Source organism: Cryptomeria japonica, chromosome 1 (genome assembly GCF_030272615.1).
Source record: "Cryptomeria japonica chromosome 1, Sugi_1.0, whole genome shotgun sequence".
NCBI classification, from domain to species: domain Eukaryota; kingdom Viridiplantae; phylum Streptophyta; class Pinopsida; order Cupressales; family Cupressaceae; genus Cryptomeria; species Cryptomeria japonica.
Window position 1 is genome coordinate 433,469,395 of NC_081405.1, and position 144,179 is coordinate 433,613,573.

General features: G+C 37.9%; 1 protein-coding gene across 2 annotated transcripts; it reads left to right on the top strand.

Moving 5' to 3' along the window:
- Positions 1-31,579: 31,579 nt before the first annotated feature.
- On the top strand, positions 31,580-111,513 carry LOC131064918 (transmembrane emp24 domain-containing protein p24delta3). Of its 2 annotated transcripts, XR_009111331.2 has the most exons (5): positions 31,580-31,968; positions 78,235-78,444; positions 78,613-78,689; positions 107,403-107,477; positions 111,172-111,306. XR_009111331.2 is itself a non-coding variant. In XM_057999251.2 (4 exons), the coding sequence occupies exons 1-4, from the start codon at positions 31,777-31,779 to the stop codon at positions 111,314-111,316; spliced, it is 624 nt and encodes a 207-aa protein (XP_057855234.1). In that variant the 5' UTR covers positions 31,581-31,776; the 3' UTR covers positions 111,317-111,513. The 2 variants fall into 2 exon arrangements, 1 of the variants encoding a protein (XP_057855234.1); XM_057999251.2 differs by lacking the exon at positions 107,403-107,477 and having other exon boundaries at positions 31,581-31,968; positions 111,172-111,513.
- Positions 111,514-144,179: the final 32,666 nt, after the last annotated feature.

Below are 144,179 nucleotides of genomic sequence, written 5' to 3' on the forward strand. Positions count from 1 at the left end.
AACAATAAATTGGTATTCTAGCGTGTTTGGAAAGAATTTGTAAATTATCACAAGCTTGAATTTGGAGATTTCCTTGTTTTTAACTACACAAGGATATTTTGCTTGGGAGTTCATGTGTATGAAAAATTAGGTTGTGAAAAACTTCTTGCCGCTAATAATGTTGAAACAACTACAAGAAACCAACCATCACTATGCACATCCTCTTCCATTGGTAAACAATTTTTTTAACCAAAACTATAAAATTTTAGTTGTTTATAGCTTAGGTGCCTTTTTCAACTTATTCACATACACAATTCACTTTTGGTTGAATTTTGTTTTAGGCTATCCATTCACACCTCCTGCACCAAGAAAACCTTCTTGTACTGTGGCTATTAAATCATGGAATGTCAACCCACCATTGATCTTGGTAAGATCCAAACCTTTGATTTCCCCTCGCTTCCATTTCAATGAACTCTTAACTTTAAGTGTATTGTCTTATCCTCTATGTTGTCCATTGTTTTACCAAAAATTCCGTAAGTCCATGGCATATCCAATTCAACTTCCTCATAAACAAATCGAAGTGGTCCTTTTCATTAGGGAGCAAAGAAGTTGGAAAATAAAATGCATAATTGATAACACTATGCCTACCTTCTTGCGGGTTGGAGATGCTCTATTCATGACAATGCTCTAAAAGAGGGTGGCATTTCTATTTTTGAGTAGCTAAATGACAATGATAACACCTATATGTTCACAGTTCATATCTATCCTTTTGTTGATCAAGGTGCAAAAAATTGTTAAGCATATAGCTTCATTCAGATTGAAGCAAGTAATATATAACAACATTGAATGAAGGGTCATGCCCTCATAGAGTCATGACTCTACGTGGCATAAACCATGTAGAATTCATGCCCCTACATGGACATGACTCTTCATCCTTTTATTTATAGGCATCAACACTTGTTGTGAACTGAAACCAATAACTGTGGCAGTTTCACGAACTAGCAAGCTATCGATATTGTCATAGAAGATTAATAGTTAGAGTTATATATATATATATATATATATATATATATATATATATATATATATATATATATATATATATATATATATATATATATATATATATATATATATATATATATATATATATATATATCAGAGGTAAAACATATTCATTGTAGTGATCTTATTAAAGTCTATCCTCACTACATATTACAAGACTGTTGTATTCTCTATCTTTGATCTAAATTCCTTAACATGGTATCAGAGCCATGTTGGTAGAGAACTAATAAAATAGTGACACCTCTTTTCTAAAAACAAATTCAGACTTTCACTCAGAATCAAAGGAAAATCAATCATGGTGAACAGTGTTAGAGTGGAGGATAGACTCAAAGGCGCATCCAACTTCATCTCATGGAGAATTCGAATAACAACAATTCTTCAAGAACTCGAACTAGATGCATACATAGAAGAAGATACTAAGATGCCCGAAGACGAGCCAAAGAAAACAACCTGTAAAAGACACAACAACAAGGCTAAGAAAATCATAATTGATGCTGTTAAAGATCACATTCTCCTAACCATCTCAAAACTAACTACAACTTATGATATGTTCAAGACCATTCAAAACTCATATGAAATAAATAATGCAAGCATATTGCTCACTTTAAAACAACAATTAATGCATATCTACATGAACAAAGGAGAAACAATCACATCCTATTTCATGAGGATTTCAGAATTAAAAGACCAATTGTCAACTATTGGGAATAATATATATGATATGGAGCTATCTCTAATATCACTTAAGGGATTACCATCCAGTTGGGAATCCTTTATTCAAGGCATTAGTGCTCATCCGACACTACCAAAATTCGATCAAATCAAGAATGATTGTACTCAAGAAGAATCTCGACTAATCACAAGAGGATTGGGTCCAAACAAAGGAGGATAAATTCAAGCACTACATGCTAACACAAGCAACAAAGGGAATAAAAGAAAGTTCAAACAGAAGAGAGGAAATAATCACAAAAGCAAAGACTTCTCCAAGATTAAATGCTACAAGTGTGATAAATTTGGACACACTCACAGGTTTTGCCCTGAAAGAAAGAAAGCTCAAGCAACCATAGTTGAAGTCAAGGAAGTAGAGAATCCTCTATTTTTCTTAGCCTTATCAAGTGAACTAAACTCAAACAAACATATGTGGATAATCGACAATGGAGCATCTCGACACATAACCGGTTTTAGAGATCAATTTGAAACCTTTGAAGGTCACTCAATTGAAGAAGTTACAATAGGAGACAATTCTACCTATCCAGTTAAAGGAATTGGGACTTGCTAAATTCAATTAAGAACAGGAGTTACATTGCAATTGAAAGATGTTCTCTTTGTACTAGGTATCAAAAGGAATTTGATCTCTATTTCAGGACTAGCTGATCAAGGATATCGTGTCACCTTCCATGAAGATAAAGTTCTACTCTGGCCTAAAAACTCTAACATTAAGATTCCTATAGGATCTAGAGATGGTAGTTTATACAAATTATGTAATACTCAAAAACAAGCACTAAATCATGAAGTATCAAACTCTAATGAAATTTGACATAGAAGATTAGGACATCTTCAATTTAGTGCCCTACCTTCTATAGGAAAAATTACCACAGGATTACCCAATCTAAAATTTGATCATGTTGGAACTTGTAAAGGATGTGCTCTAGGGAAGAACTCAAAAGGGCCCTTTCCCTCAAGTGAACACAAATCAAAAGTTGTACTAGAACTTGTCCACACTGATTTGTGTGGTCCAATGTCATTACCATCACTAGGGGGATTCTTGTACTACGTGATATTTGTTGATGGTTACTCTAGGAAAACTTGGATCTATTTCATAAAATTCAAAGAATCAAATGAAGTGTTATTGAAATTTAAAGAATTTAAGGCCCTGGTGGAAAATCAAACTGGGAAGAAAATAAAGACTCTAAGATCAAATAATGGGGGTGAATATATCTTTGAAAATTAAAGAATTTTGCATTTTTGTTGGGATTAAGAGGGAGTGTATTGTACCTTTAATCCTCAACAAAATGGAGTTGTAGAAAGAAAAAACGGGACCATCATCGAAGCTGCTAAAGCCATGATGCATGATCAAAATCTACATATCTTATTTTGGGCCAAAGCCTCAAATATAGTTGTGTACATTCAAAACAGGTGCCCTCATTCAATCCTAGAGAATATAACACCTGAAGAAGCCTTTACAAGAAATAAACCAGATTTAAGCCATCTAAGAATCTTTGGTTGCCACGTGTATATTCACGTTCCTAAAGAAAAGAGAACCAAACTAGAACCCTCCGAGAAGAAAGGCATATTTGTTGGCTACAGTGAAACCACTAAAGGATACAGAGTCTATATTCCAAGATGAAGATCCATTGAAATCAGTAGTGATGTCAAATTTGAAGAAGATGTTGCTTATAAACTATCTCTAAGTGCAGAAGATGATCTAACCGCATAATTAGATGAAAATCCTACAATTGAAAATCAGAGGGAGAATAGCATAGAAAATCATGAACTTCAATCACCTAATTTTGAGAATGCTGAAAATCCTAACAACAAGAAAAGACCACTATGGGCAAGAAGAAAATAATGTGGAACCCGATGAAATATTCCAAGAGAATAAGAAAACAAGAAGTCAATCATGCTATGTTGCCCTCATGACCGAACTTACAAAATATGAACCATCAAATATTGAAGAGGCTTTAACATGTCAAGCTTGGAAAGATGCAATGATTGAGGAATACCAATCTATCTTAAAAAATGATGTATGGGACATTGTACCTAGACCAAAAGACAAATCAGTTGTCTCATCAAAGTGGTTATTCAAAATCAAATATGCACCAGATGGTAGTATTGAAAAACACAAAGCTAGATTCATTGCCAGGGGGTTCTCTCAAAAGGCTGGAATGATTACGAAGAGACATTTTCTCCAGTTGCTCGATATACTTCTATAAGAACCATCATACCCTTTGCAGCTTCTAAAGGGTGGAAGATACACCAAATGGGTGTGAAGACCGCATTTTTGAATGGTGTTATTGAGGAAGAAGTATATATAGATCAACCTGAAGGCTTTGCTACACATGATAGAAATCTCTATGTGTGTAGACTAAAAAAAGCTCTCTACGGCCTTAAGCAAGCTCCCAGGGCATGGTACGAAAGGATAGATAGTTATCTCTCCAAACTAGGATATTCCAAAAATGAAGCAGACTCTAACATATACTTCAAAATATCGGATGGTGACATGTTAACACTTGTTCTCTATGTTGATGACTTGTTGATAACAAGAGAAGATCGCCTCATTGCAAAATGCAAACAAGATCTTATGGTTGAATTTAATATGAAGGATCTAGGTCTACTGCACTATTTTCTGGGCTTAGAAGTATGGCAAAAAGAGAATTATATTTTCCTAAATCAAGGAAAATACACCATTGATATCGTGACCAGATTTGGTATGATAGATTGTAAGCCTCTATCCATTCCAATGGAAACAAATCTTCATAAGTTCAAAAGTGAAGTAGTAGATTCAAAACCTACAGATCCTACATACTATAGACAAATTATTTGATCTCTTATGTACCTGGTAAACACTCACCCTGATATTTGTTACGCTACCATTGTGTTAAGTAATTTCATGTGCGAACCTAAGAAGATTCACCTAATGGCTACTAAGCATATTCTGAGATACTTGTGTGGCACTATTGGACTTGGCCTGAAGTATGAAAATGTTGAAATACAACTCCAAGGGTATTTTGATTCCGACTGGGCAGGAAGTTCCATTGATCATAAAAGTACAACGGGGTGTTTCTTTAGTCTTGGATTAGCTATGATATCCTAGTTTGGCATAAAACAATCAGCAGTTTCTCAGAGTTCCACTGAAGCCGAATATATGTCTGCCTCCATGGGAGCACGTGAGGCAGTATGGTTAAGGAAATTGCTAGTTGGACTATTTGGGAAACCCCTAAACCCCACTGTGATTCACTGTGATAATCAAAGCTGCATCAAACTTTTTGTAAATCTAGTTTTTCATAATCGATCCAAGTATATAGAAATCCCATACGATTACATATGAGATATGGTAGACAAAGATGTCATCAAATTGACCTACATTAGCATTGAAGAGCAAAGTGCTGACATATTCACCAAATCTCTTGCAAAGTTCAAAGTGAAGTACTTTAGAGGTAAACTTGGTATGACTAAATTACAATGGAAATTTCTCATATCAATCTTAATCACATGTAATTGATATGTTCATGAATATCTTGAATGCAATATTGCATGTATGTGTTATGTCATGGAAGATGACGATCTTTCATATGATGTAAGTATAAGATCGCTATTGTAAGGTGACGACTTTCACAATAGCCTGATCTGTTACCAAGACTAACTACATTAAGTTGTTGTCCCAAAATGTGTCGAAAATCTTGACACTAAATTTGCTATGATGAGTTATTGAATTGTTATCATTAAATGATTGTTTCAAAATATGTCGAAAATTATGATAACAATCATATCATGATTGACTACATTAATTTGTTGTCCTAGAATGTGTCGGATATCTGTTGGCATATGATGAAGCAATGACAATGTATGTTGTCATTGATGTCAATAAGTGCTCAAGCAGGTGAACCAGTATGCACCGGTATGAAGATTGGAAGTGGTTATGGTCAACCGGGATGGAGTGGACTGGTGTCGGGGTTCACTAAGTGTGACTACCGATTGGTAGTCTCAGTTTAGCTCTAGGGTTTTTGGTTTGGCTTGAGCGGTTCAATCGATGATGTTTTGTGGTGAGTTAGTTAAGAACAAGGATAAGGATCAAGATGCCACGTCAGCTATGTGCACGTGAAGGATTTCTTTGAGGATCTTGCGCGTGAAGATCGAATGCATTGAATGTCTACCTTGGGAATGTGTGTTTTTCTTAGAGGTATGCGAAAAGCACGTGATGGGTTACTATTTTCCAGATGCGGTGAAGATCGGAAGATGCAGAATGACTTGAGATCTGCTTAATATATTTGATGGTTAGGATTGGACCGCTTGTAATTGTAAACCTAAAATGTTTAGGGTTTAGGGTTTATGCTACTGACCTAGTTGTTGTCTATAAGGTCAATGAGTTTTGTTATTGGAGATGTTGGCAAAAGTTGTGTGTGTGTCCGTATGTTTTGATACTTGCCAAACCAGAGTGAGGAATCTGCAGAGTGTGATTGCAGAAGAGAGGAACTGAAGAGGATCTACCTTAGCAAGAAGTGTTGTTATCAAATCAGAGTGTTTTACTTGTTGTCTTCTAACCATTGCAACAGAAGGTAAATCCCTTGACCGGGTAGCTTTAACAGGATTTGTTGTAAATCCTCTAACCAGGTGGCTCAAGTTCATCGAGTTATTTAAATCCTAGAGCGAGGTAACCTTTAACAGGGTTTCAACCTTTAATAGGGTATATAGCCATCCCTTAACCGAGTGATCCCTAACAGGATCAGTTCCTAACAAGACCTTATTGAAAAGTCTTTAACCAGACTAGGATCCTAACAGAGCGAACTTCAAAAGAGTTCACAAAAACGCTTGTGGGTATTCATCCCCACCGTGGTTTTTCCCATTTGGGTTTCCATGTGAAAAATTTGTACGTTATGGGTTGTGAATTTTTCATGTGATGATTGTGTGATTCAGATTAAGTTAAATATGCATGAAGTGTTAAATAGTTGTAGTATTATTGATACAAATCATGTATGATTATATCGGTGAAGTAGTCATCAAGATTTGAGATCTATTATATGTTGTCTGAAGTATTTTAGTTTAACCGATATAGCTGACTGAAGTACTTCTCTTTAACTGATATTGCTATGGTTAAATTCAGTGGTGAAGACAACCAGTAATTTGTGTTTTGATTTGTCGAAGTGTCTGAACATGTTTTTGTGTGTATTGATTCCTCCTCCTCTCTCAGTACTGGTTAGGACCTTAATAGTTCATCATTATTCATCAATTGATATCAGAGCACATCCAGGTTCTCGGTGATTTAAGCTCAACTGCTTGAGGCAAAAGATCATGTTTTAATGATGAAGAGGGAAGGTCCTAAGTTCAATAGGGACAACTTTAAAATATGGAAGGACGGGATGAAGATATATATCAGGAGTTTGGGTGCACAACATTAGAGCTATGTTGAGAATGCCTATGTAATCCCCACTGGCACTCTAACTAATGATCAAAAAAGAGAGATACCAGAAAATGGGCAAGTCATGGAAGCCCTTATTAGCAGCTTGCCTGATATAGAGTTTATTGATGTACAAGATAAGGACAATCCGAAAGAAGTGTGGGACAAAGAGGAATCCATTTATGGTGGTGATGAACATGTCAAGCAGGCTAAGGAAGAAAGCCTTAGAGGAAAGTTTGAAGATATGAGGATGGTTGAAGGAGATACCATTTAGCAGTATGGCATAAGAATCAAGACAGTCAATTAATGATGCCATTGTTGTCAGTAAAGTTCTAAGATCACTTTTATCAGTCTATGCAATCAAGGTTGTCGCTATCCAGAAGCCAAGGTCTATCGACAAAACCAAGGTATCATTAGACTCTATTATTGCAAAGTTGACTAGATATGAATTGAATAGCTATGATGGTAGTGTTTAGAAGACCGAGCTGACCTTTAGAGCGTCTGTTTCCTCCACACCAACCAGGAAAGGAAAAGAGGTCAGTACCAGTTATGAATCCAGGCCAAGAAGAGATATGAACGATGAGGAGATTTTGATGGAGTTTGAAGCTCTTCTTGCCAAGAGACTTCCAAAAGGCACCAGAAAAAACAGAGGTAAGTTTCCTCTAAAGTGCTTTTCCTGCAATAAGATAGTACATATAGCTATTAACTATCCTAACAATGACAATAAGGATAAACCAGAGAGGTTTAGGAAGAATAAAAGAGTAGGTAGGAGAAATTGTCTTGTTGCAGTGGATGAAGGTGTTACCGATGAGGAATCTGAGGATGAAGAGAATGAGGACATAGTGTTTGTGGTTGTCAAGGAAGAGTTCTCTGACCAAAAATCCCTTGTCTCACATATTGACAACTCCAATGAGCGGATCATAGATATCGGGTGTTCTCACCACATGACCGATGACTAGAGAAAGTTTTCGTCTCTTGAAGAATATGATGGTGGTGTTGTCCGGTTTGGTAACAATGCACCTTGCATGGTGAAAGGAAAAGGATCCATCTCAATGAATGGAAAGACCAGTGTGAAAGATGTCTACTGGGTGGAAGGCCTTAAGTACAACCTTTTGAGTGTTGCTCAACTGAACGACAAAGGACTCATTCTGGAGTTCAAAGGTGGAGTCTGCAAAATAATTGAAAAGAGTGGTGAACTTATTACCACTGGTAAGAAGACCAAAGGAAATCTATTTCAGCTGAATGCCAAGATTAGTCATTGCCTGATGGCGAAATTTGATGACAGTTGGATATGGCATAGGAGACTCTGTCATATAAATTTTGACAATATTGTAAAGGCTAGTAAGATCAAGGCAATAAGAGGATTGCCTTTGCTGAACAAACCAGAGAATGATTTGTGCAGAGAATGCCAACTTGGGAAGATGTCTTCCTCAACATTCAAAGGTAAGTCCTTTTCAGCAGAGAACTTACTTGATCTAGTACACATTGATCTGTGTGGTATGATGAAAACTAGAAGTATTAACGGAGATTGGTACTTCATGATTCTTACCGATGATTCCTCAAGAATGATGTGGGTCACATTCTTGAAAGACAAGTCTGAGGCATTTGGAAAGTTCAAAGCCTTTAGAGCATTGGTGGAGAAGGAGAGCGATAGAAGGATAAAATGCCTAAGAACTGATCAAGGAGGTGAATTCACTTCTAATGAATTCAATAAATATTGCGAGGAGAATGGTATTAAGAGGCAACTATCTGACCCAAGGACACCACAACAGAACGACATAGCAGAAAGAAACAACAGGACTGTGGTTGAAGCAGCCAGAACTATGTTGATCCAAGGAAATGTTGCTCACACATTTTGGAGGAAAGCAGTGAGCACTGTAGTCTATACCATGAACTGGGTACTCATTAAGAAAGGTAAAGACAAAATCCCTTATGAGTACTCGAATGGGAGAATTCCCAATGTGAGTTATTTCAAAGTGTTTGGGAGTAAATGATATATCAGGAGAGGTGAGCACCTGAGAAAGTTTGATGCTAAGTGTGATGAAGGAATATTTTTGGGATATTCCACTAAAAGCAAAGCTCTCAAGTGCTACAACCAGAGGACTCAGAATATTGTTGAGAGTTTCAATGTCAGGGTTGATGGATCTCCTGAGAAGCTTGAGGAAACCAACGACAACCAAATGGAAGATGAACTGGGTTTAGCCTTCTGGGAACCGGTTAAGAAAGAAACAAGTGACAAACACTGCAAAGACCTCGGTGTTTCTGTACTGGTAGAAGCTTCAGTAGGTGAAGAAGAAGATGAAGCGGAAAAAAAAGAGGAAAATCAAGCTGAACTAGCTACGGTCATTCCTAGGTATGTAAGACTGCATCATGATCCAAAGCAAATCATAGGAGACAAAGATGCAGGAATACTTACAAGGAGAAAGGTGAAAGAAAATTATTGCATGATTTCAGAATTTGAGCCTAAGACCGCTAGAGAGGCACTTATGGATGAAGACTAGATAAAGGCAATGGAAGAGGAGTTGGACCAGATAGAGAAGAATGCAACATGGTCCTTGGTACTAGTGTAGGAGCACCTAGCTTCATTCTCAGCTTCATTTTCATCTCAGGTTTGATTTTTGTTAGTTTTAAGTTGGAAAGTTGTTTAGGATGTTTTTGAAGTTGTTCTAGGTTGTTTTGATGAGTTTTGAACTCATTGTGTGGTTTTGGGTTCTTGTTTTCATCTTTTTGCTCAAAGTTGCCAGTTTGGTGTTGCTTGGCAAAATGATGGAAAAATGAGTTTTTTTTTGTGGTTTTTGTTTTGAGAAGGTTTTAGACATGTTTTATGCTTGGGTTTAAGGTATGAGAATTATTTTTAGGTGATGGTTAGTTTTGGAGGTCAATCTTGCATTTTCTAGGCACCGAAAGTTGTCATTTAGGCATTAAAATGTCAAATTTTAAGTGCCCTTGGACGTGTACCTAGCCATATAGGAGATTAACCAACTTGGAGAGGTATTTAATCTCCTATTTTAACTATTGTAAGGGTTGATCATTCGAAGTTAAGAAGCATTTTGCAAACTTACACTAGTTTTGTTTGGTTTTTCTCTAGTTTTTGGCTCCATGTGAACAACAGTCTGTACACCAGTTGTACTTGGCCGTACTGTTCTTGCATTTTCTGATTCTAATATGTTTTCTTAAACTTTTCCCTTTGGTGGCATTTGATTTTATCAAGTTTTGAGTTTGTAGCAAAATTAGTTTGATTGACAGTTTCACTGCCTTGTCTAGGAATTGGCAAGGATGCTTGACCAACTTGGCTTCTTGGAGTCCTAAAATGATCATGGCTTCCCAAGAACTAGTTGGTCAACTTTTAGACTATGTAAATACATGTTTTGTTTTCAATAATGTAGGTGTAAGGAGTTTTGGTGGCCATTAAGCCCTAGGCAAGTGTGCCATTTGGCTAGGGTCTTGAAGAAATTTAATGCTTTGCTCTTCTATAGCAAGTGCATTTAATAGTTGAACAAACTTGCCTTGATGTTGAAGTTTGTATGCCAAGGAAAAGAGGCTTTCTAATCCATGAGGAGATTTTTTGCAAGTTTAGTTTGTGAAAATAATGTAAAAAAACAGTGAGTCACTGTTTTAGAGTCAATTTCCTTTCATTAGCCTACTCTCCATCATGCATTGGAGCTTGTAAGGTTGTTGTACCTCCTTCTAATTGCTTGCAAACAAGCACAAGGAGTTTTCTTTATGTCATCTATGAGTTTTAAGTTGCTAAGATCAATCAATGATCTTTGAGGCAAGATTTGGAATGCCAAATTGCTATCACAGTCAACTAGGACTGAGTTTTACATTTTCTTTGAAGTTGTATTTGTAATCTCTCCTTCAAACTGACAAGTATGAAGGTCAATAAGCCATGGAAGACTGAGCCTTATTAAGGAGCACACAAACAAACTTTTTGTGAGGAGTTCTAATAGTGAAAGTGTAGGTCATAGTGAACTACAAAAAAACAGTGAAAGACAAAAGGCTAGCAACAATTAGCTTGACAGTGAATTAGTCCATTTTGTAATTGCCTAATGCTTGTATGCAGGGCTAACATGACTCTTCCTTGATTCTATATGGTATACATGTTTACATGTTGAATGTAATTGGTTTTGTTTGCAAATGATGTGTTTGAAAGAGGCAATACTGGAAAACTTGTAAAATGTTGCATTTTCCTCATAAGCAACTTTTTGTAAAAACTTGTTCTTCAAACTTTGAAGTGTAAAGCTTCTTATTTGTGGCTTAATTAGTCAATACTATGATGGCACTAAGGTCTCTTGTCCATATTGGAGGTTTATAGCTTGAATCTTGGTTTTTCACCATCAAAACCCTTCAAAACCCTCTTTTTTCACCCATTTTTGGGACAGTCATGGAGAAGGCCTGAGAGACCCTGAAACTTTGTGAATCTTCAAGTATTCCCAAAAGGGTATCCAAAAATGTGAAGCTTTTGTTCTGTAAGTCCATCCTTTGAACAGGGTGAGCACAAAACCCCTAATGGAGGGCTAATTGCCTAGTAGCCCGTTTTAGGCCTAAAAACAAGTTTTTGACAAATCGGGTATGCAAATGAAGGTAGCAAAGCATGAAATCCAACAAAACAAGTTGAAACAGGTCAACCAAACATGAATTCAACCTATTTGGTGATTTTGGCTTCATAAGATGGTTTTGGAGCCCTTGGAAGGATGTCATCAAACTAGGGAGTTGGAGCTTTTGAGTAGCCAAAAAGAGTTTGACATAGGGAGGTGGAGCAACGTGAGTTGTTAGACTGCCTTTGAACTATTTGCACTCTGACCTTGGTGTTTACACCTTGAAAATAGTAAGGAACTTTTGCCTAGCAAACATACTAGCCGCTTAACAACCATCCAGCACTATCCTCCCTATCAGGTACCCAGACCAGAACACAAGAATGTCATAGGTACCAAATGGGTCTTCAGAAATGAGCTGAATGAAGAAGGCACAGTGGTAAGGAACAAGGCAAGAATTTTATGCAAGGGTTATTCTCAGGATAAAGGAGAAGACTATGGAGAAACCTTTTCCCTAGTGGCTAGACTAGAAGGTGTCTGAATGCTACTTGCATTTGCAAAATTCAAGGGATTTAAGGTATACCAAATGGATGTGAAGTTTGCCTTCTTGAATGGAATCCTAGAGGAAGAAGTGTATATTGAGCAACCAGATGGGTTTTCTTTGTCAGAATATAGTGACATGGTGTGTAGATTACACAAGGCCCTGTATGGATTGAAATAGGCACCAAGGGCATGGTATGAACAATTACACTCTCATCTTATGAAGATAGGATTTCATAGAACAAGTGAGGACAACAACATCTACCTAAAATCTGAAGGTGATCGGATTCTAATATGTGAAGTATTTGTAGATGACATAATCTTCGGTGGAGATGATGATATGAGTCATGCATTTACATATGAGATGAAAAAGGAGTTTGAGATGTCTCTAATTGGAGAGATAAAGTTTTTCATTGGTCTACAAATTTAGCAGATGAAAGAAGGTATCTTCATTACCCAGTCCAAGTATATCAAAGAGGTATTGAAGACCTTTGGCATGGAGGAGAGCAAACCGGTTGGAACATCGATGGTGACTGACTGCAAACTAACAAAGGAGGATCATACAACGTTGGTGGATGAGAAGGAGTACCGATCAATGATCGATAAGTTGCACTATGTGGTGCACAACAGAACAGACATTGCTCATGCAGTGGGCATAGTGGCCCATTTTCAGAAGAGTCCAAGAGAATCCCATTTGGTACCAGTAAAGAAGATTCTTAGATATCTGGAAGGGATAGTTGATCATGGATTGTGGTATTCATACAATGGTGACTTTGATCTCAAAGTGTTTACAGATTCAGATTGGGTAGGTAATGTGGACGACCGAAAAAGCACAACCAGTGGAGCGTTCTTCCTTGGTGGAAGACTAGTCTCGTGGATGAGAAAGAAGCAGAGCTGTATTTCCTGGTCTATAGCTGAAGCAGAGTATGTGGCAGCATTTATGAACTTCACTCAAGCAATCTGGATGAACCATGTACTGAATGGCTTCAAAGTGACTATATCTAAACTAGTGAGTATTTTCTATGATAATACTAGTGCAATAAATATTTCCAAAAGTCTGGTATTGCATGCTAGGACCAAGCATATTGAGCTCAAGTATCAATTCTTGAGAGAAAAGGTTCGGAATAAAGAGGTTATATTAGAACATGTTTCCAGTAAGGAGCAGCTAGCAGACATATTCACTAAGCCCTTACCGAGGACTACATTTACCTATTTGAGAGGTGAATTAGGTGTTCTGCCCCTTCATGAAGTAAATTAAAGATGTGTGCTCCACATCAGTCAGGTACTACCATGTCAAATCTTACAGGATTGATGTGCTAAAGGATGCTACTCCATAGGGGGAGCAACATAGTGGAGCTTGGAAGCTTGTTCCTCCACTTTGGCATTGTTGTCAAAGGGGGAGAATATATATGATGATGAAGATATATGGGGGAGAAGATATAAGTGTGAGAAGTGATTGAGAAAAGTGCACACTAACAAGTCCAAGTGGTGGTGGTGATCGTTCAAGTTGAACCGGTATATGTCAACTGGTATATGCTATTCAGAATGGTGCAGATATTGAGCACTGATACACTGAGTATTGCCATCAATGCCAAAGGGGAAGATTGTTGGTATATGATGAAGCGGTGACAATGTATGTTGTCATTAATGTCAATAAGTGCTCAAGCAGGTGAACCGGTATGCACTAGTATGAAGATTGGAAGTGGTTATGGTCTACCGGGATGGAGTGGACCGGTGTCGGGGTTCACTAAGTGTGACTACCGGTTGGTAGTCTCATTTTAGCTCTAGGGTTTCCAGTTTGGCTTGTGCAGTGCAACCGATGATGTTTTGTGATGAGTTAGTTAAGAACAAGGATAAGGATCAAGATGCCACGTCAGTTATGTGCACGTGAAGGATTTCTTTGAGGATCTTTCACGTGAAGATCGAATGCATTGAATGTCTACCTTGGGAATGTGCATTTTTCTTAGAGGTATGAGAAAAGCGCGTGATGGGTTACTATTTTCCAGATGTGGTGAAGATTGGATGATGCAGAATGACTTGAGATCTGTTTAATGTATTTGATGGTTAGGATTGGGCTGTTTGTAATTTTAAACCTAAAATGTTTAGGGTTTAGAGTTTAAGCTACCGACCTACTTGTTGTCTATAAGGTCGGTGAGTTTTGTTATTGGAGATGTTGGCAAAAGTTGTGTGTGTGTGTCCGCATGTTTTGATACTTGCCAAACCAGAGTGAGGAATCTGCAGAGTGTGATTGCGGAAGAGAGGAACTGAAAAGGATCTGCCTTAGCAAGAAGTGGTGTTATCAGATCGGAGTGTTTTACTTGTTGTCTTCTAACCATTTCAACAAAAAGGTAAATCCCTTGACCTAGTAGCTTTAACATGATTTGTTGTAAATCCTCTAACCAGGTGGCTTAAGTTCATTGAGTTATTTAAATCCTCTAGCGAGATAACCTTTAACGGAGTTTAAACCTTTAATAGGGTGTATAGCCATCCCTTAACCGGGTGATCCCTAACAGGATCGGTTCCTAACATGACCTTATTGTAAAGTCTTTAACTAGACTAGACTCCTAACAGAGCAGACTTCAAAAGACTTCACAAACAAGCTTGTGGGTATTCAACCCCATCGTGGTTTTTCCCATTTGGGTTTCCACGTGAAAAATCTGTGCGTTATGGGTTGTGAGTTTTTCAAGTGATGATTGTGTGATTCAAATTAAGTTAGATATGCATGCAGTGTTAAATGGTTGTGGTATTATTGATACAACTCATGCATGATTATATTGGTGAAGTAGTCATCAAGATTTGAGATCTGTTGTATGTTGTCTGAAGTATTTTTTGTTTAACCAATATAGCTATCTGAAGTACTTCTGTTTATCTGATATTGCTATGGTTAAGTTCAGTGGTGAAGACAACTGATCAGCTATGTTTTTGTATACGGTGAAAATGGATAACAACAATGATGAAAGACTAAATGAATTCAACCACAAAACCCTAGCCTAACAACAACAAAGATCCACCATAACATATGAAGATTACCTAAGACAATGCAAATCAAATGAAATCACAAAGATTATACCATCACATGTCCAATAGGGTTTGGATCTCCATTCTTCCTATCTCCATTGATCTTGCTTGATATATTTGCTCTCAGATTTTATATGTGCACAAGAGCTCAACAAAGAACAGAAATGTGGTTGCAAGTAGGATCGCATATGAAAGTGCAAAAGCGTAGTTGAGTTGTCAATTGATCAGGATGCATAGTGAAGGTTTGATAATGAAGGAAGCATCTCCTTATATAGAAGACACTATAAGAAATGGAGGGATAAGATTGAGAGGTGTAAAAGAGGTCAGCTATGATTAGAGGGTAGGTAGAGGAAATAAGAAAATAATAAGAGGGTAGGTGGTGTATGAATTAAGAGATGAATGACATGTGTCATGAGTGGAAAAGGGTAATGAATTAATTAAATAAATAAAGATTTATTTAATTAACAGTAGAAGTGGGATCAATTAAATAAATAAGATATTTACTTAATTTAGGAAAAAGAGTAATTTAAATAAATAAATGTATTTATTTAAATGAGAAATAAGGCTAGAAGAGGACAAATGAATTAATTAAATAAATAAGGATTTATTTAATTAATAGAAGAATTAGGCTAAAGTAATTAAACAAATAAAGATATTTATTTAATTAGACATGACAATTTTAGGTGTCTACATTTTGCCCCTTTGAGACAATGCAACTTGTTGCGTTGTTTCAAAGAAGATAATATGAACTGATACAATGTTGCCCCAAGATGGGAATGATATGCCCCCTCGAGAGATTGGATGAAAATGTCTGAAAAGATCACATACAATCTCTCGATGAGAAAGAAAGGCTAGAATGGACTGACCGGGTAGAATAGAGTGACAGAGTCACGGGATAAAGAAGACTGACTCGTGAAATGAGGGCTAGGGCTAGGATAGTCTATAAGATAGACCATGAGGGGAAACCATCCTCATTGTCATCCACACATCCAAGAGATCAGAGTGCAGAGAGAGAATAGAGTAGCAACAATCAGCAGCGATGGCATTGGTGCATAGATTTGATTGTGTTCGTCGATTTCAGAGGCCAGCAGATGCAGGAGAGCCGGTAAGTATCGCAAAACCTCCTTGTACTTTGTTGCAATAAATGTTGTCATTAATGCATCTTAGGTAGTGCAATAAATGTGCTTTTAGGAATATGTCAAACAAGGTCAAAAAACGCTTAGGCGCGTCTGTGTCTGTGCTAGGCACGTCTGTGCAATATGTAAGTGTGTTTATGTAATGAAAGCGCATTATGTCTTCTAGGCCAAATCAACAGTTCTGTGATGAACATACGTTGTTGATTGGATAAGCTACTGAGAGGATACACTCAAGCGGGTCCTCTAGGGAAGACTAAAATAGCAAATAGGGCTAGGATTGACAATTCGTGATAGAACATACATTGCCAATTAGGAAACTACTCAAGAGGATATACTCAAGCAGAGGCCCTAGGATATGATAGATCGAGGCATTTTGTGATGAACAGTGAGTACCAAGACATAGTACTTTGTGATGAATAGAGAGTACCAATATGAGTAACACTTTGTGATGAATAGGGAGTGCAAATATGAACAACATTTTGTGATGAACAATGAGTGCAAATATGAGCAACACTTTGTGATGAACAGGGAGTGCAAAAAAAAGTAGTACTTTGTGATGAACAGGGAGTACCACTAGGATAAATAGCAACACTTTGTGATGAATAGTGAGTGTCACTAGGAAAAATAGCAACACTTTGTAATGAACAGTGAGTGTCACTAGGAAAAATAGCAACACTTTGTGATGAACAGTGAGTGTCACTTGGATTGACATGATTGATTTGCTTGACTACAGGAGTACTTGCCTATGTTGGAGTCACGAGAGAGATTCCTGTCGATGCAGAGGTTATGACCAAAGCTGACCTTCAAGGATAGGGTTGCCATTGAGGTTATGGGTCTGCGATACATTCTGTATGTGCCTGAGTTTCGGGCAAACATGGGTTTGCTGACTGCTTTAGTTGAGAGATGACACTCAAAGACTTGCACTTTTCATTTGTCGATGGGTGAGATGACAGTCACCTTGGAGGATGTTTACAGGATATTGAGGATACCGATCGATGGGGAGTTGATACCCTATGATCGAGATGGAGACAAAGAGGCCTTGAGACGAGTGTTCTAGGATCCGGGACTGGAGATGAGAGCTGGACACGTGGCATGGGACATGATGACAGGGATAGGACTGACGCTACCAACAGTGCTAGGAGGAGTGATCAGCGGGTTCCTGTGTCCAGATAGGGCGACACGAGGGTTGGCTATAGGCTGGGGGAGTACCTTGGAGACATTGGTTACACAACATACTAGATATGCCTAGGGACCGTGCGTGCTGGCACACTTGTACTATGAGCTGCATCTGTTTGTTTATCATGGATCCGTAGGATTGGGCTACGGAGTTACATTGCTACAGGTGTGGGCATATGAGCACCTGCATGTCATACAGCCGATACATTTCAAAGGTCGGGGTCATGGATGCAGTTTTGTTCATCTATATGATATGATTACCTCACAACCACGGATTGGCAGGTTGGAGCACTAGCGTCGAGTGATTGATGAGATTGACATTGTGATATGGAGGTCATACCACGAGTGTGAGCAATGGGAGGATGATGCAGTGGATCTACCCTATACCTTTAGGAGCAAATATATGATTGGGCAGACACCCTATGTACTAGAGAGATAGTTAGTGGATAGGGTATGCAGGCAGTTTGGCAGGATCCAGCAGATGCCACGGGGTTCTGGTATGTATGCGTGAACAGTGCGAGACCAGGCACACTTTGGGCCACTGTTATCATACGATCAGGTTGTGATGCAGCTGGTAGAGATGGTGCCCATGCCATGGGATATGTGGCCTGAGATTGAGGATGTAGGTATGGATGCAGAGTACACTGCATATTGGGCAGAGCATCCATTTCCACGCCTGACAGACCCAGGTGAGCAAATAGATGGAGATGGCGGAGGGGATGAGAATGACGGAGGAGGCGGGGTGCAGCTGGAGAGAGGAGGGTGGCTCCGCGGAGAGAGGGTGGAGAGGAGAGGCAGGCTCGGGTGGTGAGGGGTCGCGGTGGATTTCCACTATAGGTGCTAGAAGCACATGGTCTTAGACGGGTGTAGGGACAGGGACAGAGGCAAGTATAGGTACAGGTACAGGTAGAGGCACAGGCACAGGCACAACCACCAGTATAGGGGGAGCCACAGGCACCGACACAAGGGGCCGAGGAGGAGGAGGATGAGCTATTTGAGCTGAGGGAGATCTGCTAGGGACAGGTAGATGAGATCCAAGATCTGGAGAGGGAGACAGCTAGGCTCACGAGATAGCTGAGGGATATTGAGCGGGAGCAGGATCAGGCTATCCAACGTTATACTGAGGCTGAGACAACACTGAGGGCTGGGAGGCAGGCGACAAAGGACACAGAGGCTGGATATGCCTATGTTCTGTGAGCAGGGGAAGAGATAGGTTATTGGCAAGACCTATACTATGGGGCAGTGCCACCAAAGCAGCGGGCGAGGAGCTTCGACAGACCATCGTGGACAGCGACGGCTACGGTAGGGAGTCAGAGGAGATAGGCGTCCAGCGGTGGGGTTATGGGTCTGCCACCACCACCAGATAGAGGGGGCAGGAGAGATGAACTCGAGGCGGGTCTTTCTAGGTCTCAGACTCCATCGAGGCCAATCAACTTTGAGGGAGGGAGTTCATCATAGCCATAGAGGGCTCGCTATGTATCAGTTTGGTACTATTTTGTATGATGATGTAGACACCTTCGGGTGTTTGTAGCCATATGATTTTGACATCATTGTATCGTGACACTTTTGATTATATATATATGAGATGATTCATCTTTGCGGCAGCTATATGCACGTGTACCTATGTGATGAGATGTTTCATGATGTATGTTTCTATGTGATGCTTATGATATGGATGCAAATATGTACATGAGGTGATGCACTATTTTTGTTCTTTTATATTTTTAAATGTTATGCATATGAAAATGTGAATGTATGAAATGCAAATGAATATGATAATGCAAATGACTATTTACATGATGAAATGAAAAATGTGCTAACATGTGTTGTGTGCAGAATGTGATGCAATTGCGATATCTATATGTATGTATGAAATGCTTAATATGTGATAATGCAGGCACAACTACATGAAATGCAAATGTTTTTGACGTGTCATTATACTCAGTCATGTGATAGCAGGCTACATGGACTCAAGAAGGACGATGGAGGTCAATCAAGAAAGGGGGATGAAAGATAAAAGATATGAAAGTGAAAAGAGCTTCTTGTGCGTTATCATCATTGAGATTTATTATGGCAAATAGGTTATGACAATCCAGATATATGTTTGATCCAGAAAGTCGTTGTACCTGTTTGCATGGAGATAAGACAGTCACAAACAAGGAATGCCCCAGTTCATACTAGACTCACAACATCCTCATATCCTTGGACAAGTCATAGCATTACTAAGAGACAATCCACAGACAACAAATAAAAATAGGTGACGATACCCCATCCTCGCCTTTCTAGTCAAAGACATCCTGAAGATAGAATCTCTAGTCAAAGACATCCTGGAAAAGCTAAAAGACATGTCACCAGAAAATAAAATCAAAGAAAACCAAGACTCGACACCAACATCCACTGTAGTCATCAAGTTTAGTGTCTCTTGTCACTTGTATAAGTCTTATTTGATTGTGGTCACAATGTTTACTTTCACAAAAAGGATAGATAGCACTGAACCATATGTTGTCTGAGTCTGTTGAAAGATTTGATTTGTTGAAGTCCATTGTTACTGTTGTCTCATTTGAAACTGACTAAATCCATGAAACTGATACTTTATTGCAGATTGGCGATGCAAATGTTGCTTTATTGCGGATTGTGCGCGGATAGATTGAAGAAAAATAGAAGAAATTGTACTCCTCAGAACAGGTGATGCTCTCAGTTCCACACCCATCACTAGACATAGGATTTGCCTTAGCCACAAATAGGAGCTGATTTATTGTGGATGGAAAGAGGGGGAAAAGGGGGTTATTATGAATGGTTTACCAATCTTGGGTAGATCAATAACAAGCCATGATGGGAATGGGTAAGTTTATTATGGATGGATAGGTTGTGAGTGTGTGCAAAGTGAAAGGATGAAATGGAATCCTGAAGGAGGGAGGAGCAATGTCTCTATGCATGGTGCCAGTGACCTAGTTTTCACCATGGTACTTGCCCAGGGCGCCACTAAAGTGGTTTTCACCGTTGGACGAAATGTTTTCTCTTTACTTTTTTTTTTTTCAATTTTTTTTTTTTTGTGTCACAAGGCGCCTGTTTGCCAAGTTTTCACCAAGTAACGATTTTTTTATGTTTTATGATTTTTTTTTTGTATTTTTGAATTTTTTGATTTTTTTTGTATTTTTTAATTTTTTTAAATTTTTTTTGTATTTTTAAATTGGGATACTCTGGAGAGCTATGTGTAAAACCTGCGAAGGTGCATGCTGTTGATAGGATCCTCCAAGGGTTCACCCTCTGTAGTTGAGAGCTGATATGCACCAGACCCATAGGCTGTTGTGATGATGTAAGGACCAAGCCAATTTGGTTCAAACTTGCCCTTCTTCTCTCTGTCTTGTTGATTTTTAGGATTTTCTCTGAGAACCAAGTCACCTACCTCAAATGTGCGAGGCTTGACTTTATGATTGTAGTTGCGACTCATTCGTTGTTGATAAGCCTTGAGATGATTAAAAGCAGTTTATCTTTGTTCATCCAATAGTTCAAGTTCTTGTAAGCGAGAGACCCTGTAGTTTTCATCACTGATAATGTTTTTCAAAGAGATTCGTAAAGAGGGTAACTCGACCTCAATAGGCACGATAGCTTCAGTGCTGTAGACAAGTGAATAGGGTGTAGCTCCTGTAGGTGTGCAGACGCTTGTGCGGTAAGCCCAAAGTGCGGGATTAAGTTGGAAATTACGGCCAGCATCGTCGACTGTCTTTTTCAAGATTTTAAGGATTGTTTTATTAGATGCCTCAGCTTGACCGTTACCATGGGGATAATAAGGTGTGGAAAAATGATGGGTAATATGGAAGCGGTCACAGAGTTCACGAACATCCTGATTTTTGAAGGGACGTCCATTATCAGTGATGATGGAAACAGGAATACCGTATCGACAAATGATATAGTTGAGAATGAATGTAGCAATTTGTTTTCCAGTGACTTGTGTGAGAGGCACGACTTCGATCCATTTTGTGAAATACTCTGTGGCAGTGATGATGAATTTATGACCGTTGGAAGATGGAGGGTGAATCTTGCCTATGAGATCGAGTCCCCACTGACAAAAGGGCCAAGGAGTCGCAATTGGTTGAAGTTCTTGTGTTGGCGCATGGTTGAGGTCTCCATGAAGTTGACATTGCTTACATTTCTTGACAAACTGATATGAATCTTTTTCCATATTGGGCTAGTAATATCCAGTCCTGATGAGTTTCTTGGCTAAGGTAGGACCACTAGAATGTGGACCACATATCCCTTCATGTACTTCACATAACGCAATTTGAGCTTCGTCACTTTCTAAACATCTAAGAAGAGTTCCATCTAGACCTTGATGGTATAGGATATCGGCTAAAATGATATATCGAGAAGATTGGCGAATGAAAGTGCGACATTGGTTATTGGATAGGTCAGGAGGTAGGATATTGTCATGAAGGTATGCAAAAATGGAACTGTATAACTGGGACTCAGGACCAACAACACATATCATCTCAGTAGGAGTGATTTCATATGAGGGAACCAAAAGGTTATCCACCAAAAACTAATAGCGGGTCTCATTCGGTGGTAGATCAATTAATGAAGCAATTGTAGCCATGGCATTCGTGGCTCTATTCTGCTCTCTTGGTATCTCCTCAAAGTCTATCTTCGTGAAATGTTGTTTCAGGTCATCCACCATTCTTTTGTAGGGCATTAATTTCTCATCCTTTGTTTGGTAGTCATTAGTCGCTTGACGAATTACAAGCTGAGAGTCCCCAAAAACATGAAGTTTTTGGATCTTCCACTGAACTGCAATCCGTAATCCAGTTGTTAATGCCTCATATTTCGCTATGTTATTAGTGCAGGAAAATGATAATCGATATGATTTTGGTATAGAATTCCCTTGAGGGGTTATGAAGAGGATGCCAGCTCCTACCCCATGTTGTGTGTATGAGCCATCAAAGTATATTTGCCAAGGCTTTGCATGTGACACTGCTAAAATGAATTCATTTGGAAATTCCGAAATTAGAGGAACATTATCTAACATGGGAGCATCTGCTAACTGATCTGTGATAGCTTGTCCTTTTATTGCTTTTCTATCCACATACTCGATGTCGAATTCACTTAGGAGCATCACCCATTTGGCTAGTTGCCCAGTAAGTGTTGCTTTATTGAGAAGGTATTTCAATGGATCGATCCTTGCAACCAACTTAGTCTTATGAGTTAGCATGTAATGTCATAATTTTTGTGAAGCAAAGACCACAACGAGACATGCATGCTCAATTGGTGTGTAGTTTAGCTCATATCCCACCAATGTGGGACTGATATAGTATACTGCCTTTTCTTTGCCCTCAACAACTTGTTGTGCTAAGAGTGCCCCTAGTGTAGTTGAAGTAGCTAATATGTATAGTAATAGAGGTTGGTCCGGAACTGGTGGCATCAAACTGGTGGATTCAGAAGATAATCTTTGAGTGTTTGGAAAGCTTGTTGACAATTATCATCCCATTTGAATTTGATGTTTTTATGTAGCAAGTGCTGAAAAGGATTACACTTATCTGCAAGTTGTGCTATGAATCTTCATATGGACTGGAGTCTCCCTTGCAAAGATCGAAGTTGACTGATATTTCTTGGTGGTTGCATCTCTAGGATGGCCTTGACTTTTGCTAGATTGGCTTCGATTCCTCTTTTTGATACAATGAATCCTAGGAGCTTCCCGGAGGTTACTCCAAAGACACATTTCTTGAGGTTTAATCTTACTTTATACTTTTCCAACAGATCAAAGATGACTAAAAGTATGTCCAGATGTGTATCTTTGTCTATTGATTTACCTAAGAGGTCATCAACATAATCTTCCACAGTCACGTGCATGAAATCATGAAAGATAGTAGTCATGGCCCTTTGATACGTAGCGCCTGCATTTTTTAGCCCAAAGGGCATAACATTCCAGCAGAAAGTTCCCCAAGGACAAGTGAATGTTTTTTTGTGTTGGTCCTCGGATGCGATTTTTATTTTATTGTAACTAGAGAATCCATCCATCAAAGATAACATCGCATGACTTGCTGTGAGATCGACAATCAAGTCAATATTTGGTAATGGAAAATCATCCTTAGGAAAAACTTTGTTGATGTCTCTAAAATCTATACATATTATGATACTAAGATCTAGTTTACTGACAGGAACTAAGTTGGAGATCCATTCAAGGTAATCAATTGGGCGTATGAATCCGACATCCAATAATTTCTCAAGCTCTGCTTTGACTAATAATACGACTTGCGGATGCATCTTCCTTAATTTCTGTTTCACTAGTTTTACCCTCGGTTTAACTATCAAATGATGCATTACCAAATCTAGATCCAATCCAGGCATATCAGTGTATGACCACGCAAAGTTGATTTGTCGTTCTGTGAAGAAACTTATGAATTTTGACCTTTCTGACTCTGTCAAAGATTGAGCCAGGAATATGTTGTGTGAAACTTCTTTGGTGCTAATGTTTGTTTTGATAGTCTCCTCTACCAACATGGATGACTTTTCCTCATATGATGCTGGGAGAATGTCGAGCCTTCCATCTTCGGGTGCCTCTGAGAGGTTTTCACCCTCAGATACGTCCTTTCTTTTTACTTTTTTGGGGCCAAAAAATGCCACAATGTGGTTTTCGCCATAAGACCCTTGGTTTGTTTTTATTTTTATATTTTTGTGACTGGAAGGCCCGACACCCTCACCAAAATATGCCACGCTATTGAGTTCTATAGTGTATCCTGCCTTATGGACCCCAAGGGGAAGATCATCTCGTATGCCTAGATAATCAATGAAGGCTTCATCATTTTGGAATGTATCGAACTGTGCAGGTCCTTCATGGTCCCAGTTAATGAGTTGGTGGTGAACAAGGGGAAGGCCTTTGATGTCTTCGAAGTTAGCAGGGCTAAGAGTGAAGATGCAGTTATATTCAAGTATGTCGAGGTAGTTATCAAGGTCATCGTTGGCACTCTCCTCATCAGTCTCGATTGTGAACGAATCTAAATTATCATCACTAGTAGTGCATTTTGGGATAGGTGTTCTCATTCTATGTGATTTCAACCTAGGACCTAGAGGCAAGGACTGTATGGGATCCTCCAGGGTTGTTTCTTGACCAACTTTGAATTTTTCATAAAATTCCTCTTCTTCTATGGGTTCATCTGGCTCTCTAAATGTCTCGGTGAGCTCGTAGTCACTGCTGGATCTGTCTGAACCCCATTCCCATTCATTGGAGTCTATGGAATAACGATTCTCTTGTTGAATTTTGGCAGCTTTGATTTGTAATGCTTCTTCTGTCCTTTGAGTGTGGACCTTGGAAGTCACAAAACCAAGTCCCTTCGAGCGTTCCTTTTTAAATGTCAATTCAGGTTGTAAAGGTTCAATGATGCCTTCCTTTCTTAAGCCAAGAGGGCTTTTGCCATCATACCCAAATTTTTATAGAATCTTGAACCCTTTGCCATAATTTTCACATGGTATGCTGATGTGATCTTGTGTATCATTTTCAAGGTCTTTGTAAAGCATTTTGTATAAGTCTTCCTCTTCCAGTTCACCCCATCTTTGAAAGATAGTAGGGTCCCATTTGAGTATAATGATAGATACCTGCTTATTAGGATGTGGTGTTCCATATTCTTTTGGTGAACTCATGACTTGTTGTAAGTACATGGTTTGATTCAAAGTGTATTCACCCATGCCCTTGTCTTGAAATTTGCCTTTAAGCTCACCTTATTTTGATGTCGAAGGTTTTAATGACTTAGGATCAATGTATGCAGAAGAAGGAACAGCTTCGCGATTACTGGGAATGATCATCTTAGTTTTCGGTCTCAAGTTATTGCAGTATATGAATGGATTAGGATCTCCATTAACTGTTATTTCAACTCCATTGTGAGGAAACTTAATGCATTGGTGGTATGTAGATGGGACTGCCCTCATTTCATGAATCCAAGGACGTCCTAGTAATATATTGTATGTGAGATCTAGGTCTAGGACTTGACAAACCACATCCTTTGTAACTGGCCCAACTCTGAGAGGTAAGGTGACTGTGCCCTTGGATGAACGCTCTTCGTCATCATATGCCTTGATGGTAATTTTGTTTGTAGAATTCACAGCTTTATCAGAATATCCCAATTGTTTAATAGTGCTCAATGTACAAATGTTTAGACCTGCTCCTCCATCTATCAGGACTTGTTTTATTCGGTGTTTGTGTATGAAGGCTTCAATGTGCAAAGGTGCATTATGTGGCTGACTTACGGAGGCATCGTCAACTTCTGTGAATGTAAGGGAGTGTGGAACAGAAAGGTATCCCACCATGGCTTGAAAATGGTCCACATTCAAATCAATAGGAACAACAGTGTCTCTCAAGATTTTATCAAGAATGGCTTTATGTGCGGGGGATATGCGTAAGAGCTCAAGGATGGAGACGAGCGCAGGTGTCTTCCCTAACTGTTCTACAAGGTCATACTCAGACTTGGTTGATGAGGAAACGATGTTTTTAGCTGGAGCACCTTGCAAAGTGAATTTACCTCGAAGAGTTGTGATATTACATTCAGAGGTAGGTTCGGAAGAAGATCCAATGCCTTTTAGAACAATCTTGGGTCTTTGGGTAAAATTTTTCAGGTGTTTTGTCCTTGATGATAATGGTAGAGACATAATTGTCCATTGAAATATGATTGATAGTTGAATCATAGTTATAGGATGCTCTGGTATAGTTGGTTTGGTCATTTGTGGCTTTAGACTTTCCCTTGTCATGCTTTGGGAATGGTTCCTTAAACATTTCATGTTCTTGGTTGGATGAGTGTTCTTCAATTTCAATGTCACCTCTATCAATAAGATCTTGTATGATGTTCTTCAGTTGATGGCAATTTCCCATCTTATGATCCTTGCTCTTGTGAAATTCACAATACTCATCATCATTCCACCAATTTGGTTTAACCTTTGGTTCATATGGAGGAAAATCTGGAATAGTGATTACTTTGTTTGCCACTAGCTTCTTGAAAACTGACTCAAGTGGTTCTCCCAATGGAGTGTACTTCCTTCATGACTTTGAAGTTGTTTGAGTATTCACTTGATTGTTTGTAGAGCTTGATCCCCAAAAAATGATTTTGGGTCGCACTGTATTGGCATCAACAACACCATCATTGACTGTGTTCTTGTTTTTGTTCCAAAATATTGGCTTATCTTTTCCTTTAAAGTCATCTTTGTTTTCCTTGAATATCTTAATGACTCCTTGCTCAATTAGGACCTTCTCTGTTGCTAAGCCTTTTTCAATGACGTCCTTGAAGGTGGATAAACAAGCTTTTCTTAGGTCATAACCAATGTCTTTGTTAACATTCTGGGTGAACATTTCTACCATTTGTTTTTGTGGAATTTCACAAGAGCATCTGTTGGCTAGATTCCTCCATCTTTGTAAAAATGATGAAAAAGACTCTCCCTCCCTTTGCTTGGTGTTGCACAAAGTGGTGACTGATATGTCTGTCTCTATGCTGTATGAGAAATGTTGTATAAATGCCCCAGCTAAGTCACCCCATGACTTAATTCCAGGTGGGAGTTGGGAGAACCATTCTATAGCTTGATCACCTAAGCTTTGTGGGAATAATCTCATCAAATATGTCTCTTCGGCTGCTACCTCAATGCAAGCTGTGAAAAACTGTCTTATATGTGCCTTAGGATCCCCTTTTCCTCTATACTTATCAAACTTAGGTGTCACAAAGTGTGTAGGAAAAGGAGGCATTGGAATGCTCTTGTCAAATGGATAAGGACATATGTCTCTCATTGTGTAAGTTGGCTTCGGTGTATTTATGTCCTCCATTTTCTTTTGTAAGTCCTTAATTTGTTGTTCCAAATTGTTCTTAGGTGGAGACCGACTTCTTGGACCATACCCCATGCTTGAACCAATGTGTGGAGGAGCATGTTCCATATATGGATGATATTGATCATACACATGTTCATATGGAGGAGGTCTATAGTGATGCTGCATATATGGACCACTTGGTATAGAGTCATGATGAGGAACGAAATATCTGCTTTGTCCCTATATACCAAACTCTATGGGCATGTCATGAGTTTGTTCTAATGTGTTGCTCCCAAATTTGACGCGGGGTTTCCTTGTGTCCAAATTTTAAGCATGCCTTTGAATATCCAATTGCTTTGGTGGTTGATCCTTAGCATTGGTATGTGATTGAGCATATTTTTCTGCATAAGACTTCCATATTGGTCTGCGAAGGTGAGTATCATATGCTTGACCATGTGTGTATGGGACCTCTGGTTTTTGAAACAAAGATGATGGTGATTCAGACACCATATGTGGTCCTCTATTGCCTCCACTATTAGGCCTCCTTTGATCCATGTTGGAGTGAGATTACTGCAAAGGTCGATTTTCCATTATTCGAGACATCTCGAAATCATAAGGGATCTTGGTTCCACTTTGTGCCATCACTTGTAGAAAGTATTGTCTATCTCTCCTCATTATTTCCTCAACCAATCGATTGAAATGAGGATTCATAATGGTGTCTTCCACTTCTGCTGAATGTACGGAAAAGTTGTCCATATTGTCATTGTGTGTATCATTGTTGTTTGTAGTGTCCATGTGCTCAACATTTGGAATGTTTCTATAAGCATCCATGTCAGGTAATGTAGTATGATCAGAATTGAAAAAGATATCATTGTCATATTCATAGGAACTCATGTTTGTGGACTCTTGAGCCTCTTTAGCTTCTCTCCTAGATTTTTGGGAACGAGTTTCAACCATGAACTAGGTATTGACCAAGATGTGTGAGACTAGATGAAAATGGAAAGAGTATGGAAGACAAGGAGTTTGGATGGAATGTAAATGAATCTGAGGGGTACTTGCAATGTCCAAAGTGTAAGACCAAGTATGTATGTAGTAGAGTAGGTGTGACTTCCAAAGAGAGGATAGTTTCTCTTGATGAGGTAAGTTGACCTCGACTCTAAGTAAGACCAAATGAGACCCAAAGGTGATAGACCTTGATGAGGGACCACTTAGCAAAATGTTGTTGTATGTAGTGTGTTGACAAAGCAAGATGAGGACAAGCAAGTGACCTTTTGACTCAAGTTTAGACAAATGTGAATGTAATGCAAGATGTAAAGCAATGATGGACTTTGTAAGACCCAAAGACAGGTTGAATGCTAGATGAAAACCCCAGAGAGATAACCTGGGAAGCTCAATAAGTCTGAAACTAATTGTTCTTGTTTGCTGAATTATGAAAGTTTTCAATCCTGAACACAGACGTGCCTGTATACTTCACAGACGCTATTCTATCAGACATAAACGCGTTTCTGAGATGCTGCAATGTTGCTCAAAAGACACAGATGCGTTTCTGCCCTTCACAGACGCGTTTTGATGACACAGACGTGGGTTTGTCAGATATAGACACATTTCTGAGATGTTAGAATGTTGCTCAAAAGACACAGACGTGTTTTTGCCCTTCACAGACATGTTTAGATGACACAGATGCGGGTCTGTCAGACACAGACGTGTTTCTACAAACTTTGTGTAATTTTTCCAATATGTGAAGTTGCTTGTTGTGACCAAATCTGAATGTTTGACTATTTTTCATGACAAGAGGACACAGTGTTGATGAGGACTCAATGTTTGGAAGTGTTTAGACTCCAAAATGACTCAAAGACAAGTGTGTTGTTTGATGTAAAATTGTTTTGCATACACTTGAAGACACAAAAGACACAATGTTTTGATGTTTGGTCTTGAATGTTTGATTGTTCAAAATAAGTCAAGCACAATTCTTATGGCTGGCCAAGACAATAGTTGTTGATCCCATATGGAGTTTCCCCTAAGGCTACGCTATTCAGAGCGGATACTTAGATGCTTGACCCCACTGGCTCCACCCTCGGCACTCACTTCTTGGGGCAACCAAGCATCAATCCCCATGAAAACTCCTCGTGGTGAACTTGTATCTCTACTAAGAACCATATGTGTGTGGGCCGCTACCAGAGGTCCGACCTCCTGCCCCAACAACTAGAAGGATTTTGGCTTCTAAAACAAAAAGGTGCTAGTAAGGGCATATGCTCGTGTGGCCATACATACGACACTTTCAGCTCTGTAAATACAGAAGGCTCCCAGCCGGTAGGGGTTACACCCTACAAATGATCAAATAAATTTGATCAAACGGGTTTATGGGGAGACATAGTGTTGGTATGAACTAATCCAAATAAATTCTTCCAATGGTGAAAATGTATACAGTGAAAATGGATAACAACAATGATGAAAGACTAAATAAATTCAACCACAAAACCCTAGCCTAACAACAACAAAGATCCACCATAACATATGAAGATTACATAAGTCAATGCAAATCAAATGAAATCACAAAGATTATACCATCACATGTCCAATAGGGTTTGGATCTCCATTCTTCCTATCTCCATTGATCTTGCTTGATATATTTGCTCTCAAATTTTATATGTGCACAAGAGCTCAATAAAGAACGAAAATGTGGTTGCAAGTAGGATCGCATATGAAAGTGCAAAAGCGTAGTTGGGTCGTCAATTGATCAGGATGCATAGTGAGGGTTTGATAATGAAGGAAGCATCTCCTTATATAGAAGACACTATAAGAAATGGAGGGATAAGATTGAGAGGTGTAAAAGAAGTCGGCTATGATTAGAGGGTAGGTAGAGGAAATAAGAAAATAATAAGAGGGTAGGTAGTGTATGAATTAAGAGATGAATGACATGTGTCATGGGTGGAAAAGGCTAATGAATTAATTAAATAAATAAAGATTTATTTAATTAATAGTAGAAGTGGGATCAATTAAATAAATAAGATATTTATTTAATTTAGGAAAAAGGGTAATTTAAATAAATAAATGTATTTATTTAAATGAGAAACAAGGCTAGAAGAGGATAAATTAATTAATTAAATAAATAAGGATTTATTTAAGTAATAGAAGAATTAGGCTAAAGTAATTAAATAAATAAATATATTTATTTAATTAGACATGACAATTTTAGGTGTCTACAGTTTTGATTTGTCAAAGTGCTTGAACAAGTTGTTGTGTGTACTGATCCCCCCCCTCTCAGTACCGGTTAGTACCTTAATAGTTCATCAATATTCATCAGATATCATGATACTAAAATTATTTCAGCTGTGATAATGACAATGTTACAATTGTCACTAGAATCAAGGTTGTAATCTGATAAGACTTGAAGTAGTTGTTGTCCCAGAGTGCTAGATATCAGATAATCCATATCTCTCTGAGATATGAAGTATTTCACTAGTAAGTGTTACTAAGTGAATGATCATGTCAAATAAATGTGTATATCTAGAATGTTGTTCCTTACAACTTAATTATGAAATTCAATCCTCTTTGGCTAAGAGGGAGTGTTGAGGATATAGCTTCATTTGGATTGAAGCAAGTAATATATAACAACATTGAATTAAGGGTCATGACTCTACGTGGCATAAGCCACATAGAAGTCATGCTCCTACGTGGACATGACTATTCATCCTTTTATTTATAGGCATGGACACTTGATGTGAACTGAAACCAATAACTGTGGTAGTTTCACGAACCATCAAGCTGTCGATATTATCATAGAAGATTAATAGTTAGAGTTATCCTTATTCATAATATAATAAGAAATTTAAGATTGTATGCTATTGACTTTACAAAGAAGAATTTCACTTCCACTTTTTTTCCATAAAATTATCTATTTCTTCTTTCATCCCGAATTTCTAAATATTTTAATAATAAAAAATAATCAAGAAGCTGTAGTTAATATGACTCCAAAAACGATTTCAACATAATACGAAAGTAAATTGAAAATTATAGATTTCGACAATGCTAGAACTAGTTGTCTCTTTTATTTTTTAACTGAATAAATAACACTAAAGTTAATCAACCATTTTGGAGACAGATTAGCCGGTCCTGCTGCTAGTTTATTTTCCTTACACTTACGCTTATGTAATCCACGTTAAAATAACTCACAAAAATGATTAAAATAAGGTACAAGTAATGTGGGTCAACAAGTGCTGATTGTTTATTGATCTCCGTATTAAAAGTAATGCATCGTGTAACCGATAGTTTGCGACTGTGTTATTGTTTGTAATACCAGTTTCAATTTGACCAAAATAAAGCGTTTGTGAGAAATAGTGAAAATTGCAGAGATTTGCGACTTTGTTGTTATTTGTAATATCAGTTTCAATTTGACCCAAAGAAAGCGTTTGTGAGAAATAGTAAAATTGCGGAGAGATGAGGATAGAGTTGGTGTTGATTTGTTGGGCGGCGATAGTAGGTGTGCAGGGAATCAGGTTTGAAGTGGGAAAGACAGGGACCAAGTGCATCTCAGAGGACGTTCACGCCAATGTTGTTGTCTTGGCAAATTATTCAGTGATCAACCCCGACTCCCACAACGCCAAACAAGCGCTCGCCATTACTGTTCAGGTTTTTTTTTTTCCTCTGCTCTTTCCAGGCTTCTTCATTTTGTTGGTAATGAATTTTTTCGATTCGCATCTGGCTCATTTATTTCTGGGGTGATCACTTGGATCTCCTTGATCTGATTACCTCTAGAAAATTGTTCCACACCCGAGCTTTGAACTTAAACATCCTAGAACGTATTGGCGAGTGTTGACGCCCTTATTTTCATTAGCTTAAGATCAAATTGGACTTATTACTGTTTGGAGTAGACGTTTTTCAATTTATTAATTTTTTATTTTTTTTTGATTTGGTAAATTCCTCTCCTCGTGTAATTTTTGGCTTAGGTGGCACGAGTCGTATATTTCCTCCATCGAAGTCACATTGGACTTGCACACAAACTTAGGATGCAAGATTTTAGGCTATTTCAACACTTTATCATGTGTCATGGGGATTTCAATATTTTCATTGATAGCTACTTGATTTTGAATTTTGGGATGGAGTTAAGAAATGAGTTGATCCTCGATGGGTGGATAGACAACAGAAGATGTTATACAGGGAATGGGCTTGGGGATGTAATGATTTCTTATACATGTATAGGAAAAGAAGAATCAACCGGTGAGAATTCACGACATGGAGGGAGTCACTACCTTGTCAGGACCATGTAGGGGTAGGTAATTGTGCCAATGGTGGACTTAGATGGCAGGGAATAGTGTTGGTCACAACACAAGCTTCAGATGTTTGTAGCCAGAACCCACTAGGGATTTGACCAACTACAAACTATTTGAGTCTGCTATGGTCTTAGTATAGTATGTTAAACAAACAGCGAAAAATTCTCTCACATAAGTGACATTGTACAGTGCGAATTATCAATTTTTAAACAGCAGCTAAGGGTTGGAAGGATGGCGATTCCGTCATGCCCTTGACAAGCTAGGGACGGGGTCCTTGGTATTGCCACTGCTGAGTTAGGGATGAAACCCTGTAATTCAGCAGATTTGCAAAGTATTTCTGGAGAATTCACGATTTGATCAACTTCGGGTATCGTGCTATGATTTATTGACCTGAATATATATCGTAAATTTGTAATCTTTGATAAAAACTATTATCATATCTCAAGTGAATATTATTGTTTAAAAGAATATCCCAAAAGAGTACATTACAAAGTATGGAGGAAAATTTCAAACAACCCGGCAGACTAAAGAAGAAGAGAGTAGAGAAGATATTGTTGAAATTACAAAGAAAGCAATGACGGATACGGATGAGGAAGATCCTGTGTATCTGACGTTAACAAACACAGCCTTATCTTAAGGCATTCATTAAAAAATAAAATTAAAAAAATCTGAATTTTCAGGTAGTACAGAGGGATTGAAACACTATAGAACTTAGAGCAACTATCCTTCAACTCAAGACCAGACAGGAGATATGCAGATATTGAATAGAACAATATGTGTCTTAGATAAAATGGAAGAAACTGAAAGAGAATTATAACCAGTGCACAACAAGGATTTCAAAATTCTCAGATTAACACACTCACATAAGGTGATATGACTGTTTGCAAAGTGCTATAAAAATTATAAACAAAGATACAAAGCAACCGTGGTGAAGGTAATAGAGATTTGTATGATGACACAAGCTTACTACATCAGAGCCATAGAAAAATCTATAAGCATACCCATACAGGTAACAAATAAATCTACCAAATTGGAGGAAGTTGAGATCAAGTTGATATATGTATGAATATTTCCATTCTATATTTCCATTCTATTGAAAAGAATAAATGCAAACAAATTTGTGAATATATTATCTTTAGGTGAATTTAATGGCAAGACATACCGTTTTACAATACTTTAAGTTTTTCATTATGCTAATTTAATTGTTCAGTCAACAATATTTTTTTTTGGCTAATTGAACTGAGGGTTGATTGCCCCTCACTGATTATATTAACTTTCCAAAAATAAGTGCATTTCAGGTGTGAATATCGCTTTCAACCAGCAAAGTAAAATGAGTATTAACCACCCAAAAAAGTAGATAAAATTAGAAAAATCAGGTTGACAACATCACTGGCCCTTCTTGTCACGAGAACATAGATTCATATTATGCTGGACCTTATCCTTCTCCAAAGTTGATGACTTCTTATTCTTAATTGTTGTCCATGTATCTTCACTTTCAGCTCCCAAAGCTTTGAGAGTATCTTCAGGCAGCACTAATATTGATGGAGGAGGAAGAGAATGCATTTAAATTTGGAGTTCTGGGAGAAAGCCCGCCATCCTTGGACAAAGAAGAAGAATAGACTGGGGAGTCCAGGGGGAGTCAAGATCATCATGATCATCTGGAAAGATAAATTGATGGCTTGGATCAGCCCTTCCTTTCCACCATGTGGCCTAGTTAGGTGGATTGATCCTCATTACTGCAGAAATAGATTGGGGGCAAGCATCTGCCAAGTAACCCATGGCATAGCAAGATCTACATTTGAATTCAATTCCTTAATAATCCAATTGCTGGTTCCACATTCTGTCTCTTACCTTTAGTCTAATTTTTTCCGGTAGCTGCTTGGAGAGATTCATTTCCATAAGAATCCCAGCAAAAGGTGAACTGAGAGTGAAGGTGAGATTTTTTTGGGATTGAAATGAGTTTCTCAATGGAGGAAAGCTGGAAATTGCATTGGGAGTTCTGGTAAATAAACCCAAACTGGTATGATAGAGAAAGCTTCAGTGAGAGGGTTGAATTCTTGGAACCGTGGTTTTAGGCACAAAGGAGCTTTATCCCAAGACCATGGGCCTCCTTGATTCTACTGTTCCCTTCCCTTTGTTGAACCATAGTTTACCATGAAGAAGCCTTTTGCACCTGGTGCTAAGAAAAGCTCATCATCTAGTAGGGGCTTCCAAGTTTTCAAATCCATTCATTTAGCTTTACCAGGCTTGGCTAAAAATTATGAAACAAGCAAATTAAGGAGTACTCCCAGTGAGCTCTTTCCATGGCTAAAACTTCATCCCCAAATTCCACAATTTAGACTTAAGGAAAGCAGATTTAGGAGGAGAAAATTGGGGCTTTTTCCTGTGGAATGCGCAAAACAAGTCGCATACTGTGATGTAATGTCCCCTTACTGTATTGCCTGAGAATTTGCCCTAAGATCACATTTGCAACCCATTAACATTAGGATGTCATCTTACCAAATCATATCTTTGAATGATGCAGTCCAAGGTCTGGAACCTGCAATCATAACTGAAGCTATTAAGATTTTGGCAATTGCATAATTTATTGAAAGAATTGGATGTACATATATAAGCAATTACAAAGACGATGTTTCCTAATGAAACAATCGTTCATAGAGAGTGAAAATAGAAACAATCTAATTAAGCTAATATTACACCTAGTTTACATTATTGACCATTAAATCATGATAGAATAATATTATTCTAACACCCTCCCTTAATGGTCAATCTGTCAACTACACCCCCTAAATTTGGCGAACTTGTCCGGGCTCAGAGACTTGGTGAGAATGTCTGCAGTCTGATCCTTTGTTGGAACATACTGCAAATCTACTGATTTGTCTTCAACCAACTTTCGGATGAAATGACAGTGAAGCTCAACATGCTTGGTTCGTTCGTGGAAGACTGGATTCTTGGCAAGTTTGAGCACCCCTTGATTGTCACAGAAGAGGGGTGAAGGACCTGCTTGAGACATCTACATGTCCGAAAGCATCCTTTGAAGACAAACTGCCTCACAAGATGCTTTTATAGTTTCCCGATATTCTACTTTGGTTGAGGAAAGCGCTACAGCCTGCTGCTTCTTATTGGTCCAAGTAATGGCACCTCTTCCTAGATTGAAGACATACCCAGATGTGGATTTTCCGTCATCAACAGAGCCTGCCCAATCGGAGTCTGTGTAACCAGTGAGTGTAGGATCTTTGTTTCTGCCATACAGAATGCCAAAGCTAGAAGTGCCCTTGACATAGTGCAGGACATGCTTCATTGCAGCCTGGTGTTCAGCTATAGGGGCTGTCATGAGGCGAGAAATGTAGCTCACAACAAAAGTGAGATGAGGTCTAGTGGTGGTGAGATAGACGACACTGCCCACTAGTTGCCTGAATGCGGATTCATTCTCAATAGGAGAGTTAGATTTGATCGACAACGTTAGGCCTTTCTCCATAGGTGTAGATGCAAGTTTGCAATCCTGCATTCGAAACTTGTCTACCAGCGCCTTGGCATACTTTGACTGAGAGATGAAGATGCTATCACTATTTTGCCAAACTTTAACACCTAAGCAGTAATGCAGAAGCCCTAGGTTGGTCATGTCAAATGTTTGGCACAAACTTTGTTTGATTTCCTGAATCAACAGTGCCGAACTGCCAATGATAATCAGATATCCACATAGATGACAAGAAGGATGATATCATTGCCAGTAGTTTTGACATACAAATTTGAGTCAGAAGGACTTTCTGAAAGCCTTGATTAGTAAGGTACTTATCAATTTTCATGTGCCAAGCCCGAGGAGCCTATCTCAAGCCAAAGAGTGCTTTCACTAGTTTGCACACCTGGTGTTATTTACCGGCAACCTTGAATCCAGGTGGCCGCGTCATGTAGACTTCTTCCTGCAACTCACCATTGAGGAAGTCATTCTTGACGTCCATTTGATGGACCTTCCAACCAAACTGAACTGCCATTGCTAGAACTAATCTAATGGTGCTCACCTTTGCTGTCAGAGCAAAGGTCTCCTCGTAGTCAATACCTTCACGTTGAGAGAAGCCTTTCGCTACCAATTGAGCTTTGTACTTATCCAATGTACCATCAGCTTTATACTTGACCTTATAGACCCATTTGCAGCTAATGGGTTTCTTCCCTCGTGGAAGATTAGTCAAAACCCAAGTGTTGTTTTTCAAAAGACTATGGTGCTTTGCCTCCATAGCTTGTTCCCACTCAAGTATCCCTTTGGCCTCAGAGTATTTTTGAGTCTCATACACACTGTGAATGTTGGCCATGAGAGCATAATTGACGGTATGTTGCTGTTTGCTCTTGTGTCTAGATTATCTACCCTCAATGAGTTTATCATCATGAAGATCACCAATAGTTTTGGTCCACCACTTAGGTTGGAGAGTAGATGTACCAACATCTAAAATAGGAGGATCAACATCACCAGGAATGTCAATAACAAAGTCATTAGGATGCTGCTCAAGATTCTCCTGAGGAAATTAGGGTGGTGCAACTGCCTATCTAGGAGACCTTGCAGCAGGGGTGACAAGTGTAGAGCTTGGAGCAGCTGTATCCCTCCTCCCATTAGGTGGACCTAACGGAAGACAGACACCCAAATCTGTAGCCTTCAGATGCTGATCCTCAAGGCTCAAACAGGAGAAGAGAGCTGAAAAGGCTCTCGTTCTTCATCAAAAACAACATCCCAACTGAATATTAGACGATCTGTGTCTACATCAATCAACTAGTAAGCTTTGTGATTGTCGTTGTAGCCGGTGAACATGAGTTTCTGGCTCTTGGAATCCAACTTGGTGCACTCGCTGGTGTCGTCATCTTGGCTGTGATTGGCAATGGCTGGACTGGTGGAGGCCGAGGATGCATCTGACCAAACCTAGGTATGGGGATGGTAGAGATGGTACCCACTGTGACTCTAGATGATGCCAATGGTCCTCCCTCTCCTCCGACGGTCAGGAATGCTGGAGTAAATACCACTTGGCCGGTCGTGCCAGCTCCCCCTCCAGGCATTCCACGATGCCCCCTTGGTACACTTGCTAACGATACTGTCTGAGTGGTGGGGGTCTCCTACGGCGGTACTGGCTGCTCGGTCTGTGAAAGCCTAAAGGTGCTATCTTCCTTTGAATCATCCGACCCCTCACTTTCCTCTTCACTAGTGCTATGTCGTCCTGAATCCGTGTCACCGGCCGACACCACTACGTGGACCGGTCTCCTCCTCTTCCTGCTAGTTTGTCCCTCGGCTGTAGTCAAAATATCCAGCTCTGACCAATAAAATATAGCTGGCTTAAGGGAGTCGATGCTATCCCGTGGCTGCCATCCTCTACGGTGTGGTGGCACCTGTACCCGCACGGAATCTAAAAATAATCCGATAGTGTGATGTGACATATAAAATACTTTATGTTTCAGCATCATACAGTCGTGGGCTCTGTCTGACAGTAGACTGGCCCAATCATACACCATGCCCTTTCTGAGTCCTACCATCAATGCGATTATAGGTACTGCCGCGTCCGACGCTCTGTTGGCTCCAGTCAGCCTACTCTGTACTACGTCAAGTAAACATTGCCAGATGCCAGATTTTAAAAATTTCTTCTTCAGACCTCTTCCCTTCGGATCCAGGATGCGACTCCATTCTTCTGTAGTCAAGTTGTCCCTACACATTTCTTTTAATAGCTGGGTTCTTCTTTCCTCGGACAACTTTGTTACCTTTTTGCCAATCTTTTTGCCCTTGTCAGGAATGCCAAATACTCTCTCAAAATCATCAGAGTTAAATGAAACAATGATGTCAGTGTGCTGGAAATTGAATGACGATGTGCGAAGTTCAGGATCATATGTTTTAATCATTTGTTGTAGGTAGGGTTCGAATTCCTTAATATTAAAAATGGGCATTTGAATAGCATCATGGACCTTAGCTTTTGTTAATTCAATTTTTACCTCAATATCTGACGGGCTCGTGGCATTTTCCCACCATTGCCTGCACACCGTTCCAGCCAAACCCTCGAATAGAATTGTATCTGCGGCGACCTGCGTAACTCTTCCCTTTCCTGCATCCTGTGCAATTGCTTTGCCCTTGTCTTGGTCGCCCATTGCTACAACAGGTTTCTTTCTGGCTTCCTTCTTGGTTTGCTCTTCTCTTTCCTGCAATTTCTTCCTCCAGTCTAGCTTTTTCAATCCCCTAGGTTCAGTCGCCATTAATCAAAATAAAATAAAAATTCCTTGTCTGGGGTTCGATTTGTAATTGTTTCGAGTCTTAACTATCTTTCGTTTTGTACGGATTTGCCTTGCTAATGTGGTACGGCTGATTTGATTGTACGGCTATCACCCGACAATTTTCTAACTTGGCAATTTCCTGAGTATTCATGCCATATAAAACACTTAATGACAAAAAAATAACTTTAACTTTTTTCTGTACGTCCCTTTTTTCTTTTTTTACTCAATTTCGTATGTCCGTATGGCCTTTTCCGTACGACCGTACGGTTTTTTTTTTTTTTTGTTATAAATTTTTAAAAAAAATTTAAATTTTTTTTATAAAAAACATCAATTCCGTACGTCCATACGGCCTTTTCCGTACGACTGCACGGATTTTTTTTTTAAATTTTGATTTTTTTTAAAATTTAAAATTCCGTACTGTACGACCGTACGAACCTACTGTACTGTTATTTCCGTAGATAGCATTTTTATATTTTTTAATTTTTTAATTTTCCGTTTTTTTCCTACGGCACCGTACGGGGTCATACGGACCTACCGTACGGTCATTTCCATACGACCGCACTTACCTGTTCGCCTGGGCGGACCTCGTCTCTTGCCTCCATTGGTGATAGATTTTCAACTTGGAGCCATTTACAGCATCAGGCACCTCCATCCCGTCCATCGTCCACAGCTTGATGGCTCCGTTCGCGCCAACTTCGCGAATCTTAAAGGGACCTAGCCATTTTACCCTGAACTTGCCTGGCTTAATTTCGTTTCGACCATTAAACTTCAATACCAATTGCCTCGGGGTGAAGTGCATCCTTCTTAAATGTTTGTCGTGCTAGGCTTTCCGTCGTTGCTGAGCTGTCTTCGTCGCCCACTGTGCCATCGTCCGTCTTTCATCCAACTTATTCAGGGCGTATAGTCTCTCCCGGAGGCTTTCCATGTCGCCTAACCTGTTGTCAATGGCAATTCTGAGACTTGGTACCATGAATTCCACTGGCACCACAGCCTCCTGGCCGTACATTAATTGGAATGGTGTTTGCCCAGTGGTTACCTTGTAAGTTGTTTGGTACGCCCAAAGTACCAACGGTAGACGCTCCTCCCAGTCTTCCTTCTCAACCCCGCAGGACTTATAAATTACTGACACCATGATTTTGTTGGTCGCCTCAGCTTGGCCGTTTGCCCGAGGATAGTATGGAAAATTTTGAATTTGGTTGTCAACAGCCGGATAATGTGGTTTACGAAGTGCCCTCCTCTATCACTTGTTAACTGTATAGGTATTCCGTACCGGGTGATAATCTGTTCATAAATGAATCTCGCTGTACTAACGGTGGAGTTGTCTGCCAAGGCCCTCGCTTCGACCCATTTGGTCAAGTATTCGGTCGCCATGACAATGTATCCACATCGTCGGGCTCGGCTTGGTTTCAATGGACCAATGAAGTCTAACCCCCATCTTTCGAACAGCTCTTGAGCATTCGACGGGTTGAGTGGCATAAAATCCCTCTTTAACGGTCGTCCAGCGCGTTGACATGTATCACAACTTGTCACCCATTCTCTGGCGTCATTATGCACTGTCGGCCACCATAAGCCTGCTAGTAAGACTTTCCTTGCCGTCGTGTTCGGTCCCATGTGTCCTCCTGCGACCCCTTCATGTGCTTCTCTCAGGACTCCTGGGATTTCCTCTTCCAAGACGCATCGTCGTAAGATCTGGTCAGTTCCCATCTTGTAGAGAAGGCCATTTATAAGTTGGAACGTTCTGCTTCTTAGTACAAGTTTTCGTCTTTCGCCTGACGACATTTCCTTAGGAAATTTTGAAGTTGACAGGTATTCGCCCACACTCGTGTACTAGGCAGGAAGGACGGCAATGTGGAAGAGATGGGCGTTCGGAAAATCCTCGTTAACACCTTCGGCCGACTCTCCAGACTTGATCCGTGATAGCTGGTCGGCGATGACATGGCTCTTGCCAGGTCTGACAATGATGTTGAATGTAAATTCTTGTAACAGCAACAGCCATCGGCTAATCCGCCCCTGGATGATTGGCTTGTTCACCAGGTACATCAACGCCTGGTGATCCACATAAAATGTGAATGGTGTCGCCAATAGGTAATGTCAGAATTTCTGGACGGAGTATACCATCTTGAGGGCTTCTCTCTCCGTCATGCTGTAATTCTTCTCTGCTTTTGACAAGAGTTGGCTTGCAAAATACACTGGGTGGTCCAGCTCGTGGCTGCCAACCTGCGCCAGTGTGGCCCCTATGGAAAAGTTGGATGCGTCGACATGTACATGGAACTCTTTGTCCCAGTTTGGATATGTCAGGATTGGCGCACCTACCAACCGTGACTTTAACTCCTGGAAAGCCTCTTCTTGGGCCGTCCCCCAAATGTACGGCTCCCCCCTTCGTGTCAGCATATCAAGTGGGTATGATACTTGGGCAAAGTTCTTAATAAACCGCCTATAATAACCAATGTGTCCAAGAAATGACTTGATGCCAGTGACATCGTCGGGCGCCTCCATCTCCACAATGACCCGTACCTTGTCAGGGTCAGTCTTCAGTCCGGCCTTGCAGACGATGTGCCCTAGTAACTTGCCTTGAGGCACCATAAATCTGCATTTCATGGGATTTAGGGCGAGGCGGGCTTGTCGGCATCTTTCCATGCATTCGCCAAGTGCGGCGAGATGTGCCTCTTCCGTGCTATAAATGGACCAGTCGTCCAAGAATGCTTTGAAGTTTCCTACAGACATTTTGTCAAAAATATGGAGGATTATCTGTTGGAAGGTAGCTAGCGCATTGCACAACCCGAATGGCATACGGTTGTATGCATAGACGCCATCTTCTACGACAAAGGTGGTCTTCAATTTGTCCTCCTCTGCAATGGAAATTTGATTATATCCGGAGAATCCATCCATAAATGAATAAATTTCATGGCCTGCTACTTCCTCGAGGATGGTGTCTGTGAATGGTATGGGAAATGGATCTTTAATTGTGATAGCATTCAAACACTTGAAGTCTACACAGATTCTTATTTGATCGGCCTCCTTTTTCAAGGATATTACAATGGGTGATACCCATTCGCTGGTCTGGACCTTGAAGATGATTCCTGCTTCGAGCATGCGGTCAATTTCGTCATTTACCCTAGCGGCATAATTTTTGTTCATCCTGTATGGCCGCTTCCGTACAGGCATGGCTCTGGGAACCAAAGGGATTCGGTGTACACAAAGTTCTTGTGGTACCCATTTGAGGTCTTTATACGTCCAGGCGAACACATCCTTGTACTCTGTGAAAATTTTGAACGCCGTCGTCTTCAAGACCGGATTCCAGTTGTCGCCGACCAGAATATTTTTCTGTTCTGAAGTTTCTCCAAGATTTGTAATTTTAAGTGCGGATTCCTCGTACCTTATGGGCTTACTCTTGTCGAACGGGTGCATTGGTGCGTCATCCACAGGGGCATCCCCTTCCTTGTATTGTCCGTACTCTGGCGGGAACTCGTTCTCGTCAGGTTCTTCTTCGATCTCCAGCACATTGCACCCGTACAATAATTCATAGTCTTCCATTTGCCAATGGAAGAGCCCTCTCAAAGAATCCGTCTCGTCCTCAGAACAAGCTTGAATTCCTAAGATGCCTTCGTCATCCAGTTCCCTGCCATCCTTCCCTTCGTCCGTACCATCGTCCCTGTCGGACTCTGACTCTGATGCCAACTCTTCACTGACCAGTTGGGTTTTGAGGTCAATGATATATCTTCTGCCGGCCTTTTCCATGGACAAGGTGTTCTTTTTCCAATTGTGGTTTGCTTTTGCCGCCACCAGCCAGCCTCTGCCAAGGATGGCATCATATCCCTTCTTCTTCAATGGGATGACCACAAAGTTCAAGACGAATGGCTGTGTTCTGATCGTTACTGGCTGCGCCATGAGTGTGCCAAGCGGCTTGATGCTGTGTTGGTCTGCTCCCAATAAATTAAAGGTGGACGGCCAGAGAGTAGGTTTGCCCAATTTTTTCCATGTTTTCTCTGGCAAGACATTTACTTCTGACCCGCCGTCGACAATGGTGTCGGTCAAGATGGTGCCCAGTATACCCATTTCCACCACTGCTGAGTGTCTACCATTGTTGATTGTCAGGGCTAATGGGTCTGCCGCCGTCTTGCCAAGGTTGTCCCTTCCATGTGTTGGTCGGCCGACTGGGGTTATCAGTATGGATTGTAGAAGTGGCATACTTTCGAGGAGATCCTTCATTTTGACGGGTATCTCGACTTGTAGCAGTTGGTTTATAATATTTGTTTCTGCTTCAGAGCGAGAAGTACCTGCAAGCACGTGTGCGTCCTTGTTTGTCGACATCTCCTTCTCCAGTTCCGCTCGTGCCTCCAGTGCCTTTCGTTTTTCCGTACGAGGATCTGGGTAAGTGGCCGCTTTCGTCTTGGATCTTGTTATGGCGAGCACATCCTTCGTTTCTACATTCAACAAATTCACTCCAGATTTCGGACAGTTGCCATCGTCATGGTCCCCCGGACCGCACCACTTGCAAAGTTTTTGTGGCACTTCCTCCGCCGTACAGTCCCTAGCAAAATGCCCCCATTGGTTGCAAGCCCGACATTGTGTCATCGGCCGCCCTTTAGCGTCGTATTGGATTCGGCTTCTATTATTAGTATTATTATTATTGCCTCTTCCTCCTCGCCTGTTGTTTCGATAGCCGCCAGACGATGCGTTGTTGATTGCAGGCTGGGACGTGCCAGCTGGCGTAGATGGTTCCGTAAAGAGAACTTGTTGGTTACGGGTCCTCATATTGTACGGACACTCCTTGGTAAGGTGTCCGACAATCTGACAAATATCACAAAATGCTTTCTTCGGACAAGACCCCTTGGTGTGTCTGTCGCTGCGGCAGTCCGTGCACCATAAATTCCCTTCGTCGGCTTTGCTTGTGCTTCCTTTGGTCGCCTTCATCTCTCTCATCATTTGCTCCATATCTTTCTGGAGAGCCCGTACCTTGCGATTAGACTCGTCATCACTGCTACTGCTTTTGTCAAAAGAGGAATCGTCGTCTGACGAGGATTTATTTTTCTTTTTCTTGGACGTCTTCTGCTCACTTTCTAAATCCATTGCCCTATTATAGGCGTCGATATATGAAGAGGGAGGTACGATCTTCATTTTCCGTCTAAGAGACGTTTTCAGACCTTCCACGAACCACTGTTTTTTCAATCCGTCTGCGAGCTGGTTCTCCATTTTTCCTAGCAGCTCTTTGAGCCGCCAGCTGTAGGTTTGAACCATCTCGTTCTTCCTCTGTTTCGTGCCATAAATTTCGGCTACGATCTCATTATCGTCTCTTAGGAGACGAAACTCCGCTTGAAATTCCTTCTTCAAGTCAAGCCATGTGCTAATTTTAGCCTTCTCCGTATCGGAGAACCAGTCGATGGCCACGCCCCTTAGGGTTGCCGAAAACTGTGTTACCCACTCGTCCGGATCGGTAACACCATTCGCTCCCCAAATTGTTTCACAAGTGCGACAGTGGCGGACAGGGTCTTCTTTCCTATCCCCATGGAACTTTGGAAGTTATTGTTTTTGCGCCATGCCTTGTCTTTTTACTACTGGTGGTTGCTGTCCTACTCCGGATGGGTTAGATCCTGTAAGAGGTGCTTGACTGCCGTGCCCCGGTGTCCCTCCGACACTCTTGGCAGCCCCGATGTCTTCTCCCTCCCTTGCCTCCTCCCCACTCCGTGGAGTTTTCCTAGCCTCTGGTGTGCGTGACAAGTCCCTCAAGTCCCTCAACTGAGTTTTAGTACACTCTATCCTACGGCGGGTTTCTGCAAGTAACTCCTCTCGACTTCGTGGGTGGCCGTCGGCCTCACCGTCCCCTTCGGAGCGTTCCTCCTCCCTTCGCTTATACCTTTGTCGCCTTTCCGCTTGCTGTTCAAGGATCAAGGCACGTCAAGCTACTGCACGTTCATCTATATACTCTTGCTTATTTGTCTTTATTCAATGTATTGGGCATTAATTCCCGTACGGCTTTATATAAAACGACGACATATAAAAAGTAGAACACTTTTATTCATTCATCCTGTGGGATACAAGTCTATGTCAACAATATGACATAATTATTACAATGAGTGTTCTTTATTCTACCTTGTACGACTCAAGGTTCAAGTGTCCCGTCGCATGCCATCCTGTTGCGCTTCCCAATGACGGTTGTTTTCTTCATACTGTAGGAGGATCTGTTGGCGTCGTTCTTCGCAAGCAATTTCCTCCAGGCGAGCCCGCTGTGCGAGTGAAGCCTGTGCGAGCAATCGGGGGAGGTGGTTCATCAACTGCAGGGCTAACTTCCAGTGCAGTCCACACGACACTTGTTGGAACTTCCACCTCTGTGGCCTCTCTTCGGACGTAGGTTTCAATGGCCACCTGAAGTAGGATTGAAAATTCCCTCGTTGTAGTATCTTCTCTGTTGTAGAGCTCTGTTCGTGCGTCGCCCGCCTCAGGGTTAATCTCGCTCGCGGGTAGGCCCATCGCGTCCGTATGCCATCCACTCCTTTTCTCGAGTCTGTCTAGGCAACGGCGCCAAATGTTTTGCCAATAAAGTGTAATTCAATGCATTGCAGAAATAATAGACATGACAGAATATAAAGAAACTCAGATCTTCATTAATTCATAATAGTGTCAGTACAATGACAATGACCATACTAACTCTGTCTCCATGACCAAGAACTCGCTAATATATAAAGGTGACCGGTCAGTTACCTGGTGTCAACTGTCGACAACCGACGGGTTAACTGTCGTCATTAACTCTAATTATATTAAATGTCTTATTGCTTAATTACCCGACAACAGACCTAACGGAAGACAAACACCCAAATCTGTAGCCTTCAGATGCTGATCCTCAAGGCTCAAAACAGGAGAAGAGAGCTGAAAAGGCTCTTGTTCTTCATCAAAAACAACATCCCAACTGAATATTAGACGATCTGTGTCTACATCAATCAACTAGTAAGCTTTGCGATTGTCGTTGTAGCCGGTGAACATGAGTTTCTGGCTCTTGGAATCCAACTTGGTGCTCTTGGCATTAGGAATCCAAACAAACGCTGTGGAGCCAAAGACTTTCAGATGACTAATTTTGGGCTTGCCCCCTGACCAAGCCTCTTTCGGAGTCTTCTTCTTGACGTCCATTGTAGGTGACCGATTTAGGAGATAGACGACAGTGTAGATTGCTTCCACCCAAAATTTCTTTGGAACATTCTTATGTTCCAGCATAGATCGAGCCATTTCGGTTATCGTGCGGTTGCTTCGCTCAACGACACCATTTTGCTGAGGGGTGTAAAGTGTTGTAAGCTGACACTTAATGCCATGTTCACAGAAGTTGGAGGAAGCAGAAGAACGAAACTCCTCCCCCCCCCAATTATCTGACCTAAGAGCAATTATATGTTGACCAAACTCTTTTTCAACAAGGCCTTAAACTTCTAAAATACACTAAACACCTTTGAATTTTGCTGAAGAAAATACACCCACATTTTGCGACTGAAATCATCAACAAATAATAAAAAATGCCTAGACCCACTAACTGAAGGAGTGTTCATTGGTTCACAAATGTCAACATGAACCAATTGCAATACCTTGGAAGCCCGCCAAGAGTCACCATCTAAAAATGAAGTTTGATGCTGCTTTTCAGCCCAACGAGCTCCACAAACTCCTACACTCTGGGTTTGAATCTCTAGCAATCCAATAACTAGATCCTCCCGAACAAGTTGAGAGAGATAATGCACATTCAAGTGCCCATATCGATGATGCCAGAGGTTACTGATGGAAGAGCGCTTGGCTGCCATAGCATGCTCTTGAGAATCATCTAAATCAATGAGTTTGTATAGACCATGATCCTCATGACTGACAACAACTGTTGTCTCTCAGTCAACAATACTACACTTATGTGAATTGAAGATCACATCGAGCCGAGGAGAATGTCTCGTAATTTGACTGATAGAGAGAAGGTTGAGTTCCATTCCTGGATCGTAGTAGACATCGAGGAAAATCAAATTCCTCCCACCAGACTGAATCTGCATGTTGCCCTTTCTGACAACGGTATACCCTTCCCCTCCAAAGATCACAGAATTGGTGAAAGGCTGATATTCTGTGAACTAGTTACATCGATGAGTGAAATGTTGAGAAGCACTTGAATCAATATACAAGTCAGAAGACTTCACATGATTTGCAGGTCTTTTAGCCATGGAGGCATAAAAGGCAGATTCGTTCTGCTCAGTGTGCTCTACAACATTTGCCTTAGGTTGAGAACCTCCTTGCTTGGATTGAGTAGCCAAGCGTTTACGACATTCCAACTTCATGTGACTGTACTTGTGACAGTATTTGCATTGAATGTTCTTCTTCTTCTTCGATCCTTTGGATGACAGAGCAAAGCTTTTCTGCTGAGAAGACTAAGATTTGCCTTTATCCTTGTGAAAGGAGTTGGCTACAAAAGCTTGTTCTGTGGAGGACAAACTGGCACTGCTAGAAAACTGTTGTTTCCACCAATCTTGCTGCAAAAGTTTGTTGCACAACTCTAGAAACTTGAGGTCAACATTAGTTGAAGTAAAGTTGAGTGTCTTGACAAAGTGCTCATAGGACTTCGACAGACTCTTCAAAGTGATAGCTACCATGTCCTCCTCATCTTTTGCCTGATTGCTTCCAACTGATCACGGATGTCTTTGATTTTAGTGAGATGCTCCTGAAGAGATTTCCGTTCATCTATAACGATAGAGAAAAGCATGTTCTTGAGAAAGAACGCTTTGCTTTTATCAGAAGTCTCATGCAACACCTTTAGATGCTCCCAAATTTCGACAATTGTCTTGTCAGACGGAACCTGTGGGAGCTGATCATCGGTGACCGATAGTTTGATGAGCATGACAACTTTGTGATTCTGCTCATCAAATTTATCTTAATCAGGACCGGCTGCGGGAGGATGTGTGGATTTACCCAGAACCATTTGATCAGGGCAGCGATATTCAAAGATTGTCCACATCTCTGCTACTTCCAGGTGTTATAATTCTTGCCATTGAACTTCAGACTGCCTTCCAACTTAATGTTGGTTAAAGGTGTTATCTTTCATGTTTTTTGAGGCATGAATAACGAGTAAATAGAAGATGCGAAAAACTGAATGCATGAACTCAAGGCATAGATCCCAATGCACGAAAAACAGAGGCAGAATGCAGACACAAATCTCAAGGCAGAGAAAAAAAATTGCTTACACAAATCCCAATGCATGGATTTTTGAGGACCTAGAAAATTCCGATGAAGACCTAGAAAATTTTAGAAAGAAACCAATTTTTTTTTTGCAGCACCCATAAAATATTAATAGAGTTTTCTACAAAAATCCTAATCACAGAATTAACCCACGATTTGAAAAAAAATGGTGCAGAACTCAAACCCTAGGTCGGGTTGAAAATATTTGTAGACAACATGGAATTACAGAACTCGAAAAAAAATGCGGGCAAAAATCCTCGGGTTTGAATAACCCTAGATGGCATGAACACAGGCAGCGACACGAAAAAGGAAGTCGCGGGTTGCAAAAATAACAGGTTGCGAAGCCTTCTGTGAACATGTAGAGAACACATAAAAACACCCAGAAATCTTTCGTGCGGGCTATGAAACCCTACACAGGATCATGCATGAGTCGCAGACGAAGTTGCGTGCGTCGGAAAAATGGCAGAGAAGCCGCAGAAACGATGCAGGCCACACGGGGAGAGAAGAACGACGCATGGGCGACTTGTGAAACGTGCGTGGCATTGAAAAATCTTAGAAAAAAATTGCAGACTTGCAGAATGAAGAAGAAATCTCACGAAGGCCAAACAAAATTTGTGCGGGCTGGGAGAGCTGAAAAACACAGAACATGGGCGCGAAAAGCAAATCTGCACGTGATTTGCAACTGAAAAATGTGTCGGGAAAAGACGAAACCAGATCCGTGACGGGTCACAGAGGTAGCGCGGGTAACAAACGTGAACAGCCCACGAATTTTCCAAAACAGAAGCCTTCGAAAATTAAAAAAAAGACTTTCAAAAATTCTAATTCAAAAAAGGCTGAAAATCCTGGAACGAATTTTTTTTTGAATTTAGAACTCCCGCTCTGATACCATATAAAGATTTATGGTAATTGCATAATTTATTAAAAAAAATTGGATGCACATATGTAAGCAATTACAAAGACGATGTTTCCTAATGAAATAATCGTTCACAGAGAGCTAAAATAGAAACAATCTAATTAAGCTAATATTACACCTAATTTACATTATTGATCATTAAATCATAATAGAATAATATTATTCTAACAGAAACAACATATGCAGATATAAACATAGATATATTCAATATTCAGATAACTTCTCAGATTCATAAACATGTAAACATTTTGAAGTTGGTAGAAAGGACATGGAGGGTCCACCCGAAGCACTTTTCTATACCAAGCCTAAGAGGGTTGCCTACCACAGCCCTCTCCCTTGGTGATTTGTATCTGCATTCCCCATCCACATGTCATCTCTCTAAAGACACTTGCCATCTTGTTGGATTGGGTAGGGGTCGTAAGTGGAATACTTGGCCCTCTACATAAGTGCCCCCTGGTTCTAGGGACCCTCTTGATCCACTCTAGAACAGCTTCTTACCAGCCTAGCACATCCTTTTTGCTTACACCCCAGGCCCCTCGTACAAGGTGGGTTTCAGACAGCCAAACATATCTCTTATTCTATTATCAGAAAATACACTTAAATATTCTTTATTATGCATGAACAGTATGTATACATATGCAGATAATGATTAGCAGAAAAATCCAAAGTATACCACTGACTATACCTGATAATTATACTCTGAAATGTTTGGAGTTTTGCTGGACTGATTAGGATTGATTCCCCTTATAATGACTGCTCTTTTTAGAGGAGATATTCTGTTGAATAATCTTCTCAAAGGAATTCTGATCTGATCTGGTGAATTTGATCTACTAACTGATTAATGATTGCTGATATCAACTGCTCCTATTTTAAGTGATGAGTGTGTTATTTTTTTTCTCATCCCTCAACAAGGTCTTTTCCCTTTTATATCGTAGCGATGCCTCTTCATGGAGGTATCTCTTAGAAGAGGTAACTGTTCCATTAGACATGATTCTTGGTTAACTTCTGCTTTGTAATTGTTTTTAGTTTATTTTTGTTTATTCTTTAATGAGCGTTGCCTTGGTTCACATGTTCGCTGCCTTCCTCTGTTGTTTTGGATTTAGTCAAAATAGGACCATTGTCTTTAATCGCTGTTAACATATGCATCATTGTTTCCCTTAATGCTGTCTCTATTCATAATCAGCCCAAACACACTGATCGCTGTCATATATATTTCTCCATTGCCTTCAGTTTGATATAGTCTTTGTTACTAATTGATATTATCGCTGCTCAAAACTATGTCAGCTCTTATGATTAACAAATACTATTCTATTGCTGATTGTAGTAATAAATTGCTGCTCCTCAGTAGTCTTTTGTGTATATGCAGAGAATGTTCATAGACATTCAGTATACCTTGAACATTTGATGAAGCTTCTCTCACTGATAGAATCCTACTAGTATTGATATTTTCAGCACTCACTGCCATAGAAGGGCAGGGATCCTTACCTCCCTCAAAAAGCTAGAGAGAGCAACCCCAAAGCCTTCAGAAGATCCAGCGAACACATCTACTTTGGCAAAGCGAGGTTAGCAGTGCAATCATCCTTCACTTGGTTAGATCTGTTCAAACTATATCCTTGTTGCAGATTAGTGTTTGCAAGGCAGCGGCTTCAGGAGAGGGCAGGAGCCATCGGGAGCTTTTTTCATATAAATTTACAATGATCAAATATTAACAAGACATCCTTTGGTTAACAATATTATTTGAACCTCTTCATGTAAAAAAATGGTCTTTTTCCAAGTATTGTTACCAATACAAATGGCCTCTGTTTCATCGAGTCATTACAGATTCTATTCATCATGGGTGACATAGTACTTCCACACCAGTTTTTAGCATGGTCAAATGCCAGCAAGCACATAGCCACTCTTCTGCCAAAGGCTACTTTCAAGAAAGTGGACATGGTACTGAATCATAAGCTCATGTAGTTATTGATCTTCATGCTCAGCAGTTCTTAGGCTGGGATGACTGCAGGGTAAACTGTTATAACAGATTTCCTTGCCCTTTTGTTCCAATCTCTAATCATACCTTGGTAGATTCCAGGATAAGAAGAGGAAGTGGCATTAAAAGAACTTGCTATTCCATGACAGTCTTAAATTATAACATTAAAGTTTTAAACTGAACACTTAGCCAGGCATGCATAAATAGCAGGCAAGGCCCATTAACTAGACATGCATAAATAGCATCAAGGGCCATTATCATTGTTCATAAGTCTATAATCTCCATGATGAGCTGTGGGTTTTCTTTCCTAAACAAATTATTCGTGCAGTGTTCAAGGCCTATTTATGGTGTTATGATCCTAATTCCCAAAACTCCTAGCACCGACAAGCATGAATGGTATTATGATCCTAAATTCCCAAAACTCCTAACACTAACAAGGAGTCACAGTTAATTGTCAACAGCTCAATCTACTTTCCAACCTACCATTAGATTTTCAGCTTGTCAAACACTACTTGCTCATATAAAGGAAGAGGTTTCCAACATGAATATATCAGTAAGGCCTTACTGTTTGTTATTTGTAATATTAATAATCGTCTTATAGGACCTTGTCCTATGAGTTTAACCATCTCCCTTTTTACAGCAGACTGGAGGTATTTATCAATCACAAGAGATAAGAAGAATATTCACCTGGGTTATAGTTTCTCACATGGTTGTCTAAAAAGTGGCCCTGTTTCCAAGGGCACTTATTGGGCATGCGCGATGTTAGCTATTGGTATAAATATTGTAAAGTATATTTTGGCTACATACTCTTTCAAATGCCCATGCTCAGAATCTCTAGCTATCCTAGAAGGTAAATGGAGAATGCTCCAGTTCTCCACAATTCAAAGTCAACTTCAGACCATAATGTCTGTTATGTATATATTGTTGTAGACATCTACCCATCCGTTCATGGAAACATAAACAGTATTTCTTTGGCCTTCCTCTTAGGGCCTAAGCATTACACAAACAGGACTATCATGAATCATGTCTCTGCTTTATAATCAAGTTAAAATATTCAGTATTGATGTAAGCAGAATGACTGTTCAAACATCCATTGATTGACATTGTGATATGTCAGAAGTTTCATGATTGTCTTATTACAGCCAGATCAAACAGAATTACACAATGACCTAATTTAAACAAGTGAGGCATGGACATTCTTTGCAGGTTTGGTTTTGTTCATAACAATTTTATTATACGAGCAGGGTCTGGTCACTCTTATTACAAAATATAAAATTCAGTTTTTATCTACATCTTGAACACTTTATGCTATATTAGAATAGCTTCAAGGTGTAAGAGATGAATTGACACTCTGGGCCACATTTTGTGGTCCATCATTATGATGAATGATTAAAGATTATAGATGGAGCTCATTATGTGTATATTCTATAGATGCCATGAGGTGGGGGTCCTTTACAAGCATTAATATAGGGATTAATTAATGCATCTAGGATATATTTATAATATTCTGTTATGGATTAATTTCTATGTTACACAGGGAGGCATTGTCCCCCAAAATTCTATGTCCATATCCCTTGTGGTGTCCTTGGAACTCAGTGATGGGAGGGTAAGTCTCTTGCCCTTGAGGTTTTCAGGGAGGTTTTATGAACATAAGTTATAAAGGCCTAGTGGGAACACAAAGCAGGTGAGCTTTCTATGCATACCCAATCCTTGGATCGTGGTCAAATGAAGGGTCTAATTGACCATTGTGGGCTGCTGCCTGGCATCTACGACTGGATGGAAACAGGGATTAGCAGAAAATAGAGATATCTTTATTTATCATTGGTTGTCCCACCAAGTAACCAAGAAACAGGGATTAGCGGAAAATAGAGATATCTTTATTTATCATAGGTTGTCCACTAAGTAACCAAGATGCTAAGCATTTGAGGACTAAGAATATTCACTACTTTGTTGGTAACAACTTCCTTTACTTGATCCCATATTGAACTGCTGAATGTAAGATGTCCACTCTAAATCTTGATTTCTTCTTAGACTGAAGATTCTAGAATTAAAGAGTTTAGAGATAGTTGTTAGAAATCTGAAACAGATGAATAACCAATATCTCTCTATGAGAGAAATAAGTTATAAAATTGTAAATGAAATGACACAATTACAGACTTGTGAATCCAAGAGATGTGCAATTGTCAAGATGACAATATTGTTGAAAATGTAGCTAGGTCGTATCCCTTTATTGGGCCGACCTAGCTTGGTAAATTTTAATGTGGTCTTCGGCCTTAAAATTTATTGTGTATGGGCCTATTTGGGATATTGTGTAACTTGTAAATTCAATAGGTCAGGACCTATTAATATGTAACTTGTAAAGTGTTATTGGTGAGGTCCTAACCGATGTAACTTGTGATATTGGTCTGACCCTATAATGGCGAATGCAACTTGTGGTTATAAATGGGTCTGACCCTATAATGTAACTTGTGAATTTGTAATTTGGCGCCAAAGCCGACTTAGGCATAAGGGTTAAGGGCATGTATTTAAAGGAAGTGACTTGAGGTCACAAGTCATATAACATAAGCGAATATCATCTGCCTTAATGCGATCTGTTCTGCTCCAAAAGATCAGCAAACTACATTCTGAAGTCAGCGAAATTGTCTTCTAGCTGGGCGAACATCTTCCTAGGTCTGCCGAGCCTGCTCCAAGGCTGCCAAACCTGCTCCAACGCTTCTGAACTTACTTCAGGCTCTGCTACATCTGTTCTAGGGCAATCGAACTCCCTCACATGATCTACAATCAACAATCTGGGCGATTGTTCAAATCTGACCTGAACTGTGATTCAGATAAGTTCTTTGTATGCCCTAGAAGGGCAGTATTGTAATCTGCTTCTATACCTAATCTAATCAGATCTGAGATCTTTGGTTGCTGGGTTTTTCCTCCAAGAGGGAGGTTTTCCCAGGGTACATGTGTGTTATGTGTATGATTTACTTTGCATTCTGATTTTTTGTTCTATACTGCTAATCTGATCACTAAAAACTAACAAATATTGCATTAGGAGCTCAAAGATAAGCTGTATAAGAATGACTACATGCATCAATATACATTTATGTCAAAGGTATGCAACAATGCAAAAGTATATGCAAATGCAAGCAAGTTAATGAGTTTATGTAGAACTAGAGAAGAAAGGATGGAGGTGGCAAATCCAACCAATAGGGAGTACCCACCAATTGCTCCAAATATTAGATGCTCCTCCCTTTTAGGATGGTGACACCTCAACACCTTATCTCCTAGTTATTAATTAATTAAACTCACTTTATTAACCTATGCACGTTTAATAAAAGTGTAGGAAAAATCTGTGACTAAGGGATCCCACTAGGAAAATAAAAACCTACACTAACACCCGCCCTTTAAGCATAGCTTAGGTGGGTGGAATAATGATGGATCCCAACAAATGAGGCTTGATGAGGTTTAGAGGTACCCATGTACATAAAAAATCCTCCACAAAAAAGAAGCCCCCTCTCAAAAGGAAGTACACCCCTCCTCCCTAAAAAGAGAGAGAAATAGAAGGACTAAGTAATCCCCCCCCACAAAGTAGAATCTATACCAATGGTAGATGCTCAAAATTGGATGTAGAAGATGGTCCACGATTGCAAACATCATTCCTCCCCTTAGGAAGAAATGAAACCAAAGGTGTATGCATGATGTCTTCCCATTCCTAAAGGGAATAATGTAATGACCACCCCTACTTTTTTCGGAATAATCTCTATTGAAAACCAAGCAACAGGCAGTCTCCAATACACTTTCTGATCACCTAGATCCCAAGATAGGCAAGGTGAGACTGTATTGTGCTTAGGATCACATTTCTACTCAATTTGCTGCTATAATGAATGCCATGAAAATGAGTACATACACACCAGGAGTCCACAATGACCACATGCCATTCTTTTTCAGCAGAGTGCGTAATGTACAACACAAGCATGCACTAGGCAGCAGAGCCGACCACTTCTACACTTATTCAGTAGAGCGTGTGACAAACAAAATAACATGCAAGTTGCTGGCATGAGTCAAGCCTTGATTCAAATCAAAATGGTCGATAATACTAGGCTTGGCCAATTATGAAATGCTATATGTATCGGTGGTAAACTATCTAATATGTGAAATGCATGCAAGAAAGCAAGCGACGGTACCACCATACGGATATTACAAACATATATTGTTGCAACTAAGAACAAGTGATTACAATGATTTACAAGAGCTGCAATATAAGCTTTATTTCTGATTTTCAAACTGAAATACTACTGCAATACATTTCATGAAGTAACATCTTGTGAATCATAAGAAATAAAAAAGCAATCATACCCACGTGAAGGACAGCTGTAGTAGTTGATGGAGAAGTCATGTAATCACTGAAGTAACACCGAAAATCATTGTTCAACACTTGTGTTCAGGTCTGAAATAAATAACAGCCAATATGAGTTTGTAATTACATTGAATATCATGTAGAAATCACTCAAATAACACAACGAATCATACCCATCATTGCTCAAATACTGTAGTTGATGTAGGGATTCCTGAAACTTTGAAAACTCATAGTGCACTATGAAATCTCCGTTATATGCAGGTCTGAAATCTGAAACGGCAAGGAAAAGGTTTGAAATACCATCAAACCCTAGTTGCACAAACCCCAAACTCCTTCCAACATAATTTGACTATCAACAAATCATGTCAAAATGAGTCTCTACAATCAAGCCTCTCCAAACAGTCAAGAATCAGTCTAGAACAAGTCGCAGACTAACTTAGAAACCCACACACACACCATACTCCAACACTGGTGCACCCTCCATGAAATGGTACGACCATTTTAGCAAGTTAATTCAACACTTCAAACTTTGCAAAATCTCAACACATTAATCAAACCAAAACTATATTAGGAAACTTTAAGTCTCTATTGAAAACAATAAATTCCATTGAAGCTCCAACGTGATTTCTGAAGTGAAACCACCATAAATTAGCTAGGGAGGATCTTTCACCACCAAAAGCAGCAAACTCAAGAGGGTTTTGTCCCCAAGGTTTTTTGAGAAGAACACAAGTTCTCTCCAAAATGCAGAAGCACAATCATATTCATCAACAACCCAAACAATGAGCCGTCAACCTCCTTTTATAATTTTTTGAAGCAATTAAATATTACTTTTTTTCCTTAATTGCTCAAAAACTCACTTGTAAAATAGATAATTAATTTTATGGAGCACTTATCACCTTTTTGAAGAATAATACTGTTTTCTCATGAATAAAGTCCCTTTTCTGAGGCATGCATTAGAATTTACCAAAGTTCCCAGACTCGGACTCGGCTCGGACTCGGCAAGGCCGACTCGACTCTTGACTCAGCTATGACTCGGCAAAATAAAAAAACCCTTGAAATTTAGAGATTTTTAACGATTTAAAACTTGTTTCATGCACCCATTATTGAATAAAGCTTAAAGACACTATAACATCATCAAATAGAAGCTAATTTGATCACATACAGAAACTTACATCCATCACATGCGTAGAAATGTAAATTGTAGCTGAAGGAAATAAAAAACATAGATATATAGAGTTATAAATGTTGTCAAATGTATATAAAATCCATGACATCAAATGTTCCCAAACATATATGTAACTGTAAACAAAAACAAGTCTATGGCTCAGGCTCTAGCTCATCCTCAGCCTCAGCCTTAGAATAGTTTGTCTGCCTCTACAAAGGCATCTAAGGTAGGTACTAGATGACTGACTAGCCATAGTCTCCGCCTGTGAGGTGCCACAATGATCAACATCAGCTGTGCCTGTGCCGGATCGTGCTCTATCCTCCTCCTCTGGCATAGCCACAACCTCAGCCTCTCTGTCTATCTGGTCAACCCTCTCATGGTCCTCCTTAGTGAAGACGAGATCGATAGACTCAGTGATCCACTCAGACTCTGGATCGATCTCCGCTAGAGTGATCGGAGAGGAGTCAGTGTCCAAAACCTATGGCCTCTTGTTTTCCTTCCTCTCTCTCACTTTTCCTCTCTTCTTCTCACAACTAGCAATTAGAAGACCTTTTAGGGTTAAATGAAAAAGAAATACAAAAAGAAACATGTCAAAAAACTTATTTTTTTTGTTTTTTGCAAGTCAAAACGTGACATGCCAGGGTGCGAGTCTTGGAGCTCGGACTCAGCGAGTTTGTCCATAACTAGCCTGACTCACGAGTCATGAGAGTTATGCAAAAAACTCGTCGAGTCCGAGTCACGAGCTACCAAAACTCGCCGAGCTTCACTCGACTCGCCAACTCGACAAACTCGCTTGACTTGCTGTGAGTTTTGATACTCTGGAAATAACTTTTCAACACCTTTAAAATGAGCTATTACACTTAGTTGTCCTTTTCAATATTTCCAACATTAGACAACTTATGTGAAATATTAATTAAATAACAATATATTCAAGTTGTGGAAAGCACCCAAATGATATAATTTTGCAATTTTGATCATACCAAAGTGATATTGAAGACCGAGCACAATGATCGAAGGCAACTTGGTGACTTCCTAAAAATAACTTGCTCCTCTGAGAAGTTTGGAGAGCACCCAAAAGGTCGGGGATCTATTTTGAAAGCATCAAAAAGCTCCATTTAACCAATAAAATTCAAACACAAGAAGAGTTGCACCCTGTTGACGTGTATTTTGTACACTATCAAACACAGAATAAAATACTTAAGGGTACCTTATCCTCTCTTGAATAAAGCCTCTGAATGCTGAAAATATCGCGAAAAGGATCAATCAGGGTGACTTCAAGGTTCTTCATTGTAGGATCTCTATGTGTGGATAAGCTCTCTGTGGTATGATGTGATTTGCTGGAATCACAAGGGGACTTACACTTGATGACCGAACTTCTGATTTGCTTTGAATATTGCTGGAACACAGGCTCTTACTAGCTTTGATTTGGAAAAAAAAAAAGGAAAAAAGATGAGGGCGAGGAAAGGATCTAATCCTAACACTAAGAATGTAAGAGCAATGAATGATCTTTGATGAAATTCTAACTAAGTCTTGTTTTGACATCACAGGAACATCTCCACAAGGTTAGTGCGATCTTTGAAGGAAAGCTTTATGATGTTCAAATTATCACTGCAGGCATAGACACCATCAGGTTGATGCATATCAATGAAGAAGTGACAATTGAAGTTAAGCTTAAGTTGAATGATTCTAGTTGACTACACAAGGCAAGTTTGCAATCAACAAATTGCTAGTAGTATGGATATACGAATTCCACCATCAATCAAGCACATTTCTTCCACTCATCTAATAACACGAAATCAAATATGAGAAGTATAGAGACCATGCAAATTGTCGAATCGACCCATAAATTTCACCATTTCTTCAATGAAGTTTTACAAGTCTTTTACAACAACCTCTTGGCAACAATCTTTGCCTTCTCTTTCGACTCTACTCTAATTGCTATTCTATCAACTAGCTAATCACCTTCTAACTACTCTCTATCTGTCTTCTAACTGCTTCCAACTCTTCCCTTTACAAAATGAAGAGTCGGGGCTTATATAGTGCCCACAATACAATTCGATGGCTAAGATCAATTTGAGATCAATGGCCAAGATTCAATAATGAAAACCCTAATTAGGGTTTGTTACAACCATTACATAACATTTAATGCTCGACCAATGAAATAATTGTATTGCTTGGACACATGTCCTCTCTGGAAAATTCCACCAATGAATAGCCGGGGTAGGTACATCGAAGTTTGTGCCACCTTCCATGCGTTAGGTGCATTGAATCTGGACATGCCGAGGTGGACCAATCCGACTGGAGAAGTGATGACTAGGATGCCACCTCGTCTGACACTTGTAACTTGGTAGATATTCAACTTGATGTTGTTGAGAAGCTAGCTTTAATTAATTCATCTGGAACTATCTGCTTCTTCAACGAACCCTTTGCTCCGACTTCTTTTGTCTCTGATGTGCAGGATGTTGATGTACCTCGCCTTGGAATGCTGGATTGGAGAAGTCGTCCTTGATGATGCTTGATTGAAGAAGGCCATCCTTGTCAATGCTAGACTGAAGGAGGTCGCCCTTGTCCTTGCTTGATCGTCCTTGATGAGAACCTGCCGACTTGTAGATCCTCTGGGCTTTGGAGTCGCCATCTTGATACCTACACAACATTTCAAAATTAGTAATATATCTTGAAATCTAAAAATTAAACTTTAAAAGGAAGATTCAAGATTTTAATTAGGAAACTTCATGATAAATCTTGAGTTATCATTTCCTAATTAACCATGCAATACTTAGACTTTTCTAAAAAATGTCTAAAAAAATCAAACCTTGAATAAGGGTGTCAAGATGATTTTGCCATACCTCCTCTTGAGAATTAACTCTAAGAAATGATGTAAAAATAGATGAATTTTGCTAGGCAAAGTGTAGATCAAAGCTCTCCCTTGGATAAAATGCACCTCCTTTAGCTTGGAAAAGAACTCCACCTTCCTCTTCAAAAATCTGGAAATTCGCCTTCAAATACCTTCAAAACATCTGGAATTTATCCTCCAATCTAGCAAGAAATTCTCCTCTCCAATAGCTTTCAAGATGATTTTCGCCCTCCACTAGCTTCTCCACACTTAGTAGAAATTCGCTCCACTCCTCTGGATTTCGCTCCTCAAATTGCTCTCCAATTTCGCACTTGAAAGGATAATTGAATGATTTGAATTGTAAAACAACACCTCCAATATATAGAGTGCTCACCTTCCACTTACCCATGAGGCCGACCTTTCAAATAAAAGGTGAAATAATAAATAAAACCTCAAAAGGAGTAAGCCGACTTGTCAAATAAAGGCAAAATAATGCCTTGTGCGCTCAACTTTTAATTTTAATTTCACAAAAATTAATTTTAAATGCCTTCATAATAGAAATTCGATTTTTTGAGGCCCAAAATTAATTTATTAAATGCCAATGTAATTAATTTTTTCAAATATTCCAAAGTTAGCAATTTGGCATCTAATGCGATTTGGAGGATATTAACGCCCAAATATGGTAAAAAATAATGAATGCCATTAACTTCGCTTTGGTCCCTTGGAGAGGGACAGGAGCACTTTTTCATTTTTAGGCTAGGATTCTCAATTTTTTGAAGTCAAACCTTTGTTCACCATGCTTTAGAAGATCTTTCCCATCTCACACAACTTTGCCTTAGCATAATCTCGGAGGGAATTTGTTGTTTCATAAAAAGCGCCCTTGTCCTTTAGTGAGGGACAGGAGCACTTTTGAGTCCATTGCATGAATTCTTGATCATATCAACTTCAAATTATCCTCCAGGCGTAGAATATCACATTTCACTCCATCTTGAGCCTTGGTAATAAAAATATCATTTCAAAGTGCAAGGTAAATGGTCATATTTGGAAATTGCGCCCTGGTCCCTTGGTGAGGGACAGGAGCACTTTTGCCAGTTGTCGTCAAAATTTGCAACTCTCGCATCTCAATTCCACTTCAAGGCATTTTAAAAACTTTTTCAAACTTGCGCCTTGGCCTCAGTTTGTCCAAAATTGGTGAGAAAGGCTAGATAACATGTTAAGCGCTCTGGTCCTTCAGTGAGGGACAGGAGCACTTTTTCAACTTCAAGCTTATCCGTCCTTTGCTAGCTTCCCAAATTATCTTCAATGGGCTAATCATGTCCTCTTCCATTCATTTCAATCACAAACTTGCCTTGTCTTTGCAAGAAATTTACACTTTCTTGGAAAATCGCTCTAGACCCTTGGAGAGGGACGGGAGCACTTTTTGGAAAATCACTCTGGTCCCTTGGAGAGGGACGGGAGCACTTTTTGGAAAATCGCTTTGGTCCCTTGGAGAGGGACGAGAGAACTTTTTGCATCTTGGTGTATTTCGTTGTTCTTTTAAACCTTCAATCGCGTCCAAGGCATAAAACATCCTTTGTCCTTCCCATCCAAGTCAAGTTTTGCCATAAAATATCAAACAAAGAGGAGAAACTTGAAAAAGTGCCATGGTCCTTCAGTGAAGGACAGGAGCACTTTTTGTCACTTGGGTTGATTTACTCCTTTGTAGACCACTTAAATTATATTCAATGGACAAAACATACTTCCCTTGACCTCTTCAAATCGTAAAATCACTTTAATCTTGCAAAGGTAGTGCAAATTTGAAATTCAAGCTCCGGTCCTTCAGTGAGGGACAGGAGCACTTTTTGCCTTCTAAGCCAAATTGTCTCACTTTTCACCCTGAAATTCCTTTGCTAGGGAAGATTTCATCTTACTTCACGCTACAAATAAGAGTTAATGTCCAAAAAAGGTCTAAAATTCTGCATATAAAGAAAAGCGCTCTGGTCCTTCAGTGAGGGACAGGAGCACTTTTGACCTTCTAGGCAAAAACTTCATCATTTCATCGTTTTTGATCAAGTCTGGATGCTCTATCATGTTCATTTCGTCCTTCACTATGCCTTTGATGTTTCAATTTGACCAAACAAGGCCAGGAATGGCTCAAATAAGTCTTTTCGCCCTGGTCCCTTGGAGAGGGACAGGAGCACTTTTGATGATTCAAACAAAATCCTTCACCTTTCCAAGCTAAAACCTCTTCAGGCGGGTGGAGAAAATCACTTGTTTTCCATTCATATCCAACAGTTGGCCTATTTTTACTGCGAGATGAGGGAATTCAAAATTTCGTCCTAGTCCCTTGGTGAGGGACAGGAGCACTTTTTCCTTCAACCTTCAAAATTCACCATTTTCATGCCTTCAAAATCTTCAAAAGTATCGAGTCATGTCCAAATATCACTTCGGGAGACCCTGCACAAAAACAAAATAGAAAAGTCAGTGACAAATATGCATTAAATAACATTGGCGCCCTGGTCCCTTGGAGAGGGACGGGAGCACTTTTGTTCTTTCTGGCTAAAATATTCAAAATTTAGGTCTCCAATCATTTCACAAGGCAGAATTAGGTCATCTTCAAGGCCAGGAATTAGTTAGCAAGCCCTCACAAAACAAGAAATTGCACTTAAAATGAAATTCGCCCTGGGCCTCCAGTGAAGGACAGGGGCACTTTCTTTGTTTCAGGCATCATCTTGCCTCTGAAATTTGATCAAAATTTACCTAAGCAAGAATATACAATTTCATCTTCAAAATGCTAACACTTAGACAAAATTTGAATTTTACCCCAAAAAACCCTGACTAGACCTAACCTGAGATATATCTGACTTCTCGACAGACTTACCTTACTTCAATAATCAACCCTCGGAAGGACGCTTAATAACTTTCAAAATTTGATTGGACTCAGCTTGAAAAATATCCAAAAGAAACCCTTAAGGCTTAGCCCTAGCCCAGACAGACCACTCACTCACTCAAAACCCTAAAAGCAGAGAGAAGAACAGACAAAACAAAAAGCGAAAAGAGGGGGCCCCCATTTGCAATGGGGCGATGTGTGAAATGGTCACAACACACCCCAAGATTGGTCAACTGCTTCTCGAAGAATGTTGGAGTTCTCCCTAACTAACTAGTTAGCTCTTGGAAGACTTGGAAACTAGCTAAATGTGCACGAATTGGCTAAGTGCCAAAAGGGGACATTACAAATATGTAGGAAGAAAGCTCAAAATGTGTGAAGTTTGAACTTTGCTCAGGTGTCTCAATGTTGATGCTGAAATATGCCACTTCCAAGTTAGGAGTTTTATGCCACACGAATGAAGATGACAATCCAAAATCTACTAGAGAAGTATGTAGAATAGGATACAAAGACTCAAGTATCTCTTTTGAAGACAAAGATGTCTCCTCTAAAAGCTATTCAAAAATCTCCACACTCATCTCAAACTGTAATGAGTGATAATGTGGAAAAATAACAAGAGTGTTTGAACGTTCCCTCACAACAACTAAAGAAGATTCAACTCCATCAAAGAGAAAATGAATGCAATCAATAATGTCTCCCAAATTTGCAATATGAGACTCCACAAACAAGTCTGACATACTTTTCAAGAAATTATCCTACAAAGTTGAATTTGAAAGACTATGTATGTCTTGCTACATAGAATCATTGAAAGCTTTTGAAGAAGCAACTTTGAACTCTGAAGTAGCAAAAGGTATTGTAGATGGGGTATCAATGTATGTCAACCAAATAAACCAATTATCCCAAGAGGACGTGTCCACACAAGATGGGGCAACATAAGTCTTAATATCACCCACAAGAGCATGGTCATCCAAGGAAACATCTCTATCAAATAAAGATCCAAAGTCTATAAAATTGTTGGATGATGGTCCAAGCAGTGAAAGGGCACTCAATGTGTTCTATGTGATGTAGAAATTCCTTATAAATATTAAAACATATTAGTCCATAGACTATGTCATTATTGTTAAACGATGCATTCGTCTATTTATAGTCACTTGGCTTAGGGATGAGTCCAAGGAGATAGGGCAATGGACTTTTTTGAAGATGAATAGTTCTTTGAAGTTAGCTTGACAACAAAAGGATTGAAATAAATATCAAAAGACATGATTGTAATTTCCCTACTTTGAAATGTAATTTAATAATAATCATAATAAAATTAAAATACAAAAGAAAAAAAAATAAATTAAAATATAAAAAAATATAATTGAATTTAATTACGTTAATGAATGGTCAAAAGACATGGAAGGAAAAGTTGTGACTCCCTCAACAATGAGATATAAAAGGGAGAAGAGAACCTCATTTGAGAGGGGGACAATTTGAAAATCAGAAGTGCAGATCTGATTTAAATAAGAAATGCAAATCTGATTATGAAAGGTTGTGTCCCTTTCAAAAGGCAGAGATAATGAAGAGTTGCACTCTTTCAAAGGGTGCTAATGGTGAAAGGGCGTGTCCCTTGCCAAAGGGCATTCATAATGAAGAGGTGTGACCTCTCCCTCACATTGAGAGATATAAAGGAAAGGAATCAAATCATCTAGTAACATCACCATGGATTGGATCAGATCAGAATTGTTATTAAGTTACAGGCAGTAACATCCTTGTTCTTGGTGGTATGCATGGGGATGGGGTTAATAAGTATGCTAAATATAGCCTGATAATGTTCTTATGCAGAATTAATAGTAATATTAATATGGACTGCAATATGTATGACAGTCATACTTAATTTCATATATATTCATAATACATAAGAAGTTAGTATAGTTATAGTCTAAATCATGTTATTAGTATCAGTATTTAAGAAGATGGGATTGAGTTGTTCCAAAGAGGGGCAGTCTAAATCCAAGCAATAGGTTAAGTCCCAAGATAGGGTGGGGATCAGCGATCCATAAGCCTTGAGGGTACAGACCCAAGATAGGTAAGGGCTTCGATCTGTAAACTTTGAGGGAACCTATTGTATTTGGTCTCTAAGCGCTTTGGTAACATGCCTAGACCATTCTCCCTTAAAACTGAAGTAGTAGTAGGGTCTGATATCTATATTAAGAACTATGAATAATGAAATTAAACATCTAATGAGGAAAATAAATAAGCACTTGTTAATAACTATTTGAAAAATATTAATCATTTTTAGTATCTTGAAATAGATCAGGTAGGGGACATTACAAATGATATCAGAGCTTTGATCCTGCCGTCTTGCAGGGCAAAGATGAATCAATGAATCATTCTAGTCAATAAGAAGAAATCTAATAATACGTGTATTAACGTGTATGCTTCATGTTTGCAAATATCCATGTGTATGCTTCATGTTTTTCATGTGTATGCTTTGTGTTTTTGATTCATATTGGTAGATGACTTAGTTTGAGAAAATTAAAATCGACATTGCTTGAGGACAAGCAAATTTGGGAGGGGAGGACTGTAATGTCCCTACTTTGAAATATAATTTAATAATAATCATAATAAAATTAAAATACAAAAGAATAAAAAAAATTAAAATTAAAATATAAAAAAATATAATTTAAATATAATTGAATTTAATTAAGTTAATGAATGGTCAAAAGACATGGAAGGAAAAGTTGTGACTCCCTCAACAATGAGATATAAAAGGGAGAAGAGAACATTATTTGAGAGGGGGACAATTTGAAAATCAGAAGTGCAGATCTGATTTAAATAAGAAATGCAAATCTGATTATGAAAGGTCGTGTCCCTTTCAAAAGGCAGAAATAATGAAGAGTTGCACTCTTTCAAAGGGTGCTAATGGTGAAAGGGCGTGTTCCTTGCCAAAGGGCATGCATGATGAAGAGGTGTGACCTCTCCCTCACATTGAGAGATATAAAGGAAAGGAATCAAAGCATCTAGTAACATCACCATGGATTGGATCAGATCAGAACTGTTATTAAGTTACACGTAGTAACATCCTTGTTCTTGGTGGTATGCATGGGGATGGGGTTAATAAGTATGCTAAATATAGCCTGATAATGTTCTTATGCAGAATTAATAGTAATATTAATATGGACTGCAATATGTATGACAGTCATACTTAATTTCATATATATTCATAATACATAAGAAGTTAGTATAGTTATAGTCTAAATCATGTTATTAGTATCAGTATTTAAGAAGATGGGATTGAGTTGTTCCAAAGAGGGGCAATCTAAATCCAAGCAATAGGTTAAGTCCCAAGATAGGGTGGGGATCAGCGACCCATAAGCCTTGAGGGTATAGACCCAAGATAGGTAAGGGCTTGGATCTGTAAACTTTGAGGGAACCTATTGTATTTGGTCTCTAAGCGCTTTGGTAACATGCCTAGACCCTTCTCCCTTAAAACTGAAGTAGTAGTAGGGTCTGATATCTATATTAAGAACTATGAATAATGAAATTAATCATCTAATGAGGAAAATAAATAAGCACTTGTTAATAACTAATTGAAAAATATTAATCATTTTTAGTATATTGAAATAGATCAGGTAGGGGACATTACAATGATGACCCCCCCTAAAAATGAAACTTTATCTCAATTCATGATTACAAAATGCTTGTATAATCACCCAAATAATGATACATAAAAAGGACACTTTATAAATTGACTGCATGTAAAGCAAAGTGCAAAAAAGACACCAAGAGACACCCCCCCTTTCCACTAGTCTCAAAAATCACCATTCAAAAGATTACAATGTTGGCACTTCATGATTAGTGTGATTACAAGGCTTTTACTAGATTATAAGGCTCTCTAGGTCCACAAGGGTCAAAAATACAACTTTTGATACAAAATGAACCTTATACAAAATCTGGAAGATAACCTTGTAGCTTTGTAGTGCTCTTCAATAGCTTTTAAATGACTATTTGTTTTTGAGAAGTGGAGATTTTGGATGAACCTTATGGCCTGTTGAAGAAAAAACAACAAATAGATTCAATCTACAATATTCGGCAAAAAAATGATTTTTTTTTTTTATCAAAATCTCTATGGATGGAAAGTGCTCATCTCCAATGTTTTGTTGACTATTCGTTTGCCAAAATTTGACACAAGGCAAAAGTTAAGCAAATTTGAAAAAAAAAGGTTGAATTTGACCTGCAAAAACAACCCTTCTGGCAAAAGGGTTTTTCTTCTCATTTAATTTCTGCAAAATTTACTTACTGTATGAAAAATTAACAAATAACCTCAAAGTTGTTTGATGTAACAAACAAAACCCAGAAAGTGTTTTTCTTTCCAACTTGTAGAAGATTAATTTGTGATGTAAATTCAACCTTCAACTTGAAAGAAAATAGTTGTGCCATGCAATTTTGACAACAATTTTTGCAAGATCTGCTCACTATTTACAAAACTTAATAAATATGCAAAAGATTTTTCATTGTTGTGAACAAGATACATAAAACATTTTTTGTTTGATATGCAGAAGATAAGAACTGTAAAGTTATTTCAATTTCAATTAAAGAACAAGTTATGAACTATGTATGCTATAAATGGATATGAGGAATTATGTCAATGTCTGATAATTCTGATTTTATCTGCAGGTCTGAAGGAGAGAGATCATTTAATATTTTCTATGTCTACTCCAAATGAATTCAATTGGCATATATATCATTTAGGCAACCGGTCAATTGGTGTATTGACCGGTCATGCCTTTTAGGCATGACCGATCAATGCACCCATTGATCGGTGCCTTTGTAATCATACCATTAACACACTGCTGATTATCGGTTCTAAACACCCGATAGCATATTGTAATATCATAATATAATGACTGATCAATGTAATGAATCGGTTCATATAAACACCGATGATTCAAAGTGCACGATGTATGTAATCCAACCGGTGCAGTTGTTAACTAATGTTAATTCCAAATGAAGCGGTGTATTCATTAAACCCGATAACAAATATGCCCGATATAATTACGCCTGATAACAGATGTGAACCGGTGCCAATGGTTATGCACCCGATAGCAAGTATGTATCAGCTAATAACCCGATGACTTATAGCATTTAATATGCTATCGGGTTAATACCCCGATAGCATATTAATGCCAATTAATAATTGACATTAATAGGCTATCGGGTTGTTAGCCCGATAGCATAATGATAAGTGATGTTTGTACAATCCGATAATCATATGCAATATAAATCTGACATGAAGCATGTAAATAACAGAACAAGGAAGGTTTAGGAAGATCTTATCTTGCATAAGCTACCATGCATTAACACTCCCTCTTAGCTTTGGAAGATAGATAAGGCAACCTGCATCACATTTCCTTTTCATAACTAAGATAATGTCAGTCAGCAAAAAATCATTTATACATGAGAAGTACCATCAAGACATATGATACAAAATAGAAGAACATCACCTGAGCATGTGACATAAAGTATTATTTTAACATGTGATAAAAGTAAGAGAATCATCACCTAATCATGTGAGAAATCATCAAAACATGTGATCTGTAAGATTCATCAAGATATCACCTAACACGTGACATTAGTATTGCCTAACACGCAATACTTAAGGATAAGTCTATGAGAAAGGTTAGTTTCTCATCATATCCAAGTTGTGATAAGTGCAATAACATTTATAAATGTTTATCACAACATAGTCATGGCAAATCCATGACTTACCAGAGATTCAATCATGATCAATGGTTGAGATATCACCTACACGTGATATCAGTATTGCTTAACACGCAATACAAGGATAACCATATGAGAAGTGTTTAAGTTCTCATTATATCCAAATTGTGATAATGCAATAACATTTGTACAAATGTTGTATCACAACATAGTCATGACACATCCATGACTTACCAGTGATCCAACATGATTACTGGTTTGACTATCATAAGATCATCACCTTATGATGTCTATATACAAGTGTTCAGTGTCTAAGAGATCGTCACCTCTTAGATATGAACACAGGTGGCAAGAAGCCAAGAGATAGTCCAGACATGACAAAGAAGTTTACACATTAAACATCTTAAATATATGTAAGTATAGATTACAAAGCAGATTACCTTTCTATCATACCTAAACCCTTTCTGAAGTGATCAACCTTCACTCTGGAAAGTGGTTTGGTTAGAATATCTGCAGTCTGATCTCCTGTACACACATATTCTAACTTTATCACATTCCTGTCAACCATATCTCGTACATAGTGATATGGGATCTCAATATGTTTGGACCTGTCATGAAATACTGGATTTATAGAAAGTTTTATACAGCTTTGATTATCACACTGAATGACTGTAGGTTTCATAGGTTCTCCAAATAATCCCACGAGCAATTTCCTTAGCCATACTGCTTCTTGGGCAGCCATTGAAGCTGCAATATATTCAGCCTCTGTGGAACTCTGAGCTACTGAAGATTGTTTTCTGCATATCCAGGATATCATGGCTGACCTTAAACTGAAGCAGCACCCTGAAGTGCTCTTTCTGTCAGTCACACTGCCAGCCCAATCTGAATCTGTAAATCCATGTAGATCTATGTCAACCTTTTCATATTTAAGACCAAGCTTTAGGGTACCTTGTAGATATCTCATTATATGCTTTACTGCAACCAGGTGTATCTCCTTAGGTTCACACATGAACTGACTTAAGGCATTAACAGCATAGCAGATATCTGGCCTTGTATTTACTAGATACATCAGGGACCCAATCATCTGCCTATATTGAGTGGGGTCAGTAGGTCTTGATTCTGCTGCTGCTTCTTTAAGTTTATGGAAGTTGGTTTCCATAGGAGAGGTCATGGGTCTGCAGTTTAGCATTCTAAATCTTGTCAATATGTCCAAGGTGTACTTCCCTTGGTTTAGTACAATATTATCAAAATTCTGCCATACTTCCAATCCTAGGAAGTAATGAAGAAGCCCCAAGTCTTTCATATCAAATTCTGTGGATAGATCTTTCTTGCATTGATCTATTAGGTGATTATCTCCTGTAATTAATAAGTTATCAACATATAAAATTAATATTAACATATCACCTTTATTTCTTTTGAGATAGAGATTAGGATCTGCATCATTCTTAGAGAAACCCAGCTTTGAGAGATAGGTGTCAATTCTTTCATACCAAACTCTGGGAGCCTGTTTGAGCCCATAAAGAGCTTTCTTGAGTCTACACACATGAGACTTTGCATCATGAATTTCAAACCCTTCAGGTTGCTCTAAGTAGACTTCTTCCACGATCTCGCCATTTAGGAATGCTGTCTTAACATCCATCTGATGTACCTTCCACCCCTTTGCTGCTGCAATGGCTAGGACAGCTCTTACTGATGTGTACCTGGCAACAGGTGCAAATGTTTCTTCGTAATCTATTCCTTCCTTCTGTGAGAACCCTCTAGCTACAAATCTGGCCTTGTGTTTTTCAATACTGCCATCTGCAGCATGCTTGATTTTAAACAACCATTTAGAAGACACGACAGACTTCTTGGTTGGCCTAGGAACAATCTCCCAAACATCATTCTTCATAATGGACTGATATTCTTCAGTCATGGCATCTATCCATACTTGATGTTTGAGTGCATCTGAAACATTGTTAGGTTCAGCTTTAGATAGATCATTCATAAGTGCAACATAGTTGATGAATTTATTAGGCCTCTTGCTTTCCCTGAAGGTTCCTGAAGGAGCAGCGAACTTCTGAGCTTCTACTATAGTTTTGGTGGCCCATAGTGGTCTTTTCTTGCGATTATCTATAGGTGGGTCTTGTGTTTCACTTATAGTTTCCTCAAGATACTCCCTTTGAAGCTCAGGAGTAGGTTCTTCTAGGTTAGGAGTAGGATTATGAATTTCAGGTTCTATTGTATTTTGGGCCCTTTTGAAGGCTAAATCTTCTTCGAAGATTACATCCCTACTGAGTCCAATATTTCTCTGTCCTTGTACATAGATTCTGTAGGCTTTAGAAGTTTCACTGTATCCTACAAGTATTCCCCTTTTTCCAGAGGGTTCTAGTTTTAGTCTTTTCTCTTTAGGTACATGAATATAGACCGGACACCCAAATATCCTAAGATGGCTGATATCTGGTTTTGTCTTGGTAAAGACTTCCTTAGGAGTTTTATCTTCAAGGTGTGAATGAGGACATCTATTTTGTATGTACACAGCAGTGTTAGTTGCTTCTGCCCAAAGGTTCAAGTTTAGATTTTGATCTAGTATCATGGCTTTGGCAGCTTCTACTATGGTCCTATTTTTCCTTTCAGCTACTCCATTTTGTTGTGGATTATAAGGTATTGTCAACTCCCTCTTAATCCCAGAATTTTTACAAAAGTCTTTAAATAGTTCTGATGTGTATTCCCCCCCATTGTCAGTTCTTAAGGTTTTAATTTTGTTTTCAGAGAGATTTTCTGTTAATGTTTTAAACTCTTTGAACCTACTTAGGATCTCTTCTGATTCTTTATATTTCAGAAAGTAGATCCATGTCTTCCTAGAGTAGTCATCAACAAAAATTACATAGTACAAAAATCCCCCTAGCGAGGGTACGGACATAGGTCCACATACATCAGAATGAATTAACTTCAAAACTTTGCTAGTTTTCCTAGTACTATTCTGAAATGCATTTTTGGTATTTTTACCTAAGGCACACCCTTTGTATGCCTCTGAATGATATTGCTTCAACTTAGGTAGACCTGTGACAAGGTTTCCCATGGTTGACAAAGCTCTATAATTCAGATGACCTAATCTCCTGTGCCATACTTCATTTGCATTAGTTGCTTCATGGATCAATGCTAGATTGGGCTCTATACATAGCTCATACAAATAACCTTGTCTTCGACCAATGACCTTAGCGTCTTTGATGGAGGATCTCTTTGGCCAAGCCAACACCTTGTTTTCCATGAAGGTCACTCTGTATCCTTGATCTTCTAGTGCTGATATGGAGATTAGATTTCTTTTGATGCCTGGAACATATAGTACTTCTCCAAGTTGTAGTGACATGCCTGACTTCAGTTTGATGGTGCAGGTTCCAATTCCTCTGACTGGATGTGAAGAATCGTCTCTGATGGTTACTTCCTCATCATCTTTCTCTATCATGGAGTCTAGTATTTCTCTAAAGCCGGTGATGTGTCTGGATGAACCACTGTCGATCACCCATGAGTTAGATTTGTTGGAAGTATGGCTTGTAAGTGCTGAGTAGAGGACATAGTTCTCGGAGTCATTTTCTTTTCTAGATTTCTTCACTTTTGCAAATGTGGCTTGCTTCCCTTTCTCCGGACAGTTTGCAACATAGTGTCCGAATTTGTCACACCTATAACATTGAACATGTGATAGGTCTTTCTTAGAAGTGTTCTTGCCTTGTTTAGCTTTTCTTTTCCTGAATTGCTTCTTTTTGCATTTTTTATTGATGTTTGTATTTAGGACTTGCAAGTCTTCATCTATATTCTTCTGTTTTATTCCTACCTCGTTCAATCGGGATTCTTCTTGTAGACAGTCATCTCTTAGTCTCTCAAACTTAGGATATTTAGGCCTTGCACTGATGCCTTGGACGAATGTGCTCCATCCACTAGGCAACCCATCTAAAGCAATGAGTGTTAGTTCTTTGCCTCGGATCTCGTAGTCCAGAGTTGCAAGTTCATCTTTTAGAACCGATATCCGCATGAAGTAGGCGTTGATTGTCTCCCCTTTGTTCATGGTGATATGATTTATTTCTCGTTTTAGTGCTAGAGTACGACTTGCATTTGATATCTCAAATGTCTTTTCAAGTGCCTTGAACATTTTATAAGCCGTCTCCTGCTTTCTAATGATGGGCATTATATTATTTCTTACCCCATCCACTATTATTTTAATGGCCTTATCATTTCCCTCGATCCATGTGGATTTCTCGGTTTCATCTTCTGGTTGTGCACTTTCAGTTTGGACATATGAATCAACTTTGTTTTCTCTTAAAATCATTTTGATTCTAAACTTCCAAGCTGAAAAATCTTCGCTACCTCCGAGTCTATCTTCGAATCTGATAGCGTTGGCCATTATGGAAATGTGATGTAGTTTGTAACTTAGTCCTTGAATTTTATCAAAATTGAATAGCCTTAGGTTCGATTACCTTGGCTCTGATACCATGTAAAGTTATTTCAATTTCAATTAAAGAACAAGTTATGAACTATGTATGCTATAAATGGATATGAGGAATTATGTCAATGTCTGATAATTCTGATTTTATCTGCAGGTCTGAAGGAGAGAGATCATTTAATATTTTCTATGTCTACTCCAAATGAATTCAATTGGCATATATATCATTTAGGCAACCGGTCAATTGGTGTATTGACCGGTCATGCCTTTTAGGCATGACCGATCAATGCACCCATTGATCGGTGCCTTTGTAATTATACCATTAACACACTGCTGATTATCGGTTCTAAACACCCGATAGCATATTGTAATATCATAATATAATGACTGATCAATGTAATGAATCGGTTCATATAAACACCGATGATTCAAAGTGCACGATGTATGTAATCCAACCGGTGCAGTTGTTAACTAATGTTAATTCCAAATGAAGCGGTGTATTCATTAAACCCGATAACAAATATGCCCGATATAATTACGCCTGATAACAGATGTGAACCGGTGCCAATGGTTATGCACCCGATAGCAAGTATGTATCGGCTAATAACCCGATGACTTATAGCATTTAATATGCTATCGGGTTAATACCCCGATAGCATATTAATGCCAATTAATAATTGACATTAATATGCTATCGGGTTGTTAGCCCGATAGCATAATGATAAGTGATGTTTGTACAATCCGATAATCATATGCAATATAAATCTGACATGAAGCATGTAAATAACAGAACAAGGAAGGTTTAGGAAGATCTTATCTTGCATAAGCTACCATGCATTAACAAGAACGTGATGCCAAAAAATGCCTCCCCTAAAAAGTTATTTAAGCTTCAAGCTTTTGTTTGCTACTGTATTATACAATGGCCAAACTGAGTGAACAAAAGCCAAATCTGATTTTCTCAAGCCCTCTGGAATGCTGAAACAGACAAAAATGCTGCCTTTATAGTAAGAATAGCTGCAATCACCAGATATCACCAAAAAAACACATGCAAACATGGAATTAATAGGGCTTCATAATTTTTTCATATATATATATACATATATATATATTCTCTAGATTGTATTGAAACATGAAACACGAGAAGAGCATATAGGAATTTAGAAGATCATACAAAAACTCCAATCTCTTAATCATTATTCCAATTAGTTGAAATTCTCAAAACCAAAGCTTTGATACCATGCTAAAAATCTAAAATGAATGAATAACTAAATTTTTCTATGAGAGAAATAAGCTATAAAATTGTAAATGAAATAAAACAAATATAGATCTATGATTCCAAGAGATGTGCAAATGTCAATATGACAAAATATTGCATTAGGAGCTCAAAGATAAGTTATAGAAGAATACCGTAGGGGTCAATATACATGTATGCCAAAGTATGCAACAATATAAAAGTATATGCAAACACAAGCTAGGTAGTGAGTTTATATAGAACTAGGGAGAGGATGGAGGTGGCAAATCCAACCAATAGGGAGTGACCACCAAGTGCTCCGAATATTAAATGCTCCTCCCTTTTAGGATGGTGACACCTCAACTAAGTTATTAATTATATAAACTCCTTTATCAACCTAAGCAAGCATGACAAAAGTGTAGGAAAATCCTATGACTAAGGAAAAATAAATCTCACTAGAAAAATAAAAATATACACTTAACAATTATATGCAAGTTGATTTTTTCCCCAAAAAGTTAATGATGCTATTGCTTGAGGTTTGAACTTAAGCATATAATCGCTCCTTATAGCATTAATTGAGCTTTAATTTTAATAGGGACTCCAAATGATAACCATTGTATGTACTATGTCCTCTTTGATTTAGCACCATTCCTATGACATATTTAGAGGCATCAATCTCAAAGTCAAATGGTTACTAATGAACTACCTATAGAAGTTTTAAACTCCATCTTGCTTCCTCTCTAACGTCCCTCTTCTCTATCCGAGAAAATCTTTAGATGCTAAATTTGGATGGAAAGGGCCACTTTGGTAGGAGCTAGCTAATCTTTTGAATCTATGTTTATTAATGGGTAAGCCTGAGTACTTGATGGAGGTTTGCCCAAAGAACTTCGTCTTGGTGTAGGCAAAGATAGTCCAGTTTTGTATGCATATAGAAAAGCGGGCCTAATCTCTGGTCAATTTACAGTTAGTTTTATTTGAATTAAAATTTGGGTATTGAATTTGCAAAAACAAATTTAAGTAAATGTACTTGGTATTTGTAGGAGAGTGATACTACATAGGTATCATTCTGTATTACTGCTGCCAGAGATATCCCAGATATATTTTGATAAGATGACTAGCTAGTTATCTAACCACAATTGATGTGGACATCAAACAGGCATTTAAGGCAAGTGTTATGGGTATCGTAAAGATACTAAAAGGTAAGTATTTGGAAGGATGTATCATGTATGTAATATATTTTTTTATAATGGACAATTAAAAATATTAATAATATAGAAACATAACTCCAAGCTTACAAAAGTATAATGTTTGTTTATTTTATTTCGAAATTTTAATTCTTTTATTCAAATTCAATAGCAAATTTCTAGGTTATATATTGTTTTTCATCTTTGTTGTATCAGAAATGAATTGGAGTGCGCTAAGTACTACACAATTTCTCTGTTAAATTTATTGTCGAGGTCCAGTGTTTCTCAAATAAACTGGTTTTTTGTTTATAGAACCAAGGTCCTCCCTAAAAAATGATATCCTTTTCAACTCTCATAGTGAATAAGACAATTCCATGTGCTCTTGGCATCATCAGCATATCCACAGTGCCTAATGGTTATCAGTTATATATAATTGAACATAATGTATATTGTATAGTACCAATTTAGGTACTCGATTTAGTATGAACAATATTTAAGTAAACACAATGTCAAACATTTAGAATATGAAATTCAATTTATTTATTTTTGATTGGTAAAAGTTATATATTTTATATAAATAAATAAAACAGCTACATAGCTGCTAAGCAAGCCCATTACATACTTGACCATTCAACATCCCCAGCCTCTAGCCTCCTAATCAACTTAAAAACCATCTGTATCAACTTCCTAAACCATTTTCTCTATCAACCCTACCCTTCAAAACAAAGATACAAAATGACCATTCCTTCTAAGGCCTGATACATATCTTATAACATTAAAGAGATACAAATATCTTTTAGTGTTTGGAAGATTCTCCTTTACTGATTCGTCTACTGAGCCAATAGTCCTCCTTGAAATATGGCTTCTTCTTGTTCTTCTTCTTTACGTCCTCTCCTGCCTGCTCTTGCATAGCTGCCTCTCTATTTCTGAGATAATCTTTAATATGCCTCCATCCATCTTGCGCTTCATCCCTCCTTGCTTCATGGTCATCATCAGCACCCCAAACTAAAAATGGCCTCAATGGTGGCTTGAACTCAGCCACATGCACCCACTTTCCATCCTTTGTAACAAAACCTTCTCTCGGTCGTACCATTACTAAGAAGGCGTTGAGACCCCTCTTTCCATTCTTCTCTGACACACTCTCTCATCACCCATTTTGCATCCTCCTTTGTTCCCAACTCCAAGCACCAAGCCAAAAAAATGGAAGCTACATCTGCATTTGTTGGAAATCTAAATAAAGAATTCATGTATTTTTCTTCCAACAGCATGTCCACCATGCCTACGAACTGAGGGTCTTCAATTTTGAAAATATGCCTCATGCGTTCCTCTGTAATGACCCCCTTGAAAGCACCCTATTGTTTTGCAGCTCCTAGTGAGAAGTTGGCTTCATGGCTGCTCGGCCTACAAGCACCTCTATCTCCTTTCAGTCGAAAGCTCAACACAACCCCTCTATCTCCTTTTTGTCAAGCCCTCAACATTGAGGTTAGAAAGTTGTTTGAGCAACTTAAGCCCATTCTCCCCACTTTGGAAGGTACGCTCATGGGAGCGTAGCTACTGAAAATGTCAGCATTGAATGCAGACTGTCGGTTTGCCTAGACAGATCCATCCCATCCGCTAGGTCTACTCAATGGGAAGCTCTACCTTTGCATACCCCCTGCTATCATCTCACTAACACTGCTGGCATCCTTATGGATTGAGAAGGGGATTTTTTCGTTTTCATCCCACCATTCTATATTATCCACACTGTCTAATCTGCACGCCCAATTCGATGCCCTGTCAGCTAGTTCATTACCTTCCCTTAATACATGGGAGAATCTAAAGTCTTGAAATTGTTCAAGAAGATTCAAAATCAATCTGATATATTTATTGATCTTCCAATTTTGGGCTTCACCCGATGCCATAGCAATTACTATTATTTAGAAACACTGAGACGCCTAGCTAGCCCAAGTGCAATTAAAGCCGCTTGAGCTTCGGCCTCATTATTGGTTCCATCCTTGATTTGTTGAGCTCCAATAGCTAATATTACTCCATACTCATTCCGAGCTACGCAACCAATCCCAGACACTCTAGGATTTCCTTTAGAGGCACCATCGAAGTTTATCTTCACCCATCCTTGACTTGGCCTTTCCCATCTCACCTTTCTCGTATGCAAAGAAGAAGGATCAACCCTAAATTGCCCATTAACAGGCCATATGAAATTCAATTATTAAATAAAGAGTAGAAGTTCATATTTTATCGTCGTCTTTCATATATATATATATATATATATATATATACATGAGCACAATTTATAGTACTAATTTAGTTATTCAATATATTTATGAACAATATTTAATTAAACACAATGTTAAACATCTAGAATATGAAATTCAATTATTAAATAAGTAGAAGTTTATATCATTATCATCAACTTTCAAATATTACATTTGAGTCAAAAGTCACATTATACTTATATGAGATAAACCCAGCAAGTAGCTCCACACCCTTGGAAGAACAGTGGTAAGGTCTTGTAACTATGACACATTCTAGGAGGAACTTGTGTAATCAATACAAAATGTGCCCATGCATCACAGCCTTGGTAGGACAATCCTGGTTGTACATTCTACCCTAATTTGGACACACATTTTACACCCCTTCGCCTATGTCCATAGTCTACCTACCAAACTACCTCTTCCAAGAATGATAATAAACATGTTGTTTTACAATCATTCCATCGGTTTGTATATTAATCTAATGGGTGGCTTCCAGTCATCACACCTGTTCATTACATCATTACAATTTTTAATTTCTATATGCACTCTTCTCATAAGAATTCACTCAAATATGAGTGTTTTATTTTTTGTAAGGTTCTTTTTTTAACCTTATAACGTTTTTTTTAATTTGAAAGTAATTTCTATTCATCCTTTTGTTTCACATCTCTCTTTTTTAAATTAAATAAATTGCTATTTTATTCTTTAGTAAAGTTTTATAAACTTTATTTGTTTTAATTCTATTCATGGGAAAAAAGGTCCCATAAGTGTCATTGGTCTTAGATAATTATCCATAGATCCAAAATTAAGGCTTTCTCCTGAAGATTCTATAACCTGCATTTACTAATTCTAGGGCCTATTGAATCCTTGGAGGGGTTTCTACAGCCATTTGCTATTCTGTCTGGAAAATTTGGCCAATTTACTATTTTCTTTTCCTGTTGCAGAAAATGTCAGCAGATTGTCCATTGAAATTTTCTATGAATCTTTCTGTACTTCTTGTTGTAGAATCGGAAGGGCCAGAGGAGGCCATAGCTTTCTTTCTTGGATGAAACTTGAGGGCTGATTAGAGTCTATTCTATTTCTAATTGGATAATTTAAATGGGATCTGAGACAAGACAGCTAAAGAGAAATGTAGAAATCTCATAAAAAATGTCATGGAAAGAAGTGTTTTTGGGTTTACTTATTCTCTTCTTTATAATTTTTTATTATATTCATTGGGCAATATATAGAGCAACATTTTAGAACTATTTACTTGAATGTAACTGGGAATTGGATGATAGCAAATGATGTAGCTTATATTTGGAGTGAATACTAAGGATCTGTTGTGCAGGTGAATTCACCTTATGGAGGTTCATTACACCACGCAGAAAATGTTTTGTCAGGTCAATTTGGATTCACGTCAAAGGAACCTGGTACTTATACAGCATGCTTTTGGATAACAAATCCTCAAGAAGGAGCAATTTCTACTGTAGATCTTGACTGGAAGGTTGGGCTTGCAGCCAAAGATTGGGAAACAATTGCAAGAAAAGATAAAATTGAAGTAAGCTGTCCTTGTTTTGTATTTCAAATATTTGTCCTCTGATTTTGTGACCTTTTATTTATCTGTGGCTGTTTTCATATGTTCCTTGTTTTTTGTCACATTGGATGATGAATATATGTGATTTCAATGTGGCCCATCAAGTCATAATATGTATATTCAAAACTGCAGGGTGTTGAACTGGAATTGACAAAACTTGAAGGAGCAATAGAGGCTATTCATGATAACTTGTTGTATATAAAAGACAGGTAATTGCTTCAAGTTTCATTTTATGAGATGAAAGAATATATAGAGAACTACTTTCTTTTTTCAATTTTGATATTTAGGTCATGAAATGAAATATTCGACAAAGGGAGAAAGAGATGATGGGAATGATTGGTGCAGGAATATTTCTAATGATTTGTTTCTCCAAAGCAAACATCATTTTTTCTTTGATCAAATGGAGAGGGTTCTATTAGGGCCCTGACCCATAAATCTTTTCAATACTTCATATAGCTCATTACAAAAGGAAAAGGTAAAATATCTATTCCCATAACCATTTTTTTCAAATAGTAATAGATAATAATGACCACATTTTGAAGATCCCTTAACAGTTCTATTAAAAATGGTCAAAATCTACATAGGATTCTTATGGCCAAATTCTCAAAAACCAAAAACAGCAACATTATATTTCATCACCCATATGCCCTCACTGACATGCCACCAACCCACAGCACCAGTGGCAGCTTCGCCACAGCCATCTAATTCATGAAGAAGAACCTCCATGACACCTTGCTGTCTTCAATTGTACTGCATTCCAGAACTATGCATCCCAAGAGGTGGAAATTTGACACCTTTGCGAACCTAGCAGCAATTTTTAGCAGGGTTGATTTTCCTTTTGTAAGCTGTAGCATGGTAATGCTCTAGAGACCTTCAGAAGGCTGTTGTGAGTAACCAACAAGATCTCCACAACATGGCCTAAATCTCTGCAGAAGGCCCTAACCTCCTGAAGTTCACGGTAAATCATTACATTCTCTTTCTATCCAAGGCAGATATCCATCATTGTTATGGTGTTACCCCAACATTGACCTATGAAGCTTTTTCTAGGTTCTGTACCAACCTTTGGGGTTATAGTATCACCTTTGTATATTGCTGTCAGAAATAAGCGTAACAGTCACAACTTCAACCTCTTGTCCAGAATTGCTATCGACAAAACTTTGCTATTAATTCTTCGTTTATGCAAGCCTTTGACATAGGTGGTCTGCCTTCACCCAATCTTGTATCTCCCAGCAATTCTTTCACAAACCCCATGGCCACTGGTTCTCTACAGTCGAAAATGGCATTGAGATGCTTTTTTGTGGCTCTTGTGTTGGAGATTTAGGTTGTTGGCAAGCCATTTTATGAGCTGTGAAGGTGAGCTGTAATGTACCTGACGACACCCCAGCCATACGACACCTCCCCCAAAGACTCTCACACCCGTACGGTGGCTAAGAACTCAATGTACGGTGCTACACCGTACCGTATGACAAACCCCCCCGCTGTGCTACTCCGTACGCATACATGTCCGTACGGTAACTACACTCAGCATACATGTCCGTACGATGGCTACACTCCACCCGTACGGTGGTGTTATGCTGCCCATATGGCAAGAATGTGACCATACGGTCACTTCCTTCTACCCCAGCGTACGGTCTAGAGGCCGTACAACATCAATTCCTTCCCTCCGTGCAATGAATAGAGTTGTCGATTCACCACCAACTACTTTCCTTCACGTACGGACAACTCTAGTATTGAGAGGTGAAGGGAAACACCAAATATTATGCCGTGTAGTGCAAGGTGGACAATATAATCAGATTAACACAATTTGGCACAAGAATGAACACACTAGACATGCAAGTAGAAATTCAGATTAAAAAATGATAGCACTTCAGATTACAATAATCTCGAATTGAGAGCAGAGCAGAGTACCAGTAGTTACTCCCACCGAAACTATGGATGCCAAGTAGGGAGGATCTTCCACCTCCGAAATGGCTGACAATTGAACTCCAGTAGGAATTCTCACACATAGAGCAAAAATACCAAATTCACCTACCTACAACTAAGCCAAACTCGGCCATATAAATGGGCTCCGGGAAACTTCCCGAAGGGTAACAAACAGGTCGACGGGGCAAGGTAAAAACTTAACTAATAAAAGGGGCCCGAAAGATTTTATTATTAAATTCAGGGCCATACAATAATTAATTAAATTATTTAATTATATTGGAGACATTACAGTCCTCCCGGCCCAAGAATTGCTTGCCCTCAAGCAATTGCAGCCTTGGGTGCTCCAAGATCTGTTCGCCTTCCCAGGTGGCGTCTTCAATGGGTAGATCCTTCCAATGAACTAGATACTCCTTGATGATACGCGACCTCTACTTTTTCTCTCTGACATTGATGATCTCTGCAGGCTCTAGAATAAGTTTTCCTTCTTCGTTCATGGGCGGAAGTTCCACAGAAACCATGACACGTTGTCTGATTGCCTTTTTAAGGCATGAGACATGAAAGACATTGTGAATCTGACTTCCCTCGGGAAGCTCCAACTCGTAGGCAACTTCACCCTGATGGTATGATGAAAGAATAAGAATCCGATTGACTACTGAGAGGGAGGGGGTGAATTAGTAGATAGAAAAACTGATACTAACTTCACCAATCTCAAAATCAATCTCTCAAAGTAAACTTAGAACTATCAATGCAATATCACTGTTAAGATAAAAACCCTCAAGATAAACCGGTTGACTGTTACAACAAACTAACAGTAAACAACTTCAAACTCATAAACATCCAAATGCTTTTACTGACATAAGTAAAACTTCATTTCACAATTCTTCCTACCGGTTATAGTTTCCTTCACTAGCTCTTCCTACCGGTTACAAAACATCATTACAACAATATCAACAATATCATTACTGGTTAATTGACATCAATGACAACATAACATATCATTAATGCAATCTTCATGCAAATGCCAACAATCTCCCCCTTTGGCATTGATGGCAATACAAATATCAATACCATTGATTGTTGTGATTGTGAATAGGAATCCTGGTTTACATTACCAAGTATTCACCTTGTCTTCAACTTGTCTTCCTTCTCTCTGTCAATCATACAAATCACATAGTTCTTCTCCCCCTTTGACAGCGATGCCAAATTGAAAGTAAAACATGCAATGTCAAATGTCATTGTTCAGCATCGACAACTTGCAACTTGATGCTCCCCCTGTGGAATAACTCCACTTCTATACCAATCCTGCTGTAAAATTCTGCAAGTAGCTCCGGGACTGATGTAATCTACATCATGCTCAACTGAACTCATGAAGGGGTACAACCCCTAGCTGACTTCTAAGATACTCAAAAGTAGTCTTAGGTAGAGGTTTAGTAAAGATATGTGCAAGCTGCTCCTTGGTAGAAACATGCTCCAAGATCACATCTTTACTCTGCACTTTTTCCCTTAAGAAATGATACTTCAATTCAATATACTTGGTTCGTGCGTGCAAAACAGGGTTTTTGGAAATATTTATGGCACTTGTATTATCACATAAGATCTTTGCAGGTTCTGAAATCTTCATCTTAAAACCTTCCAAAATGTGTCTCATCCAGATAACCTGGGTACAATTCATGTAAGCTACAACATACTCAGCTTCAACAGTAGATTGTGATGTACAACTCTTCTTCTTACTACTCCATGAAACAAGTCTTCCTCCAAGAAAAAATGCTCCACAGGTTGTGCTTTCACTATCATCAACATTTCCTACCCAATCTGCATCTGTGTACACCTTCAAGTCAAAGTGTCCTCCATATGGATACCATAATTCATGGTCAACAATACCTTTCAAATATCTAAAAATCCTCTTGGTTGCTATCAAATGTGTTTCCTTAGGATTCTTCTGGAATCTAGCAACTAGCCCAACTGCATGAGCTATATTCGGTCTGCTGTGAACAACTTAGTGCAATTTTCCAATCATTGACCTGTATTCCTTCTCATCAACAGATGTGGATTCATCTTCCTTAGACAACTTACAACCTGTAACCATTGGTGTCCCAACTGGTTTACAGTCACTCATACCAAATGTCTTCAAGACCTCTTTCACATACTTAGACTGTGTGATGAAAATACCATTCTTCATTTGCTGTATTTGCAAGCCTATGAAATTTTTTATTTCACCCACTAGAGACATTTCAAACTCATTTTTCATTTCATCTGCAAAATCATTGCTCATGTCATCATTACCTCCAAATATGATATCATCTACAAATACTTCGCTGACCAATATTTTATCTCCTTCAAATTTGAGATATATGTTGCTATCTTCACTGGTTCTCAGAAAACCTATCTTCATCAGATGTGTATGAAGCCTTTCATACCATGCTCTCGGTGCCTGCTTTAATCCATATAAAGCCTTATGCAATCTGCATACCATGTCTTTCTCATTAGTCAAAGCATAACCATCTGGCTGCTCAATGTATACTTCTTCCAGTATCCCATTCAAAAATGCTAACTTAACATCCATCTGGTATACCTTGAATTTCTTATGTGCTGCAAATGCAAGTAAAGTTCTGACACCTTCCAGTCTTTCCACTGGTGCAAAAGTCTCACCATAATCTTCTCCTTCCTCTTGTGCATATCCTTTACAAACCAACCTAGCTTTGTTGCGAACTACAACACCATCTTCATTCAACTTGTTCCTGAATACCCACTTAGTACCTATCACATTTTTATTTACCGGTCTGGCTACTAGGGTCCATGTGTTGTTCTTCTCAATTTGATCTAGTTCCTCCTCCATAGCTTAAACCCAATGATCATCACCAAATGCTTCCTTAGCAGTTCTTGGTTCAATAGTGGAGATCATGCAAGAATTCTCTCTGATTCTTCTTCTAGTTAGTACTCTAGCATCCTTATCTCCAATAATTTGCTCAGGATTGTGATTGAGTCTCACATATCTCGGAATAACATGATCATTATCTTTAGGTTCATCTTCTTCATTATCATCATCTTCTTCTGAATTTATCTGTTCCGGTTGAACTGGTACATCGGTATTTGCTTTACCGATTTCAGGTTTCACAGTTTCTGGTTCCAAAAACAAAATGCAAGGATCTTCATCCTTTTTCTCCAAACTGGTTTCCTCTGAGACTTCAGGATATTCATCCACTCGAACATCAACACTTTCAATAATTCTCTGTGTCCAGTTGTTAAAACACTTGTAGGCCTTACTCTTGGTGGAATAACCAAGAAATATACCTTCATCACTTTTAGCCTCAAATTTGCTAACATAATCACCTCTCTTAATAAAACATTTGCTTCCAAATATCTTGAAATAACTAACATTAGGTGATCTTCCATACCAGTATTCATAAGGAGTCTTGTCCTTACCTCTCTTTACCAGAATCTGGTTCATAGTGTGGACAGCTGTGTTGACAGCTTCCCTCCAAAAAATTTTCGCTACACCTCCTTGTATCAACATCGTCCTAGCAGCTTCAACAACTGACCGGTTGTTTCTCTACGATACCATTCTGCTGTGGTGTCCTTAGTGCAAAAAGTTGCCATTTGATACCATTTTCTTCACAATATCTAGTAAATTCCTCAGAAGTAAATTCATTGCCTTGATCTGTCCTCAGACACTTTATCTTCTTACCGCTCTCCTTCTCAGCGAAGGCCCTGAATGCCTTGAACTTACTAAAAGCTTCAGTCTTATCCTTAGAGAATGTGACCCACATCATCCTTGAGCAATCATCAGTGAAGATCATAAAATATCCGTCAACTTGAATACTTTTTGTCCTTATTGGTCCACAAAGATCTGTATGAACCAAATCTAACAGATGTTCCGCTGAAAAAGATTTGCTCTTGAAAGTTAAGGATGTCATCTTTCCCAACTGACATTCCTTACAGAGAGCATTAACCGGTTTGTCCAACTAAGGCAAACCTCTCGCTGTCTTGGACTTACTCACTTTAACAATGTTATCAAAGTTTATATGACAAAATCTCCTATGCCAAAGCCAACTATCATCTATCTTTGCAATTAAACAGATGTTGACTTTAGGATTAAGGTGAAATAGGTTACCTTTAGTTTGCTTCCTGATTGCAATTAGTTCACCTTTGTTCCCATAGATTTTGCACATACCGTTCTTAAACTCCAATGGGTATCCTCTGTCATTGAGTTGTGCCACACTCAAAAGATTGTGCTTTAAACCTTCAACCCAGTAGACATCATCTGCACCGCTCTTTCCATTAAGAGAAATAGTTCCCTTACCTTTAACCATGCAGGGTGAGTCATTACCAAATCTTACAACTCCGCCATCAAATTCCTTCAAAGAAAGAAATTTGCTCCGGTCACCAGTCATGTGATGTGAACAACCTATCAATGATCCAATCATTAGAGTTATCCATTCGAGATACTAACGCCTTCTGATTAGATATCTCCTCTTTAATGGCTACAAACACAATATCTTCATTAGCAGCACCATCAGATTCCTCATCAATGATACTACCATCAACAACAATAAGACAATCTCTTTTGCCTTTACCCTTATACTTCTTGGATTTCTCTCGTTTGTGCTCATTATCACCATTAGGACAGTTAGCAGCTATGTGCTCAATCTTGTTGCATGCAAAACATTTCAAAGGTAATTTACCTCTATATTTACCAGTACATCTGGGCAACCGCTTGGCCAACAATGCTTCAAGCTCAACTAAACTGTCTTCATCATCAACTTCTCTGCTGGATCTAGATTCATAACTGTGAGTGACATCTCTACTTTTCCTCATAGATGGGTTAGAAACAAAAGCTCTAAATGCAGACTCGGATTTCTGTACACTACCACCATAACCATTTAATTCAAAAGCAGTAAGCTTGCCAATGATGGAGTCGAGGGTTACCTTAGTTTTGTCAATAGATTTTAGCTCCTGAATGGCTTCAACTTGGATAGCATAGACCGGTAGCAGGGTTCTCAGTACCTTACTGATCACTGTGATATCTTCCACTTTACCTCCTGCACTCTTAATTTCACCGACTATCTCTTTTATCCTTTGACCATACTGTTGGATATTCTCACCTTCAGCCATCTGCACATCATCAAACTTTCCTCTTAGACTCTCTTCTTTAGCAATCTTAACATGTTCATCACCACTATAAATCTCTTCAAGTTTTTTCCATACATCATATGCAGTCTCTATACCATGAACATCTACATACTCTACATCAGACAAAGAACTGATAATAGCCTCTAATGCTTGATTGTTTTCTTTGCTCTTTTTTCTGATCATCAGTCATATTCCCACTAGGTGCAACATATTGAGTAACAACATGTTCCCAATATTGATTTCCTAGACTCTTGATATAAATTTTCATTCTATCACTCCATATCCTATAGTTCTCTCTATTAAACTTCGGACCTTCCTTCTTCATCATGATCTACAAGATCTTTACCTCAAGCTGTTAGGCTTAGACCTTAGAGGACTTGATACGCTCTGATACCAATTGATGGTATGATGAAAGAATAAGAATCCGGTTGACTACTGAGAAAGAGGGGGGGGGGTGAATCAGTAGATAGAAAAAATGATACTAACTTCACCAATCTCAAAATCAATCTCTCAAAGTAAACTTATAACTATCAATGCAATATCACTGTCAAGATAAAACCCTCAAGATAAACCGGTTGACTGTTACAACAAACTAACAGTAAACAACTTCAAATTCATAAACATCCAAATGCTTTTACTGACATAAGTAAAACTTCATTTCACAAATTCTTCCTATCGGTTATATTTTCCTTCACTAGCTCTTCCTACCAGTTACAAAACATCATTACAACAATATCATTACCGGTTAATTGACATCAATGACAACATAACATATCATTAATGCAATCTTCATGCAAATGCCAACACACCCACCCTCTGAACCACTCTGTAGGGTCCATAGAAGCGCGGTTGCAACTTCTCGGCACCACTTTTCTTCAGGGATGATTGTCTGTACGGCTGTAGCCGGAGGTAAACTAAATCTCCTACCTCAAAGCTCCGCTCAACCCTATGTCGATCGACAATGCATACATCTTTTGTTGGTTCTGAGCCCTCTGCAGGTTGTCCTTGAGAGACCTTAGGATATCCAAACTTTCCTGCAACCAATCCTTGGCTCTTGGTGCACAATTGTCACCTATTGCCAGATCCACAAAAGACGACGGTTCATACCCATAAAGTGCCTTGAAGGGCGACATACCTATCGACATGTGATGGGTAGTGTTGTAACAGTGTTCTCCCAAGTGCAACCAACGGACCCATGCCTTTTGCTGTGCTGAAACGTAGTTCCTGAGGTAACCCTCCAACCATTTGTTCACAATCTCCGTCTGACCATCCGTTTGTGGGTGGTAGCTCGTGCTTGGTGACAACTCTGTTCCAGCCAACCAAAATAACTCCATCCAGAAGGTGCTGAGGAAACGGCTATCCTTGTCATTGACTATGTTCCGCAGAAGACCATGCAAGCGGAACATCTCCCGGAAAAACAATTCGACCACTTGTGCTGCTTGGCATCCTGAGGGAATGGCAAAGAAATGGGCATATTTAGTCAAACGGTCCACCACGACATAAATGCAATCTCTCTTTTGCACTTTCGGAAGCCTAGTGATGAAATCCATCGAAATGCTCTCCCATTTGTGTTCAGGTATTGGCAAGGGCTGAAGTAACCCTGTGGGCAGGGTATGCTCAGATTTATTCCGTTGGCAAGTGGAACACTCCCATATGTATTGTAGGATATCATCCTTTAGTCCCTTCTAGGAGAACCTCTCCTGAACCTGCCCGTATGTCTTGAGGTACCCTGGGTGACTTGCGAGAGGTGAATTATGAATTTCCCTCAGAATCTTCTCCTTCATCTTCGATTTAGGTACCTGTTGACGTGTATTTTGTACACAATCATACACAGAATAAAATACCTAAAGGCATCTTATCCTCTCTTGAGAAAATAGTCTCTAACTGCTGAAGATTCGCGTAAAGGATCAGTTAGGTAGACTCCAAGGTTCTTTTAGTGGGGTCTCCACGTGTGGACAAGCTCCAGTGGTATGATGTGATTTGCTGGAATCACAAGGGGACTTACATTGAACTTCCGATCTGCTTTGCTGGACACAGGCTCTTACTAACTTAGATTAAAAAAAATAGAAAAAGGATAAGGGCGAAGAGAGGATCTAATCCTAATACTAAGAATGTAGGAGCAATGACTTGACCTTTTGATGAAACTCTAACTAGGTCTTGTTTTGACATCAATGGAACATCTACACAAGACTAGTGCAATCTTCTAAGGGGAGCTTTATGATGTTCAAGTTATCACCGCAGGCATAGATACCATCCAAGTTGATGCATATCAATGAAGAGGCAACAAATTGAAATTGAGCTTAGGCTGAATGATTCCAGTTGACTACGCAAGGCAAGTCTGCAATCAACAAACTGCTAGTAGTATGGATGTACGAATTCCACCATCAATCAATCACATTTCCTCCATTCATCTAATTATCTACCATCTAAGATTGAAGACTCAACAAGAAACCATGCAAATTGCAAGAAAAACGACATATTTCACCATTACTTCAATGAAAATGGAGTTTGTTTACAATCAATGGCAACAATTTCTTGCCTTGTCCTCCTATTCTACTCTCTAACTACTTTCAACTATTTACAAATCTCTCTAATTCTATCTAAAAATCTCTTTCACTCTAATTCTCCTTTTACAAATGAAATGTTTGGGCTTATATAGTGCCCACAATACAATTTGATGGCTTAGATCAATTCAAGATCAATGGCCAAGATTTTACAATGAAAACCCTAATTAGGGTTTGTTACAACCATTACATAACATTTAATGCTTGACCAATGATAAAATTGTATTGCTTGGACACATGTCCCTTCTAGAAAAATCGACCAATGGATAGCCGGGGTAGGTACATCGGAGTTTGTGCCACCTTCCATGAGTTAAGTACATTGAATCTGGACATGCTGAGATGGACTTCTCTGATTGGAGAAATGATGACTAGGACGCCACCTCATCTGACACTTGAAGCTTGCTAGATATTTAATTTGATGTCGTTGAGAGGCTATCTTTGATTAACTCTTGTTCTAACTCCTTTTGTCCTTGATGTGCAGGATGATGTACCTCGCCTTGGAACGCTGGATTGGAAGAGGTCGCCCATGTCTTGGCTTGATCGTCCTGGCGAAGACCGTCCTTGATCCGGCTTGATTTTCCTTGAAGAGACCTCCATTTGACGCCTACACAACATTTCAAAATTAGTAACATGATTTTGCAATACATAACATAAATTAGAGAGCAAATTTTAGGAAACTTAATGATAAGTCCTTTATTAATCATTTCCTAAAAACAACTGAGCTAAGGCAAAACAAAATTTCAAAATTCAAAATTAAGGCAATGACGATCAAAATTTGAAATTAAAACAAGAGATCTTGCCATACCTTACTTGAGAGCTTAACTCTAAAATGCAAAATAAAGGAATTCGCCTAGGCAAAATTTGAAATTCGATAGTCTTGATGTGATCTTCAAAAGAACGTTCCTCTTATCAACTTCGCCACCCTTCAAGCCTTGGACGTGATCTTTTCTTCAAGTTAGCAATTTCGCCATCTTTGATATGTCTTTGACGTCCTAGGCAACTTCGCTCAAATAGAAACTTCAAGTTCGCCTCTCCTTTGGATAGTTACTAGTGCCTTCTAGCTTGAAATGAAATTCGTTCCTCCTTTGCCTTCTCCAAGTCGCATATGAGAGATGATAAATGATGATGTGAAAATGAAATAAACTACCCCTCCCTTTATAGCGCTCACACCTCTCACCACCATTTAGGCCGACTTTGTAAAAATAAAGCAATTTAAATGATTTTTAAATGAATAACAAGGGCCGACCTCCATAAAACAAATAAATACCAAGCGCTCCATTTAATTTTTTAATGAATTAATAATCAATTATTAAATGCCTTCATTTTTAATTAATAAATTCGATTTTCTTACAAGGCAAAAATAATCAATTAATACCAAGCGCTAAATTTAAATGCCATTAATTAAATATCGATTTTCCTAGCATTTAAATAAATTCAAAAATGCGTTTGAGCGCCAAAATTTTTAAAAAACATGGAAAATATGTACCTCATCGCCCTGGTCCCTGACTAAGGGACAGGAGCGATCCATCACTTGGTCTTGATTTTTTGCACTTTTGACGTTCAAAGCCTTTAACCTCACGTTGGAATTGGCATTTTCGCTAGGATTTTCAAACTTGAGTGACTTGTCTTGCAAATAAATGTCCCTTAGATGTGATATCGCCCTGGTCCCTTGAAGAGGGACAGGAGCGATCCTGAAGCTCTAGCCAAAACGTGTCATCTTTCATCCTTGGTTCCTCGTTCATTGCCTCTTAAAGGACGTCCTTGACCTTAGCTATCCTTGCATTGTCTTGATTTTGTCGGAACATGAGTGTTTTAGTAAAAATCGCCTTGGTCCTTGTCCAAAGGACAGGAGCGATATGAGTCCTTTAACTTAATTGATAACACTTTTACGTTCAAAACTCTTGCATATCATCTTCAAAAGACACCTTGTACCTTTTACCCCTTTGCAAAACCTTGACTTAACGTGATTTTTGAAGGAATTAGCAACTATAATCAATATCGCTCTGGTCCCTTCCTGAGGGACAGGAGCGAACTTCAAGTCTTTGGGTTCATGCTTGCGTTCTCCAACTTGCAATCACCATCATCGTGCAAAATAAAGTTCCTTGATCCTTCGTGATCACTTGATGCTTGATAAACTTTCAAATTTTAAGCCTTCATAAGAATTTCGCTCTGGTCCCTTGGAGAGGGACAGGAGCGATTTTAGCTCTATGGGCCTTATTTCACTTTGTCACCTTCAAAACTTATATTCAACGGGTTCGTAATGTGCTCTTCTATTCATCCATGCCTTGAGATCGGTTCAAACTGTGCAAGAAAGTCATCCACAACAAAAATCGCTCTGGTCCCTTCCTGAGGGACAGGAGCGAACTTAAGCATTTTGGTCCTTTGTTGACGTTTGATAATCTTCAATTTGTCTTCAACGGGTTCGATTGACCTCCTTTCTTGCCTTCGAACATAAAATTTGCTTGATCTTTGCCTAGATCGTACTTCACCATGCCTTTGATGTCTCGATTCGTCCAAACAAGGTCAGGAATGGCTCAACTAAGCATTTTCGCTCTGGTCCCTTGGTGAGGGACACGAGCGAAATTTGACTTGTCGCACTCTCGATCAGGACAATTTTAATGGAATATAACATTTAAGTATAAGTGACATTTCCTTCTATGTTTCTTCTTTCTTATACTTTAAGTTATATTCCATATATACTTTCAGGATGTTTGAGAGTGGTTTCAGACCTCCAGGAGTTATATTGCAAAATCTAGTTTTTGGAGGTTTTTTCAGTTTCCAGACTTAGTCAAATTCAGGATCAGGGCATTCCAGACTTAGCCAAATTTCAGGATCAGGACCTCACTCAAGCCGGACTTGCTACCCTGTTGATCTCCCCGACAGCACTTCAAGTTATATTCATTTGATAAAATGTACCTCTTTGGACCTTCTCACATCGTCAAGACGTTAAAATCTTGCAAGGACAAAGCAAAATTGGATTTGTAGCTCCGGTCCTTCACTGAGGGACAGGAGCGATTTAGGCAATTAGCACTGTTATGGACGTCCCAAAAATCTTCAATTTATATTCAACGCATTTATCTCATGTTTTTCCTTGTTTTTGAACGTAAACTTGCCTTGACCTTTGTCTGGATTTTGCATAATGAAGGAAATCGCTCTGGTCCCTGGGAGAGGGACGAGAGCTACAAGGTACCTCGCCCTGGTCCCTTGGAGAGGGACAGGAGCGATATGGTCAATATAGGTCATTCTCCTTCGTTTTTGCATATCAAATTATATTCATTTGGCAAAGTATCTTCCCTTGGACGTCCTCAAATCATTAAGTCATCAAAATCTTGCAAGGACAAGGCGAAATTGAATTTGTAGCTCCGGTCCTTCACTGAGGGACAGGAGCGATCTTTCCCCTGGAGGCATTTCTGTGCTCATGAAAATCTTCAATTTATATTCAATGGAAAGATCTCGTCGTTCTCCATTATTTCAAACGTAAAATTTGTCTGGACTCTGCAGGAATGATGAGATATTTGAGATTGAGCTCCCGTCCTTCACTGAGGGACAGGAGCGATTTTGCTCCTACAGGCCAAAATAACAAGATTTTTCACATTTTAACACTTCACGAGGCGAAAACAAATCAATTCCAATGCCCAGGATCAAAATTCAAAAAAGTCAAAATTTGGTCAAAAATATTCAATTGGACAAAAATTCACATTTCATCTTCAACACTTAGACAAGTTTAAGCTCTGCATGAACATTCCAATTGAAAATTAGACCATTCTGGCAAATTCATTGCATTCAAAATTTGCATTCTAGAAAAGGAAACTCAAAAGCCCCAAAACTGACTGGATTTTGGTCCGAAAAGACGGTAATTAGAACCCTAAGGCTTGACCCTAAATCCAGACAACTAACAAACTAACAAAACCCTAGAAAAAGCAAAGCGAAAACGAACAAAACGAGCAAAAAACATGGGTCCCCATTTGCAATGGGGCGATGTGTGAAAACGTCACAACATCTAGCGCCACCTTGAATAAATGTTGAAAAACATTTCAGAGATAAAGACTCAATCGACACCTAGAACCTCTGGAAAATTCAACCTAGCTCATCAAGAGATTAGAAAATGTACTCAAAGTAGAAGGAGAATCCTTAACCATATCTAGACACTTAGTCTTTGATTACCCAGGTGTGTGCAAGTGTATTCATTCCTCTCGACAAGACAACTATGACTTTCAGGTTCCCCTGTGATAGGCTACGTAGTATATCTGAACTTCAAAAGCATCCTGGATAGAGCCTCGCTGCCAGTCAGACGTCCATAGTCCCGACGAGGTTATCGCCGCAAGCTCACGAACATTGCTCCATTGCCAGCCAGGCGTCTATAGCCCCGATGGAGTTACTCGCATATTCCCTTTAGCCAATTTTGATATTTCGTTTCATTTCACTTTTCTCTTCATTTTTTTCTTTCATTTTCTCTTTTTTTCTCATTTTTTCCTTTTGATATTGCTTTTCTCTTCGTCAATTCCTTTTGGCTCGTAAGCAGTGAAGCTTACTAGGGTTTGAGGATTGCGGTGGCGTTGAAGCCAGATTTTAGATTTTTCACCAATCACAGCTTTGCCTGAAAACCATAATGACTCGGAGTCTATTAATGTGTGAAGATATAGTAATCAACAGATGTCGGCATCAAGACACAGAAAATGATTCCCTTCCAAGTCAAATACAGGTCCTAATCAGATGATAAAACTGGAGAGGAACAACCTTGGATTCCGAGCACTTCATGAATAGATATCTAAGAAATGAGTCTAACATAAGATCCAGGATATTGCCAGTGTGTGAGCAACAACACAAACACCCCCTTACAAGATGGAGACTCCCACTCAAGACACCTAAACTAAAGCAAACCGACCGACAAACCGACTCAAAGCAAACTAAACTAAAACGCACACCAAAAGCAAACAACTAAACTACCTGAGCCACACTAGATCATGAGTCAAATGACTCAAGGCAAATTAAGAACAAGGCTCAAAGACCTCTAACCTAAAAAAAGAAAACCTACTCTAAACCTATATACAAGAGTCCTAGACTCGACACGACTCAAAGAAGCAAAATATATACATAACTTTACATGATTTCTCAGGTTGTGCAACAGGAGCATGGCAAACGTGATGGTCCTTAATCGGGCAAATTCATCCTTAAATATAGAAAAGCAAACTCTCACCATGCACATCTCATACTCAAGCAAATTTTCACTCAAAATGATCAACTGAGGTAATTCGTTAGGACCATGATCAATCCAGATGCAAGTTGTTTTCCCAAAATCCCCATAATCAAAATCATAATAACTTTCAAAGCTAGGATTAAGGAAAGAAACAACCTGGCGTATTTCAGGCTCAGACGGAACTGTATTGTTGAAAGCGAGGTCACCAGCCGCTTCAGGAGGTCGCCATTGATGATGAATCATTCCACGAGCGTCCACAACATGTTGATCTTGATTAGGAAATTCCTCTTGAAACAAGCTCAGCGCCCCTTCGAATAGCTCAAGATTCTCTGTTTTCACTGAGATATCTTGCATAAACCAGGCATCTTCATGAAATATTGTTAGCATATCTTCAAAAATGAGAGTCTCCTTGATGGATTGAGCTTCAAACATCTCCTCTAGTGGATCAAAGATAATCTCAAGTGGCCTTTCTTCTTCAAGTATAGTCTCGGGAGGTCGGAGCTGATGGTGGATCATATCACTCCCAGTAACTTGCTTATCTAGAAAAAAATTTGGTAGTAATTCCATTTGTGTTTCTTCTACAAGATCCTTCAATGCTCCCTCAAATAGCATAATGGTGATGAAATCTTCAAGCGCCCCTTTGAATTGTTCTTCATATCTGGGCTCACTTATGATGATTTGTATCTCTTTGTTCAATATGTCAACTTGATTGTCTTCTTCAATGAGGCCATTCGAAAACTCTTGCAATTCAATTTCAAGGATCTCCTTTTGTAGCATAAGTGAGAATTCTTCAAGGAATGAGTCGTCCTTTCCTTTAGTTGCTTGTTCAACTCCTGGATCTTCCTTTATTATTGCTTGAATATTCTCAACTGATTCTTCAACTTTTGTTTCATAGTATTCCTTTTCAGGTGCAAGGCATGGCAGGCTATCCATTGTAATACATTGATCATCAGGTGCATTGGTATCGTCAACGTACACTTGATCCTTCTCACATTCAGATGTTGGAGCAATGTCCTGTTCATAGGTTCTCCTGAATTCGGCTGCGAGATGTGCACCCCAAGATCTGTTCATGATGCATTCTTCCTCGGACAAAGTTGGCATTCCAAACTGGTTTCTGACTTGATTGATAGCCATTTCACATACTGAGCAAGTAAATTCCGAGTGAGGTGAGTTGTGAATTCTACACCACAATGGTAGCAATATGTTTTCAAGACGCATTTCGCCATCTAAAATGAGTTGACTCTCGATCATCCACATGAAGCTTAGAAGAGGATCCTTAGTTTCTGGGACACTGAAATTGCCTTCCTCTCTTTCTGGCTTGGGGACATCCCAAAAGAAGATTTTTCCCTGTGCTGCCGATTCCATCCTTGATAAGTACTTCAAGCAATGCATCTCATCATGTTCCTCTGTCTCGTGGACTCGACACTGCCCTGGTCTTGCAAACTCGGACAATCTGCGTGGATAAAGTTGTGTATCTAATCTCCACCAAAGTTCAGGAAAATCAACTTGTTGCTCCTCGTGAAACTGTTGCCGCTCCATGAGAATTCTTTTCTTTTTTGATTTTTTGATTTTTTGATTTTTTTGGATTTTCTATTTTTCACTTTTTTTTTGGATTTTCTATTTTTCGCTTTTTTTTGGATTTTTTGGAATAAGAGAGATCTTGAATATCTCGGATTCAACTTGAACGTTCAACTAGTTCCAGCTTGATTCCTTCTTGCGTAAGTCCAACTAACGATCCAGCAGTCACCTTCCTTCTTTGTTTGAGAAAAAGCTTTCCACTGATCTTCCTTGGATTCAAGAGTTCGTGTTCACTGTCAAGCGCTCCTAATTCAATTCTGTCTTGAAAATTTCTTCAAATGTGACTTGACAAGATCGATCTTTCAAATGCTCAGCCCTCCTTCTAGCGCCAATTCTGTTGTGCGCGGGAGGAGGGACAAAAGCTCTTGAGATAACCTCCGTAAATTTGAAGTGATAGAATTTGGAGTTCACGTACAAGCCCTCCTTCTAGCGCCAATTCTGTTGACGTGTATTTTGTACACAATCATACACAGAATAAAATACCTAAAGGCATCTTATCCTCTCTTGAGAAAATAGTCTCTAACTGCTGAAGATTCGCGTAAAGGATCAGTTAGGTAGACTCCAAGGTTCTTTTAGTGGGGTCTCCACGTGTGGACAAGCTCCAGTGGTATGATGTGATTTGCTGGAATCACAAGGGGACTTACATTGAACTTCCGATCTGCTTTGCTGGACACAGGCTCTTACTAACTTAGATTAAAAAAAATAGAAAAAGGATAAGGGCGAAGAGAGGATCTAATCCTAATACTAAGAATGTAGGAGCAATGACTTGACCTTTTGATGAAACTCTAACTAGGTCTTGTTTTGACATCAATGGAACATCTACACAAGACTAGTGCAATCTTCTAAGGGGAGCTTTATGATGTTCAAGTTATCACCGCAGGCATAGATACCATCCAAGTTGATGCATATCAATGAAGAGGCAACAAATTGAAATTGAGCTTAGGCTGAATGATTCCAGTTGACTACGCAAGGCAAGTCTGCAATCAACAAACTGCTAGTAGTATGGATGTACGAATTCCACCATCAATCAATCACATTTCCTCCATTCATCTAATTATCTACCATCTAAGATTGAAGACTCAACAAGAAACCATGCAAATTGCAAGAAAAACGACATATTTCACCATTACTTCAATGAAAATGGAGTTTGTTTACAATCAATGGCAACAATTTCTTGCCTTGTCCTCCTATTCTACTCTCTAACTACTTTCAACTATTTACAAATCTCTCTAATTCTATCTAAAAATCTCTTTCACTCTAATTCTCCTTTTACAAATGAAATGTTTGGGCTTATATAGTGCCCACAATACAATTTGATGGCTTAGATCAATTCAAGATCAATGGCCAAGATTTTACAATGAAAACCCTAATTAGGGTTTGTTACAACCATTACATAACATTTAATGCTTGACCAATGATAAAATTGTATTGCTTGGACACATGTCCCTTCTAGAAAAATCGACCAATGGATAGCCGGGGTAGGTACATCGGAGTTTGTGCCACCTTCCATGAGTTAAGTACATTGAATCTGGACATGCTGAGATGGACTTCTCTGATTGGAGAAATGATGACTAGGACGCCACCTCATCTGACACTTGAAGCTTGCTAGATATTTAATTTGATGTCGTTGAGAGGCTATCTTTGATTAACTCTTGTTCTAACTCCTTTTGTCCTTGATGTGCAGGATGATGTACCTCGCCTTGGAACGCTGGATTGGAAGAGGTCGCCCATGTCTTGGCTTGATCGTCCTGGCGAAGACCGTCCTTGATCCGGCTTGATTTTCCTTGAAGAGACCTCCATTTGACGCCTACACAACATTTCAAAATTAGTAACATGATTTTGCAATACATAACATAAATTAGAGAGCAAATTTTAGGAAACTTAATGATAAGTCCTTTATTAATCATTTCCTAAAAACAACTGAGCTAAGGCAAAACAAAATTTCAAAATTCAAAATTAAGGCAATGACGATCAAAATTTGAAATTAAAACAAGAGATCTTGCCATACCTTACTTGAGAGCTTAACTCTAAAATGCAAAATAAAGGAATTCGCCTAGGCAAAATTTGAAATTCGATAGTCTTGATGTGATCTTCAAAAGAACGTTCCTCTTATCAACTTCGCCACCCTTCAAGCCTTGGACGTGATCTTTTCTTCAAGTTAGCAATTTCGCCATCTTTGATATGTCTTTGACGTCCTAGGCAACTTCGCTCAAATAGAAACTTCAAGTTCGCCTCTCCTTTGGATAGTTACTAGTGCCTTCTAGCTTGAAATGAAATTCGTTCCTCCTTTGCCTTCTCCAAGTCGCATATGAGAGATGATAAATGATGATGTGAAAATGAAATAAACTACCCCTCCCTTTATAGCGCTCACACCTCTCACCACCATTTAGGCCGACTTTGTAAAAATAAAGCAATTTAAATGATTTTTAAATGAATAACAAGGGCCGACCTCCATAAAACAAATAAATACCAAGCGCTCCATTTAATTTTTTAATGAATTAATAATCAATTATTAAATGCCTTCATTTTTAATTAATAAATTCGATTTTCTTACAAGGCAAAAATAATCAATTAATACCAAGCGCTAAATTTAAATGCCATTAATTAAATATCGATTTTCCTAGCATTTAAATAAATTCAAAAATGCGTTTGAGCGCCAAAATTTTTAAAAAACATGGAAAATATGTACCTCATCGCCCTGGTCCCTGACTAAGGGACAGGAGCGATCCATCACTTGGTCTTGATTTTTTGCACTTTTGACGTTCAAAGCCTTTAACCTCACGTTGGAATTGGCATTTTCGCTAGGATTTTCAAACTTGAGTGACTTGTCTTGCAAATAAATGTCCCTTAGATGTGATATCGCCCTGGTCCCTTGAAGAGGGACAGGAGCGATCCTGAAGCTCTAGCCAAAACGTGTCATCTTTCATCCTTGGTTCCTCGTTCATTGCCTCTTAAAGGACGTCCTTGACCTTAGCTATCCTTGCATTGTCTTGATTTTGTCGGAACATGAGTGTTTTAGTAAAAATCGCCTTGGTCCTTGTCCAAAGGACAGGAGCGATATGAGTCCTTTAACTTAATTGATAACACTTTTACGTTCAAAACTCTTGCATATCATCTTCAAAAGACACCTTGTACCTTTTACCCCTTTGCAAAACCTTGACTTAACGTGATTTTTGAAGGAATTAGCAACTATAATCAATATCGCTCTGGTCCCTTCCTGAGGGACAGGAGCGAACTTCAAGTCTTTGGGTTCATGCTTGCGTTCTCCAACTTGCAATCACCATCATCGTGCAAAATAAAGTTCCTTGATCCTTCGTGATCACTTGATGCTTGATAAACTTTCAAATTTTAAGCCTTCATAAGAATTTCGCTCTGGTCCCTTGGAGAGGGACAGGAGCGATTTTAGCTCTATGGGCCTTATTTCACTTTGTCACCTTCAAAACTTATATTCAACGGGTTCGTAATGTGCTCTTCTATTCATCCATGCCTTGAGATCGGTTCAAACTGTGCAAGAAAGTCATCCACAACAAAAATCGCTCTGGTCCCTTCCTGAGGGACAGGAGCGAACTTAAGCATTTTGGTCCTTTGTTGACGTTTGATAATCTTCAATTTGTCTTCAACGGGTTCGATTGACCTCCTTTCTTGCCTTCGAACATAAAATTTGCTTGATCTTTGCCTAGATCGTACTTCACCATGCCTTTGATGTCTCGATTCGTCCAAACAAGGTCAGGAATGGCTCAACTAAGCATTTTCGCTCTGGTCCCTTGGTGAGGGACACGAGCGAAATTTGACTTGTCGCACTCTCGATCAGGACAATTTTAATGGAATATAACATTTAAGTATAAGTGACATTTCCTTCTATGTTTCTTCTTTCTTATACTTTAAGTTATATTCCATATATACTTTCAGGATGTTTGAGAGTGGTTTCAGACCTCCAGGAGTTATATTGCAAAATCTAGTTTTTGGAGGTTTTTTCAGTTTCCAGACTTAGTCAAATTCAGGATCAGGGCATTCCAGACTTAGCCAAATTTCAGGATCAGGACCTCACTCAAGCCGGACTTGCTACCCTGTTGATCTCCCCGACAGCACTTCAAGTTATATTCATTTGATAAAATGTACCTCTTTGGACCTTCTCACATCGTCAAGACGTTAAAATCTTGCAAGGACAAAGCAAAATTGGATTTGTAGCTCCGGTCCTTCACTGAGGGACAGGAGCGATTTAGGCAATTAGCACTGTTATGGACGTCCCAAAAATCTTCAATTTATATTCAACGCATTTATCTCATGTTTTTCCTTGTTTTTGAACGTAAACTTGCCTTGACCTTTGTCTGGATTTTGCATAATGAAGGAAATCGCTCTGGTCCCTGGGAGAGGGACGAGAGCTACAAGGTACCTCGCCCTGGTCCCTTGGAGAGGGACAGGAGCGATATGGTCAATATAGGTCATTCTCCTTCGTTTTTGCATATCAAATTATATTCATTTGGCAAAGTATCTTCCCTTGGACGTCCTCAAATCATTAAGTCATCAAAATCTTGCAAGGACAAGGCGAAATTGAATTTGTAGCTCCGGTCCTTCACTGAGGGACAGGAGCGATCTTTCCCCTGGAGGCATTTCTGTGCTCATGAAAATCTTCAATTTATATTCAATGGAAAGATCTCGTCGTTCTCCATTATTTCAAACGTAAAATTTGTCTGGACTCTGCAGGAATGATGAGATATTTGAGATTGAGCTCCCGTCCTTCACTGAGGGACAGGAGCGATTTTGCTCCTACAGGCCAAAATAACAAGATTTTTCACATTTTAACACTTCACGAGGCGAAAACAAATCAATTCCAATGCCCAGGATCAAAATTCAAAAAAGTCAAAATTTGGTCAAAAATATTCAATTGGACAAAAATTCACATTTCATCTTCAACACTTAGACAAGTTTAAGCTCTGCATGAACATTCCAATTGAAAATTAGACCATTCTGGCAAATTCATTGCATTCAAAATTTGCATTCTAGAAAAGGAAACTCAAAAGCCCCAAAACTGACTGGATTTTGGTCCGAAAAGACGGTAATTAGAACCCTAAGGCTTGACCCTAAATCCAGACAACTAACAAACTAACAAAACCCTAGAAAAAGCAAAGCGAAAACGAACAAAACGAGCAAAAAACATGGGTCCCCATTTGCAATGGGGCGATGTGTGAAAACGTCACAACAGTACCAAATAGAGTCTATCCTTGTAGTAGATGATGTCATCAATCACCTTGTACCTGTCATCCTGTATTTGTCCATCCATCACCTTGCACACAAAAGAATTCTTGGAGTACTCTACCAACAGATGTGCCTTCCAATTTACCGAGATCTGTGACAACGAACATATAGCCGGTCTTCTTGACAGGGCATCGACGACCACATTATTCTTGCCCTTCACGTACTCAATATCAAAATCATATGCTTGGATTTTGCTCACTCATTTCTATTGCCGCTCATTCAAGTCCTTTTGTTCCAAGAAATATCTTAGACTGTTGTGATCTGTTCGCACAACAAATTTTGCTCCAACGAGGTACTGCCGAAACTTGGCGAGGGCGTGCATGATGGCGAGCATCTCCTTGCCATAAATGGAGTACAGTTGTTCCGCTCCCGAGAGCTTCCGACTCTCGAACGCGATGGGGTGATGGTCTTGCATCAACACCGCTCCAATGCCTTCACCCGAAGCATTGCACTCTAGGATGAAAGGGTGAGTGAAGTCTGGCAGTGCCAGAACCAGACACGTACTCATAACTTCTTTCAACTTGTCGAAAGTGTGTTGCACCTGCGCATCCCAATGGAAGGATCCTTTATCTGTCAGATTTGTCAGTGGTGCACCAAGCTGTGAAAATCCCTTCACAAACCTTTTATAATAACTGCACAATCCAAAAAATCCACGCAGCTCCGAGAGTCTTGGGTGGAGGCTAGTCCAAAATTGCTTGAATCTTCTCCTGGTGAACCTGTACCCCTCGAGCACTGATGACGTGACCCAAGTACACGACCTCGATCATTCCAAACTCACATTTGGACCTCTTGGCATACAATGATTGCGATTCCATGATCCCCAATACTTCGTCCAAATGTCTCAGATGTTCCTCCCAGGGCTTGCTGTAGATGAGTATGTCATCGAAGAATACCAACAGGTACTTACACAGTTGCTTGTTGAAGATGTGGTTCATGCAGGACTGGAAAGTGGCCGGAGCATTGGTTAACCCAAACGGCATGACCAAGAACTCATAGTGTTTGTAATGGCAACGAAAGGTTGTCTTCTCCACATCTTGCTCCCTCATGCGGATCTGATGGTAGTCGGAGCGGAGATCAATTTTGGAGAAATAGACTGCGCCATGTAGTTCGTCCAGCAGCTCATCGATCTTGGGGATGGGGTATCTATTCTTGATAGTCTTCTTGTTCAGTGCACAGTAGTCGACACACATTCTAAGAGTTTCGTCCTTCTTCACCAGTACCACTAAGGACGCAAAGGGGCTAGAGATGGGCCTGATCCATCCTTTATCGAGGAGTTCCTGGATCGTTTTCTCTATCTCTTCTTTGAACTTCTTCGGGTGGCGATAGGGTGTGGTGATAATAGGTTTTGCTCCTTCCTCCAACTTGATGGTGTGCTCAAAGCCTCGATGTTGGGGTATACCAGGTGGAATATCAGCAAAGACCAAACTGCGCTTATCCAAAACCGCTTGAAGTTCCTCATCCTGGTAGCAAGTCGGTTGCCCTTTCACAGGTTTTGTCGAGATCAAGCAATGTGCTGCCCAGACGACTTCATCATGTCTGAAGATGGCTTCCATTCATTTGGCCGAAATCTCCCTCGGGCCGCCATTCGACATTCCCCTCAAAACCACGTTCCTACCATCCACCTCGAATGAGAACTCCATCCTTTTGAAGCTCTGTGTGTATTGGTCGAGGGTTTCCATCCATTGAATGCCCAATATGACATCCGTGTCATCCAGATCTACCACAAAGAAATCATCTGTCACTGTGTAATTTCCCATGGTGATGCTCAGTTGCGGAACCAGGTGAGTGCATGATAGGAGATTTCCTCCCGCCACCTTGACTTTGAACCCTTCATGCTCTTCAGTACGCAAACCCCTTTGGGTGACGAGTGATGAGTTTATGAAGTTGAGTGAGGCCCCACTGTCGAGCATGACTAAGACTCGTTGCCCTTGAAGCGTACCGCGTACCCTAAACACACTGCACCTTGGGGTACCCGCTAGCGTGGCAATGACACCTCCCCTTCGTACCAGTGTGGAAATTCTCTCCGCCTGGCTTGTTTCTTGTATAGGCTTTTCTTTTGGTGGCTCACTTTCCTCATGCTCCTCCCCACCATCAGACATTACCTCAATATAATGAATCTTTCCTTTTCCCAAGCATCGGTGTCCCGACTCCCATGGCTACCTGCAAGTGAAACAAAGCTTCTTCCTTCTGAGCTCCTGTTTTGTGGCATCATCCAATGATGACTTCTTCGGAAAGGTTTTGTTATCCTTCTCCTTCGGGGCGAAGGGTGGTTTGGCATGAGGAAAATTTCTGGAGGAAGAAGATGTCGCCATGTCACACGCCTTCTTAATCGCTTTCGTGAGCGTGTTGGGATTGAACCCTTTCACCCAACCCTTTAGTGGTTCCATCAATCTGCCCATGAATAACACCACCAATCTCCTCTCCGAGATATCTGTCACCAACACAGACAATCTCTGGAATTCTGTAATGTAATTGTCCACAGGCCTAGATTGCTTCAATTGAGCCAGTTCCTTGAAGTTGAGTTCTGGATCCTTTCCATCAAAACGGTCTATAAGCCTCTCAGTGAATTCGGCATATGAAGTTATTTGATCGTGGCCGAGGGTGACCATTCCATGATGCCACCATTCGTGAGCGACTCCTTCCAAGTGAAGTGCTGCAAATTTGATAGCTTCATCTTCAGGCATCAGGTTGAGTTGGAAGTAGGTATCTGCTTTTTGTACCCAAGCTTGTGTCAAGGTTACTCCAGTCCCATCAAAGGATGACAAATTAATCTTACCAACCTTTCGTTTGATATCATCGTTGTAGTAGCCACGACTTCTACCGCCCGAGTATTTCATCCGGAGTTCCACATAATCCTTGAAGGATATGTCTCCCTCGAGATTTGCAACTCTTGGAAAGTGGACTCTTGCTCCCCACGAGGTGCTTCTGTTCTCTGGGTAAATGTCGGCATCAGTGGCTGGGAATGGGAGCACTGTGGGTTTGACCTTCCAGTGACCGAATTATCGCCATGATCTCCATTTGTTTTACCCACGGCCAATTGTCGCAATGTATCCTCCGTGAGTTTTTGTCGTTATTCCCCTCTGATCATTGTTTCGTTGCGCTGAGCTTGGCTTCTGGTTAGCTCCCTTAACAGTGTCACAACTTCCTTGGCAAATTCCTGTGGTTTCCCCATTCTGTCAATAGAATGATACCTCCTCTTGGTGTACACCTGCATCCACTACCTGACAGGCTGGCAAGATTACGAGCTCTGATACCAGTGTAATGTACCCGACGACACCCCAGCCGTACGACACCTCCCCCGAAGACTCACACCCGTATGGTGGCCAAGAACTCAATGTACGGTGCTTCACCACGCTGTGCTACTCCGTACGGTAACTACACTCAACATACAAGTCCCTACGGTGGCTACACTCCACCCGTACGGTGGTGTTGTGCTGCTCGTACGACAAGAATGTGACCATACGGTCACTTCCTTCTACCCAATGTACGGTCTAGAGGCCGTACGACATCAATTCCTTCCCTCCGTGCAATGAATACAGTTGTCGATTCAGCACCAACTAATTTCCTTTGCATATGGACAACTCCAGTATTGAGAGGTGAAGGGAAACACCAAATATTATGCCGTGTAGTGCAAGGTGGACAATATAATCAGATTAACACAATTTGGCATGGGAATGAACACACCAGACATGCAAGTAGAAATTCAGATTCAAAAATGATAGCACTTCAGATTACAATAATCTCGAATTGAAAGCAGAGCATGGTAGGGTTAGTAGTTACTCCCACCGAAACTGCGGATGCCAAGTAGGGAGGATCTTCCACCTCCGAAATGGCTGACAATTGAACTCCAACAAGAATTCTCACACACAGAGAAAAACTACCAAATTCACCTACCTACAACTAAGCCAAACTCGGCCATATAAATGGGCTCCGAGAAACTTCCCGAAGGGTTACAAATGGGCCGACAGGGCAAGGTAAAAACTTAACTAATAAAAGGGGCCCGAAAGATTTTATTATTAAATTCGGGGCCATACAATAGTTAATTAAATTATTTAATTATATTGGGGACATTACATGAGTGCCGCTAGACAACCCACCTAGAGTACATGCCAGATCAATCTCGTCAAGCAAAAGCACGAAAAAAGCCACAAACAATGCCAATTTCCCAACATTCCCGTAATCCACATTCCTAAAGATATGGGGGATACGGTATATAGTTTGTTAATCATTTTGTGGTAGTAATGTTTTGATTAAGTAAAAGCAGGTATTTGAAAGGTACCCGAACCTTGTACAAGCCAGGAGAACAAAACTGCTAGAAACAAGTGCCTGATCACTTCAAAAAGACAAAATGATCCCACCCCACCGAAAGGGATCAACTAACATAACATATCATTAAAAACCCGGAACAGACAGCGAAAGGAAAGCACAGAGACAACAAAAAGACAGAACCAAGGACACCAACAGAGACCTAAATACTATTCATAATTTCCTCAGCATGAACAACCATTTGTTTCATGTTGTTCACTGAGGTCTTTAGTTCCTCTAGCTCACGACCTTTGATGTCGCCCTTGATCTTTGTGTTAGCTCTGGTCCTCCTTTCATGACCCTTCTTGTCCAGCTGCTCTTTATCACCATCCTTCTGAGCATTGTTCTCAAACCTGTTGATAAGGATGTTCATGTTGTCCACCGACGATTTGAGGATTTGGAAATTTTGGTCTGCAATCTTCTTGACGTTGAGATCCAACCTGTCAATTCTGCTGCCGAAGTCATTCATTTTATTTTCCATTTCCTTTCTATCTCCCATCTCATTGACCTTTTTTTCCGTAGCTATGATTTTTCCAGCCATACATTCAATAGCTTCCGCATTATGCAGAACGGCAACCAATTCTTTAACATGTTCAGCCAAGGGCTTATCACCAACCGTAACTCTTGCGATAGCCTGCATATCTGTTTTCAAACTGTTGATATCCTTCACCATGGTAGCAATGGTTTCATAGAAGGCTTTAATAGTATCATTGCCACCACTACCACTTTTATCCCCTTTATCCTCCTTTTGCAGACTTGTGGTATTCACGACCTCAATATTGCCCATCACCAGGTTACCCTCCCCTTCTTTATCCTAACCCTCAACCTTCTTGTTTTCTTCAGCCGCCTCCTCAGAATCAACCAGAAATGTGGTTGATGTCTGAATTGTTACCCTTTTTAGTATTCTTCCTCTGAGGCTGCTTTCCAGTAGCTTTCCCTTTCTTTTTACAATTTTTTTCTCAAAGGATTCGGTTTCAAAATCCGACATTTCTGATTCCACAATAATCCTTCTCTTCTTGGCCCTATTCCTCCCTTTTTTGCTAGTTTCTTCCGATTCTCCCTCGGTCTTCGATTCAAAGTTAAATCCGCTAGCTTCACTCTCCGTTGTCTCATCTCTTGCATTTTTGCTTTTAATAGGCTTTTCGATGCACTTTCCCTTAAGCATTTTATAAACCAGGACCATAAGCCCCTGGTGGAGGGCATGGTCGCCTTTAGGGTCTTTCTGAACCTCCTTTATAGTATGATCCATTGAGCATGCTAGGTAATAGGGTAGGCTCGCCTTTTCCCCATGACGGAAATGGTTGAGCAAAACAAAGTGATGCCCATAGGCTCTGGTAAACCTACCATCTAAGGTAATGTATGCAATAGAAGCGAATAAAACAAATCTCCATGGCCTGCAAATTCTCTTCGGAGCATGGTAGGAGTTGTCGATTTTAATCATCTTTCTCCTCTCTTCGTCCGTGACAGGAAACTTATTTGCTGCTTTATCTGATATGCCTCGGTCCCTATAAAATTTCATTCCCTCAGTAGTCATCCTCGTGGCCTTGGCAATGACCTCTTCATCAACATTCATCATCTGGGATCCGATAAGGATTTTGCCATTTTTCCAGTTCTTGATGAAATAGCTAGTGATTGTGGGGTCTTTCCCACTTAGCCGCTCCATGAAAACATTCAGACCCCCCTGCTGAAGGATATCCTAGACTTCTTTGTTCTTTCTCCAGTCAGAGCAGGAAGTAGGTTCGAAATTTTTCTTGTTACCTCCCATTTTTCCAGCACCTTCCTTGCAATTCTTTCTCTCAACTTGATAACCTCTCCTCTGGTTTCTGTGGGTACTCTGTAAGAACGCCCAAAATCCGTGCTAGATAATAATGATAAGACACCTATATAAATGCTCATTATCTGTGGTAGTAATGTTATATGAGCTAGGTATGATGATATTTATTAGTTAATCATATTATGGTGGGTCAATTGGGATTTCAAGGGTTATAGAATTTAGGGCGTTCAAATGAAATAGATTGGACAAACAGACCATGAATGTGGCAAGGAGAAAAATATGTTTGGATGAAGATCTGGATTGACACCACAAATGGCTATAAGGTCAGCTGCCAAGTTAGCTTCTCTATAACAATGTGAGAGAATGATCTCACCAAAGGCCTTACTGATCTGTGCAGCTTCCTCCAAAAGACTTTTTGATTTCTAGTTTAAGCATGTTCCTTTTCAAGGGTCATCTATCACCACTTTAGAGTCTTCTTCAACCACAAACTTTTTCAGCTTAAATGATTTAACGAAAGTTAAACTGTCAATTACTGCTTCATATTGCACAATATTGTTTGTTTACATACTGAAGAATATAGAAATCCCAAGTAAAAATGTCCCATGTTCATGGCAAACGACTACACCTGACTTGCAGGCCTAGGATTGCCTCTTAATGCATCATCGAAGTTTATTTTTGCAAATTCTTTTGGATTTAATTTCCACTTCACATTTTCCCGATCATTATGGTAAACAGCAAATTTTATATTACACAAGAACTAATATTATATTGCTGCATCAGTATCTGGTGTTCAGCATTTGGGATCCTGGGTATACATCTATAATAAAGAGATGGACTTTTAAAGTTTTTAACCCATATCATGCTTCCAGATCAAAACAATTCAGGCTGGGAAAGAGTCCCATGCATTCAGAATATCCACAGCTTACCAGTGAGACGTCGTGACTGATAATATACCATCATAACTCTAATAATTTGTTTCTCTGAAACAACAGCAAATTGTATGTTACACAAGAAGTAGTATCAATATCAATTCTGATCTTTATAGATTAGATTACAAATCTAATATTTATTTTACCAATTATATGACATTGCTATATCAGTATTTATAGGCCAGGACTTGGGCCCAAAGTAAACATCCATGGTTAAAAGATGGGCTTTATGGTATAATCCTTTTCATGCTTCCATACTAAAACAGATTCAGGATGTGAAAGAGCTCCACACGAAATCCAGAGTTTAGTCAAGGAGGCTTTGTGATTGAAAATAAGCCATGGTAATTCTATTGATTTGTTTTTTTTTCAAACCAAAAAGCAAAGTTTTTATTACACAAGTACTAATTTTGCATTGCTATATCCGTATCTTGTGGTCACAGTATGCATCTGAAAATAAAAGATGGACTTTAAAACCCCATGTTATGTTTCCTGACCAAAACAGATTCAGGGTTAAAAAGCCCCATAGGTGATAGTGCAATAATGTTGACTATATACGCTTTCTGTTGCTTCCACTGCTTCCATCAACCAAACTGCCAACATCTCCTTTTCTTGTTTCTTAATCTTCTTTAGTTGGAGTATAATTAGTGTTCCTGTTTTGTGTATACTTAACATGGGAGGGACTAAATTTGCCCATCTTTCTGTCTGGACCCTCACCTCATATCTAATATGTTACTGGTAATTCCCAACTGCATGAAAAGGTTACCTAGCATTTGCTTACTGCTAGATTCTTGCAAGCTGCCAAATTTAATTATAATTATGCCACTCCATTTCTTAATTTTTCAAGATGCCTCTCTTTGTGCTCAAGGTTGTTTTACCATATTCTTTTCAATTATCCAAGGTTGTGCACTTTGCCAGTCCTTTGAGTAAAGTTGTGATGGCATCATGACAGCATGATAGCAGAGTAAACTTTGCAAATTTTTGCCATATGGATACTAGAATTCTTCTGAGCTTCATGCCAACAAGGGGATGACTATCATCCTTCTCTGTGTGATTGCTTTATAACAATTTGACTTTGTTGATCCATTTTTCTGGTAAATGTACAAGGTACGGCCTCTAGGAGATGACATAAAACAATCTCATATAAGATTTGATTGTTAAAACAACTTTGTTAAATTAACATCTGATAAGACTGCCTTGTTAATAACATTATTGGCTAGTCAGGAATCACCATGAGCCTTAAATGGAGGGTGTAGGTAGATTGGCAAGGGAGTTTTGATCCCAAGCTTTGTTATGAGATTTAACTTGAGGGAGTGTAAAATCAAAATAATGCATAGGTAAAGTGGAGGTCTCCTTGACCACACAAGGGTAGTCTCATTACTTCAAATAGGCTTGTTGGGTAGGTTGGATGTAAAATATTGTGACATAACTGTTAGCTATTCTAAGGGCCTAAGGAAAACAAGACATTTTAAATCTTCTCCTTGTGCTCATCCTTGTTAAAATAATATTAATATCTTCTATAATGGTCATCTTCTATTTTAAGTTGTAGACTTATTTAGCTTGTTAAGTTAGCTTTTTATTATGTAATTAGCTTTTAAGCTTTATTTAGCATTTAGCTTTTTTTGTTTTAGGTAATTAGCTTTTAAGCTTAATTTAGTGTTTAGCTCTTTAATCTTTTACTTTAATATTATGTGCTAATTATAGAACATCGTCTTGTAAGCTCTATATATACGTGTGCATATCGTTCAATGTAATCATCCGATTATTGAATCATTCATTCAATTTATTTTTCATGGTATCAGAGCGGGTCAATGGGATTCTTTAAAGTTTGGCGAATTTTTTAATAAAAATTCATGGCCTTCTTTCTGGAATATTTACCAGGTTTTTTTTATTGTTTTTTAATAAAAAAACGATTTTGCTTTTTTGAAGGCTTTTTGAAGGTTTCTGGTTTGTGGGCGAATTTCTTTGTGTTGGGCAGCAGTTCATGTTTTTTTAGGGTTCTGGAGATTTTCAGGCTTGCAACCTAGAGGTTTTTTTTTGCAGATTGAAAATTTTCTTAGGGTTTCTACAATTTTCGACTAGGGTTTTGACCCTTCAGCTCAAGTCAAAATTTTATTTTGGTTGCAGATTCTTGGTGGGTTTTTCGAGACCTCAACTGGGTCATCATCATATTTTTATGGGTGCATCGTTTTCCGTGCCTCAATTTTTGGGCCGTCGGATCTGCATTTTGCTTTCAGATTTTTGGTGGGTTTTTTGAGAGCTTTTTTGGGTTGGTTTTAGATTTTTCCGGGTGTCTCGTTTTCTATGCCTCATTTTTCATGCCCCGAATTTTGTGCCATCGAATTTGCCTTGGAATTTAAAAACAGTTTGCAATTTCTGCTAATTCTGTGAATGTTGGAAATTTTGCTGTTTTTTGGGCACCGTTTATGCTGTTTTAAGTTTGCAAGAAAAAAAAATTCATTTTTGGGTTTCTTCCAAATCTCGAAATCCGCGCCTTGGAATTCATACCAGAATTCTTCTCCAGGGTTTCTGTTTTTTCAGTAGCTGTTTCTATTCTGATTTAAAAAAAAAAAAATCAGATTCTTCTATCTCATTCTTTGTGCCTTCACTAGGTTGACCACGTTCAACCTCAGTTTTTGTGATGGCATCTTTGACCAACATCATGTTGGAACACAGTCAAAAGTTCAACCGCTGCCACAACAGCTGCCACAACACCTGGAAACAGTGCATGTTCACGATATCTGAATATCCTTACCTTTATCAGATTGATTTAGGCCAGACCTCGTCTTACAGGTCCCAAGGTTTTCACGATTTTTTCCTGAAAAATTGTCTGTCGGTTTTTTAATTTTTTTCACAAAACAATCATGGGAGGGTTTTCATGATTTTTTCCTCAAAAATTGTTTGTAGGGTTTCGATTTTTTTCCCTAAAAATTATTATCTGTCATCCGCAAAGCTTGCGTGGGATTTCTAGGTTTTCATAATTTTTTCTTGAAAATTTGTTTGCTGGTTTTTACAATTTTTTCCTCAAAAATCATCTGTAATACGCGAAGTTCGCGTGGGATTTGTGATTCGCTCTCTGGTTTTGATTGATTTTTCTCCTCAAAAATTGAGCTTTGTTGCAGTCAGTTTGGGTCACACCTGCCAGAGCGAACATCTGCAACCGTGGTATCTTGCAGTCAGTTTTGGAGTTGGTACTCTTTGCAAAAGGGTTTGCTGATTTTTTCCTCAAAATCATTGTTTCAGGCTTCAGTAATTCGCATGTGCCAGATCTCTAATTCACGTGTGAAGGCTACATTCGCTTGGATGGCTTTTGGTACTCTTGGTCATTTACATTCTACAGATCCTGGGAGGGTCTTCGTAGCAGCAGAGTGTGCTTTGCATCTGTGATCATAACACCTGCAGTGTTTTCTGTAGGGTATTGAGTACGATGACCATTAGGGAGGGTGTTAAAATAATATTAATATCTTCTATAATGGTCATCTTCTATTTTTAGTGGTCATCTTTTATTTTAAGTTGTCGACTTATTTAGCTTGTTAAGTTAGCTTTTTATTATGTAATTAGCTTTTAAGCTTTATTTAGCATTTAGCTTTTTCGTTTTAGTTAATTAGCTTTTAAGCTTAATTTAGCTTTCACGCTTAATTTAGCGTTTAGCTCTTTAATCTTTTACTGTAACGTTATGTTCTAATTATAGAACATCGTCTTGTAACCTCTATATATACGTGTGCATATCGTTCAATGTAATCATCCGATTATTGAATCATTCATTCAATTTATTTTTCAATCCTCACCTCAACTACCCCCATTTTCCTACCTTGCACAACTCCTGTTCTCCTTAACCACCTATTTATCAAATGATTAGTTCAGGAATGATGTTACTTGATTTTAATAAAATCTATGAACATTCTAGTATCATAATTCATTGGCCTTGTATTTTCCCTGGCCAAATTTGGAAGATCAAACTCAGTTATTACTACATTTATATTTATTCTCATTAGTTTATATGGAATACTGAATGCTTCTCTTATTACTATCTTTCAGGGAAGCAGAAATGCGAGAGGTCAGTGAAGTTACAAATGCTAGGGTGGCATGGTTTAGCATCATGTCATTAACAGTTTGCTTAGTAATGTCAGCTTGGCAACTGTGGCACTTGAAGAGTTTCTTTGAGAAGAAAAAGCTCATTTAAGTGACCTGCTTTGATATGAGTTATTTCTTTCAAACATATATTTCACAGAATCAAAACCAGTTTTATTATTAATTTGTAATCAATTTTGTAACGTATGCCGCTGGTTATACAACTTAGGGTGTGACATGGAGTAGTCAATTCTATTTTTCCTAGATTTATATTAAGAATGTCTATGGTCGAGTTTTCTGAATGCATCACTCATTAGCAAATTGCATGCATGCATCTACAAAATGGATTCTGTTTGAAAATGTTGATGTTTAGACATTTTGTCTGGTGGATTCTGTTTGAAAATGTTGATGTGTAGATGTTTCTCTGGTGGATTCTGTTTGAAAATGTTCATGTTTAGACGTTTCTCTGGTGGTCAATTTCATTCCCCGTTTCCTGTTCTGGATGAGAAAAAAACATTAAAAAATTTATTGAATTTTGTACATACTTGATCCTCAAGATGCATGAGTACACAGAAAGTTCAAATTTCTTTGAAAATTCATTAGCTAGGAAAATCAATTCGTTAAGTTGTGCATCATTTATAATCTACAAAAGAATGCACTCAATGTCAAAATACAGAGTATGTCAACAATCTTCTGTTATGAATAATGACTAATGGCCTCTTCATGGTATTTAAGCAAGAGGGTTTCTGGGGTGTTGGAAGTAGGGGAAGCGGGATTGATTGGTGTGAGAGTGAGGGAATGGGAGGGCAGGGACTTGACAAAAGAAATATTTCAAGTACTAGGTAAATTGTTTGGATAAGAGGGCCAAGTTGGAGGAGGCAGAGAGTACTGGTAGATAATTTTCTGGTTAAGAGGGTCCAAGGACCGAAAAAATGGAAAATATGAATTTTGGGCATGACAAAGAAGTCATTTAATTACTCAAGAAGTAGAAATTATGTAACATTCACATCCACATCTCTAATTTAGAAGCCTTCTGTACTGCCATGGAAGCAAACATTTTAACCAAAACATCCATGTAAACACAGTGACTCACTATCTTTAAACTAACAATCCAAAGATACCTGGCTAGAATTCCCATCAAAAGAAGATTAGCACATCAGTGTAATCACTACCAGAGGTTGAGGTAACCTGCCAATCTTCAGCTGATAACATCAAGAGTGTACAAGTCTAACCAAGTCATAAATCAATCAATTGTATTGGGAATCAACTCATAAAAATGACAAAATTACATATAACTAAAATTAACTGTATGCTTGATCTTCTCCAGCATAATCAACAACCACGTTAACACATTAGACCACCTTCATTACGAGAAGTGCCTAAAAGAAGATACATTGATGTCACCATGTGTGGCTTATGAAAATTTGTGGTTAAATGGGGTGTGTAACGAGGGGTGCTATCATCCTGTGCCATTAACACAATCATGCACTCGAGAATGTGTGGGACCTAAACCAATTCCCGAACCTCCATTTCACTTCACTAACCATTACCGTTTTCAAATCTTAAGCATTTTACTTATTTTGTTTTATCCAAATGCGTCTAATTTTTAATCAATTTCCAGATATTTTGGTACCTTTCAATAACTGTTGGATAGATGTCCCATTCACTAAAACTTCCTAAAATCACCTTCCTAGGATTGATAACAACAAAAATGCACTGCTCTTGAACTACTCAGCCTTTACCATCATGTTTAGAGATTGAAGAACATTCGTTAGATATTGAGGAGAGATGATATGTTTCCATTGTTTTGCAACCCTGGGTGATTCACCACTACATGTATACCCTTTAAAATGAATATGCTGCTTATTTGCGAATGAGTCTCAAGGGATTTATGGGTTCAAAAACTCACGTTAGATGACATGAATTTAATCCATCTTTGTGTTTTGGCCCACATTATTTTAGTTGCGGGGGTGTAGTCATGGTTATTAACCCAAATTGTTAATCAAAATCATAGGAACATACAGGGTCAACTTAATACATACAAGGTAGACAAGTAACAAAAACCATACTAGAAATACCTTACCCCTGAATTGGGTTTAATTTTTTTTTTCCATCTAGCACCGCATTTAGAGATTGAAGAACATTATTTAGGGCAATTTTGAGAGGTGCTATAGTCATTTTGATTTGCATCCCATGGTGTTCACCACCTCCTAGATCTTCTTCAAAATGTTTGTACAATATAGCTTTGAGCTGCAAAATTATTGTTGTCCAAAACGAGTTTGATCATAATTTTGCACCTCATTTTAAAGTTTTGGGAGTGCTATTATGGGTTAACTAAAGCCCTTCTAGGGTATACTTTCAACCCAAAACGCAAGATATACAAGCATTAGAAAACCAAACTATGATTTATCTTGAAGCCTAAAATAAGCTTGTCAATTTGACTAGAATGACAATAGAGAAGAAAATTGACTTAAATTGACTTCATTGCCAACCTTGAAGCTGTTCATGAATCTAATTTGAAAGTACAAAATTGTTTAACAAGGTAGAGCCTTATGAGCTGGAACATTGTTGCCAAACCCTTGTAATTTAAAAATGCTCCAAATTTAACAAAATCCTTTCATATAGATAGGGTAGACAAACTAAATAAGTTTCAAGTAGAAAAAGGAAAGGGGGAGAACTTTTGGATGAATGAAGATTGAGTGGAGTGAGAAATTTCCTTCTCCATTCCCCTTGATAGAGCAATAATAACATTCCCTCCATATTTATTCTAAAAGGGTTTTTGGCTTCCTAAAGAGAACTAATCATGAACATAATACTCACTTTCTTCAATATGGTCAAGTGAGTTGAGGACTTTATAATGACAACCTAAGTTTAAAATGGGAGGGGTTTGCTAATATATTTGTATACCCATCTTCTATATCACTTTAAATCATCCAATCAACTTATTTTGATAAAAGCATCAATGATTACCTTAATCCTATTTATGACCCAACTCTAATAACTTCAATCTAGAGAAAGGTGTGTTGTTCTAAAAGATGGAGTTTAGAGAGGAATTTTGTCACATTATTTGTGACATAGCTGGTTGATAATATAGACATTATCAGATTGCATTGAGGGATCACAAACACCTATTATGATAGTTTATGATTGCCAAGATTAGTTTCCTTTATGGATTACTCATCAAGTAGCTAATGCAAGAATTTTGGAGAGTTCACGTTTATGGATTACTCATCAAGTAGCTAATGCAAGCATTTTGGAGAGTTCACGTTTAATTTGTCTTTTTAGGACAACATGAAATGAAATTGTATGTGGAAGATAGATATACACACATGACTTTTTTGGGGTCATCCCAAATAAGATACCAAGTAATGGATGTGTTGGATTTGATTGTTGAGGTGAATGATTTGGCCAAAGTTTGTTCAAGAGATTGATGTAGTTGATCAATATTGAGAGGTAAGTTGAGTAGAGGTTGCCTAGGCTTAGTGAACATCCTTTAGATTTGCAAACCTCTAGTGACACAAGGATATTTGTTTAGCACATTGAGTTGATCAATGGTGATAGGAGGGATTGGAGTGGAGGAAAATACTAGCCCCCTCAATCTCATATCAATGTTCAACTTTGCTCACTCTACCTCTAGTTGATGCTTATATGTTTATTATAAGTGCTTGGTTGGAACAATTTTGTTTATTTTGTATACTTAGGGGCTAACCATGTAAAGGTGGATGATCTTTGGTTTGACCAACTCAAACAAAATCTGCTTATATTAAAAGGAAAAAGAAAAAAAAAAGTTTTGATCAAAATTTGTAATTGTTCATATTTCTTTGGTCTTTAGTATAGCAAAATGCTTCAATAACTTGATATTTGTTGCACAACTAGGTGTGGATACATGAGTATATTTAAAGTTTCTTAAAGTCTTCAAATGCATGCTTGCCATTCTTTCTATTAGCCATCTGACCTATTACATTCATTTGACTATAGCTAAACAATTTATTATGACTTTGTGCATTGGAATACAACCTCCACATTCTTAGTCAAAGCAATCTTAATCCTACAAAACCTCAACATGTGGATTGTTTTTTTTTTTTTTGATCGGTTCAACATGTGGATTGTTAGTAACACACTTACAACAAATAGACACTTGCATAACACAATGAAACGCTATTTTGGTAGGGCTTCACATTATCAATTCATTAATTCCTTGCGTTAATGGGAATTATATAGTATCCTAGTGCAATTGATTTTCTACAATGTTCATGCATTCAATCTTTGTCATTCAAAGTACAATCATGTGCATGTACTAAGTGCATCGTGTAAACTACATCATATATGTGTGCTTATGACAACCTAAGAACATCTATTCTTCAACTAAATGAACATCTATTGTGTAATGATGCTCTAGAAGACATCAACCTAGGGTTTTGTTGCTACATCTCACTAATTGCCTTCTTGGTAGTCAAATGTGTTGCACCAATAGTTGTTTTATGTTGGAATTACCCAAGATTTGAAAGCATGAATTGATAACCTTCCACAAGTGAACAAAGATGAGTATAATAGTATGTCTATTATATAAAGATAAATAGTATAATACAATGATCAAACTTGCATATATAGGCAAGGATGAGGAGAGAAGGTAGGAATGAAACTTTGGCTTCCCCTCCAAGGGTGCAACACTTGTGAGCTCACTTGTAATGTGTGTGAGCAAGTGGCAAGTATGCATGCAACAAGTGCATCAAGTGATAAGGACACATGTCTCAATGCTATGAAGTGAGACATAAGTATAAAAAATCCTAATTAAAGTTAAGCTAAGTGTGACTAGGTTAATCCTAGAGAGGTGATTAGCTAACTATGACAATGACTCTATTATAACAACACCCCACCTTAAGGAGCAATGTATGTATGATGATGAGTTTCGACTATTAGGCCATGTTAGGTACTCGTGTAAATTTCTCATAAAATGGAGAAAAGGAAAAAACCCACTAAGAACAAAAGTTCTCTCCAAAAGAGAAATATTGCATGTGATAGAAGAAATAAATTACGATGAACCCCCAAGGACTAGTTCTAGCACAAGTACAATAATGTGCCCCCCCCCCCAAAGAGAAAGAGAGAAGATCATGTGACCCCCACACAAAATTGATAAGTAATGAACTCCATGTGAGGAAATGCTTCCTCCCAAAATTGTGATGTGAAGTGAAACCATGTAGCCTCCCCTCAAGATGATGCTTTGAGTGTCTGTAGATGCTCAACATTGGATGTTGAAGATGATCCACAATAATTGAACAACATTTCTCCCCTTGGGAAGAAATAACATCAATAATGTGTGCAAGATGTACGAAGTACTATGAATGTCTTTGAATTCTTCATATGATCCAAAGATTGAAATGATGCTCATGGTGTCTTTGTGTGATGCTCAAAGATCTATAAGTCAATGTTGATATGTGACGAATGTCAATAAGATGGATCAGGTACCTATCACACCCACCCATACAGTCCCACAAATTGGACATAAATATAGTGCAATTTTTTTTTTAATACAAACTATAAGACTAAAGGTTGTACTATTATTAACTAATGTAAATCTACAGTCAACATTGTTGTATGTGCAATAGAACATGGGAATGTTACTCTAGGCTATGTTATGTAGGTTTAACGTCTACAATTTTTATCATTTTTCTCTGTTAAACTATTTTCATAACCATGACTTGCTCTCACTTCCTTTCTTCTTTCTTACCTCCCTCTTGAGAGATTTGTCCTTAATGCCTTGGAGGTGGCCAAAACCCAAGGCCGAAAACCTATTCCACTCCATCAGGGCTTAATTTTTTATCTGTATCACATTCACCTTGATCTTAGCCCCCCAAACAACTGTTAACAATGGAGCGTGAAGCCCCTAGCTTTGTTCCCCCCCCACCCCCTATGGCGATTATTGATTCCCTGGGGGGGGCCAAAAATAAATGTTTTAAGTTACCCCTTTTTGGCAAAATTCCCTCTTGTCTTGGCTCCCTTGTGACTCCTAATCTTGCCTATATGACAATTAAGCAACAAGCCACCTCCCTTGGGGCTGAGAAGATGAGGAAAGCACAAGGACCCCCTCCCGCTACCAAAAAACAAAGAATTGAGGTCGATAGTGAGGTTGAAATGGAGGTTGGGGAGGATGTCTGTAAAAGTGTTAGTGTTGGTCGCAAGCATTCCAACAGACCGGTGGACCGCTCAAAGGGTATTGTTGTAGAGCAGAATTTGGTAGGCTATGACGAAGATTCCGAGGAGGACGACTTTGGTGAGAATGAAGAAGCAAAGAATGTACAAGAGATTGAAGATGACACATGGAAAGCTAGCAGCTCAGCTAAATCTACTAACGAGGGTTTAGACCATAGTCACAAGAATGAATCCTTAGACCTTACCCACGATGCAATGTTGGAGGAGGTGGAGAACAAAGGTGATAGTGCGAGTAACTGTGCCACGTGCAAGTCTATGGTGGAAGAAGTGAATGCAATACAAAAGAAGGTGACAGAGCTGAAACAAAAGATGGTGAGTATCTCTAGGTTCAACCTGTGTGTGATGCATAGTTTGGCTACCTCAATGTGCCTGATATAGAATAAGGTACTTGGAAAGGATGTGGAAACTTAAGGAAACTACAAGGAACTATTTAAATTTCTTACTAAAGATTGGAGCAATGTGCTCAAATTGTTTGTTTGTTTAGGCTAGTTTTTTATGGTCGTTTTTTGGTCTCTTGCTAGTTCTAAAACTTTGGTTCATTTTATTTTTGTTGCTAAGATTGTTTATGCTATTCGGTTACTTTTAGTATGTTTATGTTAGTTTACTACTAAATTGTTGATACTATTAATGCTATCTATGGATTGTTAGCATAAGGGCCAATACCCTAGTTTTTGTTGCTTTTTAATATAAAGAATAATATCATAAGTGAACATGTTGGAGCCCCAATCTCAAATGTAGCATAAAAGTGAAAGAAAATTCAAAATATAACTATTATACAATAAGATAGAGAGATGGCAAGATAAATTAAATGTATTATATAAATTAAAATAAAAATTCAAAATATAACTATTATACAATAAATTTAAATTAAAAAAAAATTATAAATTAAATTATTCTAATAACTTTTAATTATTATTTGTAATTTCATAAAAAAAGAAATAAATAAATAAGCACAAAATTTAAAATTAAAATAGAATAAACTAAATACAAAGTCAAAATATATGAAAATTCAAATATGAATAAAAATAATATTTAAAAAATAATAATAAATATTTTAAATTAAAAATAATTAAATAAAAAATAAAAACTGATTTTTTAATTTATTAGAATTGAAGTATTAATAAAATATGTACCTAAAAAATATAATTAATAGATTGCAAACAATATTGACTTTAATTGAATCACAATCCAAATCTTTACCCTAAGATTTTAGCATATCTTGAATGATGTATTATGTGGTTGGTTAGGGTATGTTTTCACATTACTTAAATCAGATCTTTAGATACTGTATTGTGTCTAATAAGTTCTTAACTATAAATTTGGCATTAATAATACATATATTTTTTAAAGATAGTATTTTTTAGGTACAATTTTTTTTCCATGTGGATTAAATATTATTAGATTTAAAATTGTTAATCAAATCGCCACAATTTTTTTAAAGCTTACAATTAATTTTAAAATAATAATAATTTGTAAGTTTTAAAATTCAATCACATCCGAAGTGGTATTCGCTTGCTATGAACCACACGTATATATCTGCTTGTGTTGTCTTGTCTTCCATGCTTAGGCATCACCTTATCTCTCCATTACCTGTGTGTGGGACACATGGGCCTTTAGTAGACTCGAACCCAAGACCTTCCATGTAGGAGGCTTGCAACTAACCACTGCGTTGTGGGGTCATCCCCAAATTCATAAAATATTTATTATCTAATACAAATAAATTAAATTAAAAATAAAAATAAATCAACAATGATTAATTGTAATTTTAGAAAAGTTAAAACTAAAATCTAGATTTAAAAGAAACTTTCTATTATATTTTATTCTTTTTTGGATGCAAATCATTTTATATTAGAATTTCTAAATGATTATTAAATTAATAAAGTTATATATATCAAATACCAGATAGACATACATTAAATAAAAAATATTATACTTTATTTAAAAAAAATTAACAAGAAAAACAACTTAAAACAAGTGCCACATAGTGGCGAGTAACTTGCCTTTATAGTATTGTATAAAAATATTTGTTGTATTTTTTAATTATTATAATTTTGAATATTGTTATTTTTAAAAAATATTATTTTAATTATATTTTTTTTAATATTAACTATAATTCCCACTTCAATAAAATAATATTAATAATTATAATATATAAACATTGTATTGAAAATATACATTTTTCTTAAGAATACAATCCTAATTTAATCATTAAATATATATAATTATAACTATAATAATAAAATTAATCTTAAATTTAACTATTAATTGTTAGTTTAAGATTATATATTATTTTAATTATAATCGATCTCAATAAAATAACCGTTAATAATTAAAAAATTTATATACTATAAACAATAAAGTGAAAATAAATGAATAAATGAAAAATATTTAAATTCATGATTAAATGTTATAAAATTATATGATACATATTAAAATGATTAAAAATAAAATCATGATTTTGAAAAATGTTAATAAAATGCAATGATTAGATATATATATATATACAAAATTATAATTATAAAAAATACTTGATTTTTTTTTTAAATAGAAATATGTGTTGTGTAATGGTTGTAATGAAATAGTTTAATTATTTATTTTATTTTATTTAAATGGTGTGAATCAAATTCTTATACAATTGTTAATCGACTTTATTACCTATTTTTTCAATATATATATAAATTCAAATAGACATTTATTTTTTAAATATGAAGAAATCTAAAAAAAGCTTATAAAATCTGTCATTCTTGTAAATTTGCTCCTATAACACCAAAAAACATATCCAATTATATTGTAGATAAATAATTTCTTGTTTAAAAATATAAATATCGACAATATAAAAATCAAGTTTATTTTGAAAACAAAAATAATAATAATTTTTTATTGGTGTAAAAAATCTATTAATTAGGATTAAGTGAATGCAATAGCATTGCCTAAGGAAAGTACTAATAAAGGGAAGCATAAAAAAAGTTTCTTGTAGTTGATGGGTTTTTTATTGCTTTTTCATCCAATGGCTATAATTCTTTCAAATGTTTTGCACACCTCTAAGATGATATCAATTGTGGATCTCCAATTGAGCTTGGTAAAGCTCACACAGGGAATGTCTTTGACGTAAAAATCACATATAAAATTCACCTAATATAAAATGAGACTTAAAATAACTAAGAAATCAATATAAACTATTCTATAGAAATTTGATTTCACACTATTAAAATAATAGAATAAACCTTAAATCAACATATAAGAGATAATCTTCTCTATTTTAAAGGGATTTGATTTGACATAAATGAATAATCACCCACAATAATAAAAGAAATAAAATAACTTTAGTTAACAATATTCATTAAGAAAACAAGAGACACAGTGTGTCAAGTTCCCGCCAGAAGTGTGGTTAGTTTAGAGTAGAAAGTAAAAAAGGAGGAAGAAGAAATATGGAAATATAGAGGTGGAGAGGCAAACAGATATAGATATAGAGGTCTAGGAAGGTAGAGAAAGAGAGAAGGGACATACATGTTTAGAGACAAAGGAGAGAGAGGAAGATAGAGGAAGTGTGGTTAGTTTAGAGTAGAAAGTAAAAAAGGAGGAAGAAGAAATATGGAAATATAGAGGTAGAGAGGCAAACATATATAGATATAGAGGTCTAGGAAGGTAGAGAAAGAGAGAAGGGACATACATGTTTAGAGACAAAGGAGAGTGAGGAAGATAGAGGCAGATAGGTAAGTAGAGAGGGAGAGATAGAGAGACAGAGAAAGAGGGAGAGGGAGAGAGATAAAGAGATATAGATGGTGAGATAGAGTAAGAGTAGAGATATACAATAAGATATGTAGAGAGGGATAGAGAAATCGGGGGAAATAGAGAGAGAGGAGGGAGAAAGAGAGGAGGGAGAGAGATATATATGGGAAGATTATTTTTGTTATTGTTACTATCCTCTCACAAAATATAGCATACTACACTCGTACTTTGTGGAAAATTTTCATATAATAATTATTAATTGTTGGTTGCTATTTGCAAAGAAATTTATTTGTTTATTATGATGAGCTTTAAGTAATTGTCTTGCCAAGTAGATATTAGCTTAATCATTTAAAATAATAAACAACACTCATTCTCTTCTAAAGCGCAAGTGAAATGATAAAGTAATCAGACGTCTAAGGCTATTCCATATAATGTATAATAAATATAACTTAATTATATATTTTTAATAAATTATATATATATTTAAATAAAACTTATAAATAAATAGTAAACATATAATATATTTAATGTTTTAATCAATGCTTTATTAATAGCTGGTTAGGGCCAACTCTCTTTTATATTACTCAATTTTTTGTTACATCTGATCATCTTTCACCCATACAGAAAATGCCCATCTCCTATATTCGGCCATTATCTATGTACCCAAGCATATAATGTAATTCTAAATAAAGAAATTAAAATTCCACTATTTCAAATAAAATGTGGAATGACATCACAAACCTATGCCCACCTCTCTGATATATATTCACTCTACAAACCAAAATGTGGATATGAACCCACTCTACATAAAAAAAATGTGGAATTGTATCACCAACCTATTCACTGCTATCCAAAATATATCCACTCTAAATACCAAAATGTGGAAACATGGTCAGCAAAAGCTATCTGATACCTATTAGACCTTAAAAGTCTTCTTCATCTTAGCGCATCATGGCCGCCATCTAACCCCTAGCAACAACAAGGCATTCAACTCCACATGTCCGGTGAGCTGGACCCTTGAAAATTTCTTCCACATCACGGAAGTCATTTTCAAACCACTCCTCCCCATCGACCGGTAGAGCAACTTCTTCCTCCTTCATATAAGACCACAACCAATCATCCTTAGGGCATTCCACCACTGGGTGAGCCATTGCAGAAACAAAAAACTGTGGGCCATACTTCCCCATCTCGCTTCCAACAGCTTTGGCTCCAGAGTCAAGATAATTGGGAATTTCTTCACACCCCTTTCACCATCAACTCTAAGATAATAATGCTGAGGCAAATGAATCTTTAGTTATTCATCCACATTATCAAGCACTACGTCAATATCACCCAAAAAACATGCTTGAATAGCACTTGACAAAGAAGCTTGATTTTGGTCTAAATGTCACTCCCAAATGCAGCCCCAGCGTCAGAAACATGGCACAAATGTCAGAGCTTACCCGATGGCGATGGTATGCCATAAAAAATCCTTTCCTAACACCGACTCAACAACATGCATAATCAGAGGATGCCTAGACTTAAGCACCACCAACAATCTATTATCTGTCACTTCCCCGAGAAATGCCATCTGCCTCTTAGTGGATTCAAGCAACACAGGTGTATCCATTTCCCCTGCTAGCACCAATATGCCACTCTGCTACTAATGGAAATGTTGACTCATAGCTCTCTGCAATGTTTATTAATAGACAAGAACCTGTTGTTTCAATCATGAAATTTACTTCCCCTAGATGTTTTTTTCTTACATCTACCATGAATGTATGTTAACTACTCAAGATGTCCTTCAACTTTAATGACTCATCAAAATTCCCAATTTACATGTCGCCATTCCAGTACCAACTCCACACCATGCACGTGCCACAAAAATGGATATCATCAAACATTATGGTTATATTACTTACACCCCCTCCATTTAGGATATACATGCAAATAGCCTTAAAACCACATGATGTTGTACTTGCATAAATTAAGTCATTTACACACATTATTTGACCGCCCCATTGGAAATCTCGTCTGCCAATTCATTACCCTCCCCGTAGATGTGGGAAATCTTAAAACCTTCCAGATCATCAATGAGCTTGTGGATGGAATCAACCATTTGTCCAATTATCAATTTAGAGCTCGATTCTACCAGATTGCATTAATTGATATCAGGGAATCACCTTCAAGGTGAATCTTTTTGCATCCCAACTCCTTCCCCAATTCTAACCCATTAATGCAGATCCCATCTCCACAATGTTGTTAGTTGAAACCCCAATATACTTAGCTCTTTCTGCTAATATAATACTTGAATCATTCATTGCAACACATCCAACCCCATTGGGTCCAGGGTTGCCTCTGGAGGCCTCGTCATAGTTGATTTTTATCCAGCCAGATTCTGGCACTTCCCATCTCACGTCCTCCTTTTTCTTCTTAGAAGTGTTTGAATCCTTATCTCCAAAAATGAGAGGGTTTTTTAAACCTTTAAATAATTTTAACATGTTATCATCCCAATTAGTGAAAATATTGGTTTTCAAAGTTTTGTTTCTAGATGTCGTATTCACCAATTTCATTATAGTTGCATCCATTTTGCAAATAACTTGCGACCTGGGCATAGCAGAGTCCTGAAAAAATCTCCTATTGTGTTCCTTCCATAATTTTCAAATGATTATGGAAGGAATCACCTACCATGGGCTATCAAAAATCCCTCTATACAATCTTTTTTGCCACATTATGAACTGCGACTTTAGATTCTCAACCAAGGGACATTGTAGATTCAACTTGAGCATGAAATACTTCCAGCAAGACTTCACAAAAGGATAGTGTAGAAGGAGGTGATCTGCATTTTCCTCCTTATTTTTTGCATAAGAGGCATCTACCCAATCCATAAATGCCCAACTTTGCCACCCTATCTTGAGTTAGTATGCGTTTTTGGAGTGCCAACCAAGCAAAGGCTCTTGCTTTAGGTAAGGAATGCTTTCCTCATAATATTTTTTTTTGCCATTCTATATCATCAATTACTACATCTCTTATTTTGTAGCCCAGTTTAACTTTATACTCTCCATCTGATGCAGCACACCATCTAACAACATCATCTCTATTAGAAACCGAGAAACACCTATCCTATAAAATTTTCAAGATAAAATCTTTTTGATCTTGAGGAACATTCAAATCCTCCATTGATTTCCATTTCCACATTGTAATATCACGTTCTTCTATGATCTCAATCCCCATAGTTCTGGACTTTCCTCCTCCAGATTCTACTGGATTCCCTTCTAAGATCTGAGAGGTTTTTGTATATGCTTAGGGCTAGATAACCTTCCCAGGAGTCTTCCCAGAATAAGGCTTTCTTCCCATTCCTAATCTCCCATGTTAAGTATTTTGTAATTATCTCTTGACAATCCAGTATGTAATTCTAAATTGAAGAGCCTCTTGTGGGGTTGTAGGTGTTGAGGATTCTTATAGGATCATTCGAATCAAGATATTTCTTCCTCAGGATTTTGACCCATTTTTTTTTATTTCTCCAAGTAAATATGAACCAAACCAGCTTGGCTCCCATAGAGCTTGATTTATGAATTTAAGTTGCCTCAAACCTGCACCTCCCATAGATTTTGGTTTGCAAATATTGTCCCAACATAGGAGAGGAATTTTTTTTGTGTCATTAGGACCATTCCAAAAAAATATCCTCATAATCTGATTCAAGATATCCTTCACTTCCTTAGATAGTTTCATACATGACATAGAGTATAACAAAATAGCAGAGAGGACTGCTCTCAACATGAGAATCCTACTTGCAGAGGTTAGCCACTTCCCTTTCCACATTTCCATTTTCTTCTTACAACTATTGATTAAATTTTCCCAATAACATTTCTTATTAATGCCAACAAATAAAGGCATAGCAAGGAATCTACCTTGAAAATTTATAATTCTTAGATCTAGGATTCAGTCTATATCCAATTGCACCTTGGGCATTGAGGAACTATACCTCTAATTTCTTCCAATTGACACTTTGTCTTGAAGCTTTGTTGTAATCATCCAGAATTCTCCTATCATAACTGCTTCCATTCTACAAACCTTCCCAAAGAGGTAGTGTCATTAGAAATTTTTTGATGTGTCACAATTTCAATCCCAGGAGGCACCACGGTCCCCTTCCACCTATCATCAGATCCGGCCATGGTAATGCTCCTCCCAAGAACTTCAACCATTATAATGAACAAAAAGGGAGATAAAGGATCCCCTTGTTGAATCCCTCTGATAGAGTCAAAAAATCCTTGTGCCACTCCATTAACCAAGACCGAGAATCTTGGAGATATGATGCAGCTTCTAATCCATTCCACCCATTTGTTTGAAAACCAAACCTTTGAAGAACTAGATTAGGAATTGTCTATCCACTAGGTCATAAGCTTTCAAGATGTTCAATTTAACAATCATGCTTAGATATTTGGTTTTCCTGGTAGAATGTATTGTTTCATGAACCACTATAATTCCTTCTAGAATAGAGTGCCCTTGGGAAAACCCACTCTGCTCATATGAAATAATCTTATGCAAAACCTTCTTTAATCTGTTTGCAATGGTCTTAGTGATCATTCTATAAATAGTATTGCATAATCTTATAGGTCTAAAATCACCCATACTTATGGCATCCTTCTTATTAGGAATAAGCGCAAGAAAGGTATGATTAAAAAATCCAAGATTAGTATTCTTCTTTCTGGATTCTTCAACTACCTTAAAAATATCTTCCCCAACAATCTCCTAGAAGGTTTGATAAAAGCTTGCTAGTAGTTTATCTAGACCAGGTGCTTTGTCTGATTCTAATTGGAAGGTGACACATTTTACTTCCTCTAGAGTTATTTTCTTGTACAACTTTGCATTATCTTCCTCACCAATGATCCTTGGTATGCTACTTAGAAGGCCCTCTCGTTCCCTATCATGAACTTGAGCTCTCCTATTCAAAATAGCCTGAAAGTAATTTACTACCTCCTGATTTACTTCCTCTATTGATTGAGTCAGGGATCCATCATCATTATTGACCTCCACAATGCTTCTCTTGCTTCTATTAACCATCATCGATTTGTGAAAAAACTTGGTGTTTTTATCCCCTTCCTTTAGTCATACCTCTCTATATTTTTGCTTGCCAAAATTGCATCTAGTTATAATTTCAATCTTTTTTTCTTCTTCATACTATACTATACTCATCCCTTGATTGGTAATCTTTTCATTTAATATCTCTATTTCTTTCATAACCTTGTTTTTCATATCAAAAATATTTTTGAAAATTTCTTTATTCCACTCCTTAAATTTAATTTTGATATGGACTATTTTCCCACTAAACAAATACATCCTAGAATGATTCCTGATTCTGACTTCATTCCACCACCTTTGGACAAGATCTCTCAAGAAATCATCTTTCAACCACATAATTTCAAATTTGAAAGGACTCCCACCTTTTGGAATCATCGACATAATTGTCATCTGCATTGGGTAATGGTTAGATCCAGACTATGGAAGGATTTATGCTTCAAATGAATTTTGAACCACCCAGTCCCCCCAAAGTAGGAAATTATCTAGTCTTTCTGCAATGCCCGTAAATATTTCCTTCTATTGGTCCACATGAATTTCCCATTTTCGATGTGAATATCTCTAAAATTATTGGAATCTACAAAATTTTGCAAATCTAATTGAATTCTAGATAAATTCTGAATTTCTCCTTTCTTTTTGGAGTTATCCAATGTTGCATTGAAATCACCTCCAATTATCTTCATCCCTTCATTTCTTTGAGCTAGCCATTGTGTAATTTCTTCCCACATATTCCTCTTTGCTAGGGTGGCAGTTGGTCCATAAACATTAATAACCAAAAAACTAAAGTTTCTATGCAAATATTTACAATTCAATGCTAGCCAGTTTGAGTTTTCTTCTAATAAAATACAAGAAGTGGTAAGAGGATTCCAAACCATACCAATACCACCAGAGGCTCCAATCAATTCAACAAAAAAACCATCCCATTGCTTCCAACTTCTCATCCTGCTCTAATATTCTGATTTATTCCACTTAGTTTCTTGCAATAATACCAAGTTTGCTTTACTCAAATCAATTTTGCGTCTAATCCGATGCAATTTGATAGGGGCATTTAAGCCCCTAGAATTCCATGTTAGGATTCTCATCTCTTAGCAGTAGGGGGTATCCCCTTCCCACTTCTCAATTTCTTTTGACCCTTTGCTTTGGCTGCCATTTTTGGCTTCTCCTTATTAGTCTTAGCCCCTCTTCTCAATTTGCATCTAATGTTTGGTTTTGTCAATTTAGATTGAGTCTATTCAATTCAGCGCATTCCATCTTTATATCTACCCGTGATCCATCTAATCCTTCTTCCTGATCAGATTTAGAGACTAACATTCCATCCTCTTCATCTAAGGCATCTCACATCATATTTTCTAAGGGGGTTTCACCATTATCAATGGATTTATTTAGGTTTTCTGCTCCTGCTATTGCATTCACATATTCCATAATGTTATCTATAATTTATCCCACAATTCCAAAAATTAAATTGCCTTCTATATTCTTGCTTTTCAGATAAAGACTCGTCCTCTACTCCTTTGGGTTGCGCATTATGTTGCAATTCTGATTCCTTTTTCAAATATTAGATTTGCATCCTCTTTCATTACTCCAATCCAAGGAATATTTGTGGCATCTATACTCTTCCATTCTTGTCTCTCCTTAGCCAAGATTATTTCTAGACCATTAATTGGATGTGTCTCATTGTCTCCACATATTCTTGATTGCATTTCAAGTTGCCATGATGTTTGGAGCTGCAATAATAGCATAGGTTCAAATAATCTTCCCTTTCAATGGTTTGCTTCCAATAGCAACTTCCCATAAGAATGTTAACATTTGCAGGAATTAGAACGTCTTCCTTAAGACTTATGCAAATTCATGCATATGTACCCATGAATTTATATTCTACTATACCTTCCGACATGACATAGTTTCCCAGACTATTGCCAATTTCTGTCAAAGTCTCTAAAGACCAATACTCTACAAGAAGATTGTAAAGTCAAATCCAAATCAAGTTTTCACTAACTATATATTTCCACGGATCAAAATTAGGGCACCAATCTTTGATATGCACTTTATGACCATTGGCTATATAAGGGATTTTAGACATGAATTTCCATTTATCTTTTCCACTACAGAAGTCAATTAGAAAGTGTAAATGGGAAAATTTGATTTGGCAATTTGCAACATAGAAGGAGAAATCACCAAATCAATTTTCGCTTTGATGAGGGAGATGGCCTTTACATTCCAAAGAGGGGAGGAATCCACTAGATTCAATGATAAATTAGATAAGGACTGAATGCTGAGTGGATTGATTGATTATGATGTGTGTTTTTCCTTCTTTTGTAAGTTGAAATGTTGATTTTGGGTAAAATGTTGGAATTGAAGGAAAAACTGAGAAAATACTGGATTTGAGAAATATGAGCTGATTTGGATCTACCCTGCAAAAATGGCCCAAAAAAGTAGGGACCGTGGCACTGCCTCTTGGTCCTCCGAATTTTCCGCACATCAAAAAGGGTTGTTTTGTCTTTGTGTTTGAAGCTTATTTCCAGAATTACAGCTGTACACTTGTTTCCTGCACACAAAAAGAAAGGGAAATAGGTTGGGAATAGGGGCTTGCCTTCGGTCAAACCCCGGTTTTGGAATTAACCATGAAATTGAGATAAATGTAAATGAAATGACTCAAAGGAAATGTTCTCCTTTTGAGGGAGATGTTGAATTATGACTAAAATTGAAATGATTATACCTCTTTGTGAAGTTTTGCTTGCCTCCACATAGAAATAGGGTTTCATGAAATAGGATGTAGATCTCCACCTCAATGCTTGAATCTTGACTCTATTGTTGCTCCAAATCTTGAAGGAAGACTAAAAATGCTCAATTTCTCTTGAATGCTTGATCTCTTGTGTACTCAATGCTTTCTCATGAATGTCCTTGGATCCTCAAATGAGAGGGGAAATCCTCTTTATATACCTTCCTATTGGATTAATTGGCTAAATTTCCAACATAGGCTGACACGAAGAGAGAAATCCCACTCAAATTTGAGATGGGAAAAAGGGTTTGAATTAGATCCCATTTAGGGAGGACCATGGTGCCACACCATAGTCTTGGTGAGGACTAGGGCACCACGACTTGGCCTTGGTGAGGACTAGGGTGCCATGCCTTGGTCCTGCCCTATTTTAGGATAGGATCAAGGTGCCGAAGGGGTGCAAAATCAAAAAAATTGGTTTATGTGATGTGTAAGAGCATAATCAGGTCTTCAATCAAGCCGAGGGGCACAAACACTAAGGTGAAGACCCAAATACGATCAAAATTGCAAAGGGGTGCAATTTTAGGACACTACATTTAGCCCCCACTTTAGCGGGAGTATGAAGTCAATCATACTCTCAGTAAAGTACAAAGGGTTCACATTGAAAGACTTTCACCAATTCGTCAAGAAGGCAAGATACACCAAGCCCCCAGTGGACTTTAGGACCTCATAAATTCAATGACAAGGTAAAAGGGAAGATCATGAGAGAGAGAAAGAGAGAACCATGACTACAACTAGTAAGGTTCTCTTACTATGAGTCATGAAAATTAGAAAGAAAAAGACAAAGTTAGCTAAGTAACTTTAAGTATCAAGATATGCAAGATATAGAATCATTGAGCGGAGTGTATGCCCCCATGTTAAAGAGATTGCACATACTTATCGAGAGCAATTACTTTAAGGTAGGATACACCCAAAAAAGACAAGCACATTATCATAATAATTTAGCCCCCAAGAGAGGACAAATCAAAGGATAATGGACACAAAATACAAAGCATGGGGTGGTTTCACCTAACTTTGGAGTCAGTATGATTTTTATGATAACTCATGTATATCATGTGTATATATGTATAGAGTTGTCCTCATCCCACAAAGAGAGGAAACCACCATGGAAGAAGGGAACACGTGTCTTTTAAGTCAAAATGGGAGAGACCAAAAGAGATCTCAAAGCGTTGCATCATCCTCAAGTAGACAACACTGGGGACAACAAATAGAAGAATGGAGAGAGGAATAGAAGGTCACAACAAGCAAGAGAGGAGAGAGAGAGAATCTATTATGCTAGTGAAGCTAATCAAGTACGTCATCCACCCCCCAATCTTGCTCATCATTGTTTTAGGAAGGTAGACAACACACAAGAGGAACGAAATCAAGCACAATAGATGGAGCTATCACAAGTTCCAAACAAGGACCATGCTCTAAGGATGGATCACTTTGTTCATTACTAGGAGCTAGGATTAATGCTTTTGATTTTTTTTTAAATAAATCAAATTGTCAATATCAACATATTCATATTCATCATCAGAAATATTAGGATCAATATTTTCATCATTAACAACATTCTCACCTATTTCTTCATCAAGATTAATAACAATAGGATCTCTAATAGGAATAGAACTTGAACCAACATTTGTTTTAATAATTTTTCATCTTGGATCATTAGGTTGAACATCCTCATTAGGAGAAAATGGAATCATGTCAACAATTGGTGTTTTGGGAGAAGAAATGGTTTGGGAAGCAAGATCACGAGCTTGAGCACAACGTCTCCATCGACATTCTCTCACATAACAGTTTCATTTAGTCTTGGCTGAGGGTTGTAAATGTTTAGGTTCATCTGGTATAGGCTTCTTTTATTATTTTAAGGAAGGATGAATGGGTTGAGGTTTTTTAGGTTGAACAATAGGAGAGGCTAGTCGCTTCCCTTTGTAAGATGTAGGAGGTGGAACCACACCATATAAAGGAGGAATGGGAGGTGTAAGAAGGAGATCGAGTCCATCATGAGGAGGAGGAATAAGTCTACCCTTAGGAGGAATAGATTGACATTTGGGAGGAGGAGAATTTCTATCCTTGGGAGGAAGAGTGGACTCATCCATAGGAGAAGGAATAGATTCCTCTATGGGAAAAAGATTATTTCTTTCCTTGGGAGGAAGAATAATATTATCCTCAAGAAGAGGTATATGATCATCAAGAGGAAGGCTAAGTGTTGGATTTCTAGGTTTACTCAAAGACAAAATCATTTCATTTTTTCCATTTTTGATATGATTTAAAGAGAGCATCACTTCTAGGTTGAAGAGGTTGGAATTGTTCGGACCAAAAATTATCAAAACAAAGATATCCACGCCTCACTGTAGGTTGATAAATGCTATGATTAACAGTTATGATTTTATCATTATGAGAAAATTTTAAACACTTATGAACAGTAGAAGCGATCGTTTTGATGGAAGAGAGCCAAGGATGCCCCAACTTCACATGAAATTGATCGGATGTAGGAATGATAGAAAAGTTAACATCTAAGCATTTAGTGCCAACATCAATAGAAAGTGTGCTAGAAACAATACTAGGACAAGAGAAGTCATCAAAAACTTTAACTACCGCATTAGTATCATCATATATCACTTGATGCAATTGCAAAGTATCAAGAAATTCTTCAGTTGTCACATTAACCATGCAAGCTAGATCAATAAGTACCCCTTGAGAAGGCATGCCTTTGATTTTTGCAGTTATATAAAGTGGGCCATCAGGTTCTTTAATAGTCTCACTAGGATCAAATGTAATGCTCAAGTCCTTAGAAGTGTCATTTTTGTCTACAAGGTTCACCACATTATTAGACTCAAGGCCAACATCATCGGGAGAGAAAGCAAGATGATCAGTCTCAATCACATTAGTACTGGAATGGGAAGGTAAAGGATTAGTAAAAATTTGAAGGTTTTGATTAGGAGGAGCTACTGATTTTTTTCCTTTATCATTCACACCAGCCACAAATATGGTATTGTTATCAATCAAGTCTTGAATCTTACTTCTCAAATAATAACAATTTTTTGTGTCATGATTGGGTTGACGATGATATTGGCAAAAGGCTTTGGCATCATAAGAGGCTTGCAAAGGCTTAGTTGTATCAATTGGTTTAATATGGGGAAGTTTCAACAGATTCCTTTGTAACAACTGAGACATAATACTATGCAAAGATTCATTAAGAGTGAATGCTTTTCTAAAGTATTTGGACAAAGGATGCACACCTGTTATGGCTACCACTTGAGTGTTGTTGTTGTCATTGAATTTGATGAATCCCTTATTCGGTTTGTACTTTGCAAAAGGTTATTGAGCACTTTCACCCTTATCACTTGAAGCCATTGAAGAGGATGATTGTTCCAATTGACTCATGGTAAGATGATAGTTGTGAAGTGTTGTGCACAACTATGTAAAGGAAGTAAACTAAAAAAAGAGAAATGTATCCCTAATATGTCTTTTAAATTAGCAATAAAAATGTTTTGAATGTCTTGATCAGGCACATGAAAAGAAATTTGAGATTACAAATGCTTATATCAACCAATAAAATCAATCACTTTTTCTTTTAGACCTTGCTTACAGTGCATCAAATCGGTCAAAGTAATCTTAGGGCCAATATTATTGTGAAACTGTTGAATAAAAGCATTAGCCAATTGTTGAAAAGTAGTAGAACAAGGAGGCAAATAACAATACCATTGCAGAGCTTTATCCCTTAATGTTCTAGTAAACAATTTAGCCAATAATCTTTGGTCATGAGCAAAGTCACTACACAAAGTTTAAAATATTTTAACATGAGTCAAGGGATCACCTTTTCCATTATAAAGCTCCAATTGAGGGACTTCAACATGTTTAGGAGGGATATCTCAGACAATATCATTGGATAATGGACTCGCTACATCAAATGTGGGTACATTATACTTAGATTGATTCATAGAAGATATTTGTTGTTGTAAGGAATACATTATTTGAGCCAGACTGTTGATGGTAGCTTTGGTAGAAGGATAGAAATTGGACATGTTGGATTGAGGAGGGGTAACATTGTTGAATGAAGGAAGGGGTTGAAAATAAGGAGGGATATTGTTATAGGAAGGTGGGGGTTGAGAATAAGGAGGTGGAACATTATGATAGGTAGGTATAGGAGAGGATTGGGTAACAAATGGAAGACTCATGGTAGGAGGAATGAAAGAAGAGGAGTTGCCACCTTGACTAACATTTGTAGAGATAGGAGAAGATTTGGTAACAAATGGAAGACTCGTGGTAGGAGGAATGAAAGAAGAGGAATTGACCCCTTGACTAACATTCATAGGTATGACATTTTGTGTAGAGGTAGACTAGCTATAGTAGTCAAAGGAATGGAATGGTTAACTTGACTAGGAGGTTGTGTATAACCTAGGGATTTGGAACAACTCTTCATGGGCATAATTTTAGAATCAACAATATGAGAAATACCACGCAAGATATCAACACCAAGTTTATCACTTTGAGCCATTATTTTTAATCCTTCAATCAATGGGAGAGCTTCACTTTCTGGGTATTGTTGACTCATCCATTGTTGAAGATTTTCAAATTGATTGTCAATCTTCTCCAATTGGTCCACGGAAACCCTAGTTAGTGATTCCTCCACATCATGAGAATTATCTAAAGAATGAGGATAGGCGGGGACATTTGTAGGATTAGAAGAACCACCAATATCCTCATGGAAAAAGTTATCCAAATTAGGCTCCATCTCCTCAGTAAATAAACCTTGGGAAGCCTTAATTCTACAACTTCTTCTCATAGGGATACTATAAGTTGGACTAATAGTAGTAAAACTCATGCACCAATCGATGGAAATTGGAAATTTGAATTTTGAATTTTGGAATCCAAGTTGCAAAATAATTGAATAATGCAAAATTCTAGGAAAAATGATTACTCAATCAAATGAACAAATTGATTGAAAGAATAAAGATCAATAATGTAACCTCTTAGGAAATTTAAATTTTAAATTAGGGCTTTTCTAAAATAACCTCTTAATTTAAAATTAAAATTACCCACTAGGAGATAGAAATTTTTAAATTTAAAATTAGGGTTGAAAATGACCTCTTAATTTAGAAATTTAAATTGAAAATTATGATGTTGAAATCCCAACTGTGTTTTCGACAATAAAATACCACCAAAACAAGCTCCCGAAATTCGGGGAAAAAAGGTGGGACCAAAAGGCTGCCTCTTGGTCCGGCCAACTTTTTGCCAAATTTTCGGGGAGGCAAGATATTGTGATTCTAAAGCAAATTCCAGAAGGATGTGGAAATACATGATGTCTAGATGTGCAAAATTAGGCCTTGAAGGTCAAAACATAACATAATTAGGGTATTTGATTAAATGATTAACTGAAAGAATAAAATAAAAAAAGGGGCACACTTAGGGTTAAGGGCCTATTTTTATGATGTGGAGGGGGATAAAAGAAGACTTCAAATTTAATTAAATTAATTAATTAAAAGCTTAGAGGGAAGTTGCAAATTTGGAAAATGCACAAGATTAAATTAAATTTAAAAATTAGGGTTTGTTGCATTAACCACTTAATTTTAAATTTGAAATTGAAATTTGTTCCAAGATTGTATTTTTGAATTTGTATTGAAATTAACAACCAAATGTGAAGAGGGAAATTCAAAATTTAAACAACCCACAAGCTCAATTTTTAAATTAAAAATTAGGGTTTTTAAAATCAACCACTTAATTTTAATTGAAATTTGAACATGTAGATGAAAATTTGAATTCTAAAATTGAAAAGAATTTAGATCTGAAACAATTAACCCAAATTATGCAATTCACAAGCTCAATTTTGAAAATAAAAATTAGGGTTTTTAGTGAAATTAATCTCTAATTTTTAAAAATTTGCAAGGAAATCAAACTTGTAAATGAAAATTTGAATTGTAATCAGAATTAAAGGTGTAAGGAGTCGAGTTCACCAAAATGTAAAGGGAAAAATTTGATTTGGTAATTTGCAACATAGAAGGAGAAATCACCAAATCGATTTTCGCTTTGATGAGGGAGATGGCCTTTACATTCAAAAGAGGGGAGGATCCACTAGATTCAATCACAAATTAGATAAGGATTGAATGCTAAGTGGATTGACTGATTATGATGTGTGTTTTTCCCTCTTTTGTAAGTTGAAATACTGATTTAGGGTAAAATGTTGGAATCGAAGGCAAAACTGAGAAAATACTGAGCTACAGGTTCGGGATTCAATCGTGCACCTGGATATGAGAAATATGAGCTAATTCGGATCTGCTCTGTGAAAATGGCACGAAAAAGCAGGGACTATAGCGCTGCCTCTTGGTCCTACAAATTCTTCGCGCGTCAAAAAGGGGTTGTTCTGTCTCAGTGTCTAAAGCTTATTTCCAGAAGTACAACTGCGCACTTGTTTCCTACACACAAAAAGAAAAGGAAATAGGTTGGGAATAGGGGCTTTCTTTCAGTCAAACCCCGATTTTGGAATTAAACATGAAATTGAGATAAATGTAAATGAAACGACTGAAAGGAAATGTTCTCCTTTTGAGGGAGATACTTAATTATGACTTAAATTGAAATGATTATACCTCCTTGTGATTTTTTTCTTGCCTCCACATGGAATTAGGGTTTCATGAAATAGGATGTAGATCTCCACTTCAATGCTTGAATCTTGACTCTATTGCTGCTCCAAAGCTTGAAGGAAGACTGAAAATGTTTAATTTCTCTTGAATGCTTGAATGTTTGATCTCTTGTGTGCTCAATGATTGCTCATGAATGTTCTTGGATCCTCAAATGAGAGGGGAAATCCTCTTTATATACCTACCCGTCGAATTAATTGGCTAATTTTCTGACATAGGTCGACACAGAGAGAGAAATCCCACTTGAATTTAAGATGGGAAAAAGGGTTTGAATTAGATCCCATTTAGGGAGGACCATTGCACCATGCCCTGGTCCTGCCCTATTTTAGGCTAGGATCAAGGTGCCCAAGGGGTGCAAAATCAAAATTTTTGGCATATGTGATGTGAAAGAGCATAATCAGGTCTTCAATTAGGCCGAGGGGTGCTAACACTAAGGTGAAGACCCAAATGTTGTAAAAATTGCAAAGGGGTGCAATTTTAGGATGCTACAGAAAGAATCCATTTGCTAGTCTTCTAATCCCAATCCCCTCCCCCCAAAGGTTGCTTCCCCAATTACTTCAACAATATTTGGCCATTCATACCCCCATTTGAGAATCATACCAACTTCCTTTAACCTATCCAATGCCTTCTTACTTTGAGGGTTTTGAATGTTGATCACTTTATCCATTAACAAATTAGGGTTTGGATCATTGGTAGGGCTTTTAGATTGAAGATTTGAATTATTCTATATTTTAATTCTCCATTGCATCTTAGGTATTTTCCCATTATTGCTTCTATCGTTGTCAAGATTTCTTCTCTGATTATTCAAAAAAATTATTTTGCCTTAATTTCCCATATTGCCTTTTATTATTATGAAAAGGTATCCAACGCCAATTTTGCTTGAATCAGTATTGGTTATTCCATCTTTTCTAATCCGATTTATTTTGATTTCTAGGCTATCTCCTGAACCAATTCTTTCTACGATCTTCCCAAGTCCACGCTCTCCAACACTCTAGATTCAGGGGATGTGGCTTTTGCATTCCTTGTCTGGGTGCACATTTGTCTACCCAATGCCCATTTTCATAAACCTGGTGTGAGATGTGGGTTGTCTCCACTCCAATCTTTTTCCAACATTATGTCTCCCCATCTTCTATTGGGTTCTCCTTTCTCCTTCTCCCACAAATTTTGTGTGTACAAATTTTCCGCCTTACCCCAACCATCTCTAGATTTCTCCGTCATCTACTGTTGCTCTCGATCCTCCATTATTATTCTCACTAAAAAATTTAATATACTTGATTTTTAGAATATTGATAAATTTAAATTCAAAATCCAATATAAAACATGGATTTAATAATGACTATTTATACACCAAACAATTATAAAGAATGAAAGAATACAAAGAAACCATTAAAAAATAATTACTATGAAATATAAAAAAAAGGCATTTAAATATTAAAAATAAGTGGAAGAAATTCATTAATATTTTCCAAATAATTAAAACTCATTATTGCTACTTGTTGTACAAAAGCCCAATTAATCAATTATTTTGCACCAATCAAAAGTGTTTATTATTTTTTCTTTCAAAATAAACTCGATTTTTGTAAAGTTGAGATTTATATTTTTGAATTTAAGATATTGTTAAAATTATTTATCTACATTATGATTGGTTTAAAATTTTTTGTGTTATGGGAGCAAATTTTTAGGAATGATAGATAATTTAGGTTTTTTCTAGGTTTCTTTGTATTTGAAAAATGAATTGTCTATTTTAAATATTTTTTTTCATTTTTTATTACTTATAATATTGTAAATAAAATATTTTTTCTAAATAAATATATTAATTTTATTAATTTTTTGAATCTCAAAATATAGATAACGAAACCGATTATAAGGATTTGTTTCAGTTTGAATTAAATTAAATAAAACATGAAATACAAATATTTCTATTAAAAGAATAAACCTAATTATTATATGTATTCTTTATGATTATATTTTATATATTTTTTGAAATCATTCTATTTTTTATCATATTTTGAAAATCATAATTTTTTTAATCATTTTAATATATACAAAATAATTAATATCTTTTGATCATAAATTTAAATATTTTTCATTAAGCTATTCAAAAAATATCTATTTTCACTTTTATAATTATTAATAGTTATTTTTGGACAAGTAATTATTAATAGTTATTTTATTAAGACCAATTATAATTAATATTACATAAATATAAAAAATAATATAATATTACACTAAAAAATAATAATTGAATTTGATATTAATTGAATTATTATAATTATGATTGTATAACTTTTAAAAATTAAATTAGGATTATGCTTTTAAAAAAATAAAAAAATTTCACTATAAAATTTGTATTATATTATAATTACTTATATTATTTTATAAAAATAAGAGTTGTAGTTAATATTACATAAATATAATTATGTTAATATAATTTTAAACTAACAATGATTCAAAATTTTAATAATTAAAAATTAAAAAAAATTATTACAATTCAAAATTATGATAATTAAAAATTAACAAATATTTTTATTACAATACTATGATGACAAGTACTCGCCACTACGTGGCACTTGTTTTAGTATTCTTTTGAAAAAATAAATTTTCTTGATTAAAATTGGAAATTATTCAATTTAGCCATTTGAGCCAACAATTTAAGGGAAGAAAGTATAAAATGATGTTGCAATCTTTAAAAAAATTCAAAATAGAAAGTCTATTATTATTATTATTATTTTTTGCTCGGTAAAAAGGCCTAAGCCGTATTTTATTAATAAAAAATGTTACAATTTTCGCTCAGTGCGGGTGTCGGTAGGAAAGAGCAGAGAGGAGAAAACCTCTGGCCTTGCCTGAGACCATCAGTCCAGTCAGACTAATAACATTTAATTTACATATGACCTTTTATAGGTTCTACATTCTGGCTTATCAAAAAGCCCTTCATAGGGAGAATCTTTGATTTACATGGGATAGTGTATTTTTGTCCAACTTTCCAAGTTCCCTGTTGCCATATTTGTCACCTTCTGCTTATCCTACAAAACACATTTTCAAAACATTTTTCTGCAAAACCACTATGTTAATTGTTAGTGCCAAGAGAAGAATAAAAGCCAATACTATTTCTGTATACTCACCCCTGTTGTTATTATAGACTAGGTTTCTTTCAAATTAAGTCAACATCAGAAATTGTTGGCTCTACTATGAAAGATTGCCCATTCTACAATAATATCAGAAGTGAAAACATTGGTCAACAAAGGATTGATACTACCACAACCTCTCTAGCCTGTATTTTAGATTCTTAATATGATATTTTATGTCTATTTAAGTATTAGTTTTACTATATTTTTGATATTGTCATACAGTGAGTATCTTGCCCTTCCCTATGTATATTATCTCAAAGAAAATAAATAGTTCACTATGTACCATGAGCTAACTGCAAATCCTATATCTCTATGTATAAGATTCATTATAATAGTAATAGCAAAAAACTATGTAACTGGAGCTTAATCTTCTTCCTTGTCATCTGCAACTTCCATACCAGAGGCCTGTGATTCGGTGGGGTTATCAGCCTGGAACGGGGTCCATCCTTCTTCTACCATATAACTCACCCACCATTCCCCTTTTGGTTCTTTAACCACTCCAAGCTATTGCTTAAGGAATGCAATGCTTCTTACAATCTATGTTTGTCTTTGGCGGCAAAGTCTCTAATCTTTATTACTAAGAATAGGCCTTTTGAATTCTACATTAAGCACCTCATCCTTATCAATGGCTTCCACCACTTTGGAGTAATCTTCCAGGTAAGGTGTTTGTATATTATCATCCACACATTTTATCGCCATTTCCAGGTTACCCAAGTATTCTTCTTTGAAAATCAACCTGCATAATGTGACTGTGACTGCTTTTCCTTCTCCCATTGTAAGTAATATTATTGCAAACCCTGCAGGGATGCTACTATTAACTCATTTCCTATGTTCTAAAAGGATAAACTCATCACCCATAATCCTTTTGGTTGCATGTATGACCAAATCATCTTCCGTTCTCAGGATAACCGACCATCTCTTGTTATAAATTTCTCCTATGAAGGACATTTCATGCTTCTCAGGGAAGAGACAAATACCTTAATCCATTTTTAGGTAGAGCTAAATGGTGTATGCCTATGTGAAGATATACTAGTTATTGTGTGTGTGAAAAAGTGAAATAAGGTCTGATAGCTATAGACACAACACTTCAATTAAGTCATTACATGTATGGTTAGTAAATCAATAATCAATAAATAATAAACCATAACAAAGCGACTAATTGCCTTCTAAAAGATGCGAGTATAAGATTGCTCTTAGATTTTTATAAGCAATACCAGTGGCTAGACTACACCAAGATGAAGGATTTAATCTATATGAGCATGATATTAAGCTATATGGATGCAAGATGGATGAATAATTCAAGCAATAACGAATTCAAGCAATAATGGATTCAAGCAATAATGAATAAACTAAATATGCAAAAAGCTAAACTAAGATGCAATCATCTCAAAAAAGCAAGCACAATATCTCCAATGACTCCAGAGCAAAATCAACATAATAATAATCTCCAATGTGTTTCTCAAGTATCTCTGGGGTGATTTGAATGAGAGTTGAAGGATGAATTTATAGAAATTCACAAGAGATCAAGAAAAAGCACAATTTAGAATTAATTGAAATAATTGAGAAATCAGGTTCAGTTAACCTTGAGATAGATTCCAATTATAGTTTAATTGAAATGCATTCAGATAAGAAGCTCAAGTTGCATTAGAAATAATAATTAATTAATTCCATGCATTTGTGATAAAAATATATAATTCTTTGATTTATTCAAGAAAAGAGTCTTTTCAATGCAACTGAACTTTTTTTTCTCAAAAGTTTTTTGTCAGATGTTGAGGATGCAAATGCAAATTCCAAAGCATGGACAAAGCACTTGAGCCCTTGGATGGAAAGTTCAAAGAATTCATTGCGTGGAATGCAATGAATGCATGATATGCAGAAAACAGTCTTGTTGAGAAGGCTTTAGAAGTGCTATGGTAGATATGCACATTGAATGCAGAAGTAGAGATAATGTAACAATCATTTGACAATAACATTTAAAATACCGCGCTGCTTGCAATGGCAGAATCCATGAGTTTCCCCAAGGTCATGTGCAAACTCCAATTTTCCCTCCTGAATATAACCTGCAAGCATTGTGGTCCATGAAACCACATTCTTCTCAGGCATTTGGCTAAACATAATGCAAGCTCCTTCGATCCTCCCATTCTATACGTAGCCAGATAACATTGCAGTCTAGGAGATCACATTCCGTTGAGGCATTTTGTCAAACAGATTGCGCGCATCATCCACCCTTCCATTCTGTGAATACCCGGAAACCATTGCAGTCCATGTGATCACATCTCGTTTGAGCATTTGGTCAAATAATTTGCAGGCATCTTCAATCCAACCCTTCTTGGCATAATTTGTAATCCTTGCATTGCACGAACTCAGATTGGTGTTTATCATTCCTAATCTGTTGTTATTGTTTTGAGAGGATGGAAGATGGTGATGGCATCAAGGGATATTCAAAGAAACCCCTAGGAATGGCGGATAGGTAGATGCGATGGGCAGATGTGCCATTTGATGACCATGATTTGGCTTAGTTACCAACTTCTAATCATTCTCCTCAATGGGTTGTCAAGGATGGTCGCTGGCGTGACTTGGCTTATGACAAATTCCTACCGGCTTCGTCATATTTTCGCAAATTTACAAGTAATTCTGTTCCAAAACCTTCGCGTTCTTATTATAAATCTTTTGTTCCCAAGGCATTAATATTTCAAGGCATTCTAGGTCCTCCTCCTATTGATCACCCAAAGACTCCTTCTAAGCATTTTCATTCCTTTTTTAGTTCTAAAAAACCTAGGAAGCATAGATATGTTTCGCCTCAACCACCATTCAACATTTGTGATGGCTCCCCATGTTCTGATGGTTTTTCCCCATTAGGTTCTTCTGGTTCTTCCTCCCAGGATTGTAATCCTTCCCTCCCATCTTATGTCACCTGGCCAAATAACACTTTGGTTTCTAACCCTCACTTCCTTTCTTCCCCGAATGACATTCATGTTGCTAATCGAGCTCCCTTCCATCCAAATCCACTTCCCCATAACTCTCCCTCTGCATTTTCCAATTTGATAAGGGGTAATCCACATTCTTCTGTACAGTATAAGGTTATATTCCCCGATTACATGATTCAGGACTCTGTGAAGTTATTGCGTTCTACGGCCCTCATTGGCAAGCTTCTTTCTCCGGTTTCTTTTGGTAAATTGTTAACATGGGCAAAGTCTGATTGGGATGGTATGAAGGATTTATTTCTATTTGATAAAGATTCTCTATATTTCATTGTGATTTTTGATTCTGAAAAGTATCGGGATTGTGTGCATAGATTTAAAGGGTGGTTTTGTTTTGGGATAGGAATTTTTACCTATGCTTGGTCTCCTCATTTTGATATTCAATTGACGAAGCCATATTTTATGCCCTTCTGGGTAACTTTCCTGGGTCTTGCTTTGGAGTATCGTGATGTGTATATGGTTGAAATCCTGGCAAACAAATTGGGCATCTTTATTAAGAATGATTTAGTTCCTTTCGAATGACCTCATCTTCCGGTTAGGGTTTGTTTGTTATTAAATCCGTCTAAACCCATTCCCTCTGAGATTACTATTTGCTCCAAATATGGTGCGTGGATTCAGCCTATGGTAATTTAAGATTCAACCGCTATTAATTCTTGTGCTCCGTTACTTGGCCATTTCACCTCTCAATGTTGTGTTGATTCTAATGCACCTTTACAAGTTTGTTCATATTTTTCATCTGATTTTTGCCATTGTTCCTTTTTTAAAAGTAAGGATCGTCAGTCTTTGAAGGATCATAATGGTAAGGATTCTACTCCTTTACCTCTTTCTGTTACATCTCTCGTTCCTTTTTCTGGATATACAGTATGTGATGTGCCTCTGATGGATTTTACTTTTCTCTGCTCTCTAGCCATGTTCTTCTTTGTTTTGTCTGCCATTCGTCGGTTTTGTTTCATTTCTTCAAACTTGGTTAAGTTTCTTCCTAGTCCTTTCAAGGATTATTGGTCTTCTAAATTTTGTTTTGAACCTTTTTTGTTCTCCTCTGCGAGTTTTTTTCAAATTTCTTGTCCTTCGGTTCCGTTTCCAAAATTGTTGTTACCTTCGAATGGTTGCACAAATCATTGCTCTGTTATTTCTTCTCCTAATTCTTCTTTTGTGGGTCTGGCGGATGATACCAAAATTGTTCATAGTTTAATTTTTGATAGTGATTATTTTTTGCCCATTCCAAGGTCCCCTTCTTCTCTTTCCATTTCTAAAAAGAAGATTCAGCTTATTGCTTCAGATATTTTATTTTCAGTTTCTTCTGATTTATTTGATGAGATTGTTGCAAAGGAATTTCCCGAATTTTCTTTTTCTTCTGCATTTGCCTCTTCGGGGCCTGTCCATGATGGTTGTCATGTTTCCTCTTCTTAGCCAAATTTAGTTGAAGGTGTGGATGTGGATCTTATTGATAGTCATTCTTCAACTGTTTCTAATGTGTATGGATTTGATTTCTCTTAGAAGTTAGCCTTGGACCAATCTCCTTCTATTTCCCCCTATTGTTAAAACTCCTAAGAAGAGGGGTCAGAAACCAAAATTGGCTAAAATCAAGGAGGAGATTATGGTTGGTATTCAATCCACTATTGTAGAGAAATTTTATTCCCAAGTCAAAACAAGGAGGGCATGTTGCTCTCCTTGTGATAAATGAGGATTTTATCTTGGAATGTCAGGGGATTAAATTTCCCTGACAAAAGGGGAAGGGTCAAGAAATTTCTTGATTCTTCAAAAGTGGATATCATCTTATTGCAAGAGTCTAAACTTTCTCAAGATTCTTTTGATAACATAATTTCCAAATGGTCCCTTTGGAAAGTTATTCATGTTCCTTCTTTGGGTGCTTATGTTGGTCTTATAACTTTATGGAATCCTAAATCAATCAAAGTTGAGATGTTATCTTTTGCTTCTCATTGGCAATTGTTAAAGGTTGACTGGTTTGAAGTCTCTTTTGTTCTGTTTAATATTTATGGTCCGACTTCTCCTTCAGATAAAACCGACTTATGGGATTCCTTATCTGAATTGTTTTTACGATATGATGATTTTTTTATTGTGCTTGGGGGTGATTTTAATGCTCTCCTTTCCTCGGATGAAAAAAGAGGGGGTAATCCTATAGCTCAAAAGGTTATTGATGAATTTTCTTCCTTTCTACAAGACATTATGTTATTTGATATTTTCACTTCTAATGGTTCTTTCACTTGGACTAATAGGAGATCTAAATGCTAGATTGCCTCTCGCCTTGACAAATTTCTTATTTCCCTAAACCTATGTTTGAGCAACTTTTCCTTTTCTTTTGAGATTCTTACCTCCTTAGATTCTGACCATTTCCCAATTTTGCTCAATTTTTATAAATTGGATCATGTTCCCTCTGTTAGACCTTCTTTTAAGTTTGAGAAAATGTGGTTCACTCATCCTCATTTTCTTTCTTTATTAAAGCAAA

Coding starts and splice junctions, on each gene's coding strand:
- LOC131064918 (XM_057999251.2), top strand. CDS start 31,777: ATGAGGATAGAGTTGGTGTTGATTTGTTGGGCGGCGATAGTAGGTGTG. Junction 31,969..78,234: donor CGCTCGCCATTACTGTTCAG/GTTTTTTTTTTT, acceptor TCTGTTGTGCAG/GTGAATTCACCTTATGGAGG. Junction 78,445..78,612: donor CAAGAAAAGATAAAATTGAA/GTAAGCTGTCCT, acceptor TCAAAACTGCAG/GGTGTTGAACTGGAATTGAC.